Below are 144,179 nucleotides of genomic sequence, written 5' to 3' on the forward strand. Positions count from 1 at the left end.
TGAAATTGATGAAAGTCCAAATCATAATTATTTTATTAGAATGAAATCTCAAGCTGCCTACTATATATTCGGTAGTAAGTTGTAAAATTTTTAGGTTATATATTTAAAAAATAAAGTATAGAATATGTAAGGTAGGTAAAATAAAAGGCATTCAGTTCCTGTAATGCACTACAGAGCCCAAATGTAATTGCCTTATTGACATGGTAAATTTAGTTTAGAGAGTTCAAATAAACATCTGTCTCCTCCACTCACAAATGTGTTCAACCATTCATACTTCAAATGCCTATCATATTTTAAGTGAGAATAATTTATAACCCAATTATAGTCTGTCTTTTAATGTGCTTGAATGTGACACTGAGAGAAAGGTTTACTGTTAGACTGTGAGAAAATCATTTAAATGTGATAAAAGGAAAACTTTAATAATAATGACTTTTAGTTTAATTACAGCAAAATAGTCCACCTAAATGCTTTTAGTCTACAAACCTCTAATGGGATGAACTTAAAGTAATGCTTTGAATGAATATATCCGCAACAACAAAGAAAATATAAAATGTGCCAAAAGCACATTCATGACAGGTTTGGGGGGCGGGGGGAGGTGTTGAAGAAAGAAGTTGGAAGAGTGGTAACTGCTGAATAAAGGGAAGAGAAAGTTACTAACTAGTGCATTCACAGAGGAAGATATGACCAAACGAGGAGTCATTCCCCAGTGTATTAGAGAGACTGCTATCCCTGAGCAGAGGGCAGGAATTAGATGTGGGGCTAAAAAAGTAATTACTTTAAAGTATTCCTAAAGAGGACTTAGCTGCACTCCTAACCCCATTCTCCACGTAGAAATCTCTGCAGACAAGCACATAGGAATAAAAGTTTGATTATCTGAAGAAATTGCAAAACCATGAGAAAATTGTCCAATATGCTTATATTTAGGTATTTTACCAGAATAAATACTCATTCCACCATGATTAATCAAAAGTAAAGCTAGCCAGTTCAAAAGCCACATTGATAGGTGCAGACCACAAAGCATCTTTTTATGTTATTATATACTTTAAAATCAATTGAAAACCAATAGTAACTGACTTTATGACATGACAGATATAGCAATAAGGTAACAGAAAAAAACTGATCCAAAGAAAAACAAAATAATTCTAGAAACAGAAAAACAAAGGCAAAAATAATTTTAATGTAATATTTAATTCTATATCCAGATTACCATCCTTAATCAGTTTTGCTGCTAGATTATTTTCAGATATGTCCACATGCAATATCTTGGGATATTGTATAATGATCACTTAAGAGTATGTGTGTGTATGTGTGTGCATAAGTAAACAAGAAAAAAATCCAAAGGAGAATAAAAGGAAAAACAAGAATGCATGCAGTCCCGGAGAGCAGATTCAAATCAGGAGAATAAGAAAAGAAGTCCCAAAGCAAGTTGTACAATATACTTGGAGAATACTCAGTAGAGGTTTTAGATATATACCTTAATGTAACGTGTTCTATATGTAGTTTAGAGATAAATTATTTCAATTGTCTTTGTTCCAAAAAAGTGTCATAAAACATAAATAAATTCAAGAACCAGAATTATTTCTAATTATAAATGATAAATATAGGAATATTGATTTCCTCATCATCTTGTAGAAGAGCCAAGACAATATAGAACAAAAATAATTATTCAATATTCTTAACTTTATAGTTATATAGTTATAGTCTGTTTTTCCCCATGAAATTGAAGTAGCATTTAATATCATCTATTATGATCACTTGTATGGGACAGTTCTGGTTGCTCTGCAGTCATGTAAAACCTCAATAGTCCATTACTCCTGATTATTTCAACTAAAAATTCAAAACCGATACTATGAACAACTAACTGTGGAAACAAACAAACAGAAAAGTGCGGATCGTGGAAAGGAGGTAAAACTAATTGAAATATAAGTGATCTACATGGTAGCAAGTGTCTTAGATTTTTTTGTTTTGTTTTGTTTTTTCATCTTGTGGCCTTGCTGAGGATGAGCTCTAGTTATTGTTGCAACCCAAGGTTACCCCTTTCAAAAGTGGAAAAAGGAGAGAAAAGTAAGACAAAACTATGACAAATGAAATCATCAAGGTATTAAAAATGAAACATAAACAAACAAATGAACAAAAACCAGGCAGATAATATTCAGCAGTAATAAAACCAAAAACTGACTCATGAAGAGATCAAGAAAATTGGCAACCTAAAGCTAGCCTGCTCCTGGAGAAAAAAAGAGAGGACACGAGTCAATAAATCATGAATTAAACAACAAACTTTATTGCCAATTACAGGATAATAAGAGAATATGATGAATGACATCGTGTCATAATATTCTTAAAAAATAAAAACAACAAATTGACAAGAAAAGAAACAAAATCTTAATAGCTTTATGACTATTATCAAAATGAATGTGTTAAAAAAATTTTTTTGAAGCAATTTTCAAGCACAGATGGTTTCATTAATGAATTTTATCAAGCGTGCAAAAAAGGCATACCACCACTCTTATACAAACTTTTCTCAGAAAATGCAAGAGTAGGAATCATATCCACCCAAACTATTTTATGAGACCATCATAACACTAGTACACAACAATAAAAAAAGAAAAATTATTAATACCCCTCATTAATATTAACAACAATACCTTGAATAAAATATTAGCAAGTCAAATCCAATAATATATAAAAAGAGTAACATATTATGATCAAATAGAGTTCACTCTGGGAATGTTACGTTTTTTGGCATTAAAAAAATAATAAATAAGGAATACAATATAATAAATAAGGCATGCCATATAATTATTACAATATATGCAGAAAATTCACTGGAAAAGTTCAAAAGACTTTTACGTGTTTTTTTCTTCTAAATCAGCAAATAGGAAAATAGAAATCTTTTTCATATTTCTAAAAGGCATCTAAAAAAATTTCTAAAGCCACTATCACATTTAGTGGTGAAAGACTATATGATTTTGTGGGGACCAGCTGAGAACCTCAGTGTTGACATGAAGATTATTTTAAGCTGAAGACATTTTGAGAGTTGACTAATGTGGAAATGAGCCTCCTGAGAGCTTCCCTTATCTGACTAAAAGCAGCAACTTCTGGGAAATGAAGCTGCCATAAATTCCTTCTCCAGGAAAATTTCATGGCCATGAACCAAACCTAACTATTCTGGGCACCTGCATAAACAAACATCACAGTCTTTCTTAACTGCTATTTGTTCCCCTAAAAATCCATTTATCACCTAAAGAAACCTCTTTGTTCTTCCTGTAAGAGCCTTTTCTCCCCCACCCCACATCCCATTCGTTACTAGGTTAGAGGTATATAAGCCTCTAACTAAACTAGGTATATAAGCCTCTAACTTTAACCATTTAAAGAGCTAGCTACTTCTTTTGTTAGCTTCCACGTGCATACAGTATTGCAAATATTTTTTCTCCTATTCATCTGTGGTGGTTTTTTTTCTTTTTTTCTTTTTTTTATTGTCTGTTGTTTCATTTAATTCACAGGCCCCCAGGGATGAATTTAAGAGGGTAGAGGAAAACTTTTCCTCCCCAACAGTTTCCTCCTGAGATTTTGAACAAGGCAAACATGCTCATTTTCAACACTTCTCTGTAACAATACACTGAAGGTCCCAGAAATTGCAATAAGGCAACAACAACAACAAAAGTAAAAGTCAGGAATATGAGAAACTGTTACCAAATCCAAGTCCGACTGCTTCCAAATGAAAACAAATCGCTCAAAAGTCAAATGCTGGTGGAATAGGAAATCAGCTTTATTCAGAAATACCAATAGCCTGAGGGAGATGTTAGGCTAACCCATCTCCCTGGTAAATCTGAAGGAGAAGGCCAGACAAAAACACCACCTCAAAGAATCAGATTTACTGAGAGATTTTTAAGGAGGAGATTGAGGGAATGGAATGTGGAAAGTGAAAAGGAGGGAGGGGAACATATAAGGGGTCAGGCGCACATTCTCACCACGGCTCCATCTGGTTTCTGTTCTCATCCTTGACAGTATCTGAAGGTCCCATAGGATTCTGATTTGCTTTGGGGCGAAATCAGCTTAGCTTTATTGATGCCTTCTTGGTTTCTCGGTGTCTGAATAGTACATGTCTCATAACAAGTCTGCAGCTCCAGGCTGACTGGAAAACAACTCTACATTTATGTAAATAATGCCATTCTATACTGTAACCAAGGTTCAAAGTATCAAATAATCATGGGAAAAAAGGGAACTCAGAGAAATGCAAGCTAAGAAAAAAAAAAAAACTGTCTTTTAAAAATTTCCTACAGCCCGTGCAATTTTAAGTCCCAACATGGTTTCAATCCTCCTAACTCCAACAAAAGGAAGTAGTAAAACTGCCCATATTTGCACAATATAATTGTTTATTTAGAATATTCAAATGATTCTACAGCAATAAGAACTAATAAAGAAATTTAGTATGAAAGTTGGATACAAGGTTAATACAAAATAAATCATATTCTTATGTACTACTAGCAAAACTTGAAAATATAATTAAAAATATTCCAAGTGCAATTGTGTAAAAATACTTCATATCTGTGACTAAATTGAGCAATGTCCATCACCTCTCAAGTAAAATCTACAGAAGACTGCTAATAGAAATTAAAGGTGAGTTAATATCAACTTTGGAACTTCCAGTCAAGATGGCAGAACAGACAGTGGTCTCTAGTATCACCTTCTTCTACAATCAACCAATATACAGTTATTAAAAAGCAATGACTGTCAATACGGGGTCACTAGAGCTCAAGGGAAGAGGAGGAGAGATCTACGGAGTTCAGGAAGGCAGGAGAAGCTGTGATGAGGGAAAGAAGGGACCACTCCAGCCATATCAAGACCTGGCCACTTCAAGGCTGGCCCTTGTGAGCACAAGGAGCAAAAGCTGACAAAACCTGCAGATGTGCCCTTTGTATGAAGTTGCCTGGAGGCTGCAGGGGAGAAGAGGGCCTTTGTAGCCCCCAAGCCAGCAAGACCACCAACAGGGTTCCCATGGACGCGCATAGGAGCGAGGACCCACAACAATGGAAAAAAGGACCTACAGAGACCAGTGAGTCATTGCAAGGGACCAAAGCATGGCCCATCCCATGAGAAGTATTTGGAGTGAAGATGGTAGGAAAGACAGGCCCACTGGGGGAACATTGGGGTACTGATCTGTCCTCCAGTCAGCATGGGACCACTCAATGAGACTGGTCAGGAATATAGAACTGCAGGGTGTTCAGTTTGCTGAAAAGTCTCCGGCTCAAACCAGAGTTTCCACACAACCCAGGTGTACTGGACCTCACAAGACCTGGAATTGCTTATGAGGTCAACAATTAAAAACTGAGCTACAAAAAAAACCTCCCCCAGGGTATCAGCAGCAAAGCAGTAACTTAGCTCAATCAGAGGGCTTAAGTGCTGATTCCCACAGGAAGTACCCCTATTTTAGAACCAAAAGACAACAAATTAATTCCAGTGCAGAGTTTAAGTGGTTGGAAGGGTGAATAATCCAACATAGAAATGAAATACAAAACAAAACATCCACAGATTAGAGACAAAGTTCTGATATTAACCACTAAAGGTCTAACACCATCAAGAACACCTATAAAACCTAGATGGACTGGAAGACTCCTGGGATCCCAAGCCAGAGTGGGGAGGTCAAAGAGCCTCAGCCACGCCCCCCTGATGTCTGCATTCAGCACAGTGATGACCACCAAGCGACCACCAGAAGGAAGCGCTCTGGGCTCCCAAGGCAGAGTGTGGGAGGCTGACAGCTTCAGTCACACCCTTCGAAAATCCGCATCCAGCCCAGTGTCGACCACTGAGCTGCAGCCGGAAGTACCTCAGGATCTCAAACTGCAGTTGGGGGGCCTGAGGGCTTTAGCCATGCCCCACCAACATGTGCATCCAGCCTAGTGATTACAGCCAAGCCATCACCTGAAGCATCTCAGGCCCCAGAGCCAGGGTGGTGTAGGGCTGAGGGCCTCAGCCATGCCTCCCCACTGGCACCCACATCCAGTTCAGCAATGACAACCAAACCTCTGCTGGAATTGCCTCAGGGTCCCAAGCCAGGTTGGGGGAGTGACAAGGGCCTCAGCTACTCCCCCCAACATCCACATCCAGCTCAATGATGACCACAGAGCTACAGCCAGCAGCCCCCTGGGCTCCTTTCCCTGAATGAGGGGCATGCCATGGGACTTGACCGTGCCCCCTCCCTCCTTCCTCCTCTTTCCACCCCATCCTCCTCCCCTTCCTCTCTCCCTCTCCTCCCCAACAAATTCTTAGAATGTAAAAAACAAATAATAATAAATAAATTATAAAAAAGAAAAAAGAATATCAATTTAATAAATTGAATTTCTTCTTGAAAAAAAGAAATTAAAGGAGGTCTAAATAAACGGAGAGATATGCCATGTTAATGATTCAGAAGATTCAATATTTTTAAGATGGCAATCCTCTTCAAACTGATCTATAGATGAAATAAAACTCCACGAAAAATTTAAGAAACTGATTTGTGGAAATTTACAAATAGATTTTAAATTTAAAGGGATATTTGAAAAACCTAAAATTATGACAGTTATTCTTTTTAAAGTATCAAGGATTTCTTCCACCTGATTTCACAACCTGTTAAACTTCACCTACTGTTAAACTACATTAATCAAGATATTTTGTTAATGTGAAAAAGTAGACATATCGAAAAAATGAACAAAATAGAGGGTCCAAAAATAGACCCATACTTACATAGTCAATTGATTTTCAACAAAGCTGTAAAACTAATTCAATTCAGAAATGAAAGTCAGGTATAGCAAATGGCATTGGGATTAGTGGAATATTCATATGGTAAAAGAGAACATTAAGTCTTATAGCACGCCGTGCTCAAAAATTAACTTAAAACTGATGACAGACATCATTGTCAAAACTAAGAATAGAAAGCTTACAGAAGAAAAAGTAGTAGAGATACAATATTTGTGAAGTTCAGATAGTCAAATATTTCCTAGATAGAATAAAAAACACAAACAATGGGGGAAAAAAAACAATGGAGCATACTACATCAAAATGGAAATTTTTGCTCTTCAAATGATACACAAAATGGCACCACATGTACAAAAATATAAGCCACAGAGTAGGAAAAAAATATCTACTACACATATAACAGGAAAGGATTTCTACCCACAATATATATATTCCTCTAAAAACTCTATAGTAAAAAGACAAATAACCCAGTTATAATATGGACTAAAAATTCCCTTGATAAATAAGATGTGAGAATGGACAATAAGGATATGAGAAAAATGCTCATCATCATTAGCTATCAGGAAAATGCATGTTAAAACTACAATGAGATACCACTAAATGCCCATTGGACTGGTTACAATTTAAGAGTGACAATGCAAAGTAATGTGGTGAAATGTGGGGGAACTGGAACTCTCATGAATTTTCCATATGACACAGATATTCCAATTATAGGCATTTCTTTCATTGAATGTAAAATGCGTGCCTAGTATGTGACTCAGCCATTCTACTTCTAGAGATTTATGCAAAAAAGAAAAATAATAAAATAAACTTGTGGCCACCCAGAGACTTTTATTCCAATGTCCATAGCACCTTTATTTTTGTAATAGCTGATGATGTAATGGAAAAAATATCCAACAATAGATTAATAATAAACAGAGTGGTATTCCCACACAGCAATATTGCTGCACAGCAATATATATATTACATGTTAAATATACATGTTATATATATATATATATATGTTTGCAAAAATATGCAAACATTTAAAATATATTATGTTTAATAAAGTAACCAGCCTCCCTCTAAAAAAATGCATACTGAATGACCCCACTTACATATTTTAGAACTACAAGTTAATCTATAGTGATAGAAGTTATGTCAACAGTTGCCTAGAGGTAAATAAAGGGAAAAACAGATTTTAAAGGGGAATGAGGAAACATTTGGAAAGGATGAAAATGTTCATTATCTTGATTTTGGGGAGGGTTTTACTGGCATGTGTCAAAAATGATCAAATTGTACTCTTTCAATATGTGGAGTTAATTTTTCTTCAGTTATATTTCAATAAAGATATTTTTAAAAATGGCAGTGTGTATGTCCTGAACTTAGTTTTGTTAACAAATGTATCCTAATTTGCTATAATCATCTGAGAAGATGCTCACCTGAAGTTCATGATTTTGGATTATGAAGTTTTGTGTAATGGTTTGCTGTAACAATTTTTTGTTTTATGTATTGTTTTACATTCAGAATGGTTGTATTTAGTTTGTATTTCTGTAGTCCAAATTTTGATTAATGTGTTAACAATGTCTCATAATCAGAGATAAGAGAAATGGTAGAAAAATTCCCTGAGAAAATCAGTGACCACATATAATACAAAAACAAACCTACCCTTGAATTATTTAGAGGCTCTTAATCTTATGTTTACAGCACCAAGCATACTGTTCATCCATTATAAGCATTCATATAAATAACAGATATATATTTACTTTATACTGCATTAATGCTATTTACTCACAAACTATTAACATAAGAGATGAAAGAATTAAACTAACATTGCCAACTTATTTTTACGTACTTGGTATTATACTTGGATCTTTTTTGTGCTGTTTCATTTAATTCCCAGGACACATATTTGTTTGCATTTCTGGGTTAATTCCAGGACATCTAATGAAGAACAAAATTGAGCAAATTCCAACTCTCATAGCATTTACTTTTTACAGAAAAACTGGTAAGATAGCTCTCATTACTCCCACTTTACCCATCAGGAAACTGTATTTCACAATTGGTTTGGACACTTTTGTAACCCAGTTCAGCAGAGGTATATTTCCTTTTGAGCTTCAAATAAAATTTCCTGTAACTTTATGTCATGTACAATAAGAGATATGCAGGCAAAGGGTTTTCAGGTTCACGTCTAACCATGAGCTTCTGCTTCTGCTGCATTAGTCAATGAACTACTCACACCACCAGCCTTTTAGTTCTGTATGGATTCCAGATCATAATGAGCTCAAATAACCCAGATGTGGTCATCAGTCCTTTTCTTTAATTTCCATAAAAGAAAAAGTAAAGGAAGAGTTCAAACCACCACCACTACCAACAACAACAAAAAGCCAGAGAAATGCAAACACTACAAATTGAACAATAAAAATGTACTGTTAAATAAAATTAAGTTATTTCCAGACAATGTGAGCTCTTATCTCTTCTCCCCTACTTTTCTTTAGCCTCTACTCTCTTCAGCCTTCACACTCATGGACATGTCTAATGTGTAACATTTAACTATTTATTTATTGTAATCCTGTTATTATGTTTTGCTATGTACTATATTTTTTTACCTCCAAATTAATTTTTATATATATTTACATGGGGGCCAGGTAATAAACATAAACATGTCCTGGCCCATATATGATTCATAGTTTATCGTCTGGATACAAAGATACACTAAAAATTCATTTTCCCAGTGTCCCATTCTCCTCTCTCTCTCTCTCTCTCTCTCTCTCTCTCTCTGTCTCTCTCCCCCCCATGTATGTGACTATGAAACTGTTCCCACCCATGGCCAAAATTGTTATTTAAAAACAATGTTGTTACTGCAGATATGGCAGAGATTAGTGCCACCCTTGAAAACCTAAAGGGAATAAAAACCAGTACAAAAGGTGTGGTTTCCATCGTATCTTCATTTAATTAACAGGTCTGGTTACATCAGGCAGATCCTGAAAGACACAGTAAACTCCTACAAACTCAACGACATGGCATCCCTGATTGTAGTTGCTGGGCTGTTAATACCTTTTTAAAACAGATTATATGGCCTGAATTATATGGTAGACATCAATTTATCTTATGAATGCATATTTACATTGTTATATGTGCTGAGGACCAGAAATGGTATGCATGCATTTGGGACACATTTCAATACATATTTACATTATTGTCCCAGGAGAATTAATTATCCTAGGCTTTTTCATAGTATAATCTTAAGGGATCAGAACATTTGTCCAGAAGCCAGATTTCTTAATTAAATGAAGATATTTTTAAAAATTGTTTTGGTTCAGTACATTGATTACATCGTGTTACTTGGACCAGATGACCAAGAAATAGCAAGTAGCATTATTAAATTAACCTAGATATATCCATTGAGAGCTCCTTCAATTTGCTTCTTCTGACATACCCTGATTATTTTTTTGAGCACTTCCTTATTTCTAGCATAACTAAGTGTTTTATATTCATCTTGTACCTTTCCTTCCCTGCCCTATGGTCACTTCTACAAGTGGCCTAGGTTCTTGTTGGTGGAATCGATATTAAAAACCAAAATCTCTGAGATTTGTGTGTTTATTGCTACTGGAGTGTCATTTTTTCTAGATCCTTTCAACAGAGCAAATAAATGTCTGTGTGTGTTTAAAAATCATTATATTATATTGATATCTCCAATTCTAACCAATTGGAGGATACTTGCTGGCTTGTCATGGTGTATTTCATTTTTTAGACAACATCGTTTCAAATATGGGATCTTTAGATTCCATTTTTTAAATTCTTCTTAGTTATCTATTCTGTTATGTGTAGATTGTGCATGTATATTATGTCCTTTCTATCTTATAAACCTCTCTGATATTTATACTGTTTTATGTCTCTGATACATTCCAGGAAATTTTCTCTGATGTTTTTACCAATTTATTGATTCTATCTTGAACTGTATCTAATATGATGTTTAATGAATGTTTTAAAATTTTACTTAAAATAGCTCATTTCTAGTACGGTTATTTTATTCTTTTTCAAATCTATGCTTGTTTCATGGTGTTCTGGGCTTTTAATTTTTCCCCACTGGTTATTTCATAATTTTAATTCTTTAAAATACATTTATTTTATTTTCCTTTGTAAAGTTTTTACTTTTATCTTACATTCTAAAACTAGTAAATGTGTTAGTTTCATCTGAAAATTCTTTCTCATAATTGATTATTTCTTTTCATGATTTTACATTGCAGTATAAGTTCAAATTCAACAGAAACCTTTTCTATATATTGTGGATTGTGGACACATTACATTGGGTATTCCTTTGGTCAGCTTCCTAGAGATTTCATCATCCCCAGTTAATAATTTTTTTTTTTTTTTGCAATAAATTACGTGATTGGACTCCCTTACTCATTTGGCTATGATAATATATTCACATTATCTTGTGAATAATATAGGCTTGGGTTTTGATTCTTCAAAGAATTATTTTTTTTGTGACTTAAATGCCAGGACAGATATAAGCCTGCTTGTCACCAAACTGGTATGACAGGAACATTGGTTGGTTTGTTCTGCTGCAGTAGCTCTCAACCAGAGAAAATCATTCTCTGCATCCCATTCCCAGAGACATTTAACAGTGTTTGGAGATATTTTTTGTTGCCACCAAAAATGAGAAGGCAAGCAGATAGGTACTCCTTAAAATTAGTGAAGAGAGGTAACGGATGCCGCTCAAACTTTCTACTGTGTAAAGGATAGCTATTAAGAAATAATTATCCAGCCAAAATGTTGTTAGTCCTGAGATTGATAAATTAATACAATTAATTTCTATTTCAATTAAAATACAAATTTATATTTTAATGAACAAAAAGGGGCAAAATATCTTTTTTACTCTTCTTGGTTTTTCTGTTTCTTCATCAATTCTAAATCCTGAAACTTTGTTTGCAGAGAATATACTGCTACATAAGGGAAAAATTATATTCCCTTTATTCTCAAAAAATTAAATAAATAAATAAAAAATCCTGAGATTTTTTTCTCTCTCCTAGGGAATTATTTCCCACTTTTATTGATGTTTTTCTTTTCTTGTTTTTACTCACCAAAATTCACTTAGAAAATCATTTTCATTTAAAATTACATTGTGTGGAATTGACAAGTTTCATAAGTTATGTTTCGATTCAATATTTTGCATAACAGTGACCTGAAAAACCAATAAATCTTATGATTATCATGCTAAGTTTAAAATATGGAAAATGGGAAAATCATGAAAATATAAACTAGTATGTGTAGGCCAGTTTCTAATAGATTTAGATTTTATCTTTCTTTTAAAAGTATAGATTATTACATACAATTCAAAAAAATATCTAGCTCTGTATCTTAGCTCATTGATATTATACAGAAAGTATTACATCAAATTCTTTATAAAATGACATCCTGCTTATTTATTATTTTAATCTTTGCCTGATAGATTTGTACTGGTTTTAATTATTGTTCCATAATCTATCCTTTTTAAAATTAATATAATAATTATCCACTGTATAAATGGCTCCTGACAGCAGAAATAATCATATGTCTTTTAGAATGAGGTCAACTCCTCTCAGTAACATTTGCAATATACCCTGATGATTCAAATTTCTCCATTATACACAAATGTGGAGGACAAGATAACTTTGTAACCCCGATTGCCTGGGAACACTGCCCAAAATTGGATTTTGTGCTGCATTAATGTAATGGAGAGAGACTTACTTTTGAGTTGCACTTATGGTCTATTGGATTAAAAAATTTTTTTTTTTTTAAAAGCTCACCATGACCTTGACTGGCCATTAAGCAGAAAACCTTTATAATAAAATTAAAGCAAAATTAAAATATTATGTATAATATTTTCTATATTACAATACAGCATAATTAAAATAAACAGATATTACAATAACAATAATTTTAGTGATAAACACATTAAAATGAACTTGTTATTAAGCATTCATGCACACCAAATTTATAGTAACTTTTTACTGTATGCTGTGCATGCTCTAGGCACTAGAGTTAGAAAATCAACAGAAGCAACAATAGATGAGGTCACTCCCTCATGGAATTTATTCTTTATTTGGGGAAGGCATACAATAAACCATTAATTAAATATATCAGATAATGATAAGTACTGCAATGAAAACTGGATACTGCATTATGAGAGTGAGTGGGGTATTTTACATAAAGGACACTTAGAGAAAATGATATTATAGGTTGAACTGTGTCCTCCAAAGAGATGTATTGGAGCTCTAACCCCTGTACTTATGAATGTAACCTTATTTGAAGAGGCTCCTTACAGATGTAATCAAATTAAGATAAGGTCATTAGGATAGACTTTAATCCAATATGACTGGTGTTTTTATATAAAAAGGAAAATTTAGACACAGAGACACACAGGGAGAACACCATATGAAGGCACAGAGTGGAGTGATGCTTCTACAAACCGGAGAATACCAAGTATTGCTGGACATCATCAGAAGTTAGGAGCAAGGCATGGGATAGAGTCTCTTCCGGAGCCCTCAGAAGGAACCAATACGCTGATACTTAGATTTTGAACTTCTAGTTTACTAATAATAAATTGTTACTTTAAGCTTCCCATTTTATTATACTCTGTTACAGCAGCTCTAGAAAACTAATACTGATGATACCTAAGTTGAGACATTTATGACAGGAGTCAACTCCTTTAAGAAATAGAGAAGATCGTTCTGAGTAGAACCAATACGCTGATACTTAGATTTTGAACTTCTAGTTTACTAATAATAAATTGTTACTTTAAGCTTCCCATTTTATTATACTCTGTTACAGCAGCTCTAGAAAACTAATACAGATGATACCTAAGTTGAGACAATTTATGACAGGAGTCAACTCCTTTAAGAAATAGAGAAGATCGTTCTGAGTAGAAGGGTCAGTTACTGCAAAGACTTAAGGCAGGAACAAGCTATTTTATGCCCAAGAAACAGAAAGTAGATGTCTATGCATGTTGTGTCAAGATAATAAGGTAGAGGGACACTGTAGACAGTGACACTGAAGAGGTAGGTGGACAACAAATCATTGTTCAGTTAAGGAATTCAGATTTTATAACTAAATTGGAAAAATTATTTAAAAATTTTAACATGCATAGAATATAATCAGAAATGAAATTTGTATTGCAAAAAGAATATTCTGGAGAATGGAGCGTGGGAAGAAGGAGTAGAGAAGAGTGAAGCAGACAGCAGTTAATTAAGCATGTGCTGCAGTGATCCTGTGGTCTAAACCATAAATGCTGTGCTAGTTATTCAGCTGATAAGTACTGGAGTTGACGAAGAGTAACAGATTTGTGATATGTTGACAGGAATTTGTGGAGTGAGAATGATAAGAAATAAAAAAAATAACTCCTGGGATTTTGGCTTGAGATAGTGGGTAATTGTTGATACCATTTTCTGATATCAGGAACCCTCTGGAAGAAAGAGTGTCAGGTGGCATGAATAAAATTGTGACATTCCAGGAAAGAAAAGTGTATTAGCTATAAACTTAAAATGTTATGTTTAGTTTGGACATATTATTGGCTTTGAATTCAGGGGAAATATTGTATCTAAAGATATGCATTTTGGAGTAATAAAGATGAAGTTGGTAGAAGTATTTAAAGCTGCAGACCTAGATACGTAAGGTAACTTTCATTAGAGTAATAGGTATTCTCTTGAATGACTACTCCCAAAGTCCTACAATATTCCAAGACTGGTTAGGATATGTATATTGACAAAGGATCTTAATCAAAAATGACCTTGATATAGAGGAAAATTTAAGATTTGATGCAGAGAAGAGGAGAAGAAAACCCAAACTCATACTCAAAAATATTCCTCCTGAGACAAAGGTGTAGCAATACAAAAAAATGGGTTATCTTGCCATTCTTTGGGAAGGAAATGAGATAGCTACTTGAATTGAAGCAAAGACAATTGAGGCAGAAGAGAGAATGTGTTGAAATTCTTGAGGGCAAAGTAGCACATGATACATTAAAATAAGTGGGGGGAAACCCCTTTTAGTATAATTCAGGGTAAGTGGTGAAAGATGAGGCTGGGATATAATCAAACAGCAGGTCAATTGTGCTTAGTAAAGCCCATATTAAGCACTTTGGACTTCATCCTAATGGATATGGGATGCCTTCAAATAATTTAGACCAGGAGAATGCCTATATCACATTAAAATATAGTTTCAACTGTGGTATAAATAATGGATCTGAGAGCAGGATTAGTAAACTCCTACCATGCCTCATTCTTATTACTTTACTAACATGATGTTACTGAAACTTCATGTTTCTTCAATAAACTTGTTTGATGTTTATTCTTAATTTAATAATACCAACCCCCAATATTACTTACAATGAAGATAATTACATTACTCAGTTACCTGGAATCATAATTTATCCCTGTGTTTTGGCATAATTACGCTTTCATCCTTAAAAAATTGCAGGTTAGTGGTGTTCTGATAAATATTCCACAAGTGCTGGAGAACTGCCAGTCTGATTTGTAACATTAGCTGATTTCCAAAGTGAAAAAACAATGACCATAGTGACCAATTTTGTTTTTATTTGTTTGTTTTTTGGAGTGTTCAATTGTTTTTATTTTTAAATATTTTTATTACAGCATAATTGATTATACATATTTGTGAGGTACAAAGTTGACTATCAATACCTGTGACCAATGTGTGATGATCAAATCAGGATAATTAGCATATTCACCATTACAAAACGTAATCATTCCCTATGTCCATTAACAAATTCATCATTAACTCTAAGGATGGTTCAATATACACAAATCAATAAATGTGATACATAAAATGAACAAAATCAAGGATAAAAACCATATAATTATCTTAGTAGATGCAGAAAAGCCCTTGACAAAATTCAATATCACTTCATGATAAAGACTCACAACAAAATACATATAGAATGAAAGTGTCTCAACACAATAAAAGCCATATATAACAAACCCACTGTCAACGACATCCTGAACGCTTTCCTCTAAGAAAAGGAAAAGGACAAGGATACCCACTCTCACCTCTACTATTCAACAGAGCAATCAAGTTGGAGGAAGAAATAAAGGGCATCCAAATTGGAAAAGATGAAGTCAAGTTGTCCCTGTTCACAGATGACATGATCTTATATAGAAAGAAACTTAACTACTCTACCAAAAAACTCCTAGATCTGATAAACAAATTTGAGAAAGTTGCAGGATACAAAATGAATACATGAAAACCAGTAGTGTTTTTATACACCAACAATGAACTAGCAGAAAGAGAAATTAAGAAACCAAGCCCATTTACAATAGCTACCAAAAGAATAAAATACCTAGGAGTAAATTTAACCAAGGAGGTGAAAGATCTCTACAGTGAGAACTATGGTGACCAGTTTCAAGTGAATCAGTTTATCCAAACCAGTAAAAGTCAGTTCCAGTCCAAAACTAGTTCAATTTTTTATAAAAACTTACTACTTATCAATAGCATTCTTCTATACTCAAATGAGTCTCAGTTTTGACTATAAACTACATGTTCACCTTTTCTAAAATGGGAGGGTGCTACTGGGAATAAATCATATAAATATAAGTAAATGCTAACTTGGACCATGCTTTGTAAATGAAATCAGATTATATTACACAGCTAATAAAATATGGGTAAAACATTGAATTCAAATAATCTTCTTAGGATAGAAATACTGATGTGTTAGATTAATAATTTTATAGTTGGTATATGAAACTATTTTTAAATAATAGCTTATATAGATTCCATAATCATAAATGTTACTTTTTCAAGATATTTTTTACTTATATAAAGTATTTACACACAATATTGTATCTTCTATAGTTAAGTATGTTTTAAAACAAATCTATAAGTTTTGATTATAAATTTTTGATCACACCTTGAATAGTGTATATCATTTTTTATACAATTATAAGCATTGCTTAGTAAACCTTGAAACAGTAGAAATGCTTTCTATCAGACTATTTTAATAGAAGTTTAATTAGGGCCCAGCCCAGCAATTCCTTTAATTACTGGATAACAGAAAGAAAAAATACTACAAAATATTTATAAATTAGAATTATTAATTTAAAAATTCAACATATACGAAATAGGCTGCACCAACATTACTAAGCAACATGAAGTAATAGATTGAAACATATAAATTGGCATCATATAATATAATTTCTTATATAAGAAACACCCAGTTGGTCTAATATATATTTTGAAAAGTTATTAGTGTGAGTTTTCAATGTTAAAAAATGTGAAATGTCAGTAGTGCTGGCTAACCAGGTGCAATTCATAAAATCTCTTTTAATCAAGATACTTGTCAAATTAAAATGCAAATTAAGATTAATTTACAAAAACATGATAATGGTTTTCAAAATTCTAAAGCTATTCATACTTATGTATAATAGTGAATTCTGTTAAACACATTTATCTGAGAATCCTTGATGCCAAATCAGAAGAAAAAAGCTTGAAACTTCTGTTATGCATGTAGCACCCATCCTTTTCTGCAATCCATCCAGGATTTGAGTTATAAATGGTTCTTGAAAATGTCAGCCAGAATTCTCCTTATTAAGGAGAATGTTCAAGGGTATCCTGTGGGGGAAGAAGAATTTAGTGTTAATGAGTTAATCTCTCTTTCTGTTTGGGGTGCTTTAGTTTCCCTGTTCTGAGTCTTAATGGTTATTGCTGGAATGGTCTCACTTGGCACATTGCAAAGAGATGGATCACTATTTGCTCACAGAGAAAGTTTTGTAGCTGACTAATTATGCAACTCATTGTAATATTTTCCTCATTTCAATCTGAATGTAGATCAGAATGTGTGTGTGTTTCTCCCATATAACTTATATTGATTCAAGTTAAATAAATACAGGATGCAACAAAATTGTCACTCTGAGAAAATGGTCATTTATACATCTAGAGATAATATCCATACACCATCAAAACATATATCAGAAGATATCAGTTAAAAAAAACTTTACTTCAATAATATCACTTTAGTATTAACAAGTTTACTTTATTGTTAACTTCTTTATTACAAAAATAAGAGTTAGATATCTTTAATGTAGCTTGACTTGTTTTTTAAAAAAGAAAACAATGTGACACAGTTCTTGCAATAAAGGAGTTTATAATCTTATAGGGGTGAGACTATATGAATAAAATAATTTCTATTACTAGAAATAATACCTTCAATATATACAGTAGTTTAGAAAAGCCCCCCCCCCCAAAAAAAAGAAAGGAAAAAAAGTAGTTTATTTCTCTAAAAAATAATTCAAGTTACATTTTTCCAAAAATAGCAAAATGTATGCCTTGTTTAATGGGATCATTGTTATTTATTTTTTTAATTCCCTATTCCCTCTCTGTTGAGGAAACAGACACACTAGAAATGCTACACTGGGAGAATTACGATAGCAAGAGAAAGAGAAAGACATGTATCTTCCTTCATCTGTCCCCCACCACCACCCACACATGCTTCTAAAACCATGCTTCCACCAATTTCCTGCATACATTAAAACAAATTTATAATGGGGGGGTGGGGGGGCACAAAGGCTGTGATACCTTTCCTTCGCATCATAAGGGTCACTGCTAACATTCCTATAGCAAAAGACAGCCTAGCAAGAGAAAAGCATAACATTTATTTAATCAAAGTTTTACATGACACTGGAGCCTTCAGAAATGAAGACTCAAAGATCCAAAGAAAAACTGTCCATTTTTATGTTTAGATTGGATGGACAGTGGATCACCGTGTAGAAGTGTGATTGGACAAAAAGGAATGATCTAATAGGAATAGACTGAGTGGGGAAAGCCAACAAAGGTAGTCTGTTTGGATGCTTCCTGACCTCTCTGTGTGGCATTTCTTCCTTCTGGGTATAGAGCAGGACACTTTCCAGAGTGAGTCTTATGACCCACTATCATACAAGGTAGGTCAAAGAATTTTTTTATGGCCAACTCTTATATAGAAAGGCAAGGGAAGGTTAGAGTAATATTTCTAAGTTCTATGTTTGGCTTTTGGAATGAGGAAGTTCTAGTTTCTATGTCCAGGCTTGGGGAAGAGGAATTCTAGTTTCTGTCTTGCTTTGGGGGAGAAAGAGGAGCAAGGAGAAAGAAAGGCAAGAGGTCAGAGAGAGACTTTGCTTCTGAGGCCTTTCCCATGTCCTTTACTTCAAAGTTCTCAGCATACCAAAGCACCATATTTTGGGGTATCTTTTTCTAAGCTCCAACAGCAGCCACTCTAGATCTAGTTAACTGCTTAAAAGGCCATCCTTTCCATTATCTTAAAGTATTTCCCCATAGAGCTAATTAAATTGAGCTGTTTATATCACTAAAAATCTTAACCTCATAGCATGAGTTAGCCCTTCGAGGTACCTAATTGTTCTGACTACTATAGTACAATGTTTTTTGAGAATAAGGTGCCCCTTCTATTTATCTTCCCATCCTTTCTTAGGAGAGTTTTGAAATCTATGAACATGAGCTTGCTTATTATCTGAAGCATAAAAAAATTATCATACTAAATGCTTCTTTTATTTAGAGACAAATGGACCACTGCTATATTATCAAATTCTGCTAGATAATTATCTTTAGAAATAAATATTAATATTTAACATAATTTTATTATTTTAGAATATGTGATAGAGAAAAGTTAAAATACAACCATTTATGATTTTATGGAAAATGGATGCAAATATTGATGTAATAAATTGAAGTGATCACCTCAATAAATTTCTCCTTCATATTTCTATAAGCTTATTCTGATAAAAATTTGACCTGTGTAAATTTGAGTCCAGATGTTTTTGAAAAACCTAAGTATCATAACAGTATTATGATTTAAAGCATTTTTCATTGGTGAAAATTCTGCATATAACACCATTGACATAATTCATTCAACCAAAATCTAATAGCTATCATAACCTAATATAAAAGGAGAAATGTTTCTAGTTAATAACAAAGACATAAAGGATGAAAGTGAGATATATAAGTAGCTCTGATATCATCAGACAGGCTTTAGCTTGCCAGTTATTCAAATAAATCGCTATGTGTGTTTTTGTAATGAATAAAAACTGCTATATGACCTCCTTTCTTTTTGGCTTGAAGAAATAACCTTACCAGTAAAGTACAAGGATTTTAGTCCACAGATTTTATGACATCTATTACAGATATACAGAAACATTTTTTAAAATTTTTGTTATTCCCCAATCATTGGCTGTATTCCAGCTGTGTTTTGAGTCTCCAAGTGATCTCCAGATTACCAAAATTTTATACCTTGATTTCATCCACACAAGATAGAAACCGCAGTTGACATTTCATTTTGTTTTGTTTTTTTCTCTTATTCCCAAAGGGCTATGGTTAAACCCATGTGCTCTTATTTACTTCGAGTTTTGCATATTCTCAAAATGAAAGATTCATTCTTGAGATGTACTAATCAGCAGTTCAAGACTACATTTCTGTAAAAGTCATGGAAGAGAGACAAAGAAAAAGAGTAAGAGAAAGCAGGAAGAGAGGGATTTGGAGAGAAGAGAGGGAGGGAGGAAAGAAGGGAAAGAGAAAGAGCAGAAGAAGAAGAGAGAGAAGAAATATAGAGGTATTGGGACTGTAGTGGTGAAGAAATAGGTCACCAGATTCAAAAAGAATTTGCTTAAGATTTTTACCATGACATTTTTTAGCCTTTTGACACAGGTCAAATTACTTAATCCTCTGAAACTCTGATTTTCTTTTAAAAAATTGGTATAATACACTTTCATATTTCACAGATTTGTTTTAATGATAATCAAATGGGTTAATCCATGTGAAGCACTAACCACAGTGCTTGTCACAGAGCACACAGTTGATAAATGTTAGCTATTATTATTATATATGATTGTGGAATACAAAATGGACTCAATGATAATGTGCTTCTAATACATAAAACTTACTGCTCCTTAGATAAAATGAAACAAGAGTAAAGTATTTGTAGATTGGAGGTAATCTATCATTTCTAGTTTCCTGCAATATATGCTTATGGATTTCCTTATATGTGCTAGGCATTCTGGTAAGCAGCTAGACATTGGGATATGAAGATTTATATTTAATTCATAGGAGAGAGAAAATTACAATTGAATATGCAAATACAGTATGATCAAAGTGTGAAAAAAGATACCACTGGAAGCACATAGAAAGAATGACTCATGTCAAACACTGGCATTAAGAAGTAATTTCTCTGAGATGATCCCTGATGAACACAAGTGTCGTTTGTACACACTTCTGTAGAGATCTAGAGCATACTAGAGAAGATAGAAACCAACATATTCCAAATAATGTTATCATATTTGCAAAGACTACATATGCATAGTATGACATTTGACTACTGCAAGGAATTCAGTGCTAGATTCAGGATAGAATTTAAAAAAAGTTAAAAACAGATAAATTAATGTATTTTACTCCCCATAAAATATTTCTGTTCAATCATCTGTATATTTTGGTGAAAGATATTTTCTGTGGAATACAATGCCTAGATACTTTCCATAATTGTCCACGTTACATTAATTAGAACATTCCATTGTACTGGAATTGGTCTAGGTTTTCTGATGAATCTAATGCAGTTTATTATCCAGTAAATAGTTTATTACTTCTCAAATGTCTTGCCAATGGGTAATTACTATGCAATTAAAATTATATTTTGAAAACTTCAACATAGCAATCTTTAAACATGATGAAGCTTACTAAAGTATAGCGTAAATAACCAGCTTATTGTTAGCATGCATATATTTGAAAACATCTGATTAAAATTGTGTCATAAAAATATATCTTTTCTTGGTTGACTTATTCTGGCCAGAGTTAAAATAGGGCTTATTTATGTAAGGATAATTAATTGGACTCAATTGCAGACAGAGTCTGATAGAAAAACCTGTCCTATTATCCACTAATACACCATATGCAACTACATCTGTAATGATAACCATGTTGTTATCTCCCATTTTTATTCAAGTGCACAAATTACTAAAAAAAAAAAAAACCCATGACTTTAATGTTTCATGTTTTATGGTATTGTACTAAAGGTAACTCGCCCTTAATATTCGGCCTTTCTAAATTTCAGTGAGCATAAGATGATCAGTATTCCTTGGTATTAGAATAGGGCTGGCTGGTTAGCTCAGTTGGTTTGAGCACAGCCTTGTAGCACAAAGGTCAAGAGTTTAGATCTCTGTACCAGCCAGCTGAAAAGAAAAAAAAAAAAAAGAAATTTACCCCATGACAAATACATACTGATTTTGCAGAGAAAAAATAACACATCTTTTAAAAGAGAATCATTTTATTGTAGTCTAATAAAGTCTTGCTTTCATTTTTTTCTTTAATTAGGAGATTTCTGTAACAAAATTTCTTAAGAGGCCACAAATTCTTCTCTGGTTAATGAAGTTTCTTAGCATCTCAGGAGGGTGTTCTGTGACAAAGACAAACATTTTGAAAAAAAAAAAAATTCTATTATGTATCACTATAAAAGGAATAACTACTAAGCATTAAAAAGACATCTCTATCTAAGGTAAATATAATGACATGAAAATCCAATACTTGGTTTATTGACTGATTTAAATTTGTAGCCTGTGCTACAAATTAGGGAGACTTTTTCATAGTGAAGGTATTAAAACCCAGCAAATTAAAAAAAAAAAAAGCAAATAAATTTCCGTGTATACTTAGTTACCTATAAAATAAATATCTATGCAATATTTTATCTACGTAAAATTCCAATTTTTTTCCTCAAACTGGAGCTACAGAAAGATCATGACTTTAAGCATAGATTTTAAAAAGTTTTTTTTTAAAAAGCCAGAAAGAAATTGATGAAGCATGTTTCAGTTTTCTTTTCCTATTCCAATTTTCTGAACCTCTGATTTCCTCATTTATTTTTATCTGATTGTACTATATGTATCTTTGTAAGCCACTTGGAAAGTTTTATTTTCTATTTGGTGGGATTAAAGTATTAGAGTATAGGGTTCTGTATGTCTGAGACTTTAAAAATGTATCAATTCAATAAATACTTATTTTGAATTTAAAATTACTTACTTTTCAAAAAGCTAAGCACATTAAAAAAACATTTACATTTATTATTTTATTTAACCCAAATCTTCAAAATAGCGTATAATCTCAATGTACATGGCATATATTAAATAATACATAAATTAAATCAATAACATGTTTTACAACTACTTCTTGATACATATTAGTTTTCAAAGTTATTGCTATAAGTGTAGGGTTTTCTCCATTAAGCAAAATCAGAATATGCAAGAAGAAAAGTCAAAATGTGAATATAAGAATGTGTAATTTAAATTCAAAGGAGGGGTGGTCTGAAGGCAGGGTGTTTGCAATTTAAATTCAAAGGAGGGGTGATCTGAAGGCAGGGTGGTTGATTAATCACAACCACTTACAGATTTCTTTGTTCCTTTTCCACTCCCACTATTTCACTTGACTAGCCTTAAAAAAAAAAAAAAAAAGGAGAGAAAAAAAAAGGAAATGAAGTTCAGAAGATACAGTTTACAAATAAATTACATCATGAACACAAAAGCCACATTTTTAAAACTAGGGAATTATTGTTAATAATATTAATTACACTGACAATATAATTGCCTAAATCAAACAATCACAGTATAATTATGGCTACAGAAAACAGAAAATTAATGTGATAGAGTTTTATCTGAGTGTAAAGATGCCCTTACAAACTTCGTCTCTGAATTTGAATTCTCATCTTTATTTTGGGAGAATATTCAGAGATATTTTAGAGGAAAATCATATTTTAAAATGTAAAAAATAAAAAGGAAAGTAAGGCATCTCTCTGCCTAAAATCAGCTTCTCAAATTTGAAAGGTAAAGCCCCCAAAGAGCATGGTAGTCCTGCTGACCAGAGAAGGCAGAGATCACAGTTCAGAGACAGTATCACAGGTGGAAGTTGTGGGACAGTGCATCAGAGGAGGAAACTGTGTGAGGCTGGAGTTCCACAAGTATCCTTGACCAAGGGCTGTTCTCATCAAGCTAGGGGTGAAACGTCAACAAGACCAAATAGAAAGCTGCTGCTTCAGATTGAAGAGGCCACATAGGGCTGAGAGATTTTGGCATTCTGACCTGAGAGGAGAGACTTCAATAATCTGAGGCATTCTGCTGAGACAATAGGAAAGACACCTTTGGAACAAGGATCACATGGTATTGTAAGAACTTCTTTAAATCCTCTGAAACAAAGCCTAAAATGAAGCTTGAAAATGGTCAAGAGAAGCTATCATACATTAACAACTTGTTAGAACAAAACTAAACATTCTTTATTATATTTCAGTTCCTCAGAGATATATGATAAAATCCTTTTGATAAGGGCAGAAATCCATGCAAAATGAAACAAAAAATTGGGAAATTTAAATGTGAAATATATTCACAAATTGAACCATCATTAAAATTATATAAACCCCAGCAAGAAGGATTAAGGGAAAAGAGAGGAAACAATAAAATCAATAACAGAAGAACTGATATAATTACAGTTTATGCAGAAAGTTAAAGGAAAACAAAGGGATATTATTCATTAATAAATTCTTCAATTTATATGAAATGAAAATATTCTTAAAAGAGCCAATTTTTCAAATGTGTGAAAAATAGAAGTAGTAAATAAAAGTAGTGGAATGGCTATCAAAGTATTTCATTTCATAGTCAAATATCTTTCTATCAAAACCACCCAGGACCATACTGAATGACCTTTTAAATGATAGCAATATCAAAACTTGTAGAAAAATTTTCTATTTCTAGGTGAAGGTAGGAACAGTGACTGACTGAAACTACTGTCAATGGCCAAGTTAAAGTTGGCAGGCATTTGCTGGAGTGAGACATTGTAGTAATGTTTTTGCAACACACACACAAATATATATTTTTCCTACTTATTAAGGCCACATATCCCAGGTAGCAAGAAGCATCTCATTTTTGATATCATAAAATATAGGATTTTCAAGGCTTCTGGTCAAGATGGTGGAATAGATGGTCCCCAGCATCACTCTCTCCCCCAAATCAACCAACTTACAACTATTAAAAAGCAATAACAGCCAAGCTGGGGCTTCTGGAGTTCAGGGGAAGAGGAGGAGATACCTACGGAGTGCATTAAGGTGGGAGAAGCCACGATGAGAGAAAGAAAAAAACTGCTCCAAACGTTTCACTTTGTGGCTGCTTTAAGGCTGGAGCTGCCGAGCGTATGGAGCAGGAGCCAGCAAAAGCCACAGCTGTGCCCTTTGGATGAAGTTACTTGGAGGCAGCAGGGGAGAAGAAGGCCTTGGTGGCCCCCAAGCCAGCAGTACCACCAACTGGGTTCCCATGGACCCACATAGGAGCGAGGAGCCAGAACAACTGAAAGAAAGGATCCACTCACGGGCTGGTGAGTCATCACAAGGGACCGGAGCACAGTCCCTCCTGTGGGAAATGTTTGGAGCATGGGTGGTGGGGGAGATGGGTCCACCAGGGGAACACTGAGGCACAGCAAGGACAGCTGATCTGTCCCCCCAATCAGTGCAGGACCACTCAGAGGAGTCTGGTCAGGAATATTGAATTGCAAGGGGTCCAATTTGATGAAAAGGCTCAGACCCAGACAAGAGTTTCTATACAACCCGGGTGCATCAGATTTCACCAGATCCAGAAGTACCTATAAAGTCAACTATTAAAACCTGAGCTGCACAAAAAGACTTCCCTGGGGAATCAGCAGCAAAGCAGCAATTTAGCCCAACCACAGAGCTCAAGCGCTAGTTCTCACAGGAAGTTCCCCCATTTTAGAAGCAAGCAAAGGACAACAAATTAGTTCCAGTGCAGAGATTAAGTGGTGGGAACAGCAAATAATCCAACACAGAACTGAAAGAAAAAACAAAGTACCCACAACCAGAGACAAAGTTTGACAAGTAGTAAAGGTCTCATTTCACCAAATAACACCTATAATACCCAGAAGGACCAGAAGTTCCCTGGGCTACCAAGCCAGGAAGCGGGGAGGGCTGGAGGCCTCAGCCATAACTCCTGACACCCACAACCAGTCCTGAGGATGGGGGCCAAGGGCCTTGGCCACACCCCTGGACAAGTGCAACCACCCCAGTGAGGACCACCGAGCCACTGCAGGAGGCTCCCTGGGCTCTCCCGAGCCAGGGCTGTGGTGGGGGGGGGGCCCTAAGGTCTCGACCCCCCCACACATTCAACCAGCCCAGTGATGGCTAGCAAGCCTCAGCAAGAAGGGTCCAGTGTTCCTGAGCTGAGGTGGGGGGTGGCGAGGGCTATTGCCACACCCCCTTGACATCTGCACCCAGTCCAGCAATAACCAAGCCACAGCTGGAAGCCCACGATTCTCCCCTGTGGGAATGTGGGGTTGTCACAGGTCTCAATCCCACCCCTCCTCCTTTCTCCTTCTTCCATCCCATTTCCTTCCTCTTTCCCCTCTCCCCCTCCCTCGCAACTGCTGCACAACAACATGGTAGAATGTAAAAAAAAAATAATATTAATACAATTAAAAGAAATAAATTAATTAATTAAATAACCCATAAAAAATTATATAGGATTTTCTATAGTGTATTCAATTTTTAAAAAATCCATCATATGATAAGATTTCAGGTTTTAAGTTGGCTGCAGGGAAGTTTATGACATGCTTAAGAACAGTGGTTTTAAAAGAGTGAACTCTGAACCAGCAACAGCACCTCACCTGGGGACTTATTAGAAATGCAAATTCTCAGTACCCATGCTAGAAATATTGAGTGGGAAATTCAGGGCTTGGGACCTAGCAGATTGTGTTTTATCAAGCTCTACAGATGAATACGATACATACTTGAGTTTGAAAACCATTGGTTTTAAGGCATTTCAGTTACTTCCTATGTATACATGCTCAATGTTGTCAGGGAGTAATATTGCTGCAATAACATTTCCTGAACAATGTTGAAAAATAGACAAGTGAAAAGGAAGATTAAAATCTAATCAACAAGCCACCAAACCAGAATAATTACTGTTGAAACAGTCTACCACATTTCCAGCATGGTAAAGTTTTCAGTAACTGAAGTGCAATAAACATTAGTTTCTTAGAGAAAATCTCCAATTAAAATAGTTTAGATATCAAAAATGTACCTTGAAAAATAACTCAAGTCTATGTTTTCATAGTCAGCTGATCATTTTTTATAATTTGAAACCAAATAATTACCTCAAGTATTAATTTCTCAAACATTGCTTTTGTTTGGTGTTTGAACTGTTGTGAACATTTGAATCAATTGACTGGTTAATTCAGTTTGAATTTTCAAACCAGTTGTATAGAAGTAGTTTGGGATAACATAGAAGCTATATGATGAAGAACGCCCAACATTTTCTAATGCCCTCATTAAAATTCTAAGCTCATTGGATTATGTTTTTTGTCTTACGAATCTATGAAGTTTAATTCAAGCTCTGAATTTCTAAAGTATAAACATCCATACTAATTAAAATTCAGTCACAACAGACAAGCTTAATTGGGACCAAAAAACTCCTGAGAAAATTACAGTAGATTATTTCAAGTCTGAGCATTTCAAGGGCTTCTTTGTTATGCCAAGATACAATTAAGATTTCTCTTGTCTTTTCATGATTCTTACACAATAAATTTTACTCTCTAGGCTGTTTCATAAAATGAGTAACTGGAATTCCAGTTCTAGTTCTCAGAAGAACTTACTAATGATAAGCAAAATTGCTTTGATTTGTGTTCGATTGTGTAGATGATAAAACAGAAATAAAAAAATGTCGTATGATAGTTATAAACATAGTGTCAAGATCATCTTAATCTTATAGAAATATCAGAAGCAAAAGGGATCTGACAGGTTTACTCTGTCAACTCAAACATATTTAAATATTTTCACAATATTCAATAATAACTAAATTGGTAGTCACATCTTTATCTGTAAACTACCTATCAGGAAAGACTAAAGTCAAAATTATAGATTTTAAATTGTGTTTGCAAATTTCTAATATTACTTCAAATTAAGAGTCTGAAAATCTGAACACTACAAAATAATGATGGATATTTATATGCAAATGTCTTAGGATAGCTAGGCTGTAATAATAAATACATCAAAAGGTCAAATGGCTCAAACACAATAGAAGCTTATTTCTTACTCGTATCATATCCCAGGAAACTACACTGATAGGTAGTTTCCTGATGGGTAGTTATATCTCCTTTCACGTAATGAGTCAGGAGTCCAGGCCCTTTAAAACCATTTGGCTCTCTCATTCCCTAAGCCTGGAGCCTTGTTATTACAGCTGGAGATAGGCATTTTGGGAAGAAAAACACTTGCCAAACTTAGTCTGGAATTAGCACCCATCCTTCTCTCATATACCACTGTCTAGAAAGCAGTTACACGGCTATCTCTAAAGCAAGGAGGTTGGAAAATGTAAAATAGCTGTGTGTTGAAGAAGAGAAACTGTATTCTTGATTCACTAATAGCAGTTTCTGCTGCAGTCAGTTTCAATCAATTTATACTGATTTAGTACTTTTCAGGAAGCTTAATTTATAGAGGCAAACTGAAGTAGTACTGCCATAGTTTAAATTTTACCCACAGAGTAAGTATTGAGATGTCCTAAGTGACAATGAAGAGATGAGGAGACTCTAAAAGAAATTTCACAGGACACCAAAATCATAAACTTAAAACATGTGTCTGTGTTTGTGTATGTGCTCACGTGTGATGTCTATGGTACTTAGTCATGGTGGACAAAGGAAAATGTTGGTTTTGTGTGTACACTTGAACATAATTTAGATCTTGTACTCAGAAAGATGTGGTAATCCGTTTCCATTGCTTCCATTATCACTCTCAAACACACAGAAACATGGTGTATTCAAAAAAGTGTAGGTTATAGATTCAGACATTCCAAATATGCAATCTTGGTTAAACTGCTTACTAATTTTGAGCTTACTAATTAATTTTGAGCTCACTAATTGTGTGACTTTGGTCAAGTTTCTCAATCCTTTTCAGATCTAGTCTTTTCATTTTTCAAAAGACAATCTTTCTGCTTTGAAGATTTTGAGGATTACATGAGATAATGCATGACAACTCTTCGACCTGCAAAAAGCAACCTATAAATAATAACTATAATTTTTATGATTCTCACATCTCCTGATCTCTCTCCTGAACTCATTGTGGTCTATTTTTCCAGCTTCTTACTAGCTATTTCCATTCTTTATTTTCATACTTTATTTTCCGATAAGCTAAAAGAATGGCTTCTTACTTTCACCCAGATAAGTAGATGCCACCACTTAAAAAATAAAGAAAAATACCAATAACTTTAGAATTTACCTCCACCTCCTTCATAATGTCACTACTAGGGCCTCATTGTCTCCTGCATAATGTCAGAATAGCATTATAGACAATGTCTATGTCATTACTGTGCTGTTCCACAAGTTTTTCCAAAAATCTTTCTTTTTTTTTTTCTTTTTACTCCAGCAAACCTAGTTGCCTTCCCCAGAAACAGTGAGTGTTGTGGGTTTCTTGTGCATCTTTCCAGATATACTCTATGAATATACAAGCATTTGTACGTATGTATGTATGCATTAATACACACATATACATATATAAAAGTTGAATTAATTATTTGGATGGAATTATGTTTAACTGGTATTGAAGTCTCTGAGACCAGAGGGCTCTTGTCAAGATGTTCAGTAAACACAGTGAGGTCAGGCTTTATTGTAAACCTTTCTTTATAGTCTCCTCTTTCATTTGCAGCTGCATGCCATCATTACTAAAAATAAAATAAAACAAAATGATGTCTCAGTTGGCCTTATCTATGTCCACTTATTCCCTCCGGATGGATGGATGGCAACTTACCTGATGCCTTGTGCTGTCGTTGGCCACACATTTTCTTTTTTTTTTTTGGTCTTTTTCGTGACGGGGCACTCAGCCAGTGAGCGCACCCGCCATTCCTATATAGGATCCGAACCCGTGGTGGGAGCATCGCTGCAAACGCAGCACCCTCCCGAGTGCGCCACGGGCTCGGCCCTGGCCACATATTTTCTAATGTGTTCTGATATATACCAGTTTCCCTCTATATTTGGAATGTAGCTGTTATTCTGGAATTCCTCCTTTGCTGTCACCCTGGAGATTATCTTCCCTGTTCTCTTTGGTTGGATACATTGTTTCTTATGTTTTACTTATTCTTCTTTCTTAGTTTACCTCCTCATTTTGGTGAAACACAACTACCAGTGATTTCCTGAGAAAGTATGTTTGGCTGCCCTCTAAGTCTTCCAAGGAATGTTGTAACAAGTGAATTTTCAAATCTTTACTGTGATTTTCAAGACCCTTTACAAATTAACCTTATCAAAGCTTTTTCAGCTTCACTTTCTGCCATTTCCTTTGGTTGATCCATATACATTATCTTAAAATCTAGGTACACATTTGCACAATAAAAACTATCGTCGTCATTAGTTTATAAATCTGTCCATCCTGGGACATCTGCTTAGAGTATGGTTTTTCACTTTCTCTATTTGGCCACATTATTGGTTTACTCCAAAACTCTTTGAAGTTTCATTGAAATTTTAATTCAGCAACTAAACTTTCCAGGACACTTCATGCTGTATATTGCTTGCCATGAAAAGCCAAAAATTAGGCCCAAGTTAAGGGTAACTTTCAAATAAGGGGTGCATTATCTGTACTTCTCACTTCCAACTGTTGCTTTCAATTGCTCTAGAAAAGAGGTCAACTAATTGGAAATAATACTTTGGACCCATGATGTGGGCATATCTCTAAAGCCTGTTGATAAATGAGGAAAATCCCTAGGTTGAACTTTATATTTAGTATTAGGAATCAACCAGATCTGGAGCTTCAGTTATTATATTATGAAACATCAGAATTAAGTAGACCAAAATCTACTTAGCTTTTGGAGGATGTATATTTATAGTGTGAATAATAAAACATTTGTTAGAGTTACTGGGGAAAAAAAAGAATCTTTCCTGATCTTCTCTTTCTTCATCCTCTTTGTCCTCCTCCTACTCCTCTCCCCCCCCCCCCTCTGACTCTGTCTTTCTTGGAGTCGCTGAAAGGATAAGCTAAATGTTTGATTTTCAGGTAGCCACCATGGTTCAATAAGGAGAAAGCCTACCTGAGAATGAAGCTAGCCTAAAGAATATCAGAGCAGAGTGACCAACCCTGGTAACATCTTTGAGCCCCTTGTGCCACCTGTTCCTAAAGCTGATTTCTGGGCAAACCAATAAAGTTATCTGAGACAATAAATGTATGTGTTTTTTGCAAATTTTGAGCGGGGTATTTTTACCTGATATTTGAAGAACACTGACTTTTTTTTTTTTTTTTTTTTTTTTTTAGAATTTATTATTATTATTTATTTTTATTTTTTTTTTTTAAATTTTTTATTTTGTCGATATACATTGTGGCTGATTATTGCTCCCCGTCACCAAAACCTCCCTCCCTTCTCCCTCCCCCCCTCCCCCCAACAATGTCCTTTCTGTTTGCTTGTCGTATCAACTTCAAATAATTGTGGTTGTTATATCTTCTTCCCCCCCCGGTTTTGTGTGTGTGTGTGTGTGTGTGTGTGTGTGTGTGTGTGTGTGTGTGTGTGTGTGTGTGTGTGTGTGTGTGTGTGTGTGTGAATTTATATATTAATTTTTAGCTCCCACCAATAAGTGAGAACATGTGGTATTTCTCTTTCTGTGCCTGACTCGTTTCACTTAATATAATTCTCTCAAGGTCCATCCATGTTGTTGCAAATGGCAGTATTTCATTCGTTTTTATAGCTGAGTAGTATTCCATTGTGTAGATGTACCACATTTTCCGTATCCACTCATCTGATGATGGGCATTTGGGCTGGTTCCAACTCTTGGCTATTGTAAAGAGTGCTGCGATAAACATTGGGGAACAGGTATACCTTCGACTTGATGATTTCCATTCCTCTGGGTATATTCCCAACAGTGGGATAGCTGGGTCGTATGGTAGATCTATTTGCAATTGTTTAAGGAACCTCCATACCATTTTCCATAGAGGCTGCACCATTTTGCAGTCCCACCAACAATGTATGAGAGTTCCTTTTTCTCCGCAGCCTCGCCAGCATTTATCGTTCATAGTCTTTTGGATTTTAGCCATCCTAACTGGGGTTAGATGGTATCTCAATGTGGTTTTGATTTGCATTTCCCGGATGCTGAGTGATGTTGAGCATTTTTTCATATGTCTGTTGGCCATTTGTATATCTTCCTTAGAGAAATGCCTACTTAGCTCTTTTGCCCATTTTTTAATTGGGTTGCTTGTTTTCTTCTTGTAAAGTTGTTTGAGTTCCTTATATATTCTGGATATTAATCCTTTGTCAGATGTATATTTTGCAAATATTTTCTCCCACTCTGTTGGTTGTCTTTTAACTCTTTTAATTGTTTCTTTTGCTGTGCAGAAGCTTTTTAGTTTGATATAATCCCATTTGTTTATTTTTCCTTTGGTTGCCCATGCTTTTGGGGTCGTATTCATGAAGTCTGTGCCCAGTCCTATTTCCTGAAGTGTTTCTCCTATGTTTTCTTTAAGAAGTTTTATTGTTTCAGGGTGTATATTTAAATCCTTAATCCATTTTGAGTTGATTTTAGTATACGGTGAGAGGTATGGATCTAGTTTCATTCTCCTGCATATGGATATCCAGTTATCCCAGCACCATTTGCTGAAGAGGCAGTCCCTTCCCCAGTGAATAGGCTTGGTGCCTTTGTCAAAGATCAGATGGCAGTAAGTGTGTGGGTTGATTTCTGGATTCTCTATTCTATGCCATTGGTCAGTGTGTCTGTTTTTATGCCAGTCCCATACTGTTTTGGTTATTATAGCTTTGTAGTATAGCTTAAAGTCAGGTAGTGTTATGCCTCTAGCTTTATTTTTTTTGCTCAGCATTGCTTTGGCTATGCGTGGTCTTTTATTTTTCCATATAAATGTCTGAATAGTTTTTTCCATTTCTGAGAAAAATGTCTTTGGAATTTTGATGGGGATTGCATTGAATTTGTATATCACTTTGGGTAGTATGGACATTTTCACTATGTTGATTCTTCCAATCCAAGAGCATGGGATATCTTTCCATCTTCTTGTATCCTCTCTAATTTCTCTCAGCAGTGGTTTGTAGTTCTCGTTATAGAGATTTTTCACCTCCTTGGTTAACTCAATTCCTAAGTATTTTAATTTTTTGGTGGCTATTGTAAATGGGCAGGCTTTCTTGATTTCTCTTTCTGCATGTTCACTATTGGAGAAAAGAAATGCTACTGATTTTTGTCTGTTGATTTTGTATCCTGCTACTGTGCTGAAATCATTTATCAATTCCAACAGTTTTTTTGTAGAGGTTTTAGGCTGTTCGATATATAGGATCATGTCATCTGCAAACAGGGACAGTTTGACTTCATCTTTTCCAATCTGGATGCCCTTTATTTCCTTCTCTTCTCTGATTGCTCTGGCTAGTACTTCCAACACTATGTTGAATAGGAGTGGTGAGAGTGGGCATCCTTGTCTAGTTCCTGTTCTTAAAGGAAAAGCTTTCAGCTTTTCCCCATTCAGGATGATATTGGCAGTGGGCTTGGCATATATGGCTTTAATTATGTTGAGATACTTTCCCTCTGTACCTAACTTATAGAGGGTCTTTGTCATGAATGAGTGCTGAACTTTATCGAATGCTTTTTCAGCATCTATAGATATGATCATATGGTCCTTGTGTTTGAGTTTATTAATATGGTGTATCACATTTATTGATTTGCGTATGTTGAACCAACCTTGCATCCCTGGGATGAATCCCACTTGATCGTGATGAATAATTTTACGTATGTGTTGCTGTAATCTGTTTTCTAGTATTTTAGTGAGGATTTTTGCATCTATATTCATCAAGGATATTGGCCTGTAGTTTTCTTTTTTGGTTATATCTTTACCTGGTTTTGGTATCAGGATGATGTTTGCTTCATAGAATGAGTTTGGGAGATTTGTGTCCATTTCAATCTTTTGGAATAGTTTGTAAAGAATCGGTGTCAATTCCTCTTTGAATGTTTGGTAAAATTCTGCTGTGAATCCATCTGGTCCTGGGCTTTTCTTTGTTGGGAGCCTTCTGATAACAGCGTCAATCTCCTTTATTGTTATTGGTCTGTTCAAATTTTCTACGTCTTCATGGTTCAGTTTTGGGAGCTTGTGTGTGTCCAGAAATTTATCCATTTCCTCCAGATTTTCAAATTTGTTGGCGTATAGTTGTTTATAGTAGTCTCGAATGATTCCTTGTATTTCAGATGAATCAGTTGTAATATCGCCTTTTTTATTTCTAATTTTGGTTATTTGAGTCTTCTCTCTTCTTTTTTTTGTTAGCCATGTAATGGTTTGTCAATTTTATTTATCTTTTCAAAAAACCAACTTTTTGATTCGTTGATCTTTTGAATTGTTTTTTGGTTTTCAATTTCATTCAGTTCTGCTCTGATCTTAATGATTTCTTTCCATCTGCTAATTTTAGGTTTGAATTGTTCTTGTTTTTCTAGTTCTTTAAGGTGAAGTGTTAGGTTGTTCATTTGCCATCTTTCCAGTCTTCTGAAGTGAGCGTTTAATGCAATAAATTTTCCCCTCAATACTGCTTTTGCAGTATCCCACAGGTTTTGGTATGATGTATCATTGTTTTCATTAGTTTCAATAAATTTTTTGATTTCCTGCTTGTTTTCTTCTTGGACCCATATGTCATTAAGTAGAATGCTGTTTAATTTCCATGTGTTTGTATAGTTTCCAGAGTTTCGCTTGTTATTAATTTCTAGTTTTAATCCATTGTGGTCTGAGAAGATACATGGGATAATTCCAATTTTTTTGAATTTATTGAGACTTGATTTGTGACCTAATATGTGATCTATCCTGGAGAATGATCCATGTGCTGATGAGAAGAATGAATATTCTGAGGTTGTTGGGTGGAATGTTCTGTAGATATCTGCCAATTCCAATTGGTCTAGAGTCTTGTTTAGATCTTGTGTTTCTCTACTGATTCTTTGCCTAGATGATCTGTCTAATATTGACAGTGGGGTGTTCAGGTCCCCTGCTATTATGGTATTAGTGTCTATTTCCTTCTTTAGGTCTAATAGAGTTTGTTTTATAAATCTGGCTGCTCCAACATTGGGTGCGTACATATTTATGATTGTTATGTCTTCTTGATGGATCAGTCCTTTTATCATTAAGTAGTGTCCCTCATTGTCTCTTTTTATGGTTTTTAGTTTAAAGTCTATTTTATCAGATATAAGAATAGCTACTCCAGCTCGTTTTTCTTTTTTGTTTGCATGGTAAATCTTTTTCCATCCTTTCACTCTTAGTCTGTGTGAATCTTTATGGGTGAGGTGGGTCTCTTGTAGGCAGCATATAGTTGGGTCCTGCTTTTTGATCCAGTCAGCCAATCTGTGTCTTTTAATTGGGGAATTTAAGCCTTTTACATTAAGAGTTGTTATTGAAAGGTGTTGATTTATTCCTAGCATTTTATTGGTTGTTTGGTTGTCTTAGGTGTCTTTTGTTCCTTGCTTTCTGATTTACTGTTTGGTTTCTGTGTTTGTTGGTTCCTTGCGTTGTAGATAGTGTTTTTGTTAGCTTGTTTTCTCTTCATGAATGCCATTTTTATTATACTAGTGGGTATTGATTTTTCTTGGGTTTTTATGGCAGTAGTAGTTATTTTTCAGGAACCAAACCCAGTACTCCCTTGAGGATTTCTTGTAAGGGTGGTCGTGTGGTAGTGAACTCTCGCAGTTTTTGTTTGTCTGAGAAATATACTATTTGCCCCTCATTTCGGAAGGATAGCCTTGCAGGGTAGAGTATTCTTGGCTGGCAATCTTTGTCTTTTAGTATTTTGAATATATCATCCCATTCCCTTCTAGCTTTTAGGGTTTGTGATGAAAAGTCTGATGTTAACCTGATTGGGGCTCCCTTATAGGTAATTTGACGCTTCTCTCTTGCAGCTTTTAAGATTCTCTCTTTGTCTCTGAGTTTTGCCAATTTCACTATGACATGTCTTGGAGAAGGCCTTTTTGGGTTGAATACGTTTGGAGATCGTTGAGCTTCCTGGATCTGAAGATCTGTGATTTTTCCTATACCTGGGAAGTTTTCTGCCACTATTTTGTTGAATATGTTTTCAATGGAATCTCCATTTTCCTCCCCTTCTGGAATACCCATGACTCGGATATTTGAGCGCTTGAGGTTGTCTGATATCTCTCTCAGATTTTCTTCCATGTCCTTGATTCTTTTTTCTTTCTTTTTGTCTGCTTGTGTTATTTCAAACAGCCCATCTTCAAGTTCAGAGGTTCTCTCTTCAACTTCGACAAGCCTGCTGGTTAAACTCTCCGTTGTGTTTTTTATTTCGCTGAATAACTTCTTTAGTTCAGCAAGTTCTGCTACATTTTTTTTCAGGACATTGATTTCCTTGTACATTTCCTCTTTCAGATCCTGTATACTTTTCCTCATTTCATCATGATGTCTAGCTGAGTTTTCTTGTATCTCATTCAGTTTCCTTAGAATTATCACTCGAAATTCCTTGTCAGTCATTTCAAGGGCTTCTTGTTCTATAGGATCTAGCGTTTGAGATTTATTAACTTTTGGTGGTGTACTTTCTTGATTTTTTGTATTTCTGGTATCTTTTTTTTGGTGTTTATTCATTGTGGCAGGGAGTTTCACAGTCCACCGGTTTGAGACTAATGACTAACTAGGATGTTGCTGTGGTTGCCAATTTCGTATGGCTCCCTCCGTGACTGCTCAGTTGGCCTCTAGTGCCTTGTGTGTGTGGTTGCCTCGGGTCTTGGGCTTCTCCAGGGAGCCGCCTTTCTGGTCAGCTTGGGCTCTGCTGGGCTGGTGGATCACGTAGCACAGGGTGTGTGATCGCTGTTGAGCTTTCACTTCCTGTGCAGGACTTCTCCCTGTTCCGTGTGCTCTGGCCCAGGCTGTTAGATCGTGCAGTGGCGACCCCACCAGGTGTGTCGTTTCTGTTGAGTCTCTGCCTCCCTTGCCGCACGTCTCCCCACTCTGTGCGCACTGTGCTGGGCTGGGGCGTGTCTTCTGCACCCCTCGTCTATCAGCTGGGCCTTCAAGACCTTGCTCGGCACCGCCTCGCCCAGGAAATCTACCAGGTTTCTGCTAGGCACAGACGACCGGTCTCTCTGGGTGCCTTTGTAGCACTATGTAGATCTTTCTCGAGTCTTGTTCACCTTTGTATCAGCCCCGGTATAAACCAAGTCTAGCGCCCACCTGCAGCCTGCTCTCCAGCAGGTTCAAGTGGACCTGGGAACTCTCCTACCACACTATTCCCAACCAGAAATTCGTTAGGCTTTTTTCCAAACTGGAGGTCGCAGAGATGGTATCTGCCTCCCAGTAACAGGGAGTTTACCTGGGGCCGGAGTCCAGGGTGTGGTGGAGTGACAGTCGGCCCGCCCGTACTTTCTTGCCCTCCCGACACTGGTCTGGGACGCCCCCCGCCCCCAGCCCCGCCAGAGAACCGCGGAGGGAGTGGGATGGGAGGCCGGTCCACAGGCTCCAGAAAGCCCCGCGCCAGGCCGAGCAAGTGGGAGGGCTCAGTGATGGCCAAGCTGGGCAGGGCTGCCCGCACCTGGGAAAATGGAGGCAGCACCGTGCGGTGAGTGGGCTGGTGGTGCAGGTGGGAGCCGCGTGGGCATCCACCCCCCGAACAGAGCTGTGCCAGGGATCACTCACAGTGCTGTGCCAGGTCGGGCGCTCACTCTGTCTCTGGTTTGCCGCCTTCCCCGATCTCAGCCGCTGCCGCCTCGGGCTGTTCAGTCGCGGCGCGGCTGGGGCGCTCCCAGGAATCTTCTTCAATGCCGGCCTGAAACCTCGAATCCTGAATAGGGCAGCTGTCTGCCTTCAGCGCGGTCCCGGTCTCCGGGATCCTGGCTGCATCCACAGCAGCCCTGGCGCCGTGTTCCCTGTTTCGAGACTCGCTTTTGCAGCTAAGAAACAGTTCTTTTCCTGCTCCACACTTCAAAGCTGTTGCCTGTAAATGAGGCAGCCTCTCCTGCCGGGGGCAAAGTGGTGGTCACCCCCCACGACCGTCCAGCAGCAGCGGTCCTCCCTTAAAAGATGGCGAGAGGAATGTCCACAAGTTTCCCGGCTGCCTGAGGCCCAGTGGCCTCCTTTTCCTCCTCAGCTACTCCACGCCAGCCTCCGCAGCCGCCGCCATCTTGTGTGTATGAAGAAAACTTACTAATATTATGTTATCCTATTTAATTCTCATACCAAATTTAAGAGGTTAAGTGGAATCATCTTACATAGGAAGAAACTGAGATTTTGTGGTTACATGAATTCCTAAGAATAAACAATATAGTGGAGAGTAAAGCATAAAACATGGACCTGAAAACAAGTCTTTCTGATTCTAACACCTGCATTGTTTAATGCTCATCATTCTTCATTTCCCCACTGGAACAATGACTACCAAATTACTAAATCTGTCAACAGTAAAAATATATATATATTCTTTTTTTCTCAAGAAAGAAATAAGGAATAAAGGAAGAAAAAAAGAAGGAAAATAAATGTATAGATTCATACACAGATACACTCATGTGTACATAAACTGCCAACTTTTAAGATTATACTTCTGAAATTTAAAATACTGTTAAAAAATTATGAATAATACAATTCTTAAATTCTGTAGGTAAAGCTACTGCCAGCTTAGGGTAAAATTAAATGATTCTTTATTTTTCTGCCAGCCACTGAATGTTAGGATTTGGTATTTAGTATTTTATATCAAATGTATCTGCACCAGAGAAATTATACCTCTTAGATCCAGTAGGCTGTTTTTCTTTCCTCTTTTCACTAAATATGGTAGACATTTCATTCAACTAATGCTTGCTTCTGTGGTATCCTCCCCTATCCCTATTGCTAGTTCTAGTCCTGTATTTTTAATGACATGTAATAGCATTTCCCTTAGGTCATCTATCTACAACTTAAAGACAAGTCAAAACCAAACTTACTGATGAAGCCTGTTTCTTTTCTTGAGTCCTGGGGTTAGGTGTCATTTTTCTCCTAATTATCTGTATTTGACAACTTTCATTAAATTTTAAATGTTAAGATTATGTTATTTTACACATGCAATCAATGTTTGACATCTAAAAATTTAATTACCTACACTGAACAGGACTTTAAATTTGTTTACTCTGTGTTGTGTGTCAGTCATCATACTATTATGTACACAAGTAAAATGTTTAGCAGCTTTCTTTGCAGAAATGATTTATTGAAAAATTGAAACTTATTGACCTACACATATTTATGATAATAGAATACATTTACTACATTTAAATGCATAGAAATAAAACTAGAAATGACTCTGCTTCTCACTATGGGATAACTAATATAAATTTCAATTGACTTGAATCCTATTTATACTCTTTAAACTCAATATAAATGATGTCATCCTCCTATCTACTGCTGACATCCAAATACTCATATGTAATTTTAGCCATTCTTTTACAATGACTGTCAGAGCCCAGGTATCAAACATTCTTCTCCAGATCACTACTTGAATATCTTATAAGTACTCCAAACAAAACATATTTATAACTGAAGTCACCATCTTTACTCACCTTTGTGTTTTTCTCACTAGTCCTTATCTCAGTTAATAACATAATCATATACCATCTCTTTAGATAGAAGGACCTTCACAGATAGGTTATATACACTTTTAAAGAACCTTCAAAAGACAGAAAGTTATATACATTTTTGAAATATTTCTGAAGTGTACTAAATTGACCTGGAAGTATGATATTAATCTACACAATTGTAATTTTCCCCACTGGTATCAAAAGCTAAGTAACTGTAAGTGGTATTGGGGTAAAATATATCTATAAGTGGAAACAGGAATATGTCCATGCAATGAGGCAAAAAATCTTTGGTTTACAATTACAGTTGTTGTAAACGTGTAATAGTTAAATTGAAAAATCCATTTGTTCAGATTTTTATATTCTTATGTAATTGAATATGCACATTTGCACACACATGTGTTTGACAAAATATATAAAACTATTTTGAAGTTTCTAAAATAAATATTTCAGAGTGTCCTGCCCAGGGGAGAGGGTGTGGGGAGTGATCCAGCACCTATTACCACTCTCATCCAAAACTCAACCTATAATGCCCAGCATGACTATCAATATACAACACTTCTATAGGGAAAAGTTTCTCCTCTCAGAAATTACTCCAAAAATTAAAAGAAGAACTACAACACCAGATGCCTGGACATCAATACAAAGATACAAAAAGCATGAAAAAACATGGAAACATGACATCCCCAAAAGAAGATAATTCTGCAATATCAGACTCCCCAAAAGAGGAAACTGGTGATGTATGTGTCCCAAAAGGTAGTCTTAATGAAATACATAGGAATCACAATAAAGTAAAAAAACAATCCAAAACATGAATGACAAATTCAACAAAGAGATAGAAATCATATAAAAGAATAAAGCAGAAATCCTGCAACTGCAGAATTCATTCAATGAAATAAAAGTTTCAACTAAGAGCTTAATCAACAGGCTACAATAAGTGGAAGAAAGAATTTCTGAACTAGAAGACAGGCTTTTTAAATTAATCCAGTTGGACCAAAAAAAAAAAAAAAGAAAAAAGAAAGGAAAAAGAATTTTAAAAAACTGAAGAAAGTCTATGAGATCTGTAAGACAATCTTAAATGTGAAAATAACTATATTATTGGTGAACCAGAGGGGGAAGAGAAAGGAAAAGGCATTGAAAACCTATTTAATGAAATAATAGCTGAAAACATTCCAAGTATTGTAAGATATACAGTCTCCCAGACCCAAGAAGCTAAAAGAGCCCCAAGAAGATTCAGTCCAAAAAGGTCCTCCACAGTACATATTACAGCCAAATTGTCAAATGTCCAAAACAAAGAAAGAATCTAAAAAAATCAAGAGAAAAGTACTTAATCATCTATAAGGGAATCCCCATCAGACTAACAGCAGACTTCTCAATCTTACAGGCCAGGAGACAGTGTCATGATATAATCAAAGTGCTAAAAGAAAAAATGAACAAACAAAAAACCCAAAACAAACAAACAAAAAAAACCCCATCAATTAAGAACACTATACCCATCAAAGTTATCCTTCAGAAATGAAGGAGAAATAGTATCTTTCCTGGATAAAAGAAAACTGTAGGAATTCACCACCACAAGACCAGCCCTACAAGAAATCCTCAAAGGAGTCCTAGATCTGAAATGAAAAGAGATGACTCAAATATCAAAAATCAGAAATGGAAAAGGAGACATTACAACTGATTCCACAGAATGCAAATAATCATTAGACTATTAGAAAAAACTACACACCAACAAATTTGAAAATAAGAGGAAATGGGTAAACATCTAGACACATACAATCTACCAAGACTAAACCAAGAAGAAATAGAAAAACTTACCAGACCAATAATGAGTAGCAACATATATTCAGTAGTATATTCAACACTATCCCAACAAAGAAAAGCCCAGGAGCAGATGGATTCACTGCTAAATTCTACCAAAGTTGTGAAGAAGAATTAATACCAAATCTTTTCAAACTATTCCAAAAATTCTAAGCCAAGGGTATTCTCCCAAACTCATTCTATGAAGCCAGCATGATCCTGATACCAAAAATCAGACAAAGACTCAACAAAAGAAGAAAACAACAGGCCAATATCCTTGATGAACATAGATGCACAAATTCCCAATAAAGTACTAGCAAAAGAATCCAACAGTACCTCAGAAATATTATACAACATGATTGGATGCATCCCACTGATGCAAGGATGGTTCATCATGCACAAAGCAATAAATGTGATACATCACATCAACAAAATGAATGATAAAAACCGCATAATCATCTTAATAGATGCAGAAAAAATATTTGATAAAATTCAACATCCTTTGTGACAAAAACTCTCAACAAACTAGGTATAGAAGAAAAATATCTCAACATAGTAAAAAAACCATATATGACAAACCCACAGTTAACATCATCCTGAATAGGGAGAATCTGATAATTTTTCTCCAGGAACAGGAGCAAGACAAGGATGCCCACTCTAACCACTCCTATTTAACATAGTACTGGAAGTTCTAGCCAGAGAAATGAAGAAAGAGAAAGCAATAAATTTCATCCAAATTGGAAAAGAGGAAATAAAAATGTCCCTGTTCACAAATGACATGATCTTATGTAAAGAAAAACTTAGTTTCCATCAAAAATAGCAGAAAAAGAAATGAAGAAAACAATCCCATTTATAATAGCTAGCAAAAAAATTAAATTCCTAGGAGTAAATCGAACCAAGGAGGTGAAAGATCTCTACGACGAAAATTACACAGCATTAACAAAAGAAATTAAGAAGGACACACAAAATGAAAAGATATTCCATGTTTATGGATTGGTAGAATTAGTATTATGAAAATGCACATACTACACAAAGTGATCTAAAGATTCAGCCCAATTTCTATCAAAACACCAGTAACATTCTTCACAGAAACAAAAAAGCAATTCTAACATATATAAGGAACAATAAAAGAACTTGAGTAGCCATAGCAATCCTTATGAAAAAAAAATAAAGCCTCCTTGGTTAAATTTATTCCTAAGCATGTTATTCTTTTGGTAGCTATTGAAAATGGGCTTTTCTTGATTTCTTTTTTCTGCTAGTTTGTTCTTGCCATATAAAAAAGCTACTGATTTTTCTGTGTTGATTTTGTATCCTGCACCTTTGCTGAATTCATTTATCAGCTCTGGGAGTTTTTTGGTAGAGTGTAGGTAGATTTTTAGGTTTTTCTATATATAGGATAATGTAATCTGTGAACAGGGACAATTTGACTTCATCTTTCCCAACTTGGATGTCCTTTTTTCTGTCTTGCCTGATTGCTCTAGCTAGTACCTCCAGTACTGTGTTGAATAAGAGTAATGAGAGTGGGCATACTTGTCTTCTTCCTGTTCTTAGAATAAAAGCTTTCAGCTTTCCCCCATTCAGGATGATGATCATGGTGGATTTGCCATATATGGCTTTTATTATGTTGAGATGTTTTCCTACTATATCTACTTTGCTGAAAGTCTTTATCACACAGGAATGTTGAATTTTATCAAATGCTTTTTCTGCATCTATTGAGATAATCACAAAATTTGTGTTCTTGATTTTGTTGATGTGGTGTATCACATAAATTGATTTGCAGATTTTGAACCATCCTTGCATCCCTGGAATGAATCCCACTTGATCATGATGTATAATCTTTTTGATGTGCTGTTGTATTCTGTTTGCTAATATTTTGCTGAGGATTTTTGCATCAATGTTCATCAAGGATATTGGCCTATAGTTTTCTTTTTTTTGTTGTGTCTTTGTCTGATTTTGGTATCAGAGTGATGATACTGGCCTCATAGAATGATTTTGAGAGAATGGCCTATGTTTCAATTTTTTTGGAATAGTTTGAAAAGGATTGGTGGTAATTCTTCTTTAAAGGCTTAGTAGGATTCAGCAGTGAAGCCATCTGGTCCTGGGCCTTTCTTTGTTGGGAGAATGCTGATACTGCTTCTTTCTCTTTGTTCATTATTGGTCTTTTCATGTTTTCTATTTTTTCTTGACTCACTCTTGGTAGTTTTTTTTTTTCCAGAAATTTAACTATTTCCTCCAGATTTTCAGATTTGTTGGAGTATAGTTGTTCATAATAGTCTGTAATGATTCTCTTTATTTCTGTGATATTAGTTGTGATGTCTCCCTTTTCATTTCTGCTTTTTGTATTTGGGTCTTCTCTCTTCTTCTTGTAGTTGGCTTGGCTAATGGTTGGTCTATTTTCTTTTATATTCTCAAAAAAACAAATTTTTCTTTCATGGATCTATTGTATCATATTTTTGGTCTCTGTTTTATTTAGTTCTGCTCTGATTTAATTATGTCATTCCATCTACTGATTTTGGGATTAGATTGTTCCTGTTTTTCTGTTCTTTGAGGTATAATGTTAGGTTGTTTATTTGAAGTCTTTCTATTATTTTGTTATAAGCATTCATTGCAATATACTTTCTTCTTATTTCTGTTGTTTGGTATTAAAAAGGATACCAAAAGATGGAGAGACATTCCTTGTTCATGAATTGAAAGAATTAACACTGTGAAAATGTACATATTACTTAAAGTGACCTACAGATTCATGGCAATCCCCATCAAAATACTGACTACATTCTTTACAGAAATAGAAAAAAGAAAACCCCTAACATTTATATGGAACAACAACAAAAAAAATCCAAAGTAGCCAAAGTAATCATGAGAAAAATAAATAAAGCCAGAGGCATTGAACTATGACTTCTTATTATATAACAATACTGTAGTAACCAAAACAGCATGGTACTGGCATAAAAACAGACACTTGAACCAATGAAACAGAATAGAAAGCCTGGAAATAAACCCATGTACTTACAGCCAATTGATCTTTGATAAAGGTACTAAAAACACACATTGGGGACAGGATAGCCTCTTCAATAAATGATGTTGGGAAAACTGTATATCTATGTGTAAAAGAATAAAACTAGACCCTATCTCTCACCATATACAGAATTCAACTCAAAATATAGTAAAGACTTACATGTAAGACCCAAAACTATAAAACTCCCAGAAGAAAACGCAGAGGAAATGCTCCAGGACATAGCATTAGGCAAAGATTTTATGAATAAGACCTCACAAGCACAGACAACAAAAGCAAAAATAAACAAATGGGATTTTATCAAACTAAAATGCTTCTGCACAGCAAAAAATACTGAACAGGGTGAAGAGACAATCAACAAAATGGGAGAAAATATTTGAAAACTATGCATCCAACAAGGGCCTAATTTCTAGAATATACAAGGAACTCAAACAACTCTATAATAAAATAGTAATAATAACCCAATTAAAAAATGAGCGAGGGAGCTCATTAGACACTTCTCAAAAGAAGATATACAAATGTATATGAAAAATGTTCAACACCACTAATCATCAGGGAAATGCAAATCAAAACCTCACTTGGATATCAGCTCACCTCAGTTAGACTGGCTGTTATCAGAAAGACAAAAAATAACAAATGCTGCAAAGGATGTGGAGAAAGGAAAACACTTATACATTGATGGAGGGATTGTAAATTAGTATAGCCATTTTGGAAAACAGTATGGAGATTTCTTAAACAACTACCATATGACCCAGCAATTCCACTACTCGGTATATACCCAAAAGAATCAAAATCATCATGTTGAAGTGATACCTGCACTCCCACGTTTATCACAGCTCTGTTTATACTAGCAAAGATATAGAACCAACCTAAATGTCCATTGACAGAGGTTTGGATAAACAAAATGTGATACATATACACTATGGAATACTAGTCGGCTATAAAAAAGAATGAATTTCTGCCATTTGAAGCAACCTGAATGGGCTTGGGGAAAATTATGTTAAGTGAAGAAGCCAAGCACTAAAAGAGAAATACCAAATGTTCCCACTCATATTGGGAGCTGAAAAAGAGAAACAAATAAATAATAATAATAAATTGAACTGTTAAAAGGAAAAATAAAAACTATGGCTAATTGAGGCAGTAAGGGAGATGAGGGAAGGGGGATAGTGAGAGGCTGGTTAATGAACACAAAAGTACAGTGAGATAGGAAATAAATAAGCCCTCTTGATATATCCAGAAAACTGTAATCAATAATGATTTCTGCATGTAATCAAACATCTAGAAGAGAGAAGATCAAATATGCACATCACAAAGAAATGATTGTTTTGCAATGGCAAATTGGCTAAGTACCCTGAATAGACCACCACGCATTGTATACATGTAATTAAATATAACTCTGTACCCCATAATATGTAAAATCAATATGTTTCAATAAAAAAATCAAAACAATACTTTGTAACTTGAAAAAATTAAAAAATAAAATAAAATAAAATAGAGATTTCAACCAGTATTGTGTTGTCTTTATAAAGGCAGGAAAAATATATACCTTCAGAAGTTCTCAGGGTATATACATATATTGATCATTATGCAAATGATTATCTCTCTGCAGTAGTAATATCCTATTATGTAAATTCAACATTTATTAATTAATAACAAATATTTATCTCATCCCACATAAAAAACTTTTATAAAATATAACTTAAAATATATATAAAGTATAAAAAGTTTATAATATAACCTAGATATCAGAGAAAACCCAGAAGATACAAAAAGGATTTAGTTTTAATTAACACAAAAATGCAGTGATAGTACATAGAAATAAAATGAATATTTCACACTCCAGAGCCATATCAATTTATATTATATTTTATAATATACAGCAATAATTAATTATTGTATTTAGATTTTTCTATATAAAGCTTGAAAACCTCATGGAAAATTAAGCACCAATATTCATAATGGAAGGAGCTGCATAAGTCTTTTTAAAAATGTAAATTTTATTAAATGACTGTGCTGAAATTGTCTGTTTATCCCTCCAAATCTATCATCACTCTGTTTATAGCATAAGGAAACTAATGTTTATAGACTGATTTGAGGAGAAGTGTATTTTTCCATTGCCCTGTTAGGCTTCCACAACGAGGCACCAGCAGCAGATGGGGAAATGGACTCAAATGAGGTGGAGGAATTTATTCTTCCCCCTTCTTCTGCTGGTCCAGGAATGCCAGTGGTTGTATTACAGGTACAGTTTAATGGACCTCTAATACAGAAACGGTTTTCTCTGGATCCTAGGCACTGCTCCAGAACATTGCACCTTTAGCCGAGATACGATAAAGTGCTTCACTATCTTTTGCTGATTTCTCTTTATTATGCTCACACATTTTTAAACAGAATATTTATTAAATTTCATTATACTTTCCTCGATTATTCCCTCTTGATGAAACATTCTTTTTCTGCACAGACTTAATTTATTCAGTAATTGGTCCTGGAAGTGGCCCCAGGAAATGATCAATTTAAATAATATTCTAGGAATGAGTTAACCATGGATTTGAAGAGGGAAATAGTACAGCTCATGGTGAAACTTCCTGGGTCTTCTATTTGAGGATACCCTTTAAAAAAAAAATTCTATAAATAACAAAAGAGGATGAATAGAGGGAAAGCAGATAAATTATCCTAAGAATTACTCATTTGATCCTCAGAAATACCCCTCAACCTTAGATCAGTTAGGTATTTCTGCATTCCAAATCACCCCAAAATTAGTAGGCTTCAAGCAACTTTCATTTATTATTTCTCACAATATTATGATCCAGCAGCATGGTTCTGTTTCTCTGGGCCAGGCCATACTATTCTTCCTTGGGCTTGCTTATGAAAGGAGGGTTAGATGGAAGATAAGCTGAGTGTTGGCTTGTCTAGAAGGTCATTAGCTGGTGTGTCATTCTCCAACAGAATAGTTTGGGTTTGTAATCATGGCAATGGCAAGTTTTACAAAATAGATAGAAGAGAATGCAAGGTCTTTTGATGCCTGGTCTCTGAACTGACACAACATCATTTCTACCATATTTTATTAGTCAAAACAAATCACAAGACACATCCAGATTCAAAGATTGGAGTATGCAATAGATTCCACCTCTTGGAGCTTACAAAGTTACATTGTGAAGATAAGGGATACAGGGAGTGGTGAGAATCTGAGTATATTTTTGGCACTCAATCTACTTCAAAACTTCATCACCTGGTCTGTCTGAGAATCTCATTTTTATAGATTATATCAAAGAGTTCTCATCTTCTATCTGCCTACTGAGTTGGACAATTGAGAGACACCAATAGCAGATTAGAGACTGTATCAAATCATGTCAGACCACATGTTATTCATGGCTGTATTTCTATCTTGCAGGTAATAGTTCCTATCTGGTGGGTTTTAAAACACTTTTCTATTCATGATTCTATATTATCCTTCATTAATTAAAATAGCACTTATAAAAGGCTAATGCATAGTAGTTAATTTTTCTTATATTTTAATTTGTACTTCAGTGGTAAAAAAAATCTACAACTTTTGAATACACTTTGGAATTGCCATCTGTGACACATTATCATTAAAATCGGACATAAAAATATCCGGAAAATATTTTAATTGAAAATATACCCTTGTGAAGATTTTTTAAATTGAAAAATTACCCTTGTGATTTCAAAATGTGTCTGTACTTATTTTCATATAATAATAAAATAATCTTTAAATTAAACCAATAATTAAAATAATTTAGTTTTAACATTTATCTAATTATAATTTGTGAATAAACTGTTTCTTGACATCACTGTATTTGATCTTTTATATTTCCCTGGAGTAAGATATCAAAGTAATTGTTAATGCTTGACTCTTCATTTTACATATTACACTTAAACTAAATTATTTTATATTGTAGATATTATAGAATATGAAGGGTCTGTAAAAGTTTCATGGAAAGATTCTCATTATCTTTTAGTTCCATTTATCCATGAACTTTTTGAAGTATTTTTATTAATTAATTATGTTGTTATAGATTGCCAAATGGGATGAGAGAGATTTATTAAAATGCTTTTGAAAAAATTACAGTATATACATTTCCAAAAGTTTATACCAACAGTTATTTAGAAAAAAAAAATCTGGTAAATATAGATTGAATTTGTTCACATTTCTCAAATTTGCTTTATTCATCCCATCTGTATCTATATTTATCTATATCTGTATCTTATCTATATATTTATATAATCTCATTCTACTCATATATGCACGTTTATGTGTGTGTGCATGTGTTTACTGAACTCTTTGTAAACTACTACCACTATGACTATATCTTTAAGTGCTTCTTTGTGCATTCTCTAAAAATAAAAGCTATTCTTGTACATAACTCCAACATAATATCACAGCTAAGTAGAATAAGAAGAGTCTCATAATGGCATCTATTATTCAGTCCATATGTAACATTTTAATCGTCCCCAAAGTCTATTTTATAGATTTTTTAAACTAGATTCTGTCAAGTTTCAAACACTACCTTTGATTGTTCTATTTTTCTATTTCTATTTAGAACAATCTTCAAACTGCTTATTAGTTTCTGCTTTATTGATTTTTGTTTGTTGGTTTATTTTTATGTTGTATGCATTTGAAAGAATCTAGTCAGTTGTCTGGCAGATAGCCTCCATATTCTGAATTTGTCTCAGTGTTTTCTCATGGTGGCATTTAACTTGTTCTATTGTCCTATATATTTCATCTAGATTTATGTCTAAAAGCTTGATTTGTTCCAGTTAAACATGATTGGCAAGAATACATTATAGGTGATGCTCTGCCCTTTATGCATCACATCAGTAGCACATAATGTCAAATTGTCCCCATATTAGTTTTGCTAAGTTTGATAATTTGACTGAAGTAATGTCCATTGGATTTTTCCATTCCAAAGGCACGTTTTATTCCCTGATTAGTAAAGTAGTCCTGGGAGTGATAATTTGACAATGTACAGCTATATTTTCCAAAGTACTTTCACCCAATTGTTATTGTTCTATTAAATTATTGTACTTGGGGTTGCAAAATCTTTTTCTAAAAATTCTAAGATGTTGTCTCCTGTATTAGCCTATACTCTTCTGTAAAACCATTTTTGTTTTTGTTTTTGTGTTTCCACTGTCTCTTTTATTTGTTTATTAGTTTATTGAGCAACAGTATGGAACTGAGATTTGTAAAGTATGATCATTATACTGTATACTATAATAATTAGCATTATTTTGTTGATCAAATGATCAGCTTTAATTTAATAATGTTAAATCAGTAATTAAATATAATTGTTTTTATCTATCTGTAAATGTAGAATCCCTCATCCCACACTCACATATACACTGTAGAACTAACTTTGTTTTTCCTTTATAGTTAGTCCTTGATGATTGACTAAGATTGTATTGTAAGCAGCTGTCCATCACACTTGATGACCCTATATCTTGTCTCCTACTAATACATTTACCTAAATAAACTCCAGCCCTGTTGATCAGGGAGGCAGCTGAGACTTTACCCACTGTCTCCCAGAAAATGTCTTACAAAGTGAAAAGACTATCCTTTAAGTTCTGTCTGGGTGATCTGATTGGTGATCCTATAGTGGTGAGCACTCAGACCCACAAGGGTCAGGGATTCCCTCAGCTAAGTTGGCCTACACATTGGCTGACAGTGAAGAGGCATCCCACAGAACTCATTCATTACTGATCCTTTTCTAAAGTTTATTCTATAGGCATTGATTGTATGAAGCTTATTCTCTAATGTATTCCTAAGGAAAGGACCATAAGTATGTTTTCCTTGGGTGTTTCCATGTTTACTGCATTTTCTTTATTAAATACATGAAAATGATCTTAGTGAGATATTAAGTATTGAATTTAATCTTTCTGCTTCAAATTTCTTGAAAATGTTGCTCCAGTGTTGACTTTCTTTGCATATTTCTGTTAATAACTACGAAAATTTTTATTTTATTTTATTTTTATTTACGTTGTATTTTGTAACTTTCTTGCCTTATTGCCTGTACTGAGGTTCCAAGAGTATTTTTTCTGTTTATATGTAAAATACAATAGCATTGCTTAGATACATTTTTGTTTTTGTTTACTACTCCATATCAATTTTGGGGGGTACGAGATCAACCTTTTCACTATATAAATTCTTGTATTATTTTTAAATCAGAATGTTTTATTATTTTAGCTTTGAACATTAGTTGTTTTTCCCTTTTTTTCTTTTGGTCTTCAGGGTCTACAATTTATATGCGTATATCTATTCATATCTGTCTTTACAACCATATAGACATCTTTGTATTTATGCATTGACAAGGATATATATATATATATATATATATATTTGATACATTTTATTTCTTTCTTATTATTTCTCTTATTTCTTCCTTTTTTTTTTTTTTTTTTTTTTTTTTGTCTTTTTCGTGACCGGCACTCAGCCAGTGAGTGCACCGGCCATTGCTATATAGGATCCGAACCCGCGGCGGGAGCGTCGCTGCACTCCCAGCGCAGCACTCTCCCGAGTGCGCCACGGGCTCGGCCCTCTTATTTCTTTATTATTTTCTCTTGGTTCTTTTAAAAATTCTTCTCCTTTATGTTTACCATTTTATTTGCAGTTATTATCTGTTCTTCCATTGGCACCTTGTAATGGTTCTGAGATGATGTTGTCTTGTATGTCAATAGTTTTTCCTTTGTTCAGTTTGTTTTTATCTCCAATCTTTCTTTTTCTTGTGCAATTATGCAATTTTAGTATCTAATTTGTTATGTTTATTTCATATATTTAATTTATTAATTTTATTCAATTAGGGTAAAACATTGTTGTACTATTAACCTTTCTTTGCCAGGTTCTTTTTTTCCCCCATAGCAGGGGTTATCTGTATTTTTATATATAACATTTTTGTTTGGTGCTTTTTTTTTTTCTTATAGTAGCTCTGTATGAATATAAGTTGATTTTTCTAGTTCATTATAAATTTTCTGGAAATTTTACAGACCAGCAATCACACCAGTTGAGGTGTCATGGGTTGAGGCGATTGAATGACTTATTCATTTTGTTTGTTGAAAAGTTTTGTATTCTGCTGGTACAATGAAATTTAGGTCTTTAACAAATGGTAACTATATGTAGGGAGAAGGGGGCAGTGTACCTTTTGCTTCTAATTCAGTGATGCTTTTTTGTTTCCCTAGATTTATGAACTTCAACAACATGCTTATTTTTCTCCTTTTACTACCAAGCCTCCTTCTTTTTCCTCCTTTTCCCTATATCTGTTTCCCATGCCACCTCCTTTTAATTTTTTTTCCTTGAGGCAACCATTTTTTAGCATTTCTTACCCAGAACAGGGAACTCTCTCTAGAGGCAGTTTTATTTATATTCCACCACTGTTATGGTCCCTCTACACACGCCTCTTTTTTTGAAATCTTTTATTGCTTCTCAAAATGGGTTTCACATTTGTTTCAAAATTTTGGTTTCCCCAGTTACACATAAATTGAATTTTAAAATGTTCTCCATTTACTGGTCATGCTACAGGACGCATGAAACAGTTCAGTACTAAGGTTATCAGCATTATCTTATGTATACCAAGAAGTCTTAAACCAGTGATTCTCAAATAGATGAAAGTCAATGGAATTAAAATATATGACTCTGACCAAATATTTTTAATAAACTAGTACATGCAATAAAGAACACCATAATGAAAACTAGGGAGCAATAAAAAAAGTAAAACTTCTCATGGGAATAAAAGTAATAACTTACATGTTTAAAAAAAGCCTTAGTAGTCATTCAGGCAATGAAGATTTCAAGTGAAGTTAATTAGGAGATTATACTAAACATGAGAACACTGAGAAAGAAAGTAGTGGTTCATTTTTTTATGGTTCACTTATTTACTCAATATTATCAGTAGATTACTGTTTTGACCTTCAAAAATATTTTTTTTAATTAGAAAAAATATAGCACAGGTTGTCATTCAATGATTTTTCAATTACAGTAGCCATAAATTTGTTTACTTGGAAATTAGCAGTTTTACATTCTACTATACACTTGCCTCCTGAATTAGAAGGGTGGCAATTTCTTTACTATATTTACAGGATGTACTGTAATTATTATCCTTTTTTTCTTTTTTCTTCTTTCAACCTTCTCTTCTTTATCCTCCAAATTATTTTTGTTTTCCTTAACACATGTGCATTTCTTCAATGGAAAGCTCAAAAATGAATTATTTTAAATATAAAAAAAATGATTTTGCATCAATATGGAGCTTCTAATAAAGGTATTCTTATAACTTTTTTTGTACACATATGCTGTCTAAAAGGAAGAAAATGGATTCAGTGAATGTAAAGAAACCTGGAAAATATAAGCTATTGAACATAACTATTGTCTAGATGTACTTACTATGTGCTTAAATAACACTTCAAAAAGCATATTAAGGAAAATGATTTCAGGAAGCTTTTTCTTTAGGAGTTTTATACTAAAGGATTCAGCAAAGTCTGCAGTAACATAGCATATCTTTGTCCATGCTTGATAAAAACCAAGAAATTGAAAAAAACCTATGGTATTATTCATTGAAGCTCTTTTTCTTATGTTTCAAGCAATAGTGTGAAATTCATTTTACCAAACTACAGAGATGCTTATATTTCATAACAATGGACTCTGGATAACTTTTGCAGAAGAGATTTATTTGTTTATATTTTCATTTGGCAGGTTGTATTTAGCAAACTTCAACTGAGTGAAAATCACTGGACCAGGGGAAAAAGAGTTTGAGTATGTATTGGGAGGATGATGAGAATATGACTAAGATGCAGAAATAAAAATACCTTTTTCATTTAACAGAGAAAAAATGAGAACCAAAAAAACCAGAAACAAAACAAATGAACAAAATGCAGAATAAGTAGGATTGGCAATTTTTCAATGTTTGGGTAGATTAAATGATGTCAACATCAAGATTCCATTACTTTTATAGAAAATTGTTATTTTAAAAATGATTTTCTAAGAAATAAGCATGATTAGACAACTAATTATAGTGGCATAAAAACTTCAATTATTCTGAAAACATATAATTGAAATCCTAATCCCATGAAATTTTCTTTTGACTGATTAGCAATTAAAAAAAAAAACAATTACTGAGGGAGTGATATCAGCGGAAAGGCAAAATAGAAGTTTCCAGTGCTCATCTCCACATGGAAACATCAATTTGGACAACCATGCAGGCACAAAAATACCATCACAAATGCAAAAGCCAAGTGAGAGATTACAACACTTGTATTAAGCACAAATATGTAAAAATATAATTAAAGCACCAGTCCCCCCCGCCCCCGGAACCCCAGTGCAAGGACAGCCCTAATTGTCTTGAGATCCAGATTTGCTCCTGAAGCCCCATGCCACAGCCTGGCACCAGGCCAGCAGTACAAGGCACCAGGCTCATTTGAGAGCAAGGCCAGGTTCCATGGACTCAGGCTCAATGTCTCCTTGAGCACCAGGTCAGCCCCTGTTGATCCAGACTTCAAGCTAACCCCTGTACTCCCAAGCTCCAGGCCTATCCCCAATGGAATCCATCACCAGCCTCAATCCAGTAGACCCAAGTATCAGGCCAGCCTCATGGTTCTAGGATCCAAACACATCCCAGTAGATCCAGGCAACAGCCTCAGTAATGCAGACCTAAACTATTCCCCTGTCACCCCAAGCTCCAGGCCCAACCCCATCAGATCCAAGGACTAGGACTTTTTGTCTGGTGACCCAGATCTAGGCAACCCTTCCTGAGGACTCCAGCAGCAAACCTGCCTGTAAACAATGCCAGCAGGCTCACTTTGAGTCTGTAGATAGGCTAAGTTGTGAAGGGCTTTTCCTGTTGAAGCCATCCTCTAAAAACTAAAAGAGGTACCTACTACTCCAAATGCAGAAGCACCAATGCAAGGTCACAAAGATTACTAATAAGAAGAAAAACATGTTACCACTAAAGGGATAGCAGCAACAACAACAAAAACAAAGCAACAATACTCATCCCTGAAGAAATGGAGATCCACGAACTGCCTGAAAAAAATCAAAATAAGCGTTTTTTTAAAAGCTCAGCATGCTACAAGAAAATATAGAAAAATGATTTAACAAAATCAGGAAAACAATACATGAAGAAAATTATCAGAGATAGAAACCATAAGAAGGAATGAAAAAGAAATTCTTTTGTTGAAGAATGCAATGACTGAACCAAAAAATTCAACAGAGAGCTTTAATAGCAGATCAAATAGAGGAGAAAAAAGAATTAGCAAGTTGAAAGACAGGAGATTTGGAATTACATATTTATGAGAACAAAAAGAAAAAAGCATAAAAAAGAGTGAAGAAGGCCTATCAGACTTATGAGATGACATCAAGTGAACTGATATATACACTATGAGAGTCATAGATGGAGCAAAAAAGGAGAAAGGGAAAGAAAGCCTATTAAAAACAAATAATTTTAGAAAATTTCCCAAATCTGGAAGAATACACTGCCAAACACTTAAACAAAACTTAATGTCAATCTTTTTCAAATTCTTTCAAAAAATATAAGAGGAGGGAATGTTTCAAAACTCATTTCACTATCATTATCCTGATTCTAAATTCAGACAATAATACTACAAGAAAAGAACATTCCAGGCAAATATCCTTAATGAATATAGATGCAGAAATCCTCGATAAAACACTAGTGAGCCAAATGCAACAGCACATTAATAGAATCATTTATCATGATCAAGTGGGATTTATCACAGGAATGCAAGGATGGTTCAACAAATGCAATCAACGCAGATGACATTAACAAAATAAAAACAAAATTATATGATTATTTTTATACATACAGAAAAACATTTGACAAAATTTAAAAACATTAAACAAACTATGTGTAGAAAAATATGTATTTAAACATAATAAATTTCTTAGATGACAAGTCCACAATTAACTTCATGGATCAGGAACAAGACAATGATACTACTATAACCACTTCAATTCATATAGTACTGGAAGTTCTAGGTAGAGTAATTAGGCAAGAAAAAAATCATAAAAGGCATCTACATAAGAATGGAAGCACTTAATTGTCTCTGTTTGTAGATGACATAATCTAATATATAAAACCTTAATGACTCCACCAAAGAACTGTTAGAATACACAAATTCAGCAAAACTGCAGGATGCAAACTCATATGAAAATCCATTTTGTTTCTATACACTAACAACTGTTTAAAAAATGAATTAAGAAAATTGCATTTACAAAAGCATCAAAAATAAGATGAAATAAAGTACTTAGGAATAAATTTAATCAAGAAGGTGTAAGATCTATACAGTGAAAACTATAAAACACTGATAAAATATATTGAAGAAGACATACATAAATGGAAAGAGATCCCATGTTCATGGATGAGAATAATCAATATTGTTAAAATGTTGATACTACCCAAAGCAACCTACAGATTCAATGCAATCCCTATCAAAACTCCAATAACATTTTTCACAGAAATAGAAATAAACTATTCTAAAATTCATATTGAACCACAAAAGACCCCAAATAGTCAAAACAATTTTGAGCAGGAAAACAAAGCTGAAAGCTTCACACTACCTGATTTCAAAATATACTCCAAAGTTATAGAAATCAAAACAGTACATTTTTAGCATAAATGTAGACATATAGATCAATGGGACAGAATAGAGAGCATAAGAATAAATCATTGCATTTAAAGTCAATTGATCTTTGACAAAGATGTCAAGTACAGATGATAAGAATAGTCTCTTCAGTTACTGGGTTTGGAAAAACTTGATATCCACACAGAGATGAATGAACGTTATCTCACACCAGTTATAAGAATCAACTCAAAGTGAATAGAAGACTTAAACATAAGTCCTAAAACTGTAAAACTACAAGAAAAAAACAAAGGGGAAAACTTCTTATCATTGGTCTTGGAAATGATGTTTTGGATATAATCCCAAAATCCATCCACCAAAAGCAAAAATAGACAAATGAGATTGCATTAAACTAAAATCTTCTGTACAGCAAAAGAAACAATCGACAGAGTGAAGAGACAAACTACTGAATGGGCAAAAATACATGTAAACCATACCTCTTATAAGGGGTTAATATTTAAAATATATAAAGAATTCTACTACTCAAAAAATTTTTAAAAAATTAAAATAAATAAATAGATTTAAAAAAAAAATTGGACAAGGATCTGAATAGACATTTCTCCAAAGAAATACAGATGGCCAAAAAGTATATGAAAATATACTCAACATTACTACTCATCAGTGAAATGCAAATCCAAACAATAAGACATCATCTCACAGCAGCTAGAATGACCATTATCAAAAGACAAAAGATAACAAGTGTTGGTGAAGATGTGGACAAAACATCTCCATTGTACACTGATGGTGAGAATGTAAATTAGTTAATCCATTATGGAAAATAATATGGAAGCTGCTCACACGATTAAAAATAGATCTACCATATAATCAAGCAATCCCATTTCTGAGTATATCTGCAAAGGAAATGAAACCATTATTTCAGAGGGATATCTGCATGCCTATATTCATTGTAGCATTATTTACAATAGCCAAGATGTGGAATCAGTCAAAGTGACCATAGAAGGATAAATAGCTAAAGAAAATGAAGAATATGTATGGAATATTATTTAATCTTTAAAAAGGAAGTCCTCTCATTTGTGACAGCATGGAGCTATCAACCCTGAACTACGTTCTGTATTACTAATTGGTTTGCTTCTACACAATATCAATGGATTGTTGTTTTCTTGTTATTTCCTCCTTTCTTCCTTCCTCCCTCTCTCCAATCTCTTCCTTCCTCCTTTCTTTTCTTTCTTTGTTTTCTTTTTTCTTTTACCTTTCTTTATTATCAAGATATTTAGTTGTGTTTTGTTTTTACCTGCAGTTGATTTTATTTTTATTTTGACCCACACTTTCAATGAAGTCATGGCTTTAGCTGGAGGACATATTCCCAAGCATGTCTTGAACTGGTTGAGTGCTTTGTTTCCTGAACCCTGACTGGCGTTTCATACTAAGGCTCGATGTTCTTGATGTCACTATATGCTCTTGATACAGCCTGGGCTTTTGTGCTAACTTATCATCATAGAATCATGCTCCTTCCTCCTTTTTTAGCTCTGGGATTTATCTTTTATTCAATTCTCAGATTATGTATTCTTAAGTTTATTATGTTTCCCATCGAATGATTTCTTCTGATGAAAATTTTTTCAGATTTTATAATCTACCATTCTGTAGGAAGGGTAGTCCAAAAGTTGATGATTACACATAACTTCTGTAATGTTTCACTTTCAAGAAAAATACATATTATTTTTATACACTGAAAAAGTAATATTTTCTAAATACTAATGTATAGAATAAAACTGAAATTTCCTAATGTGGTATATAAGACTTTTTAAAGTATGTTCCCTGAATGATTATCCAGTCTTATTTCCCACAGTTCAAATTATCTTTATTTCTCTTTCATCCCAAATGTCAGCAATATTGGGTTACTATAAAAGAAATGCTGTGGTCAAAGTGCTGTCAGGATGCAGTTTAAATATGGCTCCTTTTATATTTTATGAACTGTTGTGACACAGAAGACATATACTTTGAGTTCTCCGGGGAAATTTTTGTTTTTCATGTATTCAACCATTTCTGAATGAACACAGAAACTCATGCTACTTATTATATTATGCACTTATCTGATTATTAAAATATAGTATCTTTCTATATGCATGTGTATGTGTATGTACAACTATGTATCTTTATATCTTTGTACATCTGGGAAGTTAGATTTGCGGAAAAATAACAAACACCAAATCAAAACAGTCAGGGATAATTGTATGAGCAGTAACCAAAGATAACTGTTAGTGCAATCAAATTTTACATTTAATTTGCAGATTTACTGGAGTCCTACATATGGGAGAATATTTGTATGAGTAAATAGCAAAATTCTTGATGTCTCTTCATAGCTGATCTCACGAGTCGTTTCACAGAGAAAAATTGGCTTGATATCAAATACTAAAAGAAATACATCATAGGGACCCTTTACTCAGGGTTATTGCATCTGATAATGAACAATAGGCTCAGCCATGAAGTTGAAGCTATTTTTAAAAATGCATAGTAGTGCTTTAAAAAATAATCTTTCTGTGTCAGACCATGATAGGTTTGAATTGGTTTTGTAAATTGGTTGTTAAACTTTCTCGATTACAAATGTACATCCTTGGTAATCAAACTTAAAATATAAAAAAGCTTTAAACCTACAATAATGAAGGTTTAACATGTTTCTTTGACTACCGAATATAATTTTGAAAATGGAACATTTGGCAGGAGCTTGAAGGCAGTCAGCTCAAGTTCAGGTTCCCTGGCAAATGAGACATCTTATCAAAGTATTTCAAAAAGTTAATGGAAAGATTCATATCATTTTTTTAAGTCTATTTTTCCATAAGTTTTTTGAAGTACACTTGTATATGATTTCTAGCCCAAACATAAAGATGGATAAGTTTTAATTTTATTTGTTTAATTAAAGAAATTGATAATATTTCACTACAGGTAGTCAACCATATGGTAAAGTTTGTTTACAGAAGTAGCTAAGAGAGGGGACAAATTTTACGACATCAAGCAGTATTAAATTTGTACACATACCTAAAATAAACAATTGATTCCCAGAGTTCTGTACCATAAATCATGGAAAGTATTTTAATATAAAATTTACATTATTAGTTGTCAGTTGATATTTTCAGTTGACTTCTCAGTCATGCAAGAATATTATTTTGAATCCTGATGTTATTACATATGGTTGTGTGTGTATGCAAATAACTCACATAATAATTTTAAATTAAAAAAGAAAAGACTACATAACAATTGAATAAATTATGCAGGTCTGCTGAATTATTTGTTATTATTTCTGTAACTTTAAATAAATGTTGTCTAATATAAGAACATCAACCTGAAAAATATGACTAGATTTTACAATGCTAAAAGAAGCTGTGTCTAGTAAGTGATTTTGCTACTATTATATGAAGATAGCTTCCCTAAAGCAGCAAAATCTTTGTGAATCCTCTTAAGTATCATGCATATTGTGAGAATTAAATTTTGTTCTGGAAGATTTTATGTATGCCATTATTCTTATATTGCTGTCTTCTCTTACTCTTTGGTTTTATTACTGTTGTTGGGTTTCTCTTGTAATTTTTGTTGACTGGTCATTCTTCCTTGCTGACTTCATATTGAAGACTTTTTTCCTTATAACTTGATCAAATCTCAAAATCCAGAGACAGCCACAAGTTACTTTTACTTCTTATTGCAGGAGACTTCAAGCCAATTTTAGAACCAAAAACCTAAATAAAACAGTTTTCACTGAGCCACTTTAGTTTAACAAATACATGTTACCTCTCACTAAAAGTGTGTGTTCCTCCTGCCCTTTTTCTATTCTAATAGCAATTTCAAGACCAGCCGTGTGTTTTTCCCACCCCAATCAAAATGTTGCCAGTCATATAATTGTGAAGCCATGATATAGATCCAAATGAACAACAACACATAAATAACAAACTTTTAATTCTTTATGATGTAACAAAACTTTGGTGTCTGATATTAGGAGATAATAGATATGTTGAGTACACAGCCTTCTGGATTGTAGGAGATGGCTGATGAAGACCAATTTGAGTAAAGATGAAAACAAACCTTTCTCAGTGTATTCCTTAAAAGAAAAAGGTTAAATGTAATGTGTTTTCTTTTTTGTTTTCAATTATTACCAGTACAGGTGAATTTTCATCTATTAATGGTATTTATATTCATTTTATGTGCTCCATTTAACAAAAATGAGTGACTTAATCAGTGCTTTCACTGGCATACCGATCTCTTCAGTTGTTTGGATACTATGTAGTTAAAATAGTGTCTACTGCATTGTTTGTTGCTTACCTTTTTATCTATCATTGTTCTTTTTACTAAGAAATATGTTGAATTATTCAACATCTATAAAATCAAAAGCAATCTGCCTTGTGATTTGACTATCCATTAAATCTTTTTAAGCCACTAAAAGTAAATGTGCCACTTGGAGTAATTTAGGATAAGTAAAGATTATCAACAGCAACAAATAAAGAGAATTCTTAATACTGATGTTATTTTAAGGTCAAATGAGGCAACAAAATCTCTGTCCTATAAAAATCATAGTTTTAAGGAGGGAAATAACTTTTGCTAGGGTCAAATGTTTAAGGACATATACAGAATTTCTCACTGAATTTTGAAAACTTGGTGAGTCTTACCTGAATATAATACCTAATTACTATACTTAACATTTTAAGTGCTATTTGGAAAAAAATGAATAATAATATTTTCGCAAAAGCCTATGTGACACCAGCTGTACAAAGAATTCCTAAATTTAACTTCGAAAATCTATTTTGGGCTTCATCCAAGAATTCATGAACATTTCATAAACTGCTAGAAGATTCTCAGTTTGATCAAGATCAAAGTGTTTGTTAAAGCTTAAAAGTCCTTTGCAGTTGACTGGTACATACACTTCAATATATGAGCTAATTCATTTGCAACTTTCAAATATGATACTTTAGTAAATGAAATTAAAATTTATGTCAATTGCTAAGTGACTGCTGAATGATAACTATGGGAAGACTAATAATTGTCCTTGGTTACATAGCTGCAAGGCATTTGAAATGAACAGCTAGGCTGCTGTCTCCCTGCTTTACAAAGACACTGTGGAAATTAGAATAATACTGGTTATAATTTTATTCACATATCATTTAAAAAATAAATATCTTAAGAAAAATTGCTTTTACTTTCTTTGACTTTTTAAAAATTCTAATTAATTCTTGATAAGTGCTTGATACATTCCTCATTCACATCTTATACTGAAGAGAAAAACTTAAGGTTTTTTTTGGTCAACAATAATGAGGCATTATAAGAACTAAATATATTGTATTTCTCTTATTTCCAAATATATATCCTTTAATTTCATTTGATTCAGATCTTATTAATAATTTTGATTTCCTAGTTTTATGCCCATCCAAGTTTTTAATTTTATTCATCTATTGTAAACATTCTTTGGTAATTAATATTATAAGTAGTATCTTACAAAATATTTTAAAGGTATAGCAGGTTATTCAATATTTCAAGTAACTCAAAATTAATAGCTTATGAACATCCTTATTATCTTCAAAGGCTTAAAAACCAACATAGCTTTAATATATGTAGCCTCCTGTGAGCAAGACTGCATCTAATTTTCCTTACAATTACAGTTTTTAATGGATTGAGGTAGCAGAATACATGGCTTAATGTTGGCTTCATCAGAGTATTCCAAAGAATCTTAAAAATCTGGACATTTTTAACATTTATTTATGAATTGCTTACTGTATTCTTTGGTTAACATTCCATTAATTGAACCTAAGTTTTGTAGTAGTTTTAGAGTTTAGTAATACTTCATTATATGTCTCATCGATCTCCCTTATAAATATTAAAGCAAATGAACTCTTTCCAGTTTGTTAATATGAATAATTTATCTCTGAAGCCTGGAAACTTACTGGAAATTTCTTGCATTTTAAGTAAGGCATTCTATACTTAAATACTCAGAGAAATGCTAGAAAGACAATGTGCAGATCAAATGTCTTATCCCAATAAATAACCGACCATTAAGGAATTTAATAACTTTGAAAAAATAATGTGTCCTTTTTATTTATACTTTTCTATTTTCATTAAAATTTAATCTGCATATACAATTTCAAGGTCAAGATTGAAAATAGAATATACTAAAAATTCATTGAATCTAAACCACTTTAATTATACGTGTGTATGTATAGAAAGAAATGGCTAATGAACATTCAGCAAGACTAATTCAGTAACTTTGGAGGAACTCAGAAATGTTCTTCAAAATGCCTAACAGTGCATTAAATTAACCTTATAAAAATTTCAACATGCTAATGTGTACACTGAGCAATGATTCCCAAATCTGAGTTATATAGGCCAAAGGTCACACTGTCAGTCAAGCTTTCCCTGTTAAAGTTCTAAGTTAAAGGTAGTGTACACAATCTCAGTCACTCCTTGAACAAAATATGACTTACACGTTGCTTAGTGATGTGGAACTTTGGATTCTAGCCTTGTGTTACCTTCAGTAAACAACTTAAGCACTCCAAGTTCGTCTCCTAAAAAATGGAGCAAATATAATATCTCCTTGGGATCTAGTTAGAATTAAATGAAAAACTCTATGCTTAGTAATAGCACATTATAAGCTCTCAATACTTTTTAGCTATTTTTAGTCTTTATTAATACTTCTAAAGACTCCTAGAATGGATCCATAATCATACGTTATCATGTATTTCCACTGTTGAACCAGGTCAGAACTTCCAAGGCTGACAATTCCACTCTCTGTCTCTAAGTGGTCAGTAATTAATGGCAGCAAAATAGGAGCATCCAAAGACAGATATGCTTTTAAATTCATTGTGAGCATAATAGAACGAATCAGGTAAAAATAGACACCTGGAGCCCATTTATTAATCCTTTAATAAAAATAAAATGCATCTTTGCTTCCAATTCCAGTTGCTACCATAGATTATATTGCTCCCAAGTACAGTCATTAGCATTAAAAACTGAATATCATATTAGAATGAAAATTTGTGTGTCACAGCATGTAAGTAATTCATACATATATAAGGAATGGTGGGTTATACATATTCGGGTGTGTGTAGTGTGTGTGTATATATATGCACCAATATGTGCACCAGTATATGTCCTCAGTATTGCATGGGAGATGTGACTATGAAAATAAGTTTGGTGTAATGCTATGTGAGGTTTCAACCTGCCAAATTGTCTTTGAAAGTGGAAGGAGTCAACAAACCAAGGAATATGGGCCACTTGTAGGAGAGGTAAGGAAACAGATTTTCTTCTATAGCCTCCATTCCTCACACCTTGATTTTAGCCCAGTGAGAAACATTTTGGACTACTGATCTCCAGTAATACAAGTAATATAATAAATTTGTGTTGTTTTAAGCCTGTATAGTTGTGGTAATTTGTTATAGCAGTAATAGGAAACTTAAACAAACAAAAAACCTGTCATTACCTAAAATTAAAATTTAATTGGGTGTCCTGTATTTTTATTTACTAAATCTTGACACTTAAAATAAATAAGTGTGAAATTGAAAAGGAAAATGTGAAATTCTGAGTGTATAGAGATCAGTTAAGTTTTCATAGGCAAAGCTATATTTGAGTTGGACTTCTTATTTTTTTTATTTTTAACTTCTCAATAAACATTATAATTGATTTTCATGACCCTTTACCCATTCCAATGTATGTAATTTATGCATTAATTTTTATAGCATGCCTTTGTGTATGATTATCTGCCTAATACCAAGATTATCCATCAAATTATTGTCCCAGTATAGAGTAGGGACTAAGATAGTATGTTTTAAAAGAAACCAAAAAGCCTTTGACAGAATTTGATTTAAATAGTATATAGCAATTTATTAGTATTAATTTATAACTGGAGTCCTTTCCTATCAAAAAGAAAAAAAAGGCAAGAAAGATACAAATTCAGACAAACCATTATTAACTTAGTGTCTGGTATAGACTAAATTGTGAAGTATAAAGCTGCAAATAGGACATTTTCTTATTTGGCAGCCAGCTAGTCAAATAAGTACATGTAACGTGTTGCAATAGGTGTTATGCAATAATTTCTTATCCATAATTGTAGTCTGTTAATTCTGTTACTTAATTTAATTTTGAAGAATTTAAACCTTAATATATTTGAGTGGAAACTCCTTTCTGCTGAGGACAATTAGATAGGGAGGAAAGTAACAATTTAAACTTGGTAAAGGAGGTAAAGCAGTTGACATAAGAAAGATTTAGGCAATGATAGATTGAAAAAGATAAAAGATAAGTGGGGAAAAAAAAAAAAAACGCTCTATTTTTCATGAAGAAGCAGTGGAAAGGAGTCTGGTAGCCTGCATGGGTGGTAGCAGAGTTGGGGCTCAGGAACCAGAAAACAGGGCCTGGAAGGCAGTGGTCTCCAACTCCTCCCCCCAAAATCACAAAATTGTAGGCTAAGAGTGAAAATTAAAAGATAGAAAAAAAGAGAATGCTGGATGACACATGTTTCTGTGACAGAGCCAAACATAATAATTATCATTTCATTGATTTAGAGAATAAAAACCTTAAAAAACAAGGGATGTTAGATTTTACATTATATGTTAATCAATACCAACTTAAGATATTTAAAATAGAATTGATGTTCTACTTTATGTAGAATGCCATCTTTTTAATTTTTTTAACTCAACTAAAACAGTCATCACCAAAGCCATGATTTTGTAAAATGGAGGGCTGAATCTTGTAAAATTAGACTTAAAAAAAAAAAATGTATTCTAATAGTAATTTTAGTAATGATATATCATCATCTTCTATCCCAGGAGATACACCTTCATAACTTCTTAAATGTGATTAGATTCTGTAGGACTGGAAGAAAATTGAAATTAATAATCACATGTTAGGTAAATTGTAGGATATTGACTAAACATCTTTATTTTGGATAAAAACATAGAATTTGAAATGTGTATGTGCAAGTTGCTTAGTTAAATCAGAGTAATATCTGTTCTTTGGCAAATAAAACCACCTTTCATTAGAAGATGCATGCATTCGGATAGTCTAAATAAGGCCATTCATGTTGATAAGATAAAATTTACTCAAAGAATTAGGGAACTGTCACTACAAAGAAAATACAAGATGTCATCCTCTTCTGAAAATTTTCATGAGTCAGACATCGTGCTTAAAATCATTTTTGTTTGTTTTTTTCGTGTGATTATAGCCTGTTTGTTGTTGTTATTGTTGTTTTGTTTTGTTTTTCAAGGATTTGAATGTTACCTAATCTCAAAACAGGCATGTCCACCAAAGTAAAGTGTCTACAGTCCAGGCATGTACAGTAGGGAAATTCGCTTCAATTATGATTCCTCCAGAGTCAAATCTAAGTATGTGGTAGATAAAACTGTGTTTGCTTCCTGATTGTCTTTTGATGGCTCATTTTAAGATACATGATATCTTAACTCTAGGAAAATAATCTAAAAAATTACAATCTATATTGTAGCATAATTTACTTATGACAGTAGTGAAAATATTCACTCTTCTAAGCAATGTTACTAGGTTAGAAACCCACAGAATCTGCAGGCTGAAATTAGCGCTTTTTTGCCTTATGTTTATTTTGCATCCTTTACTTTTCAAATATAGATCTATATAGATGATTATATATATATATAAATATATATATATATATATTTATATATATATATATATATATATAAAAACTCAGGCAGGTAATTAAGCCTAAGATAGGAAAAGGATAAGACCTTGGCTTTTAAAAGTTGAGCAATCCAATTTTGATTCAGGAAGCAACAAAGACTGTTAAAATATTTGATGTTACATAAGACATCTTCAATAAACACTCAGTTGTAACCAGCAACCCTTCTAATTTGCTAAGCCAGAAAACTATTAGACCTTCCCCTTAAAAATCTTTTTTTTTTTTATATTTACCTAATTACCATTTACAAAGCACATAACATTCCTTAAAGGCCTGATTCACATTAGGAAGTGATGAAGTGGTTATAACTTCACAATAAAAATCAGTCTCGATAATTACAGTATTCAGCCTGGATACATGAGTATTCATGCATAGCTGGTGAATAATTGCAGACAATTCAAGAGTTTGTAGAATTTACAAAGTCTTACTAATGAAAAATAAGTTCAGGAAATAGAAAAAGACTTCGTTATTTGAATGTGGCTATCTGCATAATCTTTCAAATTCATATCATTTGTGAACAAGAACACAACTTTGAGGATGTATGCATGCTTTGGTTTATCCTCCTTCAGGCACAGACTGTACATCAAAGCAAGAAAAGAACTGATAATCATTCACATTCTATTCAGTAAAGAGCTTTACTAAAACACACATAGGAGAAAAGATTGAATTTTTATATAAAATGAGCAGTGCAATTATTAGCAACAAAAGTATTAAGCAATCCATGAATATGTATGACTCTTCCCCATGTACTTTGATTAGAAGTCTTTGAAAAACCATCATTATTTAAGTGATTTATAGAGGATGAGGTTATTTTAAAGTCAATAATTTGTTCTCATATGTATATAAACTCTGAGGCTGAAAGCTACATAGTTTGCCATAAATATAAAATCATTGCTGAGAATGATCAATTAAATAAAACATTTATTAAGTTCCTGGTATATTATAATCACTGCTTTACGTCAGGGTGGAAATAAGAGAGACAGGGATTATATGGAATCCAAAAGAAGGGTCTGTATGTCCCCTACAAAAAAAGAAGTATAGAACATATTGAAAAACTAAGATGTGCCAGAAAAAAAATTAACTAGGAAAATACAAAACAAAACAAAAAAACACCTCTAAAGTAGTATAGCAAAATATAAGATTTTGTGAAGTGCAGATTGTATCCATAAAGGGATAAAATCATTAATTTCTTTCGGATTCTATTATTCTGAGAAGCCTGCAAACTTTTGCTTCATGATAGGCAAATTATTTACTATAGCAGATAAACACATTTATCACAGACTTTCTGTGTAATAACTTAGGCATTCCTTGTAGAAATCCATCTTTAAAAAAAAGCAAGGTAGGTGATCCTTTGAGAATTTAGTCCTCTGTTGTTTTTCTGTTATTTTATCAGCATCAATACCTGCTTAAATTATCCCACCAATCTCACTTTTAGTTTTTTAGTCTAGTCACATTAGATTTGTTTTTCAGGTTTAACCCTACCTATTATTCTCAATAGTCGAGTAGGAAAATCTCACCCCAAAGACCCTAATTTTTTGTATCTAAATGTAAATATTTTATTTTTTCCACAGGTTTTACCACCTAGTTTATCTGTAACATTAATAGAAATTTTCCATAGTTTTCAATAATACTCCATTTAAAAATTGAAATTCTCTCTTTAAACATGAAAACACTACTAGAGGTAGTCTGCTCTACATACATGCTGATTAACCAAAGGATCAAGTACTGGCAAAAATTAGCTGGACCTTGATTTCTTATAATCAAGGAATGCTTTAATTGCCTCTAGCATGACTTTCTATAACTTAGACTTATAGGTCACAAATTTTTTATTTGAAAACAAATAGTAAGAAAACAAAACAGAATCAAGAAACATTACATTTTGAAAACTGGGCCTATGTTAGTAAAATAAGCTGCAGAACTCTATAGACTTTTTACAAATGAAAAGTGAGATAGCTAAAGAAGTCTCCAAATGCCTATGATTTCAAAGCTTTGTTATTATGAAAATACTTTGAAATATGATGTTTGGAAATATTGCCTTATCTTTCTAACAGAATGTAATTTTTTAAGGAAGGTCAGCAATACTATTTCATTTAAATCTCAGGCCATTAAAATTTTGTGCTTTTGTAGAGCTAGTATTTATGAGGAGATATCTTTTTGAAGTCATAGGCTGTATCTTCTTTATTGCGATGCCCCCAAATTTAGCACAATTACTGACACATAGTACATACAATGTTGAAGAAACATTTGTCATATCAAATTTACATATTTAAACCAAAAATGTAATGTCTCACTAATACATTGCCTACTCATACAAAAATAAATGATAACTTCAGGAGAGAGTGTTTGAGATTAAAACAAACATGAATATAGAAAGATATCAAATTATTGCTCTAATAAATTAGATTCTTAGAGCTGTAAAATATCTAAAAGTTTATGAATATACCATCCTCTCTAGTGTTAGAATTTGTTTTTTAAATTGATCTTGTTGCCAGATATTGAACTCTGTCAATGATAGGAAATATGTTTCTTTGTTAAAGAGCTCATGGATTATTAGACATCTAGTGTTACTGAGATTATTTGTAGCTTTTTCCTAAATGTCTCTACCTAGAATATGCTCCCCTTAAGTCTCTTTCTGCCTTGTAAATTGGGGTAGTTATTACTGTGTCAATTTAAGTAAGCTGCAACTACATTGCTCATTTTTTTTTTTTTTTTTTTTTTTTTACTATATGGCCCCTGGTTAATGTTGGCGATAAGCCAAATTTCTTTAGCATCTGAGGCAGAACGAGGTAATAGTCATAATTTTATACTGTGAAGGCTGAAGGAGGGTGCTAGTCACTGTCAAAGCCTCCAGTTGTCACTAATGCATTTGGTCATCTCGTTGGGGTGAGGCATTACCTGGACATTCAGCTATGTCAGCTCTCACCAGATCTATTCCTTCGTCTTCGTTGAACTTGGGCCAGGTACATATACAGCTACATGGCGAGGGATACTGGCTTCTTCTGCAGGTCATCCACAGCCATAGTTGGAGACAGTGAGAGACAGACACAGGTTCTACTTTGTTCTCAAAGTCTTGTGTTTGCATTTTCAAACTTTAGCTTGTCCTTGCTGTCATCTACATCTGCATCTTCTATTTTTGATGTTTCCAAATTCGTTGGGTATTACAGGCAAAATTCTAAGATGGTCCCCAAGATTTCTGCCCTCTCATGTTTATGCCTGTATAATTCCCTCCCATTGTATGCGTGCAGAAGTTGTAACTATAATAAGATATCTTTCCCATGATTAGTTTACTAATCAGTTGACTTTTAAGTAATTGAAAAATTATAGTGGTGGCTTGACCTAATTTGATGAGTCCCTAAAAGAAGGAGAAACCTCAGACTATTTATCTGCTGGTCTTGAATGAGTAAACTGCAATGTTGCAGAGAGGACCATAGGGCAGGGAACTACAGACAGTCTTTAGTAGCTGAGAACTGCCCCTTGTTGACAGCCAGCAAGAAAGCAGGAAGCTCAGTCCTAAAACTACAGTGAGGTGAATTTTTTGACTAATTCAAATAAGCTTATGAGAGACAGGACCCCAGGACTCAGATGAGAATGCAGGCCCCACTGAGACCTTGATTTCAACCTGGTAAGACCCTGAGCAAAAGACCCAGCTAATCTGTGCCCAAACTCTTTGACCCATGGAAACTTTGAGAAGATAAATTATTATAGCATTAAGCCACTAACTTTGTGGTAATTTGTTGGGAAGCAATAGAAAATTAATAGATATTTTGTTATTACCTAGAAGTGGGGTGCTGCTGTAATAAATACCTAAAAATGTGGAGATGGCTTTGGAATTATGCCACGGGGCTAGGCTAGAGATATGTTTAAGAGTGTAATCTAGAAATACTAAATTTCCTTGAACAGACTGCTAGTAGAAACCTGGGCTTGAAGGATGCTGCCCATGAGGGCTCAGAAAGAAGTGAAGACTGTGTCATTATAAACTGGAGAAACAAAGATCCTTGTTACGTAGAGACAACAAGCCAACGTTTAGGAAGGAAATGGACACTGATAATTGTGACAGTCATATATTTTCTGACTTTGAATCCCCAAAATTTAGCTTAGTCTCCTTTTCCAGTAGGAATAATTTGTCCTCCCTCTAGGGGAAGCTCGTCTACTTTTGCCTGAAGAAGCTTTAGTGGCCTCTCCTGTGGTACTGCTTTCCCCAGGAACTGCTTATCCACCCAAGACCTACCTCCCCGCCACTCATTAATTTTAGATCTATAACTGAAGTTAAGTCCCAAGAAGACCCAGAGAATAAGACACAGAGTGTGACCCATGAGAAGGTGTCATGTACACAAAAAGATTAGTAAGAGTTTGCAAATTTATATAGACAGAAACCTAGGGAATATGTATTGGATTTAATCCTACAGGTATTAGATTAGGGTGAAGAAATATTTTAGAGCAGGCTGAATTTAGACACCCTAAGTAAATATTCAACATTCAGTATTCAGGGCCGACTCCGTGGCGCACTCGGGAGAGTGCGGCGCTGGGAGTGTGGCGGTGCTCCCGCCGCGGGTTAGGATCCTATATAGGGATGGCCAGGTGCGCTCACTGGCTGAGCCCGGTGTGGGCGACACCACACCAAGGGTTGCGATCCCCTTACCGATCACAACATTCAGTATTCATATCAATATCATATTCAATAGATATAAGCACTCAATGTCTTAGCTCAGCCATCTGTGAGTGGGTCTAATATTTTGTTTAGTTGATTGATTTGGACACAAATGTCCACTACACTAAATGAAAGGGAAATATCAGAACTTTTTTTATTATGCTGTCGATGAAGGCATTCAAATGCTGAGGGACACTGGCATGTTTGAGTAGATTTATCATATAAAACTTGCTCACCCACACTCTAAACGTATCCCACAGAGGTTACAAAGGAAAGTCCTCCACCAGTTTAGAGAAATACATTTGTCAGTGAAACCCTTCAATAAGCTAGAAATGATAGTGGGAACCGCAGCCATTGAACTGAGTTCCACAAATTTACATGAGGATAGTGGGATCTGGGTTAAGTTGCAATTCTTAATTGCCAAAGAAAAGGTGTGCATGTTTTCCATAATCAGTGATAGGTCAACACAGTAATAACAACAGTCTGGCCTGCAAAGAGTTTCGGCATTATCTAGTTGATCATTGCATCTCTAAATTGAAATATATGCATAGCTTACTAAACTTGTAAGAGTAATTCAGCTCCAGATTTAGTAAACAAAAGTGAAAAGATCACCATAGTAAAAAATTATGACCCCTTATACCAATTCTCAGACTTTAGCCAGTTAAAAAACCCATAGTCTCTTGACTGAAGAGAAGACCATGTCCCTTTAAGGAAAGATTCTTCCTTATAACCAAAAATGAATACTTAGTTTTTTTTTACCTTCCCCCAAATAACCTGTGGTTATTTACCAGGGTGGCTATGCCTTGAAAAAGAGGAAATAATTAGACATTTGAGGGATCAATGGACTATGCCTGTGAAATTACCTTAATCTTGGAGACCCAAAATGACATTTTGTTGTCCATGATTCAGCTTAGGGGCTTACAGAGTTTAAAGGAGCAGGGGTGTTTTGGCTTGTGTCCATCTCACAAAGGGCCTAGTGAGATAAACACACCCTGTGGTTATTTCCTATAATTGTAGTAGTCACACCCAGAAACTGGCAGAATTCCTTCCTACGTTGATTACCTGGGCTTTTGTAATAAGAAAGGTCAAGTGAAAGCCACTAGAACTGGCTCTATCTACCTACAGAATAATTCAAAATCAATCATGAGAGAATTGCAGAGATAAGTATTACTCTAAAAGACTTGAAAAGTGCAAGGATGGTGATTCATGCTACATTCTCATTCAACTTGCCTATTTGGGTCCATACACAACCCAGATGGATCTAGAAGAATAACGATGGATTATTATCAACTCAATCATATGTTGACTCCAATTGCAGCTGCATTTACAGATGAAGTTTCATAGCTGGAATAAATTAACATATCCCTTAGCTAGCACCTGGTATCCATCCATTGATCTTTAAAATGGTTTTATTTTCTCTCCATATTTGTTAGTAAAGGCCATAAAAAGCATTTTACTTTCAGCTGAACATGCTAGTAATACGTCTTCACCACCTTACCTCATAGCTGTTAAACTCTAATTCTGCATCATAGTCTCATCTGAAGCAAACTTGATCATCTCTCCATTCTATCAAAATGGTTTGTTACCTTGGTGATAATAATGCTGGTTAGACCTGGTTATTAAGATGTAGCAATTATTGCAGACATCTTGTTAAAAAAAATACATGTCAAAAGGTGAAAAATAGATTTTAAAGAAATTTATAGGTCTGGAAAATGCTGAGAGATTACTTCCAAGTTGAATTACTACTTGATTCATCAAACCTCTTCAACCACTAACAAAGAAGTAGAATGTTGAGAGGACCTTAATGGAATCTAGAGAAAATATATACCTCCACCTGTGCATGCTATCCTGACTTGTTTACTGAGTTACCCCAAAGGCTGACATTTTTGAGTAGGTCCCAGAAAAGGAAGATACTTCACAACACATCCAGGCTGTCATACTTGGGTCATATAACATGGTAGATTAGTGTTTATAGTGTCTGTGGAAGAATAGTATTGCCTCTTCTCTCTCAACCCACACCTATGGTCTTTTAGGAAATTCCTTATTAGTAGCAGCTAATGAAAAAATTGGGTCTGTTTACAGATGTTTTTGCACAATCCACTGGCACCATCTGAAAGTACATAGGTGTAGCATTACATTGTGATTGCTCTGGGGTCACTCTGAGAGAAGTTGATGCTAAATGACTGTTATCTTAAATGAAAATCTAGAACTTCAGACAGTTTATCTGGTTGTTAATTTTGTGTGGAAAGAGAGATGGTCAGAAGCATGCATCTCCATTGATTCATGGACAGTGGTTAATGATTTGGTTGAATGGTCATGGATTTGGAAAGAAAAAATAGGGAAAATTGTAACAAGGATGTTTGGATGACTGGCACATGACAAAACATTTCTGATTCTCACCGGGTGTGAAGATATTCATGCCCTATGTGAAAGCTCACCAAAGTTCAACCAAAATAAAAAGAGAATCATGATAATTAGATTGGCAAGTTGACATCAGCAAACCCCTTGCCCTAGCTACACCTGTCCTTGACCATTGGGATCACAAACTAAGTCTCACAGTATCAGTGATGAGGATTCATGAGGTCAGTCTCCTGAATGTTGACTCACCAAAGCTGATTCAGATACAGCTACAGAGAGTAGGAAGCGATTCTGCCAGTTTCTAAGTGTGACTATTCCAAATATAGGAAATAACCACAGGGTGTGTGTATTTTACTAGGCCCTTTGAGAGATGGACACAAGCCAAAACTGCACTGCTACAGCAGAGACCACCACTAAGCCTTCCAACTAGTGCCGTATCCTGGATTTAATGACAGTTACTGGGTGGCATCTTAATTGAATGAAACACCCCCATCATGGAATGGGCACTACTTTATTCTCACTGGAATAGGTCCTAATACTGCATATGAGTTTGTCTTTCTTGTGCATGATGTTTTTGCCAAAACTATCATCCACAAACTTACACAATGTCTTATTTTCCATCACAATATTCCATACAGCATTGCTTCTGACCAAAACTCATTTCAGAGCAGATGAATGAAGGAAAAGGGATCATGTTTATACAATCCACTGGTCTTTCCACCAGTGAATGACCTGAAGCAGCTGACCTGAATGGTGGTATGACCACTAGTAGATTCATAGATGTTATGCATCAGGTAATAATAACTCTGTAAGAAAGAAGACAGTACCGTTTATTTTTAAGATTCAGAAACCAAAAGTCATAGCTTAAAAATTTTCCGAAAGTCAGTTATTAATTACCCTTTTCTTGTCCAGTTATTTGTTAAGATGTGTATAGAACTCCATAATATTGGTATGCAAAGCACATTCTCTTTCCCATTTTCTATACCCATTCTCATGTAACCAGGATTACAATTACACTATGTTCTAGGTATCTGTATTGTTAAGGATATTGTTGGAATCCTGCCGACATAGCCAATTGTATGGCTAGGACCAGGACTACAGGTTAGGGCAATTGTATTGTTGGGTTAGAGCTCACAGACCCTTCAAACCTATTGTACAGACTGGGTCACCCCACCCTTATATGCCTAGCTGGGTCACAAGACCCCTTATTTACCTGGCTGGGTCACCAGACCCCTCACATGCCTGGCTAGGTCACCAGACCCCTCACATGCAGGTCCAGAAGCTAGATAATTGGGAAAGATCCCTGGAGACATTGGCAGACAACATGAGCTCAGTCCTCAGCTTCCTCAGCAGCAGCAGCAGCTTACAGCAATAGTCTCCAGGGGCAGTGGCAGCAGCGGCGGTGGAGGTGGCCTCTTGGAACATCTGGGGGCTTTGGCAGTGGCAGCAACAGCCTCCAGCAGCAGTCGCGGCCTCCCTGTGGCACCCCCGGGGGCATCATGGGGACGGGGGACGCTGTGGATCAGGCCATTTGTCCTTTATACTTAAGTCCCATAACCTTAAGTCTGATAACCCAGAACACCTGGGTGCCCACGCACATCTACATCAGACAACAGCCAAGGAACACCTGGGAGCATGTGCCTATTTACATCAAATGCTCAGCAAGATTCTGAACATCTGAGAGGCCCTGACCATTTTCCCTCCCTTTTCCTACAGTATCTATATGCTTCTTCCAGAATAGAACTAATGCAACTTCTTGTTAATTACTCCATCTTTCCAAGTTGAATTAAATTTGTCCCTATTATCTGTGCCTTCCTCTACTGGAACAAAATTTAAAATACTTATAAGAATATCTCCTTTGAATTAAGTCTGTATATTTCAGCATTTTCTCTTTATCTTCTTGGAAATTGTACAAAAACAAAGGATTTTTATAAATTTTTTAAATAATTCAGAAATTACATTTTTAGATAATCTAGGAGATAAATATAATCCAAGAACTCTAAAACACATCTTGGGCTGCCAACAGCAGCTGATGCTGAGTAGACGTTTCTGAAAAGAAGCAAAAACAAGAAGCACAGAGAATGATGACAGAGCTATCCTTGACATAGCTAAAAACTGCAGACAAAAAAATATCTGTGGTTGAAATGTTCGTTCTCAAATCAAAAGCAGTAGTGGGTAAAGTAACAGGTTTGATTGAAAGAAGCAAAGGCTAGATAACTACACAAAGAATTCCAGAGATGGGCCATATTTTCAGGACACAGCTGTCTCTGTGGCAGCAAAAAGGCCCCGGATTATTATCTGAGCACCATGCTGCCTAGAATAAAGACTAGCCTTCTTCGAGTCGTGTTGTAAGGCCACATGGAAAAATGCTAACTAATACACAAGCTGAACCTCCTGTAAACTAAAGCACGACCCAACAATTCCATTTGCCCCTTTTCTCTTACTTCCTCTTGCTTTAGATTCAGATGTAATGTCAGTGTGGTAGAACAGCAAAGTAAGAAAAATAACCTTCCCTCTTGTGTAAGCCAATGTTATTTAGGATTTTATTTTGGATAGCAGCTAAACTTATCAAAATAATTCTTTACAAATATGTGTGGGTTCAAATTTCATTTGATATCTTCTACTAGAGAAAGAAAGTAACAATTCTGACCACTTATCACCTAATCAGGAAAAGTTTTATATAAAAGGATAACTAAAAATGCATATGTTAATTGAGGATAGGCAGAAACTAATATAGGTCTCAAATTGTGTTGGCTTTAAAAAACTGTCAGTAACTCGGGAAGTACCATTCTCTTCTTGAAATCACAACACAACATCGAGAGAGAGAGAGAGAGAGAGAGAGAGAGAGAGAGAGAGAGAGAGAAATCCAAAATGTGGTAGGCTGATGAAGAAGAGACACACATATCTATATTTTTCATCCAATGATGTTAACAATTTGTTTTGTTTTGTTTTGACTCAGTTTTAGTTCCTGCAGAATTGGAATATTGTTCCTGATAATGACTATGGGTCACCTCTCCATTCGGAAGTTTAATCATGTGACACTATTGCTCTTTGAATAACTACCAAAGAAGAAATGAACAATGAAATTCAGATTAGCTGGTATTTTTATGTAGTATCTGGGGGCTGTTGGCAACCAAGAATAAATGCAGTAAACAAACGAAGCAGGCTTATGTAACAGAATGCCATGCATATGTGCATTGCTCTGAATACATATTGCTGAGCCACAAAAATTAAAATGCAATGAGTTTATAGAAAAATATAACTCATGTAACTAAAAAGATATACAACCATGAAATGATATCACAGAGTTTCAGAGAAGCATATGTATATACATAGGCTGCTCACATTAAAGTAAATACCTCAGGTGTATGTTGTGTTTGAAGAGAACAGTGATGGGGATAGGGCTAAAGAAGTAGACTAAAAGGAGAGAGGTTCCTCATTTAGATGGTTAATTCCCATGAGGTATGAGCCAAATGGTATGATTAACTTAATCATGCCTCTGAATTATAGAATTATAAAAATATATATTTAAAAGGTGCTTTGTGTTGTAGAGACATCTGTTGAGTATCTCTTAGAACTGAGAAACAGGGACATTTCCCTTGCTTACGATGTCAGGCTTATTTATCATTGCTTTTAAAACAGCATACGCCAACCCTGTGTTCATGGGTTAGTGTGTACTTCCCACGAAAGACAGCATACTAAAGGCTTTAAACAGCAACCAAAACTTAGTTTCAGAGGACTAAGATATACTCCAAATTCTTTACATCTTGAGATATTTTTTCTTTTGGTTTTTTGTGATCTTAAATCATTCTTAAGTTCTAGTTTTTGTACCAAATAATCCTTACATAGGTCAATACCTGATCCTCAGATACGGATCCACATCCCTCTACTATGTATTACTATGTTCCCTCTATCACTGTTATTATTATTATTATTATCATAATCAGACATTTAATTATCTGTTCTCAAGAAAACTGATTTAACATTTTACCAATTTAACAAATATTTACGTAAGTCCAGGAATACCACAGCACTGGCATGAACTCTCCCTTTCTAAATTTGAAACTGTTGCTGCAACTGAGTGATTATTTGTAAAATTTAATAAAACTGTGCTATATATGTATTATTGCAGTATTTCTATCATGGCTGGGAAATTATCTCTTCTGTATTAATATCAATGAAGATTTATATCCTGAATGGTGAGTATTTTGTAAAGCACAATATAATTTTTTTCAAAATAAACATAAGTTATATAAGAAACATACATCTTGATTAAAATATTTTGAAAAATATACTACAAACAGACAAAATATTCATAGCTGTTGTAATTTTAACAAAAGAAATTTCTTCTACCCATTTCTCTTTGATGTAAATCAGAAAAATAAGACCTGAGAGGTAGTAATTAATCAGAATTATAAAAGTTCTTAATTGGAAGAGATCTTAATAACTATTTTATTCAACCTCCTATTTCATGCATGAATTTCTTTCTAACATTTGGTATCCAAACAAGATAAAATTTAGGTAAATTCTCAGATAAAACCCTAAATCAGCTGGAGAATTATGCTTAAGTCTTATGAGAGTATTTCCTGGAAATCTACAGGGAAGACAAATAACAAAAGCATTGAGAATGCAGTAATGCTTGCTGCACATCAGCGACTTTGACAGCAAGTAGCGCGACAGAACTGAGACACAGAAGAATGCACAATGAAGTTGGAGGTGTCAGGCAGCAGGCAAAGATGGTGCAAGTTAAACTGAGATCACTTCAGTGTAACCAGTGACTACTTCAATGACAGTTGTAGCAGCAGTTGACTTAGAAAATGCGTAAAAAATGCATGAAGGAAAGAACAATAAAGAATTTTTTTTGCACTCCTGATTATCTCTTGAATTTTATATTTACTCAGGGTTTTTTTCTATTTTCCTATAGTATGTCTTTTAACAGTTATATTATTTATTTTTTATGTTTATTGGTTATGAATATTCATGAGATATAAAGCTCATTGTCACCCCTCCTGCCCATGATGCGAGGGCCAGATTCATACTGGCAGCATGCCCATTACCACAAATCAGATTTGTATCCCATGTCCCACACCCAGTTATCCTCAACCTCCCTCTCCCTCCCATATCCCCCACACTCCACTTTGTAGCCCAAGAAATGTTCTATCTGCAAGTCCAATGCACTACTGTGGTCTTCCTTTCCTTCCTTCTTTCTCTCTTAGCTCCCACATATGAGTGAGTACATGCAGTATTTATCCGTCTATGCTTTGCTTATTTCACTCAACATGTTTCTCCAGGCTCATCTATGTTGTTGCAAATGGGAGTATTTTTTTCTCTTTTATGGCACAGCAGTATTCCATGGTATATATAACCACACTTTCCTTATCCAATCATCCATCAATGGACATTTAGGTTGGTTCCATATCTTGGCTATTGTAAACAGAGCTGCAATGAACATGGGAGTGCAGGTATCCCTTTGACATGATGATTTGCACTCCTCTGGGTATATACCCAGAAGTGGGATTGCTGGATCATATGGAAGATCTGTAGTTGTTTGAGAAAAATCCATACTGTTTCCATAGTGGTTGTACTAATTTACAGTCCCACCAACAGTGTAGGAGTGTTCTCTTCTCTTCACACCTTTGCCAGCATTTGTTATTCACCGTCTTTTTGATTATAGCCAGTCTAACTGGGGTGATGTAGTATCTCAAGGTAGTTTTAATTTACATTTTCCTGGTGACTAGTGATGCTGAGAATTTTTTCATGTACCTGTTGGCCATTTGTATATCTTCCTTTGAAAAATGTCTATTCAGCTCCTTTGCCCGTTTTTTAATTGGGTTATTTATTTTTTTCTGTATAATTGCTTGCGTTCCTTGTATATTATGGATATTAATCCCTGTCTGATGCATACTTAGAAAAATTTTTCTCCCACTCTGTAGGTTGTCTTTTCACTCTGTTGATTGTTTCCTTTGCTGTGCAGAAGCTTTTTAGTTTGATATAGTCCCATTTGTGGGTTTTTTTTTTTTCTTTTTCTTTTACTGCTTGTACTTTTGGGTTCATGTTCATGAAGTCTGTGCCCAGATCTAGTTGCTGAAGTGTATCACCTATGTTTTCCCTTAGTAATGTTCCAGTTTTAGGTCTTCAATTTAAGTCTTTAATCCATTTTGAGTTGATTTTAGTGTGTGATGAGAGGTGCACATAGAGTTTCATTCTTCTGCATATGGATATCCAGTTTTCCCAGTCCCACTTGTTGAAGAGGCAGTCTTTTCCCCAATGTAGATTTTTGTTGCCTTTGTCCAACATCAGGTGGCTGTAAGCCTGAGGGATGATTTCTGGGTTCTCAATTCTACTCCACTGGTCTGAATGTCTATTTTTATACCAGTGCCATGCTGTTTTGGTTACAATAGCTTTGTAGTATAATTTGAAGTCAGGTAGTGTTATGTCTCCAGCTTTATTTTTTTTGCTTAGGATTGCTTTGGCTATTCAGGGTCTTTCATTGTTCTATATGAAGGGTAAGGTTGTTTTTTGCATTTCTGTGAAGAATGTCATTGGTATTTTGATGGGGATTGAATTGAATCTATAGATTGCTTTAGATAGTATTGACATTTTCACAGTGTTAATCCTTCCAATCCAGAAGCATGAGATATCTTTACATCTTTTTGTGTCTTCTTTAATTTCTTTCAGAAGTGGTTTGTAGTTCTCATTACAGAGATCTTTCACCTCATTGGTTAAATTGATCCCTAGGTATTTTATTTTTTTCATGACAATTGTAAATGGGCTTACTTTCTTTATTTCTCTTTCTGTTAGTTCATTATTTGAGTATATAAATCCAACTGATTTGGGGGCAAAGAACAGTAAAGAAGAATCCAAAAAACATTAGCAATGTTATTGAGTAGCAAATTTACATTCTTCCTAAGCATGCTGTAATGCTCTACAGCAACCTTATTGATGGTGTTTAAACTGTGCTTATGTTAAAATCGTGGATAAAGTTGAATGTATGGGTGATTTATGTGATTTTGTTTAAAAGCATATTATATTCTAAAAGAAGCAATAATATTCTTTCAGGGCTTGCTGGTTAGCCTACTTGATTACAGCCATACTGTTATAAAACCAAGGTCATGGGTTCAGATCTCCACACCAGCCAGCTGCCACAAAAAAAAAAAAAAAAAAAAAAAAAAAGAATATTCTTCAATGGTTCTATTAATCTGAAGAACACAAAAGAGTAGAGTTCACCTTCTTCCATAAATGGCTTAAATAGTGGAGGAAGCAAGCCATAAGTTTAATGTGAAATGCATATTTGATTAGGTCTTTCATCATACCCTAACATGTTATTTCTCTAAACACTTTTCTTTTTGGCCTTTGGCAAGGGTACTTCAAAAATTCATGAAAATGCAGTTAAAAGATAATACAAATCTTTCCATGAAATCTTTGAAGATTCCTCATATACCCTCATTTCACTAAAAATATCTAACAAATATACTTGAGCAACAATTACTGAGAGAATATAAATATGTTTCAACTCTTTTTACAGATTTAATTTGTAGAATGGGTAACTACCTAATACCATCTTTTACACACCAATTTCTTTATCTCTGAAGCATTTAAAATAATTTTACAGTGCAGGTACAGAGACACAGCATCAATCATTTTATGGGAAAATAATTATCATGGTGCTGTATATATCATTTGTTACAAATGTATTAACTGTAATTTCATTATAATCTGAAGTAGGAAAATAATAGTGAAATTTTAATTTGCATTTGTATTCCATATTTATTAAACACTTTCCTCTTGTCTTCTATTCTAAAGAAAGAATCAGGCCTTTTACATGGTCTTGACTGACAGGTTTTTGAAGATAGGTGGGGAAACTACTGAAAATAACCTCACTTTTGTGAGTGTGGAAGCCCAAGTTTATTTATGAAATGTTGCTAGTTGTCCCATTGGGGAAGTGCCTTATACTTTGAAACCATTTCACTGTGAATTAATTCACCTAAAGCAACTTGCTATACTTGCCAAGCTACTTATTATCAAAAACATGTGCTTGTGAAATATTTACAAACTTTTTAGCAATTTGTACTGCATAGGATGATTTCAACAATATTTGCATATTTTTGAAACTTTGGTTCAATTCAGTTTTAATTTTAATGTGATTTTTAAAAAATCTCAGGCTTTTGATTAAGCTAATTAGCTGTGGTTTTGAGGGTTACCTGAATTGAATGCTAGTGTGTATATATTCAGACAATGAGCGTCTCATTTTTTTCCCCCACATAAACAAAACATACATCTGATCAAATCAGTTACATTTCTAGATTAGGACTGAAAATGCATTGAAATTGAGAATATTTTATGACAGAAAAGCATTGACATTCCACCATAGTAAACATTTGTAAATCAAAGCACTCAAGTAATGAATTACCAAATAAAATAAGTCCCCCCCGCAAAAAAAAAAGCCCAAAGACTAGAAAAACCCAGAGTATACTATGCTTTGTCCACAGTGTTACCAAACCAAACTTGGGTCTGCTGGCCTGACACGTAGCTAAGCCAAAACACTGACACTGGGTTGCAGTGAGGGAAATCTGGGGTTTAAGTGCAAGGCCAAGTAATTGGAGAAATGGGTAGCTAATGCTCAAAAAACCCAAACTCCCTGAAAGCTCACAAGCAAGGATTTCTAAAAGAAAATCTTGTGGGCTGGGGTCAGAGCTGTGTGAGTAGCCTATGGATGTTTCTGATTGGTTGAGTCACAGGGAACAAAAAAGACAGCTCTGGAACTGTCAACATCAATCTTCTGGCTCCAGTCAGTCTGGAGTCCTTGCAGTCCACAGTTGGTCAGCATTTTCCATCTGGTAGGACACTTGGGTCTCAGTTCCTATTAAAGCATCTCAAGGACACATGTCAAGAGATTGTCTTTGATCCTTATAGTCGGGTGGCTCTGATTTATGTCCTTCCTGATTGCTTAAGTTACATCCCATTTGGTCAGCCGCTTTTTTTTTTTTTTTTTTGGTACTCCCTTCCCTAACAGATAGTTGTAAAGCTCAGTTCCTTAATTGCTAGTTGGGGAGCCCAGTACCCAGATTCTAAATCACTTCACATTTGAGGGACCAAGACTGCAGCTTTTCTTCACCTCAATTTTGAGGGGCTTTATGGTTCAGAGGGTACATTCTCAGTTTCAACAGCGGAACTGGTGTTGTGAAACTGCTGCAGGAAAATAGAAACACAAATTACAGTTAAAATTAAACTAAACTGAAACTCTGAACTGATCAACTACAATTCAAGAGGAAGACTCAGATGCTACTAAAGTCATCACTTGCTATAAAACTTGTACATTTTACAAACACTTAAAAATACGTATTTTGTAAATAGATAAACTTTTAACTTGAATTATCATGCTACTTGGTAAATTGTCCTTCAAGAATTTATATTTCATTACATATTCTTACTAGATTTTGGCCACCCATCATACTGGCAATGCCCCCCGGTAGTGGTGTATCCTAGAATGGAATACATATATCTTCTTTTGGCCTAGGGAGGCTGGGCAGGTTTCTATTCTTATGAAGAGCACAGAAGGTATAAATTTACCATTGGCTTTCAAGGGAGAAATCAGCATCTCATGTGTAAAGAGAAACACAGGTGCTTCTTTGGAGTTTTGGCAGTTGATAAGAACCCCAGAACCAGTGCAGGAATCTGAAAATGTGGTAGGATTAAATAAAGAAGCTGAAACTGATGACAGGAATTAATTTTGCCTGTAAACTGGGTGTATTTCCCCACTAAACTAGCTTAATATGAATTTAAAATTAGTTTTACATGTTTTCAAACACTGTAGGCCAAAGCAGCATTTCTTCCATATCTGGTTCTGTGATTGCAACTCATGTTTTGTTTTGCTACTGGCTGGTTCAGTACGTGAATGAGCTCTAACCAACTGAGCAAATCAGCCAGCCCACAACTCATGTTTTGCAAATTATTTTTGCAGATGAGAAAAACCTAAAATGGCAGGTATTCTAAGTGATGGCCTATCAATACTTGTTCAATGTGACCTGAATGAAAAGAAACCCTCCTCGATAGACAGAAATGTTGCATTTGATTATTTAACAACTATTGTTTGGTTAGTTTGAATTGAATTTTATAAGGGTATTTACAAATATTTTTTGGTAATTATTTCATTGTGCATTATAAAGGGAGTCAAAAATCCTGTTATTTATAAGCAAAAATACTTTAATAAGACTGCAGCCAGTGATTATCTATTACAGGGTATGAAGGCCTTGCTTGTGCTAATATTTTATTTCTTACAGTTAATAAACTTTAATTGTGAAGCACTGTACGGCAGTTTAATGAATATAATTAGTAGTTTTGTTGAATACAGCAATCTCTGAAGTCAGAAAACTGGGAGAAAATATGACTTCCATGCCAGGAGAGGGGGACAAGCTATTAAGGGACCGAGGCCTGGTCATGAGTAAGGACTGCAGCACTCGCCATACCAGTTCCTTCGTATTTTAATGATGCCTTGAGCCAAGGTGTAAGTACTGTCAGATTTCCAGAAGAATTTTCTCTGTTCAAGAGGACTTACCATCATTCTGTTCATTTTCAAGTACATTTATTTTAGGGGATACTATATTCATGCAGGACTTTGGAACGAGAGTTCACAAATAGAGGAATAGGCAATTTTTTCCATTATACCTTTGTCCACAGCACTAAATGATTATGTGCAATTGACTGCTAGATGCTACTGGGCTGTAATTATGGTGAAACATTTTTCATTTTCTTAAAAATTCACTTTATACAGTCCAAATATGCAATTTATTTTAAATACATCATTCTATGTAGAACATTTTTCTTTTTTTTTTTTTTCAGTACTTGTACATTTTCGTAGGGTACAGTGTGTTGTTTCAATACATGCATATACAGTACAATGATTCACTTGGGGTAGACAGCATAATTTTGTGCCTGTTAATCCACTACTTCTCCTTCCTCCCCTTCCCCCTGCCCCCTCCTGATCTCTGGGAACAATTATTCCACTCTCTACTTCTACAAGAAACTTTACTGTTTTTTACATTCCACATATGAGTGAGATCATGCCGTATGTGTCTTTCTGTGCTTGACTTCAGTTAACATGATGGTTTCCAGTTCCATCTGTGTTCCGGCAAATGATAGGATATCATTTGTTTTTATAGCTGGATAGTATTCTATTGTGCATATATGCCATAGATTTTTTTATCCATTCATTCACTGATGGGCATTTAGGTTGATTCCATCTCTTGTCTATTGTGAATAGTACTGCGATGAACATGGTAAGGCAGGTGTCTTTTTGTTATATTTATTTCATTTCCTTTGGGTTAGCAAAGTGAGATATACAGCAGTGGGATAGCTGGGTCATACTATTTTCTACAATGTCTGTAACAATTTACATTACCATCCACAATGTAGGCGTTTTCCCTTTTCTCTGCATCATCACCAACATTTGTTATTTTCTGTCTTATTGATAATAGTCATTCTAACTCAGGTGAGGTGATATCTTATTGTGGTTTTAATTTGCATTTCCCTCATGATTAATGATTTTGAGGATTTTTTCACGTGCTTGTTGACCATTTGCATGTTTTCTTTTTAAAAAGTGTCTGTTCAGGTCCTTTGCCCATTTTTAAGTTGTTTTTTATTTATTTAGTTTTTTGCTGTTGTGTTGTTTCAATTCCTTATATATTCTGGATATTAGCCCTTTGTCTGATGTGTAGTTTGCACACTTTCTCCCATCCTGTAGGTTATTTCTTCACTTTGTTGATAGTGTCCCTTGCTGTGCATAAGCTTTTTAGTTTGAGGTAATCCTATTTGCAGATTTTTGCTTTAGTTCCCTGTTTCTTTGCAGTCTCAATCAAAAATCTCTGCCCACTCCCATTTCATGTAGCATTTCCCCCATGTTTTCTTCTAGTTGTTTCATAGTTTTGGTTCTTAAATTTAGGTCTTTACTACATTTTGAGTTGTTTTTTTGTATCGTGAGAGATAGGGGTCCAGTTTCTATCTTCTGCATGTGGATATCCAGTTTTTGCAGCACCATTTATTAAAGAGGCTGTCCTTTTCCACTGTATATTCTTAGAAACATTGTGGAAAATTGGTTGGCTGTAAGTTGGGTTTATTTCTGGGCTCTCTATTCTGTCTTATTGGTATATTTGCCTATTTTTATGCCTGAATCATGTTGTTTTGGTTACTATAGCTTTGTAGTATATTTTGAAGACAGAAAGTGTGATGCCACCAACTTTTTTTGTTGTCGCTGTTGTTGTTCCAGATTGCTTTAGCTATATGGGATCTTTTCTCATTTCATGCAATTTTAAGATCATTTTTTCTATATCTGTGAAGAGTATCTTTGGTATTTTGATAGTTATTCCATTGAATATGTAAATTTCTTTGAGTAATGTGAATATCTTGATGATGTTATTTCTTCCAACCCATGCACATGAGACATCTTTCCATTTGTTTGTGTTTACCGTTCCATGATTTTGAATTTCTGATTTGCTTACAGTTCTTCTAGATGCAGAGTATACCTATCACATAGAGAATACTATACCCCACCTTTCTAACTTTTCTGAAGTTAAGTAAAGGTTGAATTTCGTAAAAGCAAGTCCCAAATCGACTTTACTTGATGTTATATCCCATAGCCTCACACTCTTTCTGAGAAGCAGATCAGGAGGTACTTAATAAATATTAAGATTACCCCCATCCTAGTGGGTAAGGAATACTTATAGACTCATTAAGGGTTTTGACATGTTTTTATATTTTTGCCTACCTGATAGATAAGCAGTGGAATTTTAATGTTCTGGCCATCTAACCACAGATATTTGTCATAGGGTTTTGTTGATTTAATAAGTTTCTTTCTTTTAAATTGCAATATCTTTATTGGATAACATCTTTGTTTATATTGCGGAGGAGGTGTTGTTTCTTCTGCCTTAATTACAGTTGCTTCTTTATGACCTTTGAATTCTACAGCATGTCTCCTTCTCTTTTTCACCATCAGGATTTCAAGGGCTGCCTCTTTGTTCCATCCACACTTTCCTCTCCCCAGAAAGAGCACCTTCCCAGGACAGTTACCTCCGTTTTCACCACACATTACTCATTCCCTTTCAACAGCCTGGTAGCTAATGCTATAATCTTAAAAAGCTACTGAGATGATAGAAAAGAGGTATAAAACTCTGGAAGGGTAATATTATGACAACAATGGCTAGTAAAAAAAAAAAAAAAGTATTAGCAAAAAATTACTAAAATTTGTTGCTAAATACTCAAAAAGATAAAACTAAAAATATTTTCCAAATGTGTTGACCTCCCTATTTTTGCTGCTGGTTATTCACATATACCCAAGAGGTAGTCCTAAATATTTGTAGCCTGAGTGAATTTAGAAATGCCTCAGATAAAAGAAAATATTACTATAAGTTTCATGTTAGTCTGAGAAACTGTCTACCACTAGTAAATTTGTGGTTTATACAGGATGCTGCTAAGATGTTTAATGAATGCTTCAAGTTAAGAGGAGAACCTAAAGCATAGAAAAATGGTACATGGAATAGCTAGTGTCATAATATATAGTTTCTAGCAATAAAAAATAAATACATACATTTCAAAGGACTAGTGAGGCTGCATAAGTATAAAGAAACCAAAGACAGGTTAGAAAAGATTACCAACAATAATTGATAATGAAAAAATAACTTGTTAAAAGAAGATAAATACATCATAAATATAAAATTAGATTAGTCACTTTTCAAAGTGTTTAAATCATATCCTGGTTTTCAAATATATTAACATTAAAAATTGGAATGACTGAAAGATAATACTTGTGGAATGAAGGATAACAAAATCAATAAAATAATAATAAAAGATTGAGGGATACATGACAAAACGCCTTAATATATAACAAAATGGTCTTCAATAAACTTTTTTGCTAATGAGACAATTGGAACATATACAAGATAAACATCTTTTTTGCTATTCAACTCCTATTTTTTTCTCCTCATTTTCAGAGGATAGAAATTGAGCCAGGAATGGCCACAGCAAAATACTTTTGTTCTCATATTAACAGAATTTGTAAAAATATTTGTATAAGTTTTTGCCCTTACAAGAGAGAATTAGAGACATGATGATGATTATTTACAGATGGAGAATAAATATAATTACTATATCCTTTGTACAATTACTCTAAAGGTATGTTTGCAGAGCAAAGGACTATAATCAGATATCATAACACAGAGAAAGGTATCTACTTTTCTGATGAAATTCTGCAGTCACTCACATTTTATTAACCATTTTTGTGTCGAGATTTCTTTAAAATTACATTGTCTAAGGCATTTTTTTAGGGTTTCTTTTTCTTTTCAAATCTTAGTTTTAGAAGAATAAAAAATGTCATTAACATGTTTCCATAAGAATTGGAACTTCATGGTATGCTTACTTATCAACATCTTAGATTTCAACCTACGTTTGTTTTTGTTTTTGAACATGACTTCAAATTTACCTGTACTCTTTAAGACATCATATTATTCATGTAAGATCTCTCAGTTTTATCTGTTAAGCAAAGCTAAAGAATAGGTATTTCTAATGGAATATTTAATAGCATTTAAAATGCCAAATTCATAGTAATATAATAGTCCATTTGCAAGCTATTAATGAGTTTAATGCTGTAAAACTAGGGCTGGTGCTCACAGACCCCTAGAGCCTATTGTCCAGACTGGGTCACAAACCCTCCACACACAGGTCTATCAGCCAGGTAATAGGTAAAGGTCCTGAGAGCCATGGGTGAGAAATAATAGGCTTTATTCAGTGCTAGGAGCAGCCGTCCTAGGGGCTTCTCAGAGCTGTTAGTCCTTTATACTCAAGTCCACAATCCAAAACACCTTCAGGGATGCAGAATCCAACCCCAGGATGTGAGGAGCAGTTGGAGTTGCCCCACTGTCTGCAATTTCCATACAGAAGATGGTGGACTGGGTGGAACTGCACATGCGCAATCACATTAGACAATAACAAGGAACACCCGGGCGCACACATGCATATTTACACAAGATGCTGGGAAAGATTCTGAACATCTGAGGGGCTCTGACCATTTTTCTATAGTTTCCCAACAAATGCACATAGTAATTAAATTTTTATAAAGGTTCATACAAATTTTATTTAGGCCATGAAAACAAAAGATAAAAAGAACAAAACGACTCATCAAAACCATGCTTTGTTGAGATGTTTTTTTCTAAATCATCGATATCAGCCGAATGCTCCCTGTGGGGTCCATTTGGCAAGGTTGAGAGACTGGTGATGGGAGCTGGGGAAGCATTTGAATCTAGTGGGTGAAGGCCAGGTATATTATTAACCATTCTACAATGCACAGGATATCCACAACAAAGAGTTATCCAGTCCAAAATGTTAATAGTGCTAATGTTGAGAAACTCTGCTTCTTTTTTTTTTTTTTTCAAGATGACTGGTAAGGGGATCTTAACCCTTGACTTGGTGTTGGCAGCACCATGCTCTCTGAAATGAGCTAACTGGCCATCGCTATATAAGGATCCAAACCCGGGGCCTTAGTTTTATCAGCACCACACTCTCCCAAGTGAGCCATGGGCCACCCTGAGAAACTCTACTTCTAAGCAGTCTTAAGATTACCCGGTAATTAGCAAATGTAAATTAAGAAATCAACTATTTATTTTCTTTTCAAGCTGAGAAAAATTCATGTGTGATAACTGAATTATCAACACTTCCCTGAATAGCCTTTGTCCTTTTTGCCTCTTTAATCATCAATTATATTTTAACAATTTTGTTGAAGACATAACATTTAAAGAAATACATCTAAAAAGCGCTTATTTGTAGAACATAATTTAAATTAAATCCTACTTTTTAAAATGTGCCTTCTTCTCATATGCAAAATTACATGCACGTGCATACACACACACACATATATTAAGAAAAAATACTAAGATTTATATAACCCCTTAAAATTCACTATATTCCTCCAGTGACCTCATCATACCCATGAATTCAATTACCTACAATATGCTTATTACTCTCAAAAATGTCTCAAAAAACTCTCTTTAGCTTCAGAAGTGCTTAGTGTCAATTGGTCCATTCTCATAGGCCTTCTTAGTACACTGTCCTTTATAGAGTAAATCCCAGTAAATTCTGACTAGACTATAAAGAGCATAAGAATATGAATAAGACTGCCATGTTCACCAGTGTATCAAAATACCTTACATAACACCACCTTTAGAGTCTCAATAAATGTTCATTAAGTGAGTAAATGAATGACTTGGAAAGCTTCTTGATTCATTTTCATTTCTATGCAATATCTCCTCTTTTCTTTGAGATTGTTGAAGATAGAGACCACAAAAGATATAAAGTTCTTATATTTCATATATTTTCAAAAGCAGAAATTATTTAAGTGTACAGTAATTGAACTAATTGACCAAATGTATTGATATGACTTTGATTCTTAAGTCACATGATGTAAAAGCAGAGTAACAAGGTTAATGAGATGGAAAGTAGATTGTAGTACAACAGTCTGTGATGAATAGTGAGAGGTTGAGGAAAACCTATTGATTTCTCAAGTTGTAAACTGCTGAGACAAGGTCTTATGTTAGAACATTTCTTTTTCTTTAGAAAAACATAATTCAGCCTCTCAAAGTCCATGTGTACTTTGTTGGGGGAAAAACAGATTGGTTTTGCATCTATTTACTTACTAAATGAAAACAGGTTCAAAGTGGATTTATAAGATGCACCAAAACATAGAGGCCACAAAAGCCTGTTCACAAGGTTAAGGACAAATATAAAATGGACCTTCTGTTTTCATTTACATTACATCTTGCAATATTAACTATACTACTATATTAAGTAATATTAATTTTACTTAGAAATGAAATAATTAGAATATATAGAAAACAGCATAGAGGTTTCTGAAACAACTACAGATAGAACTACGATACCATCTAGCAATCCCACTACTGCGTGTGTACTGAAAGGAATAAAAATCATCATATCGAAGGGATACCTGTGCTCCCATGTTTATCATAGGCCTATTTATAATAGCCAAGATACTGAACCAACCTAAATGTCCATCGACAGACCACTGGGTAAGGGAAATGTGGTATATATACATAATGGAATACCACTCAGCTATAAAAAGAATAAAATTCCACCATTCTCAGCAACATGGTTGAGCTTGGGGAAAATTATGTTAAATGAAATAAGCTAGGCACAGAAAGAGAAATAACACATCCTCACTCATAAGTGGGAGCTACGAAAGAAAGAAAGAAAATCACAATAATATGTTAAACTTTCAGAGGTAGAGAATGGAACTTTGGTTACTAGAGGTGAGAAAGTGGGAGGGGAGGGAGTTAGCAAGAAATTTGTTAATAGACACAGAGAATGATTACATTTTGTAATGACAAATACGGTAATTAGCCTGATTTGATCATCACATATTACACACAAGTATTGATAGTCTACCCTGTACCCCACAGATATGTATCATTGAGTATATTTCAATAAAAAAAAAATAAAGTTGACATCCAAGCAAGGGATATAAGTAATAATTAAATCAATAATACAAATGACATGAAAATTCAATAATTTTATATTTCAAATGGTATTTCAGAATTGGGGGTTATAATGAGGAAGTACTGAAGACGACTTAGACAGGGAATGTATTCTTGTTTTAACTAGTTACTGGACTTATGAATTTATATTTAGATAGGAATTTATTTACTAATTTTAATTTTATTTTATTTTGTCAATATACAATGTGGTTGATTATTGTGGCCAATTACCGAAACCAACCTCCCTCCCTCCTCTCCCCCCTCCCTCCCAACAATGTCCTTTCTGTTCGCTTGTTGTATCACCTTCAAGGGATTGTAATTGTTGTGTCTTCTTCCCCCCCCCCGTTTTTTTTTGTGTATTAATTTATTTATTTTTTAGCTCCCACAAATAAGTGAGAACATTTGATATTTCTCTTTCTGTGCCTGTATGCTGAGAATAATAGATGTTTTCTGCTTCATCCTGCACTACACTTGTGCAAAACAAACATAACAACTTATGTTATTAAAAATACAGACAAAATTTCAGTGTATACTTCACTGTTCTCTGTAAGAATATACAGGGTTTTTTTTTTTTAGGACTCTCAGGAAAGCATGAATTAGATATTTGCTGAAATTTCTTTTAACCCAGATAGTGTAATAATATCACATTTTCTCTTTAACAGTAGTAAATTAGTACAGAACACCTATGCTATTTGCAACATCTACTTTATAAGTACAGTATTTTTGATCACTTCTTCTAACCAGATCATGCAATAAGATTTAAAAAATGATCTCTATTCCATTAAACATTTTGGTGTATTTTCTTCCTTTCTTGTATACATAAGAAGATGAAATTTATTTTATCAGCTGTTATCTTTTGGAAATAATTGTTTTTGTATAGGAGAATAACTTGATATGCCACTTGCAAGCACTGAGTACATATTTTGGAAAGAAATAACCTTAAAGAGAGATAAATATTTTCATAAGAAAAACGTGGAGGGTAAGAAATCTTGATTCTCATTTGTTTTTTAGAATAGGGTTTTTAGGCCATCCGTGAGACCTTCGAGGAGGCGGGCGTGCTGCTGCTGCGGCCCAGAGATGCCCTGTTGGTCCTCGCCCCACAGCGGCCCGCGCCGGGCGGCCGTGACCTCGCCCCGCCGCCTGACCTGGCCACCTGGCGCGACCGCGTCCGCCGTGACCCGCACGACTTCCTGCGTCTGTGCACACACCTCAACTGCACCCCCGACATCTGGGCGCTGCGCGACTGGAGCCGGTGGCTCACGCCACCGTTCTTGCACAGTGGCGGCCGCCGCTTTGACATGACCTTCTTCCTGTGCGGCCTGCGCGAGCCGCCGCGGGTCTACCCCAACTTGGCTGAGGTGCTGAGCTCCAAGTGGGCATCTCCGTCAGAGGCAACAGAAAGTTTCATATCAAAAGAAATTTGGTTGGCATCTCCACAGTTCTATGAAAGAAGACTTGAACTCTGCCTCTCTCTCTAAATTGCACAAATTTTGTTTGGATCGTGCACTAGCAGGGCTGGAAAGATGGATGCCAATCACTTTATTAACTGCTGATGGGATGGTCGAGCTTTTTTGCCAGGAGATGAGATGTACTTAGAAAATTCAGACCTTTTAGAAAATCTTTTGTCTAATGAAAAAAAGATTGAAGAGGCAGAGACCACATGCCCTGCGGGGCGCCACTGCGTGATCCAACAAGTAGGCTTCACCGCCGCCACCCAGTTTCATTCCCAGAGAAGCCCAGCGCACACAGAGTGGGGAGACGTCCAGCAGGGGAGGCGGGAACTCCACAGGGTCCACGCTGCTGCCGCGCAATCCAGCAGCCCGGCCCAATGTGTAGGGAGCACAGAGTCATCCAGCAAGGGAGATAGAAGCTCTGAAGAGTCCACACACCCTGTGGGGGGGCCGCCGCCACGATCCAGCAGCAGGTAGGCTTCACCACCGCCACCCGGCTCCATCCCAAGCCCAGCCTAGCATGCACAGAGCAGGGAGACATCCTGCAGGGGAAGGGGTAGCTCTGCAGAGACCACACGCTCTGCGGTGCCTCGGTGCATCCCAGCAGCCCGGGCCAGAGCGCATGGAAGAGGGAGTCACTGAGGTAGCCATACCAAATTGGCAACCACAGAAACATCTTAGTCAGTCAATAGTATCAAAACTGTGGACTGTGAAACCCCCTGCCACAATGAATAAACATCAAAGAAAAGATACCAGAAATACGAAAAATCAAGAAAGTACACCACCAAAGGATAATAAATCTCAAGCTCTAGATCCTATAGAACAAGAAGCCCTTGAAATGACTGACAAGGAATTTCGAGTGATAATTCTAAGGAAACTGAATGAGATACAAGAAAACTCAGCTAGACATCGTGATGAAATGAGGAAAAGTATACAGGACCTGAAAGAGGAAATATACAAGGAAATCAATGCCCTGAAAAAAAATGTGGCAGAACTTGCCAAACTGAAGAAGTTATTCAGCAAAATAAAAAACACAACGGAGAGTTTTTTTTTTTTTTTTTTTTTTTTTTTGTCGTTTTTTTCGTGACCGGCACTCAGGCAGTGAGTGCACTGGTCATTCTTATATAGGATTCGAACCCGCGGCGGGAGCGTCGCCACGCTCCCAGCACAGCACTCTACCGAGTGCGCCACGGGCTCGGCCCCAACACAATGGAGAGTTTAACCAGCAGGCTTGTCGAAGTTGAAGAGAGAACCTCTGAACTTTAAGATGGGCTGTTTGAAATAACACAAGCAGACAAAAGACAAGAAAAAAGAATCAAAGGCACTGAAGAAAATCTGAGAGATATCAGACAACGTTAAGCGCTCAAATATCCAAGTCATGGGTATTCCAGAAGGGGAGGAAAAAGGAGATTGCATTGAAAACATATTCAACAAAATAGTGGCAGAAAACTTCCTAGGTATAGGAAAAATCACAGATCTTCAGATCCAGGACGCTCAACGATCTCCAAACGTATTCAACCCAAAAAGGTCTTCTCCAAGATATGTTATAGTCAAATTGGCAAAACTCAGAGACAAAGAGAGAATCTTAAAAGCTGCAAGAGAGAAGCATAAAATCACCTATAAGGGAGCCCCAATCAGGCTAACATCAGACTTTTCTTCACAAACCCTAAAAGCCAGAAAGGGATGGGATGATATATTCAAAATACTAAAAGACAGAGATTGTCAGCCAAGAATACTCTACCCTGCAGAGCAATCCTTCTGAAATGAAGGGCAAACAGTATATTTCTCAGAAAAACAAAAAGTGCGGGAGGTCACCAACACACGACCACCCTTACAAGAAATTCTCAAGGGAGTACTGGGTTTGGTTCCTGAAAAATTACTACCACTGCCATAAAAACAAAAGAAAAATCAAAACCCACTAGTATAATAAAAATGGCATTCATGAAGAGAAAACAAACAAACAAAAAGGCTATCTACAACCTAAGGAACCAACAAACACAGAAAACAAACAGTAAATCAGAAAGCAAGGAACAAAAGACACCTAAGACAACCAAACAACAATCAATAAATTGCTAGGAATAAATCAACACTATTCAATAACAACTCTTAATGTAAAAGGCTTAAATTCCCCAATCAAAAGACATAGACTGGCTGACTGGATTAAAAAGGAGGACCCAACTATATGCTGCCTTCAAGAGACCCACCTCACCCATAAAGACTCACATAGACGAAGAGTGAAAGGATGGAAAAAGATTTACCATGCAAACAGAAAAGAAAAACGAGCTGGAGTAGCTATTCTTATATCTGACAAAGTAGACTTTAAACTAAAAACCATAAAAAGAGACAATGAGGGACACTACATAATGATAAAAGGACTGACCCACCAAGAAGACATAAAAGTCACAAATATGTACGCACCCAATGTTGGAGCAGCCAGATTTATAAAACAAACTCTATTAGACCTAAAGAAGGAAATAGACACTAATACCATAATAGCAGGGGACTTGAACACCCCACTGTCAATATTAGACAGATCATCTAGGCAAAGAATCAGTAGAGAAACACAAGATCTGAACAAGACTCTAGACCAATTGGAATTGGCAGATATCTACAGAACATTCCACCCAACAACCTCAGAATATTCATTCTTCTCAGCAGCACATGGATCATTCTCCAGGATAGATCACATATTAGGTCACAAATCAAGTCTCAACATATTCAAAAAAATTGGAATTATCCCTAGTATTTTCTCAGACCATAATGAATTAAAACTAGAAATCAATAACAAATGAAAATCTGAAAACTATACAAACACATGGAAATTAAATAGCATTTTACTTAATGACATAGGGGTCCAAGAAGAAATCAAGCAGGAAATCAAAAAATTTATTGAAACTAATGAAAATAATGATACATCATACCAAAACCTGTGGGATACTGCAAAAGCAGTATTAAGAGGGAAATTAATTGCCTTAAATGCTCACCTCAGAAGAATGGAAAGATGGCAAGCGAACAACCTAACACTTCACCTTAAAGATCTAGAGAAACAAGAACAATCCAAACCTAAAGTTAGCAGACAGAAAGAAATCATTAAGATCAGAGCAGAACTTAATGAAATTGAAACCCAAAAAACAATACAAAAGATCAATGAATCAAAAAGTTGGTTTTTTGAAAGGATAAATAAAATTGACAAACCATTAGCATGGCTAACAAAAAAGAAAAGAAGAGAGAAGATTCAAATAACAAAAATTAGAAATGAAAAAGGCGATATTACAACTGATTCATCTGAAATACAAGGAATCATTCGAGACTACTATAAACAAATATACACCAACAAGTTTGAAAGTCTGGAGGAAATGGATAAATTTCTAGACACACACAAGCTCCCAAAACTGGGCCATGAAGATGTAGAAAATCTGAACAGACCAATAACAATAAAGGAGATTGAAGCTGTTATCAGAAAGCTCCCAACAAAGAAAAGCCCAGGACCAGATGGATTCACAGCAGAATTTTACCAAACATTCAAAGAGGAAGTGACACTGATTCTTTACAAACTATTCCAAATAATTGAAACAGACGCAAATCTCCGGAACTCTTTCTATGAAGCAAAAATCATCCTGATACCAAAACCAGGTAAAGATATAACCAAAAAAGAAAACTACAGGCCGATATACTTGATGAATATAGATGCAAAAATCCTCACTAAAATACTAGCAAACAGAATACAGCAACACATATGTAAAATTATTCACCACGATCAAGTGGGATTCATCCCAGGGATGCAAGGTTGGTTCAACATACACAAATAAATAAATGTGATACACCATATTAATAAAATCAAACACAAGGACCACATGATCATTTCTATAGATGCTGAAAAAGCATTTGATAAAATTCAGCACTCATTCATGACAAAGACCCTCTATAAGTTAGGTATAGAGGGAAAGTATCTCAACATAATTAGAGCCATATATGATAAACCCACTGCCAATATCATCCTGAATGGGGAAAAGCTGAAAGCTTTTCCTTTAAGAACAGGAACTAGACAAGGATGCCCACTCTCACCACTCCTATTCAACATAGTGTTGGAAGTACTAGCCAGAGCAATCAGAGAAGAGAAGGAAATAAAGGGCATCCAGATTGGAAAAGATGAAGTCAAACTGTCCCTGTTTGCAGATGACATGATCCTGTATATCAAACAGCCTAAAGCCTCTACAAAAAAACTCTTGGAGGTGATAAATGATTTCAGCACACTAGCAGCATACAAAATCAACACACAAAAATCAGTAGCATTTCTATTCTCCAATAGTGAACATGCAGAAAGAGAAATCAAGAAAGCCTGCCCATTTACAATAGCCTCCAAAAAAATAAAATACTTAGGAATTGAGTTAACCAAGGATGTGAAAAATCTCTATAATGAGAACTACAAACCACTGCTGGGAGAAATTAGAGAGGATACAAGAAGATGGAACGATATCCCATGCTCTTGGACTGGAAGAATCAACATGGTGAAAATGTCCATACTACCCAAAGTGATATACAAATTCAATGCAATCCCCATCAAAATTCCAATGACATTTTTTCTCAGAAATGGGAAGAACTATCCAGACATTTATATGGAATAACAAAAGACCACGCATAGCCAAAGCAACGCTGAGCAAAAAAAATAAAGCTGGAGGCATAACACTACCTGACTTTAAACTATACTACAAAGCTATAATAACCAAAACATTATGGTACTGGCATAAAAACAGACGCGCTGATCAATGGAATACAATAGAGAGTCCAGAAATCAACCCACACACCTACAGCCATCTGATCTTTGACAAAGGCACCAAGCCTATACACTGGGGAAGAGACTGCCTCTTTAGCAAATGGTGCTGGGAGAACTGGACATCAATATGCAGGAGAATGAAACTAGACCCACACCTTTCACCATACACTAAAGTCAACTCAAAATGGATTAAAGAATTAAATATATAACCTGAAACAATAAAACTTCTTAAAGAAAACATAGGAGAGACACTTCAGGAAATAGGACTGGACAAAGACTTCATGAATACGACCCCAAAAGCACGGGCAACCAAAGAAAAAGTAAACAAATGGGATTATATCAAACTAAAGAGCTTCTGCACAGCAAAAGAAACAATTAACAGAGTTAAAAGACAACCAACAGAGTGGGAGAAAATATTTGCAAAATATACATCAGACAAAGGATTAATGTCCAGAATATATAAGGAACTCAAACAACTTTACAAGAAAAAAACAAGCAACCCAATTAAAAAATGGGCAAAAGAGCTAAGTAGTCATTTCTCTAAGGAAGGTATACAAATGACCAACGGACATATGAAAAAATGCTCAACATCACTCAGCATCCGGGAAATGCAAATCAAAACTACACTGAGATACCATCTCACCCCAGTTAGGATGGCTAAAATCCAAAAGACTCTGAACGATAAATGCTGGCGAGGTTGCTGAGAAAAAGGAACTCTCATACATTGTTGGTGGGACTGCAAAATGGTGCAGCCTCTATGGAAAATGGTATGGAGGTTCCTCAAACAATTGCAGATAGATCTGCCATATGACCCAGCTATCCCACTGCTGGGAATATACCCAGAGGAATGGAAATCATCAAGTCGAAGGTATACCTGTTCCCCAATGTTCATTGCAGCACTCTTTACAATAGCCAAGAGTTGGAACCAGCCCAAATGTCCATCATCGGATGAGTGGATATGGGAAATGTAGAATATCTACACAATGGAATACTACTCAGCTATAAAAACGAATGAAATACTGCCATTTGCAACAACATGGATGGACCTAGAGAGAATTATATTAAGTGAAATGAGTCAGGCACAGAAAGAGAAATACCACATGTTCTCACTTATTGGTGGGAGCTAAAAATAAATAAATAAATTCACACACACACACACACACACACACACACACAAAACCCGGGGGGGGGGGGGGGAAGAAGACATAACAACTACAATTCCTTGAAGTTTATATGACAAGCAAACAGAAAGGACATTGTTGGGTGGGAGGGGGGAGAGGGAGGAGGGAGGGAGGTTTTGGTAATGGGCCACAATAATCAACCACATTGTATATTGACAAAATAAAATTAAGAAAAAAAAAAATAGAATAGGGTTTTTAGGTAAATACATGTATGGGGCAAAATGCTTCCGGGAGGAGGCAATGGTCTACAGCCATAGGGCAATAGCCCATCTAAGCAAGTCAATCACTGCTTAGGTATGGGATTGTATACTTTAATCGTTTTAGAGCTAACAGATGGTTGTCATACCAATCCTATTATGAGATTTTAAGAATTGCTGAAGGGAAAGATATGAAAAAATGTTTGCTAAGGGCAAGCTGTCTGTCGGTGGAAACTTTAGAGACAATTATACTTGGATTTTATCATAAGAATGTAACCTTGCTTATATCATTTCAAGAGAGGTTATACTTTAGATAATGATTACAGTCTGACCAACTTAGCTTTTCACTAATTATACTTTGGACTTGTACATTGTTAATTTTACTGATGTTACTAGTTTCCATTGTTTCAGCTATACTCAGCCATAGATAACTTTTGTAACACTGCCCATGTCCATGTGTGCTTTTGTCATGATCGAATCAACTGAATTTTCTTGTGAAACTTCCTTGTCTTTACAATAAAAACAGAAGCTAACTTTAAATTGGGGCTGTACCCAGTTTTCTTCTTCTAACAGAGGAGTTGCTGAGGTGCAGTCCCTTCGGGCTCTCATCACATTCACGGTGCTTTGAGTAATCCTCTTTTCATCTCCATTACGCATTGAGAAGTGTAACAAAAAAAACCCTAGAAATTGAAAAATTGTAGGTAACTAATAAGCAAGGTAGAAATAGATATTTCTATTGTGAGTGTTTTTCATAATTCCACGCAATAAAGATTTAAGTGTGAGTGCTCCAGCATCCATTCACAACCATTCTTACCAGTCACCAAGAAGACACAAGATCTATAAGCAACTAGAAAGGCAAAATGTCCCCACCCACAATTATAAATCATTTTACATATTAAAATATGCATTGCCCAGTGTGTTGAAATCCTCACATTCATCAAGTTGTTTAAATTCATCCAGCAGCAGAATGAACAAGATAAATGAATATACTTAGCCTGCTCTTTGTAGGTTCAAATTAATTTCTATCCACAATTCCCTGGAAGAAAAACTTGTAAACAAGTGTTCTAAAATTTACTTTTGTTTATTATTTATTTTTACTTTTATCTGAGTTGTCACAATGAAGGGAGAACTAGCAGAGTTTTGAGGTGGGGGTAATGAAGAATTTGGTGACATAGTTGATTTATGCTGACCCAGCCAGGTGCTGAAAAATATTTTTAAAATTAAATTTATTTCTAAAATTTAAGAATATTCCTGAAATATATAAGCAATGTTTTAGCTTTTTAATTTCACTCTTTAAAAGGAAAAAAGTTTCTTACTAATATGGAATGTCTGACATTGGAAGACATTCCAGCGTTTATGTACAATATAAGATGCCACAGTGTCTTATATCTGCTCTCCTGTTTGTCCACATCTCCCACTATTTTGCCCTTTTGTCAATATACTGCAAATGTACTAGGTACCCCTGTAGTTCAAGTGCTGCCAGGATTTTCATTTGTTGTTCCTCCTGTCTGGATGTTTTCTTCCAGATATCCCCATGAATATGAAAAAGGAACCCTTGAAAACTTGAATGACTATAGTTTTGACAAGTTAATACATATTTCATCTATCAAACATTTTGGAGTTTTGGAAGGTTTCATTTAGAAAACTACTTCAATTGCAGTGATTCAGTAAAAGGTTTATTTTATTTTCTCAGAGAAAGTAGATATTTTAAACATCACATCATGAAACTGTTTCTTTTTTAAAATGCCCTTTAGCATATATTTTTAATAAACCATCCAAAATATGGAAAGATACCTCCATAAATCATCCAAAATATGGAGAGATACCTCCAAAGAAGATAATTTTTTAACAATTCCCAACACTTGTGATTATATTTTCTGCATTCAGAGACTGTAAAAAAGTGTGTAAAAAAAGTTACCAAATAAAATAAAAAGCTAAAAAAACTTTCAAGGTAAATATCAACAGTAGTTACCAATTTTTAGAAGTGATTGCTTTGAACTGCTGAAAAGACCATTTCTTCTTTGACTACTTTTTAGTTAATCATATTCCTATATTTTATTTTAAAATGCATACTAATTCCAGCCTACTATGATGTATTAGTCAGGGTTCTCCAGAGAGACAGAACCAATAGGATATGCTAATAAATATATGAGAAGGGATTTATTAGGAGAATTAGCTCACACAATTGTGAAGAGAAGTCCCATGATAGGCTGCCTGCAAACTGGATGCTGGTAGCATGGTTCAGCCCAAGTCCAAAGCCTCAGAACCAGGGAATATTACACTTCTCTCTGAGTAATGGAGATGCAAAAAAAGATTACTCAAAGCAACATGAATGCGATTAGAAGCCCAAAGGGACTGCACCTCAGCAACTCCTCTGTTAAAAGGAGAAAACTGGGTACAACCCTGATTTAAAGTTAGCTTCTGTTTTTATTGTAAAGACAAGGCAGTTTCACAAGAAAAATCAGTTGATTCAATCATTTCAAAAGGACACAAAGACATGGGCAGTGTGACAAAAGTTATCTATGGCTAAATATAGCTGAAACAATGGAAACTAGTAACATCAGGAAAATTAACAATGTGACATCCAGAGTACAATTTGTGAAAGCTAAGTTGGTCAAACTGCGATCATTATCTAAAATATAACTTCTCCTCAAATGATTTAAGCAAAAGTTACATTCTTATGATTAAATCTAAGTATAATTGTCTCTAAAGTTTCCACTAATAGACATCTTGCCCTTAGCAAACATTTTTTCACATTTTTTCCTTCAGCAATTCTTTAAAATCTCTTAATAGGATTGGTATGACAACCACCTATTAGCTCTAAAATCATTAAAGTATATAATCCCATACCTAAGCAGTGATTAGAGTTGATTAGATAAACTATTGCCTGACTAGCTGTGGGCTCTTTCCCCCTGGCTGGAGACTGTTGCCTCATACATGCATTACCTAAAAAACCCTATTCTAAAAATCAGATGAGAATCAGCATATACTTAATTAGAATTGATTAAATGGGTTTTTGCCATGCTAACTGTGGGCTTTTGCCCTCTGGCTAGAGACTTTTGCCTCATACATGCATTACCTAAAAACCCTATTCTAAAAATCAACTAAGAATCAAGATTTCTAACCCTCTTGGGGAAGGTGAAGGTGTCCTTGGTGTAAGTCCTAGAGCCCAAAAGCTGAAGAGTCTCTAGCTCTGAGACTATTTATAACTTCCTTCTACTATGCATTCTGTATTCCCCTTGCCTTCAGTGAGCACCTGAGATGATCGTGGTTCTTTAACAGGTGGAATGACCCAAAATTTCATCCCTGAAGAGTCTGGGCCGTTCATAGTCTTGCTTGGAGGGTTGTTGTAACATTGACCTTAATCACCAGCATGGTAGTATTAAGATATACCCTAAGGGAACTTCTGTATTCCAAACATAATCTTCTTTACCTCTATTGTGAAGCAGTAGTCCAACTTTCCCCTGGTAGACTGGGTCAATCACCTCAGCCAACAACATAACCCCTTTCTTAGTCTGTTGACTCAGACTATTAAGGGGCAGATGTGCTTTAAACTTCCTCCAAGAGACCACTTCCTTTTTTGGACTACTTTTTTGTAAAATCATATTTCCTATACTTTTATTTTTAAATAGATATTAATTCAAGCCTACTACGCTAATATTTAAAAGTGATATTTTCTTAGAAGAAAATTAATTATATTTTATTGCAATTACTTTTTTTATGTACCACTTATTAATAGCTTGAAAAACAGCAGGTAATTCAATTAAAAATCCAGAGACATTTTGCACCAAGTAAGTTGAAACATATTTTTTGGTCATTCAAATACATCAATCCATTCAAGTGTATCAGGAATGTGAAAATACCTTGATAAATTACCAATGTTTCTTTGTTTTGTGGGTTCACAAATCTTTATGCTCTGTCTATTCTCCACAAAAAGTGTTCATGTAAATACTTTGTTAGTCTTAAATTTCTTTCCCATTTAATAACAGAAAATGGATATATTTATTCCTGTTCTATAGGAAAGACTGCACTATCTCAAAAATGATTTTGAGAAACAACAATCACAGAGCTCCTGTTGTATTAAAAAAAAAACGTTTGACACAATGTACAGATTGAAAAGCAGTTTATTTCTTAAGTACAGTCTACGATAGGTGGCTAACTCAGAAAGAAAAAATAAGTAATAAACAATACTTTGGGGAAATTTTGAATATTGAATATGCCACCAATTTATCGATCCTTAAGTACAATAGTTTGATTATTTTATTGAGCTTACTAGACTGAAAGTTATGGAGTAGACTAGATTCTAATTTTCATTTGTTTGTTTTATGGATGTCATTATGCCAGAAAAAAATTGAGCAGTACAGATATGCATTTTCAGGATAATATTTTGAGCTAGAGCCATAACTTTTCAGTTCTTAAATCTTTTTATTTGAAAAAGGTTTTATGTGTTTCAGAATCACTATAACTCTTGCTTAGATTCTGCTGTAAGCAATAGGTTACCACAGCTAAAAACTAGCACTTAGTTGAGTGGAAAAACAGCAGGCAGTGATAGCAGATAGATTTGGTCCTTAATGACAAATCTGCCATTTAATAGTAGCAAATTAGGCAAGTTAATTAACCTCTAGGTGCTTCATTTCTCATGATTAAACAGGGGATGATAACTCATGCCTCAACAGGATTATTGTAGTATACTTAAAACACCTGACACAGAGTACATGAATATTAAATGAAAGCTACATGTATTTGTATTAATAATCATTTTGATTGGGTGAAGAGATGTTAGTTCAGAAATAGTATAAAAAATTGAAGGAGAGACTGGCATTGTGCAGGTGAGCTCGCTGGTATTGGCCGGCAGCAGCACCAGCCAGCAGAACTGTGTGGCTCTACACAGTCACCTCACCCCACCACCTCAGACTCAGGCAGAGGGGAGCTCGAGACCCCACTCCCACACCCTGAACTGGCACCATGCAGGTGAGCTTGCTAATGGCGGCTGGCAGCAACACTGGCCAGTGGAACTGTGCAGGTGGATGTGGCCCCCTCACCTCACCTCAGACCCAGGAGGGAACACCAGCCTACGGATCCGACCTCCTGAGTTCGGTCCAGCAGAACTTCATGGTGATAGGGGCTCATTCTGTGACCATAGAGTCTTGAATGGGAACCAAGATGGTTTAACATAACCACCAATACACGTACTGTCAAGCAAAGACAATTCGCCCCCCACAGTAGCAACCAGGGTCACTCCACAGCCAACCTCTGTGTAAAAGAAGAAGCAAAGCCCCTAACAAATGAACAAGCATCAGTGAAAAATTACCTGAAGCACAAACAATCAGGAAGAAATGACACCACCTAAAGGATAGAGTAATGCCCCTAAGTCAGACTCCATGGAACAGGGAATCCTTGAAATGTCTGAAAAATAATTTTGAGCAATGATCTTCAGAAAACTTGAAGAAATAAAGGAAGACTCAATTAGAGAACACAATGAAACAAGAAAAAACATCCAGAATATGAAGGATGAAATCTACAAAGAGATTAATACCATAAAAAAGAGTCTAGCAGAACTTCTAGAAATGAAAGACTCACTCAGTGAAATAAAAAACACAACTGAGAGCTTGAGCAGCAGGGTAGAGTAAGCAGAAGAAAGAATTTCAGAGCTTGAAGATGGTCTTTTTGAAATAACTCAGGCAGACCAAAAAAAAAAAAAAGAGGAAAAAAAAAAGAATTAAAAATAATGAGGAAAACCTGAGATAGCAGACAACCTCAAGTGCTCTAACATCTGAATTGTGGATATTCCTGAAGGGCAGGAGAAAGGAAAAGGTATTGAAAACCTACTCAAGGAAATAGTAACAGAAATGTTCCCAGGTGTAGGGCGAGATACAGACCTTCAGATCCAGGAAGGTTAAAGGTCCCAAAACAGATTCAACCCAAAAAGATCCTCCCCAAGACACATTATAGTTAAATTTGCAAAGCTCAAAGACAAAGAGAGAATTCTACAAGCAGCAAGAGAAAAGCATCAAATCACTTATAGGGGAACCCTCATCAAACTAATATCAGACTTCTCAACTGAAACCCTACAGGCCACAAGAAAGTGGAATGATATATTCAAAATACTAAAAGAAAAAAAAATGTGCCAGCCACGAATTCTTTACCCAGTAAGGGTCTCCTTCAGAAATGAGGGAGAAATAGTATATTTCCCAGACAAACAAAAGTTGTGGGAGTTCACCACCACCACATGACCAGACCTGCAAGAAATTCTTAAGGGAGTCATTCATCTAGAATCTGAATAATAGTGACCAACATCACAAATACACAAGAAAGAACAAAACCCACAGTTAAAACAAAAATGCCAGCAAGAAAGAGAAAGAAGCTAAATTATTCTGCCTTGAATTCCCAACTCACATTGAAGAAGAGAAATAAAAGGGGAAATAATGATCAAAAGATATTTAGACCACCTAAACAAATAGCAATTAAATGACGGGAATTAAACAACACTTCTCAATAACTACTATAAATGTGAATGTACCAAACTCCCCATTCAAAAAACACAGACTAACTGACTGGATTAAAAAACTAGACCCAAGTACATGCTGTCTTCAAGAGCCACCTCACCTGTAGAGACACACATAGACTAAAAGTGAAGGGATGGAAAAAGATACACCATGCAAATGGAAACCAAAAATGAGCAAGGAGTAGCTATTCTTATATTGGACAAAATAGACTTTAAACCAAAAAACATTTAAAAACACAAAGAAGGCCATTATATAATAATAAAGGGAACTATCCAGCTAGAAGACAACAATCATAAACATGTATGCACCCAATACCGGAGCATCCAGATACATCAAGCAAATACTCTTAGACCTAAAGAAGGAGATAAGTCCTAATACATTAATAGTGGGTGATCTGAACACCCCTCTCTCAGTATGGGACAGGACTTCCAGGCAACAAGTCAACAAAGAGATACAGGATTTAATCTACAACCTAGACTAGCTGGACTTGACATATACAGAACATTTCACCCAACTACTAAAGAATATACTTCTTATCAGCTCAAAGTACATTCTCCAGGATAGACCACATATTAGGTCACAAATCTAGTCTCAGGAAATTTAAAAAAACGGAAATCATAACAACAATCTTTTCAGACCACAGTGGACTAAAACTGGAGGTAAACAATAAACAAAATGCTGGAAGCTATACAAATACATGAAAAATAAATAATAGGCTCCTGAATGACATATGGGTCCAAGAAGAAATTAAACAGGGAATCAAAAAAATTCTAGAAACTAATGAAAATAAAGATACATCATACCAAAACTTGTGGGATACTGAAAAAACAGTACTACAAGGCAAATTTATTGCAGTAAATGCTTATATCAATAAAATGGAAAGACTTCAAATAAATGACCTAACACTATGCTTCAAAGAACTTGAAAAATAACAACAATCCAAACCTAAAGGCAGTAGATGGAAAGAAATAATTAAGATCAGAGCATAATTAAATGAAATAGAGATCCACAAAACAATAGAAAAGATCAACAAAACTAAAAGTTGGTTTTTCAAGGAGAACAAAATAGACACAACATTAGGTAGATTAACCAAAAAAAAAAAAGAGAGAGAGAGAGAGAAAATCCAAATAACAAAAATCAGAAATGAAAAGGGAGACATTACAATTGATACAACAGAAATACAAGGAATCATTAGAGGCTATTATAAAAAACTGTATGGCAACAAATTTGAAAATCTGGAAGATACGGATAAATTTCTAAACATACATAAATGACAAAGACCAAACCAAGAAGAGTTAGAAAACCTGAACAGACCAATAACAAGCAAGGAGATTGAAGCAGTAATTAGCAATCTTTCAACAACAAAAAAGTCTGGATCTGGATGGCTTTACAACTGAATTCTATCAAACTTTTAAAGAGGAGCTAATACCAATTCTCATGAAACTGTTCCAAACAATTGAAACAGATGCTACTCTCCCAAACTCATTCTATGAGGCCAACATAACTCTGATACCAAAACTAGATAAAGACATAACAAACAAGGAAAATTGTAGGCCAATATCCTTGATGAATCTAGATGCTAAAATCCTCAACAAAATATTAGAAATTAGAATACAGCAACATATTAAAAAAATTATATACTATGATCAAGTGGGATTCATTCCAGGGATGCAAGGATGGTTCAACATATGAAAGTCAATACATGTGATACAATCACATCAACAAGCTCAAGGACAAAGACCATATGATTATCTCAATAGATGCCAAAAAAGCATTTGACAAAAGTCAACATTCCTTCATGATAAATACCTCAACAAATTAGGTATAGAAGGAAAATATCTTAACACAGTAAAAGACATTTATGATGAGCCCACCACCAGTATTATTCAAAATGGGGAAAAATTGAAGGCCTTCCCCTTAAGGACAGGAACAAGACAAGGATATTTACTCTCACCACTTCTATTCAACATAGTGCTGGAGGTACTAGCTAGAGCAATCAGGCAAGAGACAGAAATAAAGGGAATCCAGATTGGAAAAGATGAAGTCAAACTTTCCCTATTTGCAGATGACATGATACTATATATAGAAAAACCTAAAGACTCTATCAAAAAACTCCTAGAGTTTTACTTCAGTAAAATTAACTTCAGTAACATTGCAGGATACAAAATAAATGCTCCCAAATCAGTAGCACTTATATACTCAAATAATGAATTAACAGAAAGAGAAATAAAGGAAGTAAGCCCATTTACAATTGTCATCAAAAAAATACAATACCTAGGTATCAATTTAGCCAAGGACATGAAAGACCTCTACATTGAGAATTACAAACCACTTCTGAAAAAAATTAAAGGAGACACAAAAAGATGGAAATATATTCCATGCTCTTGGACCGGAAGAATTAACATTGTGAAAATGTCTATACTACCCAGAGCAATCTACAGATTCAATGCAATCCCCATCAAAATACCAATGAAATTCTTCACAGAAATGGAAAAAATAATCTTACCTTTCATATGGAAAAGCAAAAGACCCCAAATAGCCAAAGCAATCCTGAGTGAAAAAAAAAAAAAAAACAAAGCCAGAGGGATAATGCTGCCTCACTTCAAATTATACTACAAAGCTGTTGTAACAAAAACAGCATGGTACTGGTATAAAAGTAGACATTCAGACTAGTGGAGTAAAATTGAGAACCCAGAAATCACTCCTCAGGCTTACTGCCATCTGATACTGGACAAAGGCAACAAAAATCTACATTGGGGAAAAGATTGCCTCTTCAACAAGCGGTGCTAGGAAAACTGGATATCCACATGCAGAAGAATGAAACTCTATGTGCACCTCTCACCATACACTAAAATCAACTCGAAATGGATTAAAGACCTAGGTATAAGAACCGAAACTGTAAAATTACTAAGGAAAAATATAGTTGAAACACTTCAGCAGTTAGGTTAGGGCACAGGCTTTATCAACATGAGCCCAAAAGCACGAGCAGCAAAAGAAAAAAATAAACAAATGGGACTATATCAAACTAAAAATTTTCTACACAGCAAAAGAAACAATCAAGAGAGTGAAAAGACAACCTACAGAGTGGGAGAATATTTTTGCCAGCTATGCATCTAACAAGGGACTAATATCCAGAATATACGTAGAACTCAAGCAATTATACAGTAAAAAAAAATAAATGACCCAGTTAAAAAATGGTTAAAGGAGCTGAATAGACATTTTTCAAAGGAAGACATACAAATGGCCAACAGATACATGAAGAAATGCTCGACATCACTAGTCATCAGGAAAGTGCAAATTAAAACCACATTGAGATACAACCTCACTCCAGTTAGAATGGCTGTAATCAAAAAAACGGTGAATAACAAATGCTGACGAGGGGGTGGAGAGAAGGGAACACTACTGCACTGTTGGTGGGACTGTAAATTAGTACAACCACTTCGGAAAACAATTTGGAGATTTCTCTAACAACTACAGATAGATCTTCCATATGATGCAGCAATCCCTCTTCTGGGTATGTATCCAGAGGAATAGAAATCATTATGTTGAAGAGATGCCTGCACTTCCATGTTTATCGCAGCTCTGTTTACAATAGCCAAGATATGGTACCAACCCAAATGTCCATTGATAGATGATTGGATAAGGAAACTGTGGTATATATACACTATGGAATACTACTCTGCCATAAAACAGAATGAAATACTCCCATTTGCAACAACATGGGTGAACCTGGAGAAACTTATGTTGAGTGAAAAAAGCAAAGCACAGAGGGATAAATACCACATGTGCTCACTCATATGTGGGAGCTAAGAGAGAAAGGAAGGCAGGAAAGAAAAACCACAGTAGAGCTGTGATCCAACAGAGGGAGGGAACATTCCTAGGGCTAAAAATTGGAGTGGAGGGGAGAGCAGGAGGGTAAGGGAGGTTGGGGGATAATTGTGGGGGTGGGATGAGTGGTACAAAAGTAATTTCTTGTAATGGGTATGCCCCCAGTATGAATCTGGCCCTCACATCATGGGCAGGAGGGGGGACAATCAGCATTGTATCTCATGAATATTTGTAATAAATCAAAAAAAAATTGAAGGAGAATGTAAAGGCAGTTTCACACCCACACATACACAAAATATATGAAAGACAAATTCAAAGAAGCCAAATCTGTCATGCAGTGTATATTCTAATCAACAGGAACTATCTGATAGATTGAAAATGTTAAGATAAGAAGTCAAAAGTTCTGAACATATGACTGACGAGCACAATATATCTAAGGGACCAGTTTTGAGACAAATGTTATCATAAAACTGAAGGACCATCAGAACAGATCCCACCATGTCCAATTTTCCTACTTACCTTGAACATCCGAAGAAACCCAAAATTGCAATGAAACTCCTCACCAATGAGACTCTTAAACAGAAATGTATTCATGCATCCTTCAATCTGACCCAGATATCTATCCATCTTATAAACCCTGCTCCACCACTAACTATGGTCTACTGTCAACAAAATCCCCTATTTGTCAGTCTCTCCTCAGAGTATTCCCTTCACTGTCTGGCTGTAAAAGGTAAGCTTCTTAAGGATATTTCTTCTCGTGCCAAACTTTAAGATGGCATCTACATTTTTTTCACTTGTACCCCACATAGAAGCAGTATGATCTACAAACTCAGAGCACAGATGCACAGACTCGTAAACCAGACTAATAAGACTTGAATTCATAGACCTAGAAAGTAGAATGGTGGTTACCAGTGGCTGGGTGGAGGGGGTCTATGTGTGGGTGGACATAATGAGATGTTGGTCAAAGGATACAATTTCAGTTAGGTAGGAGGAAAAAGTTGAAGAGATCTTTTGTACAACAAGTTGACTGCTGGTCTCCCTGGCCAAGCCTCCCCCAGCCACCTGCCGCTGTATTGGAGGGGCCATGGGAGGCTGAAAGTTAGGCAGAAAATATATACTGAAGATATGGCCTTTGGAACTTTAACTTTTCCACATTAGTATTTATCTACTGATGTAAGTATTAACTCATACGCCTATTCTCCTTATACTCTTGAGTCTACTTAAAATGTTTGTTCAGTGCCTGGCTTTCAGTTGGATTATACCAACCTCATTGTTACTGAGGTTTTCAAACAGTAAGCCCAGAAATGATGACTTGCCCTGAACAGAAACTAAAGATCTATTTAAGAGAGAAAAACAATGTATGATGAGAACAAAAAGAATGATTAGCAAAAGTTTGACAGTAAATGGGCTGGTAGAACTGTGCCACCTGATAGAAAATCAGCTAACGACTCACATCATATGTCCATTCATGTTGAGAATAGTTTGAAATCAGATGTTCATCATAAAAGAACAGACAGAAAAGACAGAATAATCCATGAAAGTAGATCTACTTCCCAACCTGAGTTTGTTTACCAGGTTAGATTTTCCAGAACTGCAGGGTTCAGAGAAACAATGATATTTCAAAGATACAAAAGCAATGCAAATGACAACCTTTTTGCTACTGTTCAACCAAAATTTCTCAAGCAAGTGGGAAAACCACCTGCAATGTTATCAGAGGGTGAAATACTGGTAAAAAATAAAAACCGACTGAATCTATAAGTAATAATGCTGCTACCAAAACCACAATGGATTATGTTGTTTGGAAAATATTATCTACAGAGGTGTCACCAGCCCCTAAAAAATTACTTTTATGACAAACCAAAAAAAGTTTGCTTCATCAGCACATCCTAAAGTGTTAGCGTATCATCTTCTGAAGTTTTATCTTGGCATCTTTCCTACAACATAGGGAAACATATTATATCTCCTCCCAAATAGTCCAAAGCATTACAAAGTGGGGACCCTAATCAAAATGAAGCCTCAGGAAAGAATAAAAAAATCAAAAGAAAAGTCTAATTCAAAAATGAACTCCTGACAGTTCAAGAACCATCAAGGAGTGAAATACATTTTTATTTATTACTTACCTTCTATGATATAATAAATTGGTATTTTAAATAGAAAAAGAAAGTGAGGTACTCATACCTACTTAATAATGTTGTGAATTGTAAATGAATCATATGTAAAGTGCTTAGTAGAGTATTTGGCATATAATAATAATAACATACTTGTTTAGCATTGTCTTAGTCTGTTTGGGCTGCCAGAACAAAAACACTCTAAACTGAGTAGCTTATAAACAACAGAAATTAATTTTCACATTTCTGGAAGCTGAGTGGTCCATGATCAAGGCAACAGCAGGTTCACTGTCTGGTGAGGGTCTGCTTTTTGATTCATAGGCAGTTGTCTTCTTGCTTTGCCCTCACATGGTGAAAGGAGTGAGGGACTTTTCCTGGGTCTCCTTTATAAAATCACTAATACCATCATGAGGGCGGAGCTAATGACTCAATCACCTACTGTATGTCTTTTTTTTTTTTTTTTTTTTGCGACCAGTAAGGGGATCGTAACCCTTGGCTTGGTGTCGTCCACACCACGCTCAGCCAGTGAGCGCACCAGCCATCCCTATATAGGATCCAAACCCACAGCCTCAGCGCCACTGCACTCCCAGCGCCTCACTCTCCCGAGTGAGCCACAGGGTCTGCCCTGTATAAGGCTGTTTCTGTTACTTATAAAACAATACCTGGAATTGGGTAATTTATAAGAAAATGAAATTTATTTCCTTCAGTTTCAGGGTCTAGGAAGTCCAAAGTCCAGGGAACACATATGGTGAGGTGACCCTACAGCAATGCAGAGTGTCACATGGTGAGAAAGGCAGAGCAGAAAAGAGAGAGAGTTTCTCATGCCCTCTCCTTTTTAAGCCCTCAGAATCATGCCCATGATCACTTTTAAACCATCAACTTAATCACCTCTTCAAGGCCCCACCTTTTAATTATCATAATAGGATTTCCCACCCCCTTAACAGTCACAGTGGGGATCAAGCTAGTAACACATAAAACTCAGGGAACGCAATCCATATCAACGACCAAATGCCCCAGTTCCTAATGCTATCATTGGTGGTTAGGATTTCAACATATGAATTTGGTAGAAATGGTATCAGGAACTTCAGAGAGGAAGCTTGGAGACAGAAAGTATATGAAGCTATTTCAAAGAGTTTTGCTACAAAGAAGACCAGAGAAATGGAGAGATGTCTGGAGAGGTAAGTGGAGTCAAGGATTTCTTTTTAATACAGAAGGTATTATAGTATGTATGTCTATTGATTAATTAAATCAGTAGTTATTAAGTAATTACAAGTTTCTGGTATGTGGTGAATGAAAAAGGCAAAAATTGCAGCCTACATGAAGCTTGCATTTTGGTGAATGGAAATAGACTGAAAGAGAGGATAAAACAGTCTTTCAGGAGAGAGAGGAGAAAATGAATGGAATAAAGCTTATAGGGCTAGAGAGGATTAAGTTCACTGCACAGGTAAAGGAGTTGGCCTTAGACAAGAGCAGAAAGAGCTCATCTAGTTTAACAGGACTGAACATAAAGTATTTAGGAACATATGCAGGCATGTGGATTGGTTCAGTGATGGGAAAGTATCAGCTGACACCAAAGATGGGGAATGGGGATATTGGAGAATTGAGGAGAGAGAGGAAAGCGTGAAATAGTTAATCCCAGAGAAATAAATACAATGGAAAGTGATAAGATTCATATGTAGCACTAAGATCTCACTAGTTGTTTGTGGTAATAATTTAAAAGTGAGACCAGAAAAAATGATTTTGTTTTTCTTTTTGCTGTGTTAACCTGCTCTGGTGACAAGTTGGAGTGTTTTGTTGAAACAGATCTGGAGCTTTGCAGTATGAGTAGTACAAAGAGATGAAGGCGTGAGTAAATTAAGGATTTTAAAAGAAAGTGACCATGTTGATGATGCAGGTGTTCTAATCTGTTTAAAGATAAAATTGAAAACATAGTTTGGTTGATGGACAATAAGAAAGTGGTAGCATCCAAGAGTTGAAATTGTGACTGAGATAAATAAATTGTAGGAGTTGCAGCACCAAAGGCAGTAAGAAGAAAAATAAATAAATAAAGGAGGTATTGCTCAAAGATATCTGAAATTTTGCAAATTGTGACTATAGAGAGAGGACAATTATTGATAGTGGTGAGTCCTACATATGATCTTTAGAAAATCTATGTTGATGTCAACACTAACATTTATAACAAGAGTTGCAATGGAGCGACAGTGAGCTATGTAAAAAGTATGTAATGAATGAGAAAGTGTCCTAGCAGTTGGTGTATGACTACAGCAAAGAGGGGTGGAGGGTGATATAATCAAAAATATTTTCTGCTGTTTTATTTGCTTTTCTTTTTTAGGTAGCAAACAGGAAAAAAAAAATTGCTAGGTAGTAATAACAACAACTATAACAACACTCGCTATAGACTGAATACTTTTACTTTTGGTAAAAGTAAAGTGACTATATGTAAGTAAGTATATGAAGAAATTATAAAATCTTATATAAGATTTATTATTCTTTCACTCACTCTTTATTCAATTTACTTCTACTAATGCTCTGCAGGGTGCCAGGGCCCTGCTAGGTACTAAATGCAATGTGTGAAGGTGGGGCATATACAATAAAGGTGAAAATGTTTCCTGCAGTGTCCTTCAAAAATAGCAGTATCTTGGAGGATTAAGAAATGGAAACAAGTAATTTCAAAATTATCGTAATTACTAAAATTAAGGGGAAAAAGAAGACGGTTCAAAGTGCTGACAAGACAAAATAAGTAACATTCCAAAGAAATCTGGTAGATGCTAACTAAAGGTAACATTTACCTTCAGAGTGGAAGGTATTTGCTGCACATAGAAAACTTTGGTTCTAAGAGCATGGAAGCAATACCTGGTTTAAAAAAATGCCTGATGAATGTCATTAAAATAGTCATAGTTGTAATGATTCAATACAAAGTTTGGAAGTTTGTATCAATATTTAAAAGACAAAATAAATAAATAATTTAAATGTTCTTGTTTTTTCTTCTTTTTCAGGCTCTTTATTTTCAAGCCATTTAAACCCACAGGATAGAATAAGGAATAGTATTTACACGTCTAATATTCATATGCTTATTTTAGGGTAGCACAAAGGCACTTCGAAAACATTCATGGAAAGACTCATGTTATCTTTCAATTCTATTTTTCCAAAATAATTTTGAAGTACCCTCATTTATATAATTATTCAGATGCACTTATATATGTGAAGCTAATATTTGTTAAATTGACAAAATCTTTCTTCTTTACACATTTCATTGCTACACATTCATCAAAGTTGTTATAAATAAAATAAACATTTCAAACTTATCCTCATCAACAAAATAATATTTTTTCGTTTGAAACTATTAGGATTTAATTCTATAGATTTATTCTATAGTTGCTACAGCTGCACATGCTCCAGTGAATTACTTTTTAATTACCAACAGATGAATTACTTTCATTTGGCTTGGATGACCAGACGAGCATCTGGGAATTAAGAAAAAAAAAAAAAAAAGAAAGTCTCTTCAATACAACATATTTTCTTAGCTGTATAAATCCCCTTTTTTGTTACTGTTATTTTTTATTTTTTGTCTTTTTTGTGACCGGCACCCAGCCACTGAGTGCACTGGCCATTCCTATATAGGACCCGAACCCGCGGCGGGAGCGTCGCTGCACTCCCAGCGCCACACTCTCCCGAGTGCGCCACGGGCTCAGCCCTGTTACTGTTATTTTTAACCGCAATTTTCAGTGTCAACTCTTTTTCTTTCAATACTACTAAATAATTTCCAGCAAAAAGCTGAAATGATTCCAGCAAAAAGCTAAACAAATAAGGTCAGGTAAAGCTGGGTAATTAAATTAGCAGATCTGAAATCTCTCCCCAATGGAGTTTTCAAACTGCAATGCCAATTGGCACATCTTGTTTTATAAAAGTATAAAACGTATTTTAGAAAAGAGTACTTTTGAGTCTAAGTTATTTCTGCCATGGAGGGCTGGATTGCCTTCTTAGATTGTAACATTTCTACTGCTTTCAGCCTCTTCCAGAATTCTAGGAAATAAGTTCCCTGGATAATCCATTAGGTTGAAAACATCTCATATTTTACAACCAACCTAGACAATCTGAGTACAGAAGAGCTTTGAAACAGTTTTTGCAATCTCAGAATCAGGAAGAAGAAAGTCAATCCCCAAAAGAGGTTTTAACATCCTCGAACACTATGTACTGAGGAGTCTCACACAGTGTCTTTTGGTTAGTTCCCAAGTGACACTTTGTGATAAGAACTTTGTACTTCTGTTCTGTTACAGAACAGGGCCATGATGTTCATTCAGTATCTACCTACACTGCTCCCTCCTTCTTTATGTATCTTCTGACTGCATTTTAAAAATCACCTATCTAAAAGAAACCATCCTTTTCTCTTTAATATTTTTAAATAATAAATTTGATAAATCAAGCTCTAATGAAACATCTAACATTTTCTGCAGCTTAGTAATAAAGAAGGCAAAACAGAATTTAATGTTTCACAGCCAGGTAAAGGTGTTAAACATTCAGCAATTATTTATTAAATGGTGACCTTCAGCCTCAAACTATTCTTGGCAATGGAAATTCAAGACTGTATGTATTAGCAAAGACCTTAGGACCTATGGATCCTACACTCTAGTAGGAATGAATGGAAAACACCAAAAAAGAGAAAGAATGGTCTTTAGAAACCTAAGTAATCAGAACAAGAAAATTAGGTTAGGATTTAGAGAGAGGGAATTCCAAAAACGTCACTAAGAAGTAAGATTTTATGAATTCAAAGAAGCTGAACCAATGCCAATATGGTGGAAGTTTAGGGAAAGATGGAGCGTTAGGTTAAATCCTGTGAAACAAGCAGTGGCAGGGCATAATGAGCCTTGTAGGCAATTGATAAGGGCTTGGTTTTCCCTTTAAGGGGAATGGGATTTCATAGTTCTATCCTAGAGAATAAGATAATATAATTTTTGTTTTAATAAAAATCAATGTGTTTGCAGAGCAAAAATGGAGACCAGAAGGTTTATATAAATGGTAATATCTATAGTCCCAATAAGAAATGATGTTGAATTGTATTGAATTGGATTAAGAAGATAGTAATGAGTTTGAAAAAAAGTGCTTTTGCTTGAGAAGTAAAGCTATCAGAATTAGCTGATGCTTTGTACGCAGGAAGATCCATTGGGAAATGTTCATGGTAAATTCTAGTTTTGCCTTTAATAGTTGTCTGGTAATATTATCACTTACTAAGAAGGAAAATGTTTAGGTGAAAGTCAATCTGAATTGAGGAGGAGGTTCTGTTTTGAACACATTAATTGTAAGATGGTGCTGTGGATTAATTGAATTGTATCCCCAAAGTTCATAGATTGGAAACTTAATTCTCACGGTAACTGTTGAGGACGGGAAATCCTATTGTGGTAATTAAAAGGTGGGCCCTTGAAGAGGGTTTAGATTATAAGATCATGCCATAATTAATGGATTATTAATGGTGGTCAGGGGTGTGGTTCTGGGGGCTTTAAAAGAAGGAGCACATGAGAGACTAGTCACTCTCTGCTCTGCCATTTTCTGCCATGTGAGACCCCTGGGTCACTGTTGCCACTACCAAGATCCTCAACAGATGTGTTCCCTGGACTTTAGACTTCCTAGCCTCTGAAACTGTAAGCAATAAATTTCATTATCTTATAAATCACACCATTCAGGTATTTCTGTTATAAGCAACAGAAATGGACTGATACAGATGGCTAATAGACTTAAAAGTGAAAATATTAAATAGTGTTAGGAAATTTTCATGAATTCACAGGTGAAGTGAAACTTGGACATTTACTTTTGGAAATCATTAATAAATGAATGATGTTTAAGTTGTATTATTGGATGGGTATACATCTATTAAAACATCACATTGTACCCCATTAGTATATACAAGTATTATTGCTTAATTAAATATAACATTGATAAGAAAAAAAAAGACTCTATGAGTTCATCTAGGATAAATTAGAGAAAATACGGTGTTAAAGAGGCTCCAGATTAAGGACAGAACATCCCACAGTGCAGGATGCAGCAAAGAAGACTTGGGACTAACAGTCAACGATATAACTGTGAATTCCTGGAAGAAAAAGGAAGGAGTGTTTAAAGAAGGATAGAATAGTTCAGAGAGTTAAATGGTGATGCTAACAGATATATAAAAAATGTGAAATGGTTACTGGATCAGTCAAACAATTAAACTTGACAAAAATATTAATAAAATAATGGAGCTGGAGTCCAGATATGGTAGAATAAACACCAAAGGAAAGTTCCATTGATAGAGCTTTAAAGCTGTTCTTTGTTTCGTTTTGTTTCTGTTTGTTTTGGGGTGAGAATATACAAACATGGAAAGGAGAACCTAGAGAGAAATGTGGATATCAATGCTTTTTATTAACAATGACTGGTGATAAAATTTGAAATTAAAACATAACCTGAATATACCATAAAGAGAGCAGCTTCGATGGATATGAAAATCACTCTGTGTAATATTAAACTTTCCATTGCAGAGTAGCTGTATTATAATTCAACTGAACAATATTTATTGACCATGGTCTCAGTTCAAGGTAGAAAGCTATGAAGTACACTCAAAATGTAAGAGCCATAAATGATCCATAATCTCTGTGGACCTCTTTCTGAATATAGTACTTCATTTTATTAAATCCTCAGATTTAATGTTGCAGTATGTGCAATTTGTAAGGGACACCAAGTGCAGATTTTTCCTCCCCTTACTTTCACAGGTTTTGATCCCAAGAAACATCTTGTACTCAAAGTTCAACTTAGCCAGCCTCTATTTCCAGAGAGACTAACTGTGAAAATATTCTCAAAAGTAGTAACATTTGTTCTGGAACGCCAATACTATGGCTTTATTTGTCTACATGTTACTTCCGAAAAGGAAATAAGAGTTTACATTATTATTCTCAAATAAATACTGTTCCTGCAGAGATAAGTTTCTTTTGTTATTTTCTCTTCTTAACAGTTCCAGTGGTACAAGCACTGTGCTTATCAAATGATGGTATTCCTAGCATTTCATTGAAAAACATTATTTTCCTTACTCTCCATTAATTTACCTAAATCATGACACATATTCATTTGTCTCATATTTAAAGTATGCTTTTCAACACAGTTTGTGGTTGTATCTGCATTTTCTTATTGACTGTTGTTTTAGTGCTGGGAGAAGAAAATAGATTCTTTGTCTAATTTCTAATATCTTCCACCTTTTAAAATTTCTAGTTATTGTTTGAAATCTCTTCTGTTTTATTGAAGCCCATTAATTTTGTCTCTCAATATGGAATATTTGCTTCATGTTGGCACCATGCATTTGCCCCCTGGAATTTTCCAATTGCCATATGTATTTGTGTGTATATGTGTGTATTATTTATTTTCTCACGCTGCCTTTATATTACTTTTCTTTTCAAACTGTCTCTCCTGCTGCCGAGTCTATGGCCTCCTTACTACCCCATAACATCTTAAAACAAAAACAAAAAAACCCCTCTTTCTGAGAACTTTTAATTTTCTTGCTCTAATCTGTGCGGAACGCTCATTAAATTCCTGAAAAGATGTCATCCTGCAACCCCCCCCTGCTTCTTTCACTGAAGACATGTTTCTTTCACTCCCATATCTCACCTTATTTTATTCCTTGGTTATCCATGTACACTATCTCTAATATAGTTTTGCTAACAGGTGTATTAAAGCTAAATTTCTGAATTCTTTCAAAGTCTGAAAATATATATCTGTTCGTCTTGTTCTCACTACTTAATTTATAATTTGGCAGAAGAAAGAATTTGAGGTTAAAAAGCATGTCTCTTGATTTTCTGAAAACCAATCTGTAACATCCTCTAGGATTTGGTATTATTGATGAGAAACCTAATATTGTTAAATTCTTGCAACTTTGTAGGTTAACTATTTTCTTTATGAAAAAAAAGTTTCTGCATATTTATTTGTTATTCACAATGGTTTCTGTAAGGTGAAATCATTCTGCTTATCCTGTTTGGCAATTGATGAATCTTCTAACTTAAAGACTGCCTTTTTTAAGTCCTTAGCTTTATTATTATTACTATTATTATTATTATTATTATTACTACTTTGGAAAATATTTCCTTTTTTGTCTTGTTAGTATTTTCTAGAAAATATATTTTTCAAGATATTGAATTCATGGTGGACTCTTTACTTATCTTATATTCTTTTTGGCACATAGTAAACATTCAATATTTTGAATCAATAATTTTATCTTCTTGTCCTTTTATGAGCTATTTCCTTGATGTAATTTAGCCCTTCTATTGATTTTTTTAAAAAAATATCTGATGAGCATAGGAGATATGGCAAATTTATTTTCTATAATTGATTTCGACCTCAGAGATTTTTGCTAGATACTTAGGAATTGGTGAAGAGGGGAGTAAAAGTTGTAGGATGTGAAACAGAAAGTTTCAATTTTAAAACAGCTACATTTAAATTTCATTTTGTTATAATGATGGTTAAATTCTGTTCTGGGCTGATTCTATCCTTCTCTTTCTCTTAGACCAGATGGTGCAAGGTTTTACAGGTATATAGAAAATAAGCTTGCATGGTTTCACACCAGCAAGTGTGAAGAGTCTACAGAGCAGCATGCAGCCTCTGGATCTTCATTGTCTTTCATTGTGATAGGGGTGGGGATAGGTATGACTAGTCAATTCCCCAATATTGGAATCTTCCAATGATATCTGTGGCTGATGACCTCTGGGTTTCTTATTCTGGTAGCCAAGCCTTATGAGATCACACATATTTTCTTATTTTTATTTGATGCTGTGTGTCTTTCTGTGGGATGACTGTATTTTCCAGTTTGTCTCCATATTGCTGCTGTAATAAATTACCACAAATGTACTGGCTTAGAGCAACAAAAATTTATTATTGTACAATTCTGGAATTCAAAGGTAAAGTTCAAAATTAAAAGTGTGGGGAGGGCTGTGTTTCTTCTGGAGGTTCTAGAGGAGAACCAATTCCCTCACCTTTTTCAATTAAAAGCACATCTACATTTCTTGGTTTGTGGCCAGAAGGAGGCATAGCATCCCACAGTCTCTCTCTCTGTCCTTGATGGCTTCTGTTGTCACATTTCCTCTCTGACTCTGACCCACTTATCTTTCTCTAATAAGGACCTCTGTGATTATTTTGTTCTCACCCAGATAATGCAGGATACTATCTCCATCTCAAGAACCTTAACTTAATCACATCCTAAAGTCCTTTTTGCCATGCCATGTGTAACATACTCATAAGTTCCAGGGAATAATTTATCCTTGGAGTAAGCAGGAAAGGAAATTCTTCTGTTTACCATGTTCTTTAACTTACTGGGTCACCTTGCCTTACCTGTAATGACTACTTCATCAATTTTACTGGGCAACATTATCAGGCACATCCAAGATACTTCTGTGGGGCACTGGGAACTGAAGACAACATAAATTTAAATGGCCCTATTTCAGTACTATCATAATTTATTGCCAGATTCACTCTATTTAGTTTACTCAATGATTGCATATACCAGCTCCTGGGAAGATCAACTCCAAATATCTAAGCCAGAATCATGAATCAAACACAATCTGATTTTTCATTGTCCCTTCGTTATAACTGGAAGCCTGTTGCTTCCTACCCTGTGTGTAGGTATTAAGCAGGAAAAAAGCATGTTTCTAACAACTTGCTTCCAGTAACTCTATTTTTTCCCCAGCCCCATGTTTTTCCTGTACTGGAGGGATTACTTTTATCTTCTTATTTCATTTGGTTTTCTTTTACATCATAATTTTTTTGTTCCAGTGCATTTGTGATCATCTTTTTGAAGGTATACCTCTTGGTATTTTGTAACCTCTCCGTTACTGGACTTCTATTAATTCTGAGTAATTGCTATCAATTTTTAAATGTATTTGCCAGAATTGGATTATTAACCCTTATTTTGTCTTACCCTCACTGTGGAAATATCACAGCATTGGAGGTCTTATGACTTGTGTTCAGAGTCTAGTTCCCAATATATTATTTGAGCTTGGAAAAATCGATATACTTCAAGGGTTTTATTTTTCTTTGAAATAAAATAAAGTCATTGAACTAAAATTTATTTGAGGTGCAAGTTTTAGATTCTCTGATTCTGAGAAAGGTACTTTTATGATACATTTATTTTTGTAGCTACAGGTATGGAAGTACTCATACTAGAAAGAAATTGTGAATGACCTCAAGGTGTGTCAAACAGAATGAGAGCTAGTTAAAGCAATAAAGGTAGCTTTTACTGAGAAACTATTGCAATAGGGGAAAAGAGACTTCAGTACGGAACTAAGCTCAATTCCAAACACAGCAAGAACAGTGGGGATTTCTAGCAGGAGGACAGGGTGTGGAGGGAAGGCAGTGGATGGAATATTAGTAAAAGGAAACATCAGGTGGATTGTTGCTAAAGTGACTCAGCAAGATTCTTGGTACACCTGTGTGAGGTAGGCTTGAAGACAAAGCCAAGAGGGCCAGAAGAACTTGTCTAAAGTTTGGTCAAGGAGAGTTTTTGTTAGGTGCTAACAACACCCCACTGATGCTGTACCTGGGAGAGAATGTAACAATGTCTTGATAAAAAGTTATATTAGAAACAAATGTAAATATGTAGCACAGTGTTTCTCAAATTTACATGAACATTAGAAACAACAGAGAAGCTTAATAAATACGAGAACCTTGGATCCAACTCAAATTCTAACTATTTTTGCTGCAGTTTTGCATTGGCATTAGCATTTTAAAGCTCCCTATGGGACATTAGTTTATGGCTGACATTGAGAACTATTGGTTACAGATTACAGACAACATATTTCTCAGCTTGTTTTAAATGACTTTAAATTAACTTACAACTGCAATATATGTTTTGTTTTGGTTTGGGTACAGAACACTAAAATAATACAGAAAAAATAATAGATAATATAATTAACATCACCTTAATCTCAAATCTCAATCTAGAAAACACTGCCCTAGGGGAATTCTCATGATAAAGAGGAATTTGAAAGGAAAGGAAAAAAGGGAATATCAAAAAATGACAACAGAGAGGGCATAACCATAGATAAGCAAAAGTCTAGTACTTTGGCCCATCCTGGATCCTAAGGCTCATTAGGGGAATTTGGATGAGTTAAATTTTTAAAGAACATATGATTATAATTTTGTTTCACTCTACCAATCATAGTTCTGGCTATGATATATCTGTGCCTGGAAATAATATCCCTATCTTCCATAAGGAATCCAAAGCTAGGTTCTAGAAAATGACATAAAAAATTATTCTGATACTGTGGCTTAGAAAGACACCACTTACATCCGCGCTCTCATATGGGAACACTTAAAATGGGCTTAGAACTAGCTTCTCTAGGTGGTAATTCTTCCTAAACCTTTACCATAATAAAAGTAGGTGCATTTAGTACCTAACACCGTTATGAAAGGTTTTTTAAAAACCATTTCTACCATTACTTTTGGGCTATGAATATAGTGAGAAACATGTATTTATTGATTCATAAAAATACGTATCTTTGCTTGATCATTAGTGATGTATTCTTTATTCTTAGAAATTCTGAGTTATAGATTAAAAGCATGGTTGCTAGCATTTTTCACAACATTGCATCATGTGAGGGTAATATGATATAACACACCTGTGTGGTGTACTGCTGGTTTCATGTCAATTATATGAAAAGTAAAGCGTTTACAAGTCAAGTGATCTCTTTGGAGTTCAAGCTCTCAAATTGTGAATGCCATTGGAAGCTTTTTGGCATGCGATTTCTTCCACCTGTTCTTGGATGAAACATAAATGTGAACCATAGGAGATGTGATTTTCAGTACTAAATAGACAACATTTACCATATAACTTTGCAAGGGAAAACTACCAATATGCCCAATTAGTTGTTGGATACTTTAAATATTTCCCTCTACTGATCTAAGTCTTTTTCCTAAAAGAAGAAAATCAGTTATTTAATTTACATGATCAGGGAGTTTCAAGATGGCGGCGGCTGCGGCGGCTGGCGCGGAGTAGCTGAGGTGGAAAAGGTGGCCACTGGGCCTCAGGCAGCCGGGAAACTTGTGGACCTTCCTCTGGCCATCTCTTAAGGGAGGACTGCTGCTGCTGGCCGGTCGTGGGGGCTCAACGCCACTTTGCCCCCGGCAGGAGAGGCTGCCTCATTTGCAGGCAACAGCTTTGAAGTGTGGAGCAGGAAAAGAACTGATTCTTAGCTGCAAAAGTGAGTCTTGAAACAGGGAACACGGCGCCAGGGCTGCTGTGGATGCAGCCAGGATCCCGGAGGCTGGGGCCGCACTGAAGGCGGCCAGCTGCCCTATCCAGGATTCGAGGTTTCAGGCCGGCATTAAAGAAGACTCCTGGGAGCGCCCGAGCAGCGCCGCGACTGAACAGCCCGAGGCGGCAGCGCCGAGAACACGGAAGGCAACAAACCAGAGACAGAGCGAGCGCCCGACCTGGCACAGCACTGTGAGTGATCCCTGGCACAGCTCTGTTCGGGGGGTGGATGCACACGCGGCTCCCCGCCTGCACCACCAGGCCACTCACTACCCCGGTGCTGCCTCCATTTTCCCAGGTGCGGGCAGCTCCGCCCTGCTCGGCCATCACTGAGCCCATTTGCTTGGCCTGGCGCGGGGCTTTCCGGACCCTGCGGGCCGACCTCCTCTCCCACTCCCTCCACGGTTCTCTGGCAGGGCTGGGGGTGTGGGGCGTCCCGACCAGTTTTGGGAGGGCTAGGAAGTACGGGCGGGCCGACTGTCACTCCACCACACCCTGGACTCCGGCCCCGGTAAACTTCCTGTTACTGGGAGGCAGATACCATCTCTGCAACCACCAGTTTGGAAAAAAGCCTAACGAATTTCTGGTTGGGAATAGTGTGGTAGGAGAGTTCCCAGGTCCGCTTGAACCTGCCGGAGAGCAGGCTGCAGGCGGGCACTAGACTCGGTTTATACTGGGGGGATACAAAGGTGAACAAGACCCAAGAAAGATCTACACAGTGCTACAAAGGCACCCAGAGAGACCGGTCGTCTGTGCCTAGCAGAAACCTGGTAGACTTCCTGGGCGAGGCGGTGCTGAGCAGGGTCTTGAAGGCCCAGCTGATAGGCGAGGGGTGCAGAAGACACGCCCCAACCCAGCACAGTGTGCACAGAGGGGGGAGACGTGCGGCCAGGGAGGCGGAGACTCGACAGAAACCACACACCCGGTGGGGTCGCCACTGCACGATCTAACAGCCTGGGCCAGAGCACACGGAACGGGGAGAAGTCCTGTACAGAAAGTGAAAGCTCAACAGAGATCACACACCCTGTGGTACGTGATCCACCAGCCCAGCAAAGTACAAGCTGACCAGAAAGGTGGATCCCCGGAGAAGCCCAAGACCCGAGGCAACCACACACACAAGACACTAGAGGCCAACTGAGCAGTCATGGTGGGAGCCATACCAAATTGGCAACCACAGCAACATCCTAGTTAGTCATTAGTCTTAAACCGGTGGACTGTGAAACCCCCTGCCACAATGAATAAACACCAAAAAAAAGACACCAGAAATACAAAAAATCAAGAAAGTACACCACCAAAAGTTAATAAATCTCATCCTCTAGATCCTATAGAACAAGAAGCCCTTGAAATAACTGACAAGGAATTTCGAGTGATAATTCTAAGGAAACTGAATGAGATACAAGAAAACTCAGCTAGACATCATGATGAAATGAGGAAAAGTATACAGGATCTGAAAGAGGAAATATACAAGGAAATCAATGTCCTGAAAAAAAATGTAGCAGAACTTGCTGAACTGAAGAAGTTATTCAGCGAAATAAAAAACACAACGGAGAGTTTAACCAGCAGGCTTGTCGAAGTTGAAGAGAGAACCTCTGAACTTGAAGATGGGCTGTTTGAAATAACACAAGCAGACAAGAAGAAAGAAAAAAGAATCAAGGACATGGAAGAAAATCTGAGAGAGATATCAGACAACCTCAAGCGCTCAAATATCCGAGTCATGGGTATTCCAGAAGGGGAGGAAAATGGAGATTCCATTGAAAACATATTCAACAAAATAGTGGCAGAAAACTTCCCAGGTATAGGAAAAATCACAGATCTTCAGATCCAGGAAGCTCAACGATCTCCAAACGTATTCAACCCAAAAAGGCCTTCTCCAAGACATGTCATAGTCAAATTGGCAAAACTCAGAGACAAAGAGAGAATCTTAAAAGCTGCAAGAGAGAAGCGTCAAATCACCTATAAGGGAGCCCCAATCAGGTTAACATCAGACTTTTCATCACAAACCCTAAAAGCTAGAAAGGAATGGGATAATATTTTCAAAATACTAAAAGACAAAGATTGCCAGCCAAGAATACTCTACCCTGCAAGGCTATCCTTCCGAAATGAGGGGCAAATAGTATATTTCTCAGACAAACAAAAACTGCGGGAGTTCACTACCACAAGACCACCCTTACAAGAAATCCTCAAGGGAGTACTGGGTTTGGTTCCTGAAAAATAACTACCACTGCCATAAAAACCTAAGAAAAATCTAAACCCGCTAGTACAATAAAAATGGCATTCATGAAGAGAAAACAAGCTAACAAAAACACTATCTACAACCTAAGGAACCAACAAACAAAGAAACCAAACAGTAAATCAGAAAGCAAGGAACAAAAGACACCTAAGACAACCAAACAACCAATAAAATGCTAAGAATAAATCAACACCTTTCAATAACAACTCTTAATGTTAAAGGCTTAAATTCCCCAATTAAAAGACACAGACTGGCTGACTGGATCAAAAAGCAGGACCCAACTATATGCTGCCTACAAGAGACCCACCTCACCCATAAAGATTCACACAGACTAAGAGTGAAAGGATGGAAAAAGATTTACCATGCAAACAGAAAAGAAAAACGAGCTGGAGTGGCTATTCTTATATCTGACAAAATAGACTTTAAACTAAAAACCATAAAAAGAGACAATGAGGGACACTACTTAATGATAAAAGGACTGATCCATCAAGAAGACATAACAATCATAAATATGTACGCACCCAATGTTGGAGCAGCCAGATTTATAAAACAAACTCTATTAGACCTAAAGAAGGAAATAGACACTAATACCATAATAGCAGGGGACCTGAACACTCCACTGTCAATATTAGACAGATCATCTAGGCAAAGAATCAGTAGAGAAACACAAGATCTAAACAAGACTCTAGACCAATTGGAATTGGCAGATATCTACAGAACATTCCACCCAACAACCTCAGAATATTCATTCTTCTCATCAGCACATGGATCATTCTCCAAGATAGATCACATATTAGGTCACAAATCAAGTCTCAATAAATTCAAAAAAATTGGAATTATCCCATGTATCTTCTCAGACCACAATGGATTAAAACTAGAAATTAATAACAAACAAAACTCTGGAAACTATACAAACACATGGAAATTAAACAGCATTCTACTTAATGACATATGGGTCCAAGAAGAAATCAAGCAGGAAATCAAAAAGTTTATTGAAACTAATGAAAACAATGATACATCATACCAAAACCTGTGGGATACTGCAAAAGCAGTATTGAGGGGAAAATTTATTGCATTAAATGCTCACTTCAGAAGAATGGAAAGATGGCAAGTGAACAACCTAACACTTCACCTTAAAGAACTAGAAAAACAAGAACAATCCAATCCTAAAGTTAGCAGACGGAAAGAAATCATTAAGATCAGAGCAGAACTGAATGAAATTGAAAACCAAAAAATAATTCAAAAGATCAACGAATCAAAAAGTTGGTTTTTTGAAAAGATAAATAAAATTGACAAACCATTAGCATGGCTAACAAAAAAAAGAAGAGAGAAGACTCAAATAACAAAAATTAGAAATGAAAAAGGCGATATTACAACTGATTCATCTGAAATACAAGGAATCATTCGAGACTACTATAAACAACTATACGCCAACAAATTTGAAAATCTGGAGGAAATGGATAAATTTCTGGACACACACAAGCTCCCAAAACTGAACCGTGAAGACGTAGAAAATTTGAACAGACCAATAACAATAAAGGAGATTGAAGCTGTTATCAGAAGGCTCCCAACAAAGAAAAGCCCAGGACCAGATGGATTCACAGCAGAATTTTACCAAACATTCAAAGAGGAATTGACACCGATTCTTTACAAACTATTCCAAAAGATTGAAACGGACGCAAATCTCCCAAACTCATTCTATGAAGCAAACATCATCCTGATACCAAAACCAGGTAAAGATATAACCAAAAAAGAAAACTACAGGCCGATATCCTTGATGAATATAGATGCAAAAATCCTCACTAAAATACTAGCAAACAGAATACAGCAACACATACGAAAAATTATTCATCACGATCAAGTGGGATTCATCCCAGGGATGCAAGGTTGGTTCAACATACGCAAATCAATAAATGTGATACACCATATTAATAAACTCAAACACAAGGACCATATGATCATCTCTATAGATGCTGAAAAAGCATTTGATAAAGTTCAGCACTCATTCATGACAAAGACCCTCTATAAGTTAGGTATAGAGGGAAAGTATCTCAACATAATTAAAGCCATATATGCCAAACCCACTGCCAATATCATCCTGAATGGAGAAAAGCTGAAAGCTTTTCCTTTAAGAACAGGAACTAGACAAGGATGCCCACTCTCACCACTCCTATTCAACATAGTGTTGGAAGTACTAGCCAGAGCAATCAGAGAAGAGAAGGAAATAAAGGGCATCCAGATTGGAAAAGATGAAGTCAAACTGTCCCTGTTTGCAGATGACATGATCCTATATATCGAACAGCCTAAAACCTCTACAAAAAAACTGTTGGAATTGATAAATGATTTCAGCACAGTAGCAGGATACAAAATCAACACACAAAAATCAGTAGCATTTCTTTTCTCCAATAGTGAACATGCAGAAGGAGAAATCAAGAAAGCCTGCCCATTTACAATAGCCACCAAAAAAATAAAATACTTAGGAATTGAGTTAACCAAGGAGGTGAAAAATCTCTATAATGAGAACTACAAACCACTGCTGAGAGAAATTAGAGAGGATACAAGAAGATGGAAAGATATCCCATGCTCTTGGATTGGAAGAATCAACATAGTGAAAATGTCCATACTACCCAAAGTGATATACAAATTCAATGCAATCCCCATCAAAATTCCAAAGACATTTTTCTCAGAAATGGAAAAAACTATTCAGACATTTATATGGAACAATAAAAGACCACGAATAGCCAAAGCAATGCTCAGCAAAAAAAATAAAGCTGGAGGCATAACACTACCTGACTTTAAGCTATACTACAAAGCTATAATAACCAAAACAGTATGGTACTGGCATAAAAACAGACACACTGACCAATGGAATAGAATAGAGAATCCAGAAATCAACCCACACACTTACTGCCATCTGATCTTTGACAAAGGCACCAAGCCTATTCACTGGGGAAGGGACTGCCTCTTCAGCAAGTGGTGCTGGGATAACTGGATATCGATATGCAGGAGAATGAAACTAGATCCATACCTCTCACCGTATACTAAAATCAACTCAAAATGGATTAAGGATTTAAATATACACCCTGAGACAATAAAACTTCTTAAAGAAAACATAGGGGAAACACTTCGGGAAATAGGACTGGGCACAGACTTCATGAATACGACCCCAAAAGCACGGGCAACCAAAGGAAAAATAAACAAATGGGATTATATCAAACTAAAAAGCTTCTGCACAGCAAAAGAAACAATTAAAAGAGTTAAAAGACAACCAACAGAGTGGGAGAAAATATTTGCAAAATATACATCTGACAAAGGATTAATATCCAGAATATATAAGGAACTCAAACAACTTTACAAGAAGAAAACAAGCAACCCAATTAAAAAATGGGCAAAAGAGCTAAGTAGGCATTTCTCTAAGGAAGATATCCAAATGGCCAACAGACATATGAAAAAATGCTCAACATCACTCAGCATCCGGGAAATGCAAATCAAAACCACATTGAGATACCATCTAACCCCAGTTAGGATGGCTAAAATCCAAAAGACTATGAACGATAAATGCTGGCGAGGCTGCGGAGAAAAAGGAACTCTCATACATTGTTGATGGGACTGCAAAATGGTGCAGCCTCTATGGAAAATGGTATGGAGGTTCCTTAAACAATTGCAAATAGATCTACCATACGACCCAGCCATCCCACTGTTGGGAATATACCCAGAGGAATGGAAATCATCAAGTCGAAGGTATACCTGTTCCCCAATGTTCATCGCAGCACTCTTTACAATAGCCAAGAGTTGGAACCAGCCCAAATGCCCATCATCAGATGAGTGGATACGGAAAATGTGGTACATCTACACAATGGAATACTACTCAGCTATAAAAACGAATGAAATACTGCCATTTGCAACAACATGGATGGACCTTGAGAGAATTATATTAAGTGAAACAAGTCAGGCACAGAAAGAGAAATACCACATGTTCTCACTTATTGGTGGGAGCTAAAAATTAATATATAAATTCACACACACACATACACACATACACACACAAACCGGGGGGGGGGGAAGAAGATATAACAACCACAATTATTTGAAGTTGATACAACAAAGAAACAGAAAGGACATGGTTGGGGGGGATGGGGGGAGGGAGAAGGGAGGGAGGTTTTGGTGATGGGGAGCATTAATCAGCTACAATGTATATCGACAAAATAAAATTTAAAAAAAAAAAAATAATAATAATAATTTACATGATCAGGGTAAGTGAACATAATGGAAAAAAATTGAGGCAATAACATAGGAAATTCAGGTAAAATAAATACTATTAGGTGTAGTGTTTAATCTTGTTTGGTTTTATAAAAGTTTAATTGACTGGAATCTTTGGATATGCATTTCAGTTAATCTATAGAAGGAAGTTTAAGGAAATAAATGAATAGTGCCATGGTATCCAGAAAGAGTCCATTCACCTTTGTCTTATGTATTATTTATAACTAAGGATAATATAAGAAGTGGTAAAAATGAATTGTATGCCATATTACACTATTAATGTAAAAACTGCAACTTTCAGTGCTGGGCACCTTTTCTTGAACTCTTCTCTTTCCCTCCATAAGTTTAATAGGGGAATTGCCTTGGTATTGACATTGATTGGGCAAATGGTGGGACCTGATTCAATCAAATTAGAACTGGGAAGCCTATTAGTATCAGAAGCAATATTTTTCACTAGAAACAAAAACTGAAAATATAACTTGAAGTTCTTGGCATCATTCTTAACATGGGCATAAAGCAGACTTTAACACAGCAAAAATAGGAACTGATCTGAAACAGAAGAAAAAATCTTTACAAAAGAGTCACGGGAGCACACAAGTCATGGTTTTTCAGATTCGTGGCTCTGTTTCTCCACAGTTTGGTGGTTAAAATGTTTCTTGGGTTGTGGGAATTATTATATGTTCCTTATTTGAAGTTACTTTAAGAAGGATTTCTATCACTTGCCATCAAGAGTACTAACATATTTAGCTTAAGATTAAACAAGATTCTCAATTTCCTTTGCTTTAATAAGAAAAGAGCTTTAGTTTTGAGATACATTTTTTACTACAGAAATAGTAGATGTGTACCTGAAGCATAAATCATTCTTTAAATATACATTCGAAGGTATTAATGTTCTTGGCAAATAAATACAGATCTTTAGTAAAAAAAAATGATGCAGTAAAAGAACAGTCGACACCAGAACATTATTAGGCTACAGAATTATTTAAAAGAAAAAAGAAAAGACAGCTTAACTGTATGAAATCATTTTACTTTTTCTTTCAGTTTGGATGCTTTAAAGAAGCTATGTCCAAATATTTGGTGTAAAACGTGATTAACAGCATTACCACTGCTAATGGGTAGAAACATGAATGACTCATCCTTAGGATAAACATTTTGATCACTAATTGCATCATTCTGGCAACACTTAGAAACACATTTTTATTCTGTAAGTATTTGGAAATAAAATTAACTGTTAAACCATTAAAGAATTTTTCTTAATGAGGATGGAGTGAAAGAAGTAAGTAGACTCAGCTATTAATTCTTACTGGCGGTGAAGAGAGCATGGCATGGGCCTCTCTCACAAACCTATGATTAGCTTCCTTAGGCATTTTTAGGCTATTTCCACATATTCTAGTTGACATTATGCTCAATTTTGGGACTGAAAACATTACACAACTACCTAATACTTGCAATAAATTTGTAAATATACTACTAGGTTTTGTGGGTTTTCCTACAAACTCAACGACATATTTTTTTTAGGAATTAATTTATTTTTTAATTGAAATATATTGATTGTACATATTTATAGGGTACAGAGTTAAATTTTAATGCATGTATACAATGTGTAATGATCAAATCAGAGTAGTTAGAACATTTGAGCTCTTCACTTCCAGCCATTTGAGAACATACAATAAATTATTGTTGGTTATAGATGCCAGCGCTACTCTTCAACACTAGAACTTACAACTTATTTTCTCTGTCTAGCTGTCATTGTGTATCCATTAATCCACCTGTCACTATCCCCTTCCCCCCTCCCTTCCCAGCCTCTAGTAATCACAATTCTACTCTCCATTTCTAAAAGTTCAATTTATTGTTATCATTTATTTGTTTGTTTATTTTTAGCTTCCATATATGAATGAGAATATGTGGTACTTATCCTTCTGTGTCTGACTTATTTCACCCGACATAACATCTTCTGGGCTCATCCGTGTTGCCGCAAATGCCAGGATTTTATTCTGTTTCATAACTGAATACTATTCCATTGTGTATATACATCACATTTTCTTTATCCATTTATCTGTCGATGGACACCTAGGTTGATTCCATATCTTGGCTATTGTAAACAGTACTGCAATAAACATAGGTGTGCAGATATATCTTTGGTATGCTGATTTTCTCTCCTTTGGATAAACACCCAGTAGTGGAATGATGGCTGTACTGATTTACATTAACACCAACAGAGTACAAGAGTTCCCCTTTCTCTGAATCCTCACCAGCATTTGTTATTTTTTTCTCTTATTGATAATAGCCATTCTAACTGGGGTGAGTTGATATCGCATTGAGGTTTTGATTTGCATTTCCCTGATGATTACTGATATTAAGCTTTTTTTCATGTACCTGTTGGCCATTTGTATATCTTCTTTTAAAAAAATGTCTATTCAGGTAATTTTCCCATTTTCTAAACAAATTATTTGGGTTTTTTTTTTTTTTTTGCTACTGAGTTGTTCGAGTTACTTGCATAGTTTGGCTATTAGTCCATTGTTGGATAGTTTGAAAATATTTTCTCATATCTTGCTGGTTAAATCTTCACTGATTGTTGATTGTTTCTTTTGCTGTACAGAAGATTTTTAGTTAGATGTAATCCAATTTGTCTATTTTTGCTTTTGTTCCCTTTGCTTTAGATATCTTCTCCATAAAATTTTTGCCCAGACCAATGTCTTGGAGTGTTTCTCTTTCAGTTTCTTCTGATAGTTTTATAATCTCAGGTTTTAAATTTAAGTCATTAATCCATTTTGAGTTGTTTTCAGTATATGGTGAGAGATAGGGTCTAGTTTCATTCTTCTGCATATGGATATCCAGTTTTCCCAGCACCATTTATTGAAGAAACTGTCCTTTCCCCAATGTATGTTCTTGGTGCCTTTGTCAAAGATCAGTTGGCTATAAATAATGTGGAATTATTTCTGGGTTTTCTATTCTGTTCCATCAGCCCACACATCTGTATTTATGCCAGTACCATGCTGTTTTGATGACTATAGCTTTATAGTATATTTTGAAGCCAGGTAGTATAATGCCTCCAGCTTTGTGCTTTTTGCTCAAGATTGTTTGACAATTTGGGATCTTTTATGACTCCACATATATTTCAGAATTTTTTTCTATTTCTGTAAAGAATATCATTGGTATTGTGATAGGAAGTATATTAAATCTTTAGATCACTTTGGGTAGTATGGTCATTTTGACAATATTAATTCTTCCAACCCATAAAAATGGAACATCTTGCCATTTTTTAGTGTTCTCTTTATTATTTTTTTTATTTCATCAGAGCTTTGTAGTTTTCATTGTAGTGATCTTTCAATTCTTTGGTTAAATTTATTTCAAAGTATATTATTTTTTAGCTGCTATTGTAAATGAGATTGCGTTCTTGATTTCTTTTTTTTTAGTTTGTCATTGACGTATAATAATACCACACATTTTTGAGTGTTAATTTTGTAGCCTATCAGTTCTAAGAGTTTTTTGGTGTAGTCTTTAGGTTTTTCTGTATGTAAGATCATGTCATTTGCAAACAGGGACAACTTGACTTTTTCTTTTCCAATTTGGATGCCCTTTATTATTTTTTTCTCTAGCCTAATTACTCTGGCTAGAACTTCAAAACTATTTTAAATAAAACTGGTGGGAGTGGGCATTCGCATATTGTTTCTGTTCTTAGAGGTAAAGCTTTTGACCTTCCCCCATTCAGGATGATGTTAGCTGTGTCTTTGTTATATATGGCCTTTATTATGTTTAGATACTTTCATTCTATACCTAATTTTTGAGAGTTTCTAATAATAAAGGGATGATGAATTTTGTCATATGCTTTTTCTGCATCTATTGAGATGATCATATGATTTTTGCCCTTCATTTTGTTAATGTGGTGTATCACATTTACTGATTTGCATATGTTTAACCATCCTTGCATCCCTGGGATAAATCCACACTTGATCTTTTCAATGTGCTGTTGAATTAATTTTGCTAGTATTTTGTTGAGAATTTTGCATCTGTCTTTATCATGGACATAGGTCTGGCCTGTAGTTATCTTTTGTGTGTGTTCTTGTCTGATTTTGGTATCACAGTGATGCTGGCCTCATAGAATTAGTTTGAGAGAATATCCTCTGCTTCAATTTTTTGGAATACTTTTAGAAGAATTGGTATTAATTCTTTAAAATTTTGGTAGAATCCAGCAATGAAGCCATCTGGTTCTGGTTTTTCTTTGTTGGGAGACTGCTGATTACTGATTCAATCTCATTACTTGTTATTGATTATTGTTATTTGTACTTGTTATTGTTACTATAGTATATTGTTAATATACTTGTTATTGTTACTCATTACTATTCAGAATTTCTATTTTTTTCTGTTAATGGAAACCCAAATTTACTTAACTTACTATTACTCCCCGATTCTCTTTCTGTGTTTTTTCAAGTAAAGTCAATTCTGCCCATGACTCCTTGGATAGGAACATGGCCCAGTCTTGGCAATTCAGAATAGCTGACCACAAAATATGTCATGCAAATGGAATACCACTGGTAGATTCCCTTAGTCAAGATATAAGGAGAGTCTGACTCTATTATTTACAAGAGCTTAGAGTCTTCAGGATATCAATAAGAACTACTATTCCTTGGAGTCTTCAGAATATCAGTGAGAACTACTATTGTGTCACTGCATGCTGACACTGTGTAATGATGTCCCATCTAAATAAAATGTCTGTATTAAAACCAGAGAGGGTACTGGGGACACATTGGAGCACCTAGATTCAGATTCAATAAACTCTGAATTTTGAGCAGTATAACTTCAAAGTTTTATTTTACTTAAAGCAATTTAGATTGGATATTCCTTTACTTCAAACTTAAAAAATCACTAATAAACCAATGTAGAGTATAAGAGATAAATTTATAGACTTATGAGCTCTAATTACCATTTGCAGTACTGGTGTCTCTTGCAACCCTCTCTTTTTTTTCCTTTTGCCAATTCCTGCTTCCAAAGAGTTAAATGGTCAGGCCCTCAAAATCATAAGTTTATAAAATAATCGATCTCCTCAACAGACCTGGTTATATCAGAAAAGGAAATATGAGTTTGACCCAAGCTTATCCAAACCTACTTAGATTAACAAAATCAATATAATATTGGGAATTTTTTCTAACTACTTTTTTCAATGTAGCCTAAGAAACAGATAAGCAAGAAGTGAAGAATATGTGTAGAAATGTATCCTTATAATAAATTTATCTTCTCTTCTTTTTATATATATATGCATACATATACATTTATGTGTGTGTGTATGTGTATGTATGTATATATATATATATAAATGTCAACCCAATTTGTTCCTTGATACCCATCCTGTCCTACCAAATATATTAGCCAACTCTGATGCAGTTTCCACAAATTTTGAGGGTATGTTGGAAGTAGAAATAATAGGATGTGGAGTGTCTGTTTGTTATTCCATGCATGATGACACATAGTTTCCAAGTCTATTTTCTCTATGAAAATTTCCTTCCTTATTCACTTCCTTTGTTTTCTTTTATTAGACTCCTATTCCCTGCTGTGTTTACTCTATGATTTTCCAACAACACCAGAGGGAGCTAAAATAAAAATAAAATTTTTATAGTGTAGTAATCAGAGTAACAGGTAGAGAGATCACTGAATCCATGGCTCAGTGCTAAATTCTTGCAGATGTTTCTGACTGAATTCTTGCCAGGAATTTGAAAGCAATGTATGACTATTTCAGAGAGCTGTAGACAATCAGCTCTGTCTTTCTGCACATTTAAGTCCAAGCTACTTACAAGCTACATAATGAAATAACTTATGTGTCTCTAGTTTGTTGAGCTGGAGACAACATTCTGAAACATGGTTATTTTTTTTCAAATCTCTTTTATGAAACTTTTTCAAAACTATGATTTTGTTATTCTTGCATGGAAAAGTATCATTTAAATCATAATTATTTGAGTTTCACACATCTGTTGATAATTAGTACTCTTATTCACACAAAATTATTTTTAGTTCAAAATTGTTCCACTCATTTTTCAATTGTGAAATTATCTAGGGACTTTAATAAAAGTATAAATATTCTTGGACCTATCCCAACTCTAATACATCAGAATCTGGGGGGTCTTGTATCCATAATTTTAGTAATGCTTCCAGGAAATCCTTATACTCAAGAAAATATATGAAGCACTGATTTTGTCTTGACATATATTTAAACCAAATCTCCCCTCCTTCCACTTTACCTTCCACACTTAATTGGTATTCAAGATTACCTGTCCTTGAGTAATCTCAATCTACTCCAAAGCCTGTTTCTTCTGCCTGTCTCCATCAGACAAATTCTTGTTCCTAGACCTATACTCTTTTCTCCATAATTTAGATTAAGCAGATATAACAAGTTCACGTAGACTGGGTAGCTTAAACAACAAACATTTATTTTTCACAGTTCTGGAAGCTAGGAATTCCAAGATCAAGGGCCCAGCAGATCCAATGTTGAGGGCTTTCTCCCTGGTTTGCAAATGGCCATCTTGCTGTGTCGTCACATGATGAAGAGAGAGGGAGAAAGGAAGGAAGCAGTGTCTTATCTTTTCTTATAAGGCCATTAATTCCATCATGAGGTCTTCATTCTCATAAACTAATTACCTACCGAAAACCCCATCTCCAAATACCATCATACTGGAAGTTTCAACATATGAATTTCAGATGACTCAAACATTCAGTTTACAGCATCTCATATTTTTCTTGATATATAATATGAAGGTAACCTTGTAAGGTGAAGGGAGCTCACTTACCTCTTTAGCTTAAGTAATCTTGTCCTGCTGATTATTAAAACCTCCTCTGTCGTAATGGCTTTTTTGGTAAGCATTCACATGTGACACAAATACGTTTATATGCTGGGCCATTATACCAGATCTCTCTGAAAGAATCCTCCTCATTCTTTCTAATTGCTCAAAGTTGCTTCTTCCATTTCCTTGACCATCCAACAAAATTGATCACCCTTGCTATGAATTGTGGGATATCCTTATCTCACGCAATATTTCCTTCCAAACAAAGTGGACCACAAGATGTACCACACTAAGGAATATCTTCTGACAAGCCATCCCTTGTTCCAGTGGCCTTATAAACCACTCCTGAGAAGGATATACTGCTACCACAGTCCACTTCTCATTTTTAGACTGCTATATGAGACAGAATCATCAATAAAATCTTATTTTTTTGTGTCAGATGCTCAAAGAAAACTACTTATGAGAAAAGCATGAGTTGAGGAAGGGGCAGTTACAAGATAGAAATAATTATAGTGACAGGTTAATTAATGGATCTATGATATATACCAAAAATTGTCAATCCAACAAAAACAACTTATAAAGAACATTTAGTATCATATAATCATATGGTGACCATACAAAGTTTCAACTTTTGTACTCTTTCATGGCTATTCCCAGTCCAAAAGCTATTACTGAAAATAATAGTTATATGCAAAAGATGGCACAATCATTCTTCTAAACTAAAAAGTCTCCACTATTGTTTCTAATTGTGATTTGTTGTAGCCTCTGTAGAACCATCTAAAATGTCACAAATGCTTGAGTGATACTAGATTTTCTGTGTCAAAAGATCAACTGACAGACTCAGTTATCATAAAGAGTTAACTGGAGAAATTTCTCTTGCTGTAAGTCTCACTTAATCTTGGCTCTTTTTCAGATCACAAAATATACAGATTGAATTTCCTTTTGTTTCTCCTTTTTAATGGTAGTGAACAAAAAGTGCAGCATTTTTTTCTACCATGTGAAGGAATCACATAACCTTTTGCTGTAGTCTGAATGATTGTCCCCTCCAAAACTCATGCTGAAACTCAATCCTAATTGTAACAATAATAAGGTGGTGGGAAATCTTACTATGTTATTTGAAAGGTGGGGCCTTTAAGAGATGATTGGATCATGAGGGCTCTGATCCTGATTAAAACTGTCATCTGGAGGGAGGTCACACAACTGTAGAGGCCAGAAGAGCACTTAGGGGCCACCTGGAGTTCTTGTCCACACTAGGCTTTCTTCCTTCCATGAAGAAACAAGCCTTTCAATGACTCTCCCATGTCATCCTTGAATCCCTCAATGACACTCCTGTGTCACTCATGAATTAGTGGATTAATGGATTAATCTACTCATGAATTAATGGATTAAAGAGTTAACAAATTAATGCATTATCATGGGAGTCTACTGGTAGCTTTACAAAAGGAAGAGAAACCTGGGCTAGTAAGTTCAGCCTCCTCACCATGTGATGCCTTGCACTACCTTGGGACTTTGTAGAAAGTCCCCATAAGAAAAAAAAAAAAAACTCAACAGATGCACTTCCCTTGACCTTGAAATTTCTAACCTCCAGAACTAAAAGGAATATTTTTTCTTTATAAATTACCCAGTTTTAGATATTTTATTTTAAGTAACAGAAAATGAGTAATATACCTACCCTGAATTGAAAGTCCTACATATTTTATGTGAAATATTTCCTAATCTCTGACTAATTGCACTTGAATTATAAAATCCTTTACTCCTCAGAACAGGGAATCAATGCAGTGATTAAGTCATTATGACAGCTGCTGATGATACATCATATCATACCTAAAATTTGTTAATATTATAATTAGATGGGTTTATGATCTCAATGTATCTAATGTGTGTTAGCCTCAGGTCAAATTTCATTTATATACCTTTCCAATATAAGTCTATATTCTAAACAATTGATAACTGTGATATTCTAGATCCCTAGGAAATACTGTTAGCTCAAAAGCATTCTTTTCTGATCCCTGAAATACATCAGTATGTATTTTTCCAAGTGCTTGGTTTCTTTGAGAAAATATTCAGGATAATTTTGCATAATCTTGGGAAAAGATTCAAAGTGTAGTTTTCTATTTTTATCTTGAGGTCCTCTCTCAAATATATATATCATTCCTATATTTATATAATATTTATATATGTGACATATACACACGTAATATTTAGTAATTAATTTAAGGCAGTATTTCCTGTGTGAAAATAAATGTTATATATGCCTGGTTTCAGACATGGCTAGCTATAGCTTTAGAACACAAATGGGATATAATCAAAATAATTTTATGGGATTGACAGAAGGCCTACTGGGAATACTTCAACTTTAGGGAAAAGTTAAATGAGATAAATAAATTGGGTTTTAAAATACAAAGGATTTCTACTTCCAGTAATGATTAACTAGATGATCTGAAATAACTTTTCACTGAGAGAAACTACTTGTTAAACCAAATAAAATAAAAATACATCAGAGAAGAACAAGGCAGTGAGGAATTGTGAAATCAGAGTCTGGGAGAGGAGAGAAGACTAAATAGGTAAAATGGACAGTCAGAAATTTCCTCTTTTAGAAGAGTTTAATGATTTCGGAAGGAGCAGCTGAGAGGTTAAGAAGCTGAGCAGAACTTTTCATAGTCTCATGAGTCTAGAAGGACTAACTCAGGGTTCAAAGCTACCTGGAAAAATTTCACAGGATTTGGAAAAGGCCCTCAATCAGCTATAATGAAAGAATAAGAGTGAGCTAGAAAGAGAAAAGACTTCACCACTAGTGAAAACAGCTTGAGATCGTCTCAATTTATAACAATACCAGAGCAAAGATAAATTTTCTTTAGATGAAGATTACATAATCCAGAGCTTCAAACCATATTAATAAAAAAAGGCACAGACCTATAGAGAATACAGATAATGCAATTATCAGTCACAGACTTTAAAATAAGCAGTGATTAATATGTTAAATAAGCTAAATGACAATACATGACAATGTTGGTAGAGAACCAGAAGTTATAAGGAAATAAATGTAATATTTCAAACTAAAATTATAATAAATGAAATGAAGAACTCAGTAAATGAACTAAGATCAGATTAGATATTGATGAAAAAGGACTAAATTAGACAGACAGAAAAATAAATATCCAGGATGAAATACAGAGAAACATGTCAAAAATTGTGACAGGTCTGAGATTATACCCTGCTTGTAAGTTAACAAATTAGTCTGCCACGATTTCATAGATATTGCCAGAAAACACAATACCTGAGTTGGAGACAAAGGACTTTATTAAAGAACACAGCAGGCAGCCTGACCTTCATGCTCATATCCAATTTGACCCCTCCACATGCCACAAATTCCTTGGGGATGATGCGGAAGCAGGCTTAGGTGGATGCTGCACCTACAATGGAATTGTTTCACAGAAGAGCAACCCCAAGCTTAGAAAACACCCACTCATGAGAAAGCTACAAGCAAACCTGCCCATCTCTTGTCTGGAGGGATATATTATTACTATCTTGGACAGAAACAAATTTTCCCTCTGCCCCAGTGGGAGACACTATTTCTATCTTCCAAGGTTATTTACTATGTAAAGCTCCTTGAAAATACAGTCTGGAACAAAATCTACTTCAAGATATGTAGAAATACCATGAAGTATTGCCCTCTAACAATACAACCCCCCCCCATTTCTACGTCATCCTGTCTTATGAAATTGTTTTTCATGAATACTCTGTTCCATCACCCAGTCTGATTAATCTGAAAGACAAGATTGCCACTCAATAAGGCTGTTGTCAATGGGATTCTAAGCAGCAGGAAGAGCCCCACCAGCCATGCCACCCAGTGTTATTTATACTAATAGTACCATTTACAATAATCCCCAAACAGGAGACTGTGCAAATAACCATCCCTAGTAGAAAAGATAATAAATTGTGGTGTATTTACATGCAGAATACTATTGTGATTGATTGTACAAATTGCAACTGCACATACAAATAGAAACAAACCTTAGAAAATAATTAACTATAAATAGTGTTAAGTAGGCATAAATTTTCACTTTTTAATATACGGTTGTATTTGATCAAGCACCATTTTTCAAAAAGTGACCTTTCCTGAGCACTCTGCACTATTAGCTTTGTATTAAATAAAGTGGGTTTCTTTCTGAACTTGATATCCTAAGTCATGGGGCTCCTTGCCTACCTTTTAGCGAATATAACAGAGTACTTTACTTTTTACCATTTTCTAACAACTCATTATATCTAGTAGAGTTAGTATCCTTTCTTAATCTTTAAATCTGTTTACTGTTCTTGGTCATTTGAATTTTCATACGCATTTTAGAATCAACTTGTCAATTTACTCAAAAAGAAAAAAAAACTGTAATTTCAATTTGGTTTATGTTGAATTTATAGATCACTTCGTAAAATGTATATTTAACCATTTGAAGACCTCCAAATTCAAGAATATGTTTATATCCTTCCATTCATTAGAACTGTCTTTAATTTCACTCAATAATATAGATTTTTCACACATATTTTACATTAATTCTTAGATATTTGTCGTCTAATTTTAAGTATTTAACTTTGTTTTATAAATATTTGATCCCACTTCATATAAATACAATTGATTTTGCATGTTGTAACTGCACATTGATTTTTGTATATTGTTCTTGCATCGAAATACATTGCTAAATATACTTATTTGTTCTGATAACTTATTTGCAGATTCCTTTGATATGGCATATGCACAGTTATATTATCTGTGAATAATTAAAGCTGTATTTCTTTGTTTTTCATTCATACATTTAATATTTTTTGTCTTGTTTATTGGCTATGACGTTCAATACACTGTTGGATGTAAGTAGTGAAAGTTGATAGTCTTTCTTCATTTTTTTTTATCTCAGAAAGAAAGAGTTCAACATTTCAGATTAAATATGTTTACTGTAGATTTTCTATACTTATTTTTTATTTGAATGTAGTATTTCCACACTAAAAATTCTAAGAATTTTAATCACAAATGAATGTTGAGTATAATCAAATGCCTTATCTGTATTGCTTACCATACTGCTATGATTGTTTCTTCTCTTTCCTCCTTTGGTTAATATAGTAAAATTACTGAATATTTTGGGAACTTTTATTGAAGTGCACAAATCCAAGATGTACACTTAATAAAATATTTGCACACTTAACCCAGTATAATCAATATGCAAATTAAGAAGCATCCATCAAGTCTCTATACCATCTAATGCTTCCTCCCAGTGACCCAACCAAACTATTCTAACTTTTAACTCGATATATTAATTCTATTTTTGGACCTTATGTAAATTGAATCATACAGCATGTACTGTTTTGTGTCTGCCTTTTTTTACTCAAAATTATTTTCTTTTTTTTTTTTTTGCTTTGTATATTACTTCTTTATTTATTTATTTTTTAGTTTTATTTCGTTTTGTCAATATACAATATGGTTGATTATTGTAGCCCATTACTGAATCCTCAGGGCAGGCAGAGTAGAAACATATGCTCCAGCAGTGGGATTTGTCTGCAAAGTTCCTAAAATTTCCATTGTCAATAACATAATAATTTACCCAAGCAAGCTCAAGTAATTAACAACAACAACAAAATGCTGTTATGGAGTAGGAAAAGAATTATAGAACTCTTAGGAAAGATCTAGAAAAGATTCAGAATACCCCAAGAGCAACAAGGCAGGAATTTTATTGGAACACAATTTTCTAAAGAACAGGAGGAGAGCCATAGGTAGAACCCTATGAATATCCTACATGATTATTATAGTGACCTTCTTTCATGATTACTCTGGTATGGTAACAAAATATTTTTATATATAAATGATATCAATCAGGTTGTATTAACTATAATTCAGAGAAAATTAATGAGCTACAATTCATTATGAAAACTCTCACTATTTCTCTGTTCTTAAACTTTGCTTTCATTTAGCCAGCTGACTCTAATTTGAAATGAGCCCCTGGGAAAATCTGCACTCCTCAGGATAAACCAGACTCACATTAGGAGACATATTTTTTGCTTACTATGATTGTTTTCTGCAAAGGCCTTTGGCTGTTTAATGAACTGAGTCATAAAGACTGAATCCCCCAAAGTTTCTTAATCACTTTATTTTGACTATACCTCAGAAAAGCTAGTTAATTTTGGAAAGCAGCTGTTTATTTAAAATCAAATAAACACTCTGAAGGTGTTAGGGAAAGGAATCTTTTTTTTTCTTTTCTAATAAGTGAAGCAAGAATTACATTCTAGGAGTAAGTTATTTTATATCAATGTAAAAATGCTACCTCAGTCTGTACTAAAGATGAAGAATACCATTTCAAGTATATGAATTAATGAGGAAGAATATTTTAAAAACTTTAAGGACAAGAATAGTTTAAGTGTTAAAAAGGTGGCTTGGAAAACTCAGATATGGTGTAATTCTAAAATCAGACATCTCATATCAACTCATACAATTAGAAAGGAAGTATAAAAAACATTCATACTAAGAAATCATGAGGTTGTAGAATTTTAACAGAATTATTTTGGAAACTGAAGATGGGAACAATTTCATATATAACTGAAGGTCCAAGAAACCTGATTCTGCAACAATACGTCTAAGGCATGATTTCTGGCTTCAACCTCATATTTTGCCATAAGCCTAAGATGACCAGAAAGTATGTCCGCCCAGGTTTACTCTGTAATTCATACTGTCTCCCTGATGGAATAATACCCTTGCCCTGGATCTGATTTTCTTCTCTACAACTGTTGAATCTAATTTATCCCTCCCTTAAACTCCCTAAACAGATGACAGTTTCTCCACCATGGGATTTCTGATTTGTGGTCCATCATCCTAAGTGATGTTTCTAGCCAGTTCCTCAGGGCCTCCTCCAAAGGCAACAAGACTGATGTGAAAATTAAGTAAGGTAGAAAAGAAACCAGGACCCGAGTTAAAAACACTTCGGAATCTAGTGGAGGGTGCCTTTGCAAATATAAAAAAGTAAAATGTGTCTTTATTTATAATAAAATACAAATTTAAAACCTCATTGTATTATCAAAAACTTATTTCTGGAAAACTCATTTTAAACTTTTCTTACATATTAATCAATATAAATAAAATAGATGTCGAAATGAAGTTTCTGCCCATTTCAATAAATTAATGTTGTGGTAATTGAATAAATAATTGATATGGAAATGTATTTTCTGCCAATTTGAGTAAATCTACAAATCATTATAAATAATTCCAGTCATCCTGCACTAATGTCATAAACATATCCAATTGACTAATTCGATTATATTATTTTTGCTCCCATCATTTCTAATATGTTTGATTTTAATGAAAAATAAATTAAATGGTTCATTGAAACATATTTACTAGGTTAGAGGGGAGTTGAATATTTTCCTCCAGTTGAGAGCTGTAAAAATAAATGAAGATCACCCAAATAGGAACAAGGAAAGACTATTTATGCAGAACTGGCCAAGGCAGACAAAGAACCATCCACCATCACTTGCATTTGACAGAGACTCAAAGACATGCAGGTTAGTGTAAAATCTTTATAGTGGAAGAAAGAAAGAAAAGGCTTTAGGTATGTCTTCACAGGAGCTGTTGGTGTGGGGAGGCTGCAGGTGGACTAAGTAGAAGCCTGGCATCCTGTGATTTGTTAGGGTGCATACTTAGCTTTCTCTGGATGGTCCTAAGTTGCAAGTGGGAGTGAGAAGAGGGGCAAAAATTAGAAAAGCTGGCAGTTATTAATAATTACTGACCATTTCAGTACAGTTTCTATAGTTCTACAGAGGCTGTGGTTTGTCTTTCTGGGCTGCAGATTGTAGGACAGAGTTTTATAGGTCAGAGTTTTATTTTTTTATATGGTTTGGTCATATGTCATTGTCATTTTGTATATACTTGACCCTCAGAGACAAGTTCTAATATGATGTAGCTCATGTTTTCTTCTGTTAGGTATTTTAATACTACAAATGTATGTGTCGTTTTTCAAGATATTTAACTCACCTTATGTGGGTAAGATTTGTTTATATAGAGAGAGATGTTGAATTTCCAAATGCAGTTGAAAATTCCATACAAACTATTTTTCATTTTAAAGTACTTAAGATATAGGGAAGAACATATATCCTTTGTAACAAACAGGAGAATGAAGTGCTTTTTGACAGTGGATAGACAAATAGTCTTGGCAGATCTTTACATGCAAACTTAATTTCCAGAGAAATAAGTACCTGTGACAGAGCAGTGTTCTCCCATTGCCTATAATGTGTATTGTAAATAAGCCTTCAGGAATCACATCCAGTTCCCTCCCTGTTCAGTGGCAGTTTTGGTGGCATTTTCCAAACTTAAAGATACTCAGACCCCATCTACTTAAAGGCACAGAGGACTGTTTGGCCTTAAAAGAAGTCTTATGGGAAGTGTACTCTGAAATATGTACGGCTCCAATTCAACTGTGGCCACAGAGAACAACGAACAAGATCCACTGAAAGGGTGGATCCAGAGGGCACAGAGAACAATAGTCAAAGAAAGAGTTTTGTGAAAGAACTTAACGAGAGTCAATCTCATGCCTCCAAGGCGGAGGTTGGGGGGACAGGAGTTAACAATAGGCTTTCTATAAGGGCCTTTTTATATCGATATCCAGTTATCCCAGCACCACTTGCTGAAGAGGCAGTCCCTTCCCCAGTGAATAGGCTTGGTGCCTTTGTCGAAGATCAGATGGCAGTAAGTGTGTGGGTTGATTTCTGGATTCTCTATTCTATTCCATT

The 144,179-nt window shown here is 35.1% G+C and overlaps 1 pseudogene; it reads left to right on the top strand.

The window, feature by feature from the left end:
* Window positions 1–46,214: 46,214 nt before the first annotated feature.
* LOC134381603 (acyl-coenzyme A diphosphatase NUDT19-like) lies at window positions 46,215–102,635 on the top strand (annotated as a pseudogene).
* The last annotated feature ends 41,544 nt before the right edge of the window (window positions 102,636–144,179 follow it).

The sequence above is a fragment of the Cynocephalus volans genome, chromosome 7 (genome assembly GCF_027409185.1).
Source record: "Cynocephalus volans isolate mCynVol1 chromosome 7, mCynVol1.pri, whole genome shotgun sequence".
Taxonomy (NCBI): Eukaryota; Metazoa; Chordata; class Mammalia; order Dermoptera; family Cynocephalidae; genus Cynocephalus; species Cynocephalus volans.